Below are 123,037 nucleotides of genomic sequence, written 5' to 3'. Positions count from 1 at the left end.
GAAGAAAAGTCAGAATTTGCAGAATAGGGGCCGGGTTTTGTGATACATACCTGTAATTCCAGCAAGTCTGGAGGCAGAGGCAGGAGGATTGCAAGTTCAAGGCCAGCCTGGGCAACTTGGAGAGATTCTGACTAAAAAAAAAAAAAAAAAAAAGTGAAGCTATGGATGTCTCTCACTGCTCGAGCACCCCTGGGTTCAAGCCCCAGTACCTCAAAAAAAAATTGCAGAAGGGAAGTGAATGGAAAAAATACGTGTAATGAGAAAATTTGTCTCTGGATAATGAACTTGTGGGTTAAACTGGGATTTAGAAAGATGTGAAGATGAATACCCAAAGGAACTCATACCACATATGGGTCACCAAGGGTCATGGATAGATAAACACCAATTCAGCCATTACTATGTGCCAGGAGCATTCATCATTGGCCCTCACAATTTCTTTCATTACTGCTGAGGCCCCACCACTATGACCAATCAAGCTAGGACAGAGAATGAATTCCTGCTTCCCAGGCCAGTGCTTTCCCTTCATCTCAATCACATTGCCAATTTGTGATTCCAAAGCTAATATCTTTCCTTTGAATCCAACTGGCAGAACATGACACAGGAGAGCTGGGAGAGTGTTGAGAGCCATCCGTGGGTTGTGCTGCACATTGTAGCCTAGTGAGGGGACAGGTCTGGCACTGGGAACTTCCCGGGGCACCTCCACAGGGTGAGACCACCTGAAGCAGGTGAACTTCCCCCTCCCCTCTGCCAAAGATCCCACATAGCACCTGAGATGGGTGTGACCTGCCACGATGTCAATCAACCTGCTGACTGCAAAACATCTACCCTTGAAGCCTTATCCCTGCCTCTGATGCACCCCCTTAAATAACCACCAGAGCCGTGTTTCCTTTGTCTAGTTCCAGCTCTTTCCTGGACTGGATGTATCAGGGGCTCTGCTTTTGTAAATATATTTCTGGCTCTTTGTGTTTTGTTCTTCACTAATTATTTTAGACTTTAAGTTTTCAGGTGGCTTACACCTTCCTCAGCAGGAAGAAGAACCCCCCAATGAGAAAATGGCTGTTGCCCCCATTAGGAAAGCACCCTGGCAGTCATCTGCACCTGATGCTCAGTGACCCAACTATGCCCGTTTTGGGGTAGTTTCAGGATTGGCTGACTACTCTGATAACTAATAACAGAAGCAACCATTTATTAAGCACCATCACCCCTCAGGACATTACTCACTGTCCCTCACTGTCACAGCATCTGAAGTGGACATAAAAGGAAACTGGAGAGGCGAAGGACTTTTCCCACCAGTCAGGGTCAGGATTTGAATGTAGGCCTGAGATTCCAAAGCTAATATCTTTCCTTTGAATCCAAGGCCTCAACCAAACACCCCATGATGGTTGTGGCTCTGCACATTTATGAAAGTACTACTCCTTATGTTACTTACATAAACTAATACACATCGATGTCAAGGCCCATCAAAGCTGAAATTTGCATTGTTAACATGGGACCTTCACTGTTTCTACTTTAGAAATGTGCAGGCTCAGAGGCTTATAAATTCTCCCTTTTGTGCCTCCTGTATGCAATTTGACAAGTGGGTAATTAGTTATAACTATTGATATAAATTGAGGTGTATTCGGGTTCTCCAGGGAAACAATTAATAGGAGATTTTATGTACATAGAGAAAAACAGACAAAAAGTAGATTAGCAGAGAGAGCACTACCCATGTATTTTAAGGAAGATGTCTCAAGTTGGAGCTGACAAGTCCAAAACTTGCAGGTGCAAGTTCAAAACTCCAAGTGCAGCCTGGAGTCCAGGGGAAGAGCTGCTGTTGTAGTCTCAGGTCCAAAGGCAGAATTTATTCTTCCTGTGAAGGTCTTCAACTGATTGGGTATGACCTGCTCATGTTTTGAGGGGTAACCCACTTATTCAAAACCTACTGATTTAAATACTAATTCCATTTAAGAAGTACCTTCAGAGGCTGGGGATACATAGTCAGTGGCAGAGTGCTTGCCTAACATGTGCAAGGCCCTGGACTCATTCCCCGGTATCAAAAACAAAAAACAAAAAACAAAAACAAAAAAAAAACCTCAGAACATCTAGAGTGGTTTGACACAAAACCTGGATATACCATGGCCCTGCCAAATTTGGATATGAAATTGATCATCCCATTAGGACATTAATTATAATCCTCAGGGCAATCACTAAGAAAATAAATTTAAAACACAATAAGACAAAGAGGAAATCAAATGGTAGACCAGAAAATGTCAATAACACAAGGAAGTTGTGAAAGAATTAGGAACATAAAAAATATAAGACATGGAAAACAGAGTAAAATGTCAGAGGTAAGTGCCTCCTTATCAGTAATTACGCTAATATAATGGGTTGAACTTTCCAAATAAAAGACAGCATTTGGTGAAATGAATTTTTAAAAAGTGATCCGACTATATGCTGTTTACAAGAGTCTTGCTTGGTTTAGCTCCCAAGACACAAATAGGTTGAAAGTGAAAGTTTAGAAAAAGATACTGATGCAGGGCTGGGAATGTGGCTCAAGCGGTAGCGCGCTCGCCTGGCATGCGTGCGGCCCGGGTTCGATCCTCAGCACCACATACCAACAAAGATGTTGTGTCCGCCAATAACTAAAAAAAATAAATAAATATTAAAAAAAAAAAAAAAGAAAAAAAAGAAAAAGATACTGATGCAAAGAGTAACTATAGTCAACGTGGTTGCACAAATATCAGACAAAATGACCCTTAAGACAAATGTGGCTGCAAGAAATAATGACATTACATAATAATAAAGAGGGACAATCCATCAAGAAGATAGAATAATTATATGTGCATCTAAAAATAGAACCCCAAAATATATGAAGGAAAAAAAGCTGAAAGAATTGAAGGAACACATAATTCAACACTAAGAGTTGGAGAATTCAACATCTACTTTTTTGCGGGGAGGGGGTACCAGGGATTGAACTCAGGAGTTCTCAACCACCGAGCCGCATCCCCAACCCTATTTTGAATTTATTTAGAGACAGGGTCTCACTGAGTTGCTTAGCACCTTGCTTTTGCTGAGGCTGGCTTTGAACTTTCGATCCTCCTGCCTCAGCCTCCCGGGCAGCTGGGATTACAGGTGTCAACATCCACTTTTAATAGAACACCTAGACAAAAAATATAAGAGTAGTTGAACACTATAAATCAATTAGGCCTAATGGACATATTGTAAAATAATCCACCCAACAATAACAGAATACGTATTCATCTCAGGTGCCCATAGAACATTCTCTAGTACAGACAATATGTTGGAAAAAAAATAATAGATCTCAGTAAATTTTAAAAGATTGAAATATACAATATATCTTTCCTGATCATAATGGAATAAAATAGAAATCAGGAACAGAAGAAAATCTGGAAGATTCACCAATACATTGAAATTTTAAAAACATACCCTGGCCAGGCATGGTGGTACACACCCCTGTATTCCAACTACTTAGGACCCTGAGGTAGGAGGATCACAGGTTCAGGGGCAACTAGTGAAACCCTGACTCAAAGTAAAATAAAGGGATGGGGATGTAGCTAGGTGGTAGAGGCCCTGGGTGCAATTCCCAGTACCACAAAAAAGGAAAAAATAAAATTCTTACAAAAACCAATGGATCAAAGAAGAAACCAGAAAATGGGCTAAAAATACTTTGAGATAAATAAAAATGAAACACAAAAGGTTTGTGACATAGCAAAAAGACACCATTCAGAGGGAAATTTATAGCTGAAAATGACTCTATTAAAGAAGAAAAGTATGTCAAATCAATAACCTAATTGTACACCTTAAAAAAATAAAGAAGAACAGACTAAATCCAAAGCTAGCAGAAGGAAGAGAATATTAAAGATTAGGGCAGAGGTAAGCAAAAGAGAGGATTTAAAAAAATAGGGACAATCAATACCTCCTTAGCTTTGGTCTAGGGTAATGCTGCCCTTAGAATAAGTTCTCAATTCTTGGAGAAATTAGTGAAGAATTGGCATTAATTCTTGAGATAGATCTTAAAAATCACCAATGAAACCACCTGGTTCTGGGATTTTCTTTATCAGAGTTTTTGGTTAGTTAGTCAATCTCCTTACTTGAATATGTTGATTCAAACTTTGTTTCTTCCTGAGTTAGTCTTGGTAGTTTGTGTGTACCTGGGGATCCGTACATTTTTTCCAAGTTATCCAATTTAAATGGCATAAATTGTTCATCGAGTTCTCCATAATCCTTTCTCTTTCCATAAAATCAATTGTAATGTCTCCGCTTTCCCTTCTAATTTTAGTACTTTGAGCCTTCTCTTTTTTTTTTTTTTCCTTTGGTTGTGAGATATAATGAAGCGGTGCAGGATGGGAGATTTTAAATTTTAAATACCTGTGTTAGTCTGCTTTCCACTGTGTATCAAAACGCCTGAAATGACCAACTTAGAGAGGAAATGTTGGTTTGGGCCTAGGTTTTAGAGGTTTCAATCCATGGTTGGGAGGCCTGTTGCTTTTGGCCTGGGGTGAGGCAGAGAATCATCCTGGGGAGCACACGTTGGAGCAAGCTGCTCAGTTCATGACAGCTAGACAGCAAAAAGGAAAAAAAAAAGAAAAAGGAAGAGACTGTCATCCCACAAGACTCTTCAAAGACATTCTCTCCATGACCTAAAACCTCCCAGTGGATCCTATCTCTTAAAGGTTTTCAACACAACCAAGAATTTAACATGTGGGCCCTTGGGGGAAGGACATTGTAGATCCAAATTGTAGCATTCTACATTGGTTCTCAAAGACTCATGTCCATCTCACTTGGAGATGCATTCAGTCCATCTCAAGGATCCCCCAAGTCTTAGTTTTTCCAGCATTGCTCAAAACTCCAACTCCAAAGTCTCCTCTGAGATTCAAGGCAAACTCGAAGCTGGAACTTTCAAAATACAATGGTGCAGGGCTGGGGAGATAGCTCAGTTGGTAGGGTGCTGGCCTTGCATCACAAGGCCCTGATTTCAGTCCCCAGCACCACAATCAATCAATCAATCAATAGCAGGAAGATTTCAAATCAACACCTAAAGGACCAGAAAAAGAACAGCAAACGGTGTCCCAATTTAAGCCAAAAGAAGGAAATATGAAAGATTAGAGTAGATGTAAAAAGCAAGCAATAAAGAAAGAAAATAGAATACCAAAAGAGAAAACCAACACACTTGATTCTTTGAAAACATAAACAAAATTGATGCATTTCATATCAAGGATTAGGTTTTTAGGTTGTCATAGCATCCTGTACGTGGTGGGTGAATTGACAAGGGCTGGACAGGAAGAGAGACCAGTCAGACCTCAAGATCTGTATTAGTCAGGGTTCTCCAGAGGGACAGAACCAATAGGATACATATGTATATAGGATTATAAAAAGGGGATTTATTAGATTAATTTACCCAACCAGAAGCTGGATATTCTATAGGCTGGAGAGCTGGAGGAATCGATGGCTGAGCAGTCCCAGAAACTGAAGGCTCGGAACCAGAGGGATCCATGATGCAGCCCCCGTCTGGAACCAAACTCTATGGAGAGTCGCTGTGCAAATCCGCTTTGGAAAAGTGAAGCATCTGAGGATCTCAGGTGACCACAGTGGCAATCAAGAACCTATTCAAGAAGAATCAAGTGGCATCTACTGCTGCCTCCTTGTTCTTCCAACTTTTACTCCATCCAAGCCTCCAACCTATGGGATAGTGCTGTCCACACTTGGGTTTGACGTCCCACACACCAGTCCTTCCTAGACACACCCTCACTGATGCACCTAGAAGCCTCTCAATTTTAGGCATCTCTCAATCCCATCAAGTTGAAAATTCAGATTAACCATGACACAATCTAAGTGAGATTCAAGAAATATTGAGATAGCACTCTTGGCTTCAGATCAAAAATGGCATCAGATGTGCCATTTTAGGCCGGGAGTCGTTTTATCTAGAGGCTCCAAAGTTTGGATTCTGAGGCAAAGTTGCTTCACTTCCCGCAAGAACCCGTGCCTGCTAAACGATCAACCCCACCCCAGTTTACGACGCCACTCCTAAGCACTTATGGAATTCCTCTTGCATGCTCTAAGGGTGCTCTGTGAGTGCCCACACGGCTGCTGCTCTCCCTAAAGGGACAGCCCTGTCATTTGCCTCCAGCTACTGACAATAAATCTCTTGGGTGAGATTACAGTGTGCAGTGTGGTCTTTGGGCTTTGTGTGGACTCTGCAGGTGTCCTTTCAAGCACAATCAAGAAGACTGCCTGAGGAGACTAGGAGCACAGGGGTCATTGGTCAGTGGGCCATACCAGGCAGTGGACTCAGCTAGACAATTGGGGTTCAAACCTCTTCTCTGCCTCTGAGTTGCTGTGTGACCTGGCTCAAGGTCCTCAATTTCTCTGTGTCTCAGGTTTTCCATCCATCAAAGAGTTGAGAGCGTTAAGGGTGGACAGTGTCCGGTGACATGGTGATCACTCAGTCAGCATCAGCAGCCGCAAAGATGATAAAGGGCCTGAGCTGGCTGCTGGAATCCACCAACCCCACCCACCTTTGGGATGAGGAGACTTGGATGGAGGGATGATGAGGGCTGGGTCATTGAGCCTGAGAGGTTCTCAGAGAGCTGTCAGGTGGGAACTGGATGTGAGGATCCTGAGTTCAGCCATGGATCCGAGAACTAGAAGAGAAGGGATGGCGGGAAGAGGAGGAACCCATGCAGATCTAGGTACCAGGTACCGGTGGCAGGTTGGCATTCAGAAAATGTTAATTGTCTCGGGTGGGACATGTGAGATAAAGACTTGGTCTCCTTCCCACTGCCCTTCACCCAGCTGTCAGCCTGGCTCTGCTCAGAGGTTCTCTATGTCCAAAATGGCACATGGGGTGAGCCTAGGAAGGGTTGGGGGGCACTGGTGCAGTCTGATCTGCCCGTCAGAGCCATGGCCAAGGCTAAGGCCTTACAAAGAAGCTCGAACTGCCCAGAAGCACAGAAAGTGATGATTCCCCCTTAATCTCACTCCTTAAATCCCATTACCTTTCCTTAGCAGCTCAGTGTATGTTCTTCTGAACATTTCAGCCATTCAGACTCTTGGTTTTCTACGTACTGAGAGGATCTATCTACCTACCTACCTACCTCTATATTTTTAGTCAGCATTTTCACCACTGTGACCAAAAGACCTGAGAAGAACGATTTTAGGGGAAAAGTTTACTTGGCACTCACGGTTTCAGAAGTCTCAGTCCATAGATGGATCACTCCATTGCTCTGGGCCCGAGATGATGCAGAACATCATGGTGGAAGGGTGTGCGGGAGAAAAGCAACTCAGGACATGACAATCGGGAAGCAGAGAGAGAACACCAGCTCTGCTCACTAGGGACAAAATACAGACTCCAAAGGCACACCCCCGAGGCCCACCTCCTCCAGCCACCCTACCTGTGACCACCCTATGCATCCACTCAAGTGGATTAACATACTGATTAGGTTAAGACTCTCATAACCCAATTATTTCACTTCTAAACTTTCTTACATTGTCTCATGTTATAGTTAAAGCTTCGTCCCGGGGTTTCATACACTGACTTCCAGGCCACTCACGTATAATCGAATCAAGCCTTTATTGAAGCACACGGGTGGCGACTGACCAGAACATAAAGCTGTTCCCCTGATCAGCCCTGAACAATTGCAAGGGCACTCCTTATAAGCCTGAAAACTGCAAAAGGGATGTTCGGGGGTCTAGCCAATGCAAGCAAACCAGGTTACAGAAGTGGGACAGTGCAGTCAAGCGGAGGGAAGCCTAACCAATCACAGTTAGCCCAGTCACCCCAGTTACAGAAACAGAGCCCCGTTACCCTAGTTCCATGTTCATAGCAAAAGGAAAAGAACATCTTGCCCCACTCATGACCCTTCTACTTGGCATGGTTGTTTTACAGAATGGAATCACATTTGCTTTATACTATCACACTCACATATGAGCTTTTGTGGAACATCTCACATGCAAACCATAACTCTCTATTTCTACAATTCACTTTTTTCACTTGCCAATGTATCATCTTCTGTGTCATCACATAGAGCCACCTCACTTTTTTAAATATTTTTTTTAGTTGTAGATGGACACAACATCTTTATTTATTTATTTATTTATTTATTTTAATGTGTGCTGAGGATCGAATCCAGTGCTTCACGTATGCTAGGCAAGTTCTCTACCACGGAGCCACAACCCCAGCGCCCCCCCACACCTCACGTTTTTTAATGGTCGTTGTATTCTGTAGCATGGAATTTCCATTATCCCCTCAACCTGCTCTGGGTGGTCACGAAGGATATTTCCCATTTTCTGCTGCCCTGAGCATCTTTGCACTTGTAGCTCAGAACTCTTGTATCTTTCTACAGGACAGATAGGCAGGTGGTAATTATCAGGAATGAATGAAAAGTCTGGTGTTTATCCCAAAATCAGGGCAACAGATAAGCTGGAACTGGATGGGTAACCAGACCTAGGAGAGGACCTGGGGGCTCAGTTCACCCTCTCTGAGCTCCATAATATGGGACCTTCTCATCTCTTTCCAGCTCGTCCTCATGGTTTGCTGGTCCTGCTTCTGTCGATTCTGAGCACTTAACAGAGAAGATAAGCCGGTACACATTCCTTCCCCTACAAAAGATAAGAATAATTTCAACTGTTATCTGCTAGACAGGAACTCACAGGGTGAAGCACCTGTGTTTATGGGAGCATATGCTGCTAACTGCCATTTCTTCATGTTGTTTTTTCCTTGAGAAAAGACCACAAGGAATGAGTGAAACCAGCCAGGGCTTCCCAGCCCCTCTTCCAAGCAATCTGGAATAAATTTTGCTTGTTATATAATCTTTTTATAATGCTAAATTCTCTGCCCCGGGGGCATCCCTGTCCACCATATTTGAACACGCCATGTTTGAAGAAGCATGATGGGAAACTCAGCCTGCTCAGGAATGTACCAGTTTCTACATGGGATGACAAAGTCTCCCCCAATAGGAATATGCATAAATTGCCCCAATAAACCTCTTATCTCTGGTTTTAGAGAGATGCTGCTTCGGGACCCTCCTTACTTGCTGCAAGTCATAAACCTCTCTGGGTTCTTTCGTCTCCTGCTGGTGTTTCCTGGCTCTGTACCCACCAAGGGACAAACCAGTTTTTTTGTTTTACAACCATCCTCTCTGGTCCCATCAGCTCTGCATACCCCACTTCCTGTCCAGGGAGAGGGTTCTCCCCAAGTCCAGGGGATTTTTCTCTTGGGATATATGCAACTTAAAGTGGCATGGTGCTTTGGTTTGAAAGTTTCAGAAGCTTAATTTCTCAGAGTTATATGGTAATGGTGGGACCATGTGGGACTTTTCTGAGGTGATTAGGTCATAACGTGAGGCTGTTCTAGAGGTGGCTCTAGCACTGACTCATTTTTTAAATTTTATTTATTTATTTTACAGTAGAATGTTGCACTGACTCCTGAATGCACCCCTGACCCATGTGGGACCCTGCACTACCTCCAGATTCTGCAGAGTCCACACCACAAGAAGGAAGTCACCAGATACAGACCCTTGACTTTGGGCTTCCCAGCCTCCAGAACTGTGCGCTAAGGAAACTTTGATTCTTTAAAAATGACTCAGCCTGTGTTTAGTTATAGCCACAGAAAACAGACTCAAACATGGGATACGGATGGTTTCTTGGCTAAGAGAATCTTCATCTTTTTTGGGGCCAAGTCAGTCAGCCGGGCTGGGTCCCCATACCCGGTCTCCTGGGGTGAGAGCATGTGCATGTGGCTGGGCTCAGGGGTGGGGCTGGCATTTCACCCTTGCAGATGCGGCCAGGTCTTCCTCTGCCATCCTCTTCCTGTCTCTGAACTTCAGGGCAGAATCAGCTTCCTGTCCATAGGACTTTTGATGGGAAGACAGTACAATTATCGGTAAGTGGCTTCTTTCCTTCTGAGACCCAACAAGGAGAGCAGATGAAATGCTATTGGTTCAGGCACTTTATCTTAATGAGACAGATTTAATAAATCTGTGTGTGACCCAGCTGGGTCCTTCAGACCATTGCAAATTGAGCTTTTGATTTACAATACATTTGAAGCAATCGCTTGGAAGTCAACCTCATCCGAAACTCGTTGGTTGAAGGCAAGCTAGGGAAGGGTGAGCGGAGCCGGCCTGAGATTTACTATCAGTAGTGACTCATTCCCCACTCCCATTTCTGGTCCTACATGGGAAGGATTAACCTTTACTCCCCCCTCAGTGTTGCCAAGTAACGGCACAGTTGGATTTTCAGGCCAGGGTGTTCCCAGCAACAGCCTCTCACTCATTAACACTTCTGGAAGTACTGCGTGTCTGTGTCTGGTTAAACTCCAAATACTTTGCAAAGCCACGAGCAAAGTCTGTCGCTACACAGAGGTGTGATATGGCCAGCCAGCCCCAGACACGAATTTAAGCCTGGAGGAAGAGAAAGGACATACGAACTAGGGTTTTCCTGGGGAACTCATTAAAAATGAAGATTCAGCAGGGAGCCCTGATGGAATGCAATTGGAACCTGAGCTGTCATTGTCACCACGGTGGAGACTGGGAGCCAGATCGGCAGCTGAATCCAGCTCTACCCCCTTTGAATGGCCAGGTCATGACAGATGACTCAGATGGACCCAGTCTCCTGGCCTCTGTTTCCTTATCTAGGATGAGATGTCACCTATGCTGTGTTATGGCCTTGAACATGACATGGGGGGACACGTACAGAAAAGTGAAGCAAAGTCCTCAGGGTTTGATAAATAGTGGGTGCCCCACCCTGTTGGTCACAGGGTGCCAAATGGATGATCAGATGGCAAGGCTCGGGCCTGTGTCACTGGGCCAGGAAAAGAGCTGAAATGTTGACAACAGGACTTATTGTCTGACATGGGGACACTTCTGAGACTGGGCCATTATTGCTGAAAGTGAAGCATGACGCAGAAGCCACCATTCCTAGCCTATCTCAGTCTACTCATTCTGACAACTGCCCATCACAGTGATGTCCCCAGAGGGAACAACTCCCCATGCTTCTTAGACGAATTAAATATAGCCCAAACCGTCTGTTAGGCAATGGCCTTTGCTCTCTGGGAGTATTAGATCCCAGAGAGATTTCCTTTAGATCCACTCAGCTCCCTTTCTTCTCCCCCCAACTCCCTCTGAGTTTCAGGAAGCCCCTCCTGCTGCTCCACTCCTTGTCCCCACTCCTGCACTCTGGGATTGGCCCTCTAGGAGGGGGGCGAAAGAGACAGAAGTGCTCTGCGCGCAGCTACGTTGTGGGCTGGAGATGCCACTGTCTTCCTTTGGTTTAATGATCAATTCATTCTTGGTCAGAAAGCCCTTTCCAACCTGCTTTGTCCTTAGTCACTCAGGCTCGGAGCGGGCACCTGCTACAGAATGATGGCTGACAACTCCACCAGCGACCTCCATGCTCCCGGACCGCAACTGAGCGTGACTGACATCGTGGTTATCGCTGTCTACTTTGCCCTGAATGTAGCCGTGGGCATATGGGTGAGAGAACCTGTGGGAGCCAGGCTCTCAGGGTGGCTGCTCGGGATGGCAAACTAGGTCTCATCGGTCTCCCCTGGTGGCCTGCTGCCCACTGTCTGGCTGCACCCGAGAGCTGCTGGGTCAGAATCCTCAGGCAGGGAGGACCATGAGGGCCTGGGGAATCTTCATTTTTAATGGGTTCCCCAGGAAAACCCTCGTTCATAAGTCCTTTCTCTTCCTCCATAAGAGACAGGTGATTTGACCCCATCTGCAGATTATAATGACAGCAGGGTGCCTACTAGGCAGGCACAGGGGCAGGCCCTTCCCCGTACCCCATCCACCAAACAGCCCCCAGAAAAGACCAACCTCATGTGCAGTTGAAGAAGCTGAGGCTGCGGGAGGCTGGGCCTTAGGAGGCCTGCCGGACAGGAGGAAGCTCCTCTTTAGGATATTTGTGACGCTGACCTTTGAGATTCTCCCACCGGGTAAGGAGGTGACACCCGTGAGCCAGGCTTCACTTCACTGCCCCTCATTTAGGGTTGGGAGAGGTCGGCTCCACCTCCTCACCCCCAGAGATCCCCAGGTGGCATCCCAGAGCTCTGACATTTTCCCAAGAAAAAACGAGTGCTCCTTCTTCTGGTCTAAGAGGCTGGGGAATGGGGGATCTGCCATGTCCTCTCCAGTTTTTTGGGATTTGGTGTAAGATGGGTCTTGACCTGTGAGATGGAGTCACCATCTACCTCCTAGGGTGAGGTCTCCTATCAAAGGGGCCTGCATGGGAGAGGACCCTGCTGCTGCCATTGGATCGACGTTAGTAGGGGTATCAGTAGGAGTGGTTGGAGGTGGAGAGGTGGTGGTGGTGGTGATGGTGGTTGGAGGTGGTTGGAGATGGTGGTGGTGGTGATGGTGGTTGGAGGTGGAGAGGTGGTGGTGGTGGTGATGGTGGTTGGAGGTGGAGAGGTGGTGGTGGTGGTGGTGATGGTGGTTGGAGGTGGAGAGGTGGTAGTGGTGGTGATGGTGGTTGGAGGTGGAGAGGTAGTGGTGGTGGTGATGGTGGTTAGAGGTGGTGGAGGTGGTGGTGATGGTGGTTGGAGGTGGTGGTGGTGGTGGTGGTGATGGTGGTTGGAGGTGGTAGAGGTGGTGGTGGTGGGAATGGTGGGAATGGTGATGGTGATTGTAGTGGTTGGTGGTAGTGGACGTGGTCCTGTGGTTGTGGTAGTGGTAGTGGTTAGCAGCAGCAGTAACTGAAATTAATTATGAAGTGATTGAATACTAAATCCCAAGTGGCCCCGTGATGGCCATTGGTGATTCTGGTTTCTGGCCCTGGCTCTGCTCTGTGTAGACATACCTTGGTTTATTCCACTTCCTAGGTAAAGTGTTTTTGTTGTTGTTGTTGTTTACCAAATGAAGTTGTTTGGCAACATGTGTTGAGCAAGTAAGTCTAAGGGCACCATTTTTCCAACAGCGTGTGTGCTCACTTTGTGTCCCATTTTGGAAATTATTGAAATATCTTAAACTTTCTCTTTGCTATCGTACCTCTGACAGCGATCTGAGATCAGGGTCTCTGATATGACTATTGTAACTGGGGCACCATCACTTTGCCGATAAGATGGCGAACTTAATGGATAAATATCATGTATTCTGTCTGCTCCACCAGCCAGACATTCCCCATCTCTCTCCCTCTCTATTCCTGACACAGAAGTGAAATGAGACCAGTTAATAACCCTCCATGGCCTCTAGGTGTTCAAGTAAAAAGAAGCCCTGTGCATCTCTCACTTTAAATCAAAAACTAGAAATACTTAAGCTCTGCAAGGAGGGCGTGAACTAGGGTGAAAGCAAGGCCTCTTGTGCCAAGCTGTCAGACAAGTCGTGAATACCAAGGAAAAAACTCTTGAAGAATATTAAGCACGCCACTCCAGGGACCACACGAAGAAGGAGTGGATCAGGCTATTGCTGATATGGAGAAAGGATGAGAGGTCTGGGTAGAAGATCAAGCCAACCACTGCATACCAAGGGCTGACCCATGACTCTTCAGTTCTGTGCAGCTGAGAGGGCAAGAAAGCTGCGGTAGAGAAGCTAGAAGCAGGCAAACCCTTCCTGGGGTTTAGGGAGAGGAGCTGTCTCCATGACACCCAGGGCCCAGGAGAAGGGCCAGATGCTGATGGAGAAGCTGCAGCCAGTTATGCAGAGGATCCAGCTCACACAGCTGGTGGAAGAGGCTGCTCTGAACATCAGATTGCCAATGGAGATGGAACAGCCTCAGGTTAGAAGAAGATGCCACCTTCTCGTGCCAGGGAGAAGTCAATGCGTGGCTTCAAAGGATAGGCTGACTCCTTGATAGGGGCTGATGCAGCTGGTGACCTGAGTTGAAGCCAATGTTCCCTTACCACTGTGACCATCCTGGGCCCCAAGGGAATGCTTGCTTGCCACTCTGCCCCTCACAAAGCCCAGATGAAGGGACATGGGTGTGCAGCATGGTTTACTGAGTATTTTAGTTAATCTCACGCTTGAAAATTGCAGCTCAGAAAAGAAATAGATCCCGTCCATAATATGATTGACTGACATCACCCTTGGTTACCCAAGAGCTGGGAGGGAGAGGCACAAGATTAATCCTGCCTTCATGCCTACGAACACAACATCCATCCTGCAGCTCATGGTTCTAGGAGTCCTTTTGACGTGCAGTTGTTATTTCAATAGTACATTTCATGAAGCTCTAGCTGCCGTGGATGGTAATGCCTTTGATGGATCTGGGCAAAATCAATGAAACCTTGAAGGGACTCACCATCCTAGATGACATTAAGGGCATTTGTGACTCATGGGAAGAAGTCAAAAATATCAACAGTAACAGGAATTTGGAAGAAGTCAATTCCAAACATTGTGGATGACTTGAGGGGTTCAGGACTTTAATGGGGGAAGAACTCAGATGTGGGGGGATAGTGGCAAAAGTGAGATTTTAGAAGTGGGGTCTGAAGATGTGACTCAACTGCTGCCATCTCATGGTGAAAGTGTAATTGACAGGGAGTTTTTCTTATAGATGAGCAAACAAAGTGGTTTCATGAGATGGAGTCCCCCCCCCCCATGCAGATGCCGTGGACATTGTTGAAATGACCACAGAGGATCTAGAATGTTACCCAGACTTAATTGATAAAGCAGCAACAGAGTCTGAGGGGATCGACTCCGATTCTGAAAGAAGCTCTACTGTGAGTGAAATATTGTCCAACAGCATCCCATGCTAAGGAGAAATCTTTCGTGAAAGAGTCAACGGATATGGCAAACTTCACTGTTGTCTTATTTTAAGGAATTGTCACAGACACCCCAGGCTTCAGCTACCACCACCACCTTATCTGTCAGTCAACAGCCACCAGCATCTAGGCAAGACCCTTTGCGTGACTCAGTTTTCCAGCACTATGACAAAATACTTGAGATAACCAACTTATAAAGAAAAAAAAGGTTGGTTTTGGCTCACAGTTTTGGAGTTTCAAGTCCATGATTAATTGGCCCATGACTTTTGGCCTGCGTGCGGCATGGTGGCAATGGGTGGTAGATCAAATCCTCATACATCGCAAGCCAGGGAACAAAGACGAGGACTTGGAAGGAATCTGGATCCCACAATCCCCTCCAAGGGCACATCCCCAATGACCTAAGGACCTCTCACCAGGCCTCACCAACAGCAGCACCCTGGGGACCACACTTAAAAAGTGGGCCTTAGGGAGACATTCAGTATCCACACTGTGGCACCCTCCAACAGCAAATGATTAGGACTTGCTGAAACTCAAATGAGCTTTGGCATTTTTCAGCAATAAAGTGCTTTAAATGAAGGCATATACATTGGTTTTCTAGATATAATACTATTGTTCACCTAATAGTGTAAACATAACTTTTATATGCACTGAGAAACCCCCCAAAAAATCATTCCACTTGCTTTATCGCTGTAATCACTTGGTTGTGGTGGTTGGGAACCCAATCGGCAGGCTATGTCTGTGCCTGAGACAAGTTACTTAACCTCCCTGGGCTTAAATTTCCTCAAATACATAATGTGGATGTCAGTGCCGCTCACTTCTCAAAGCTGTCGCAAGGATCCAGGGGACAATGGATATGAAAATTGGTTGCAAACTACGATGGTTCCCCCCTCATCTGAGGTTTCCTTTTCCACAGTTTCAGTCACCTGAGATAGGATAACATTAAATGGATGGTTCCATAAATAAATAAATTGTAAGTTTTAAATTTGTGTGTGATTTCAGAAGTGTGACAAAATCTCAGGCTGTCCCACTCCATCTTGCCCAAAAGGTGATGCATTTTTCATCCAGCATTTCCATGACACTCACCCATTCGTTGCTTAGTAGCTGTCTCGGTTACCTTATCAACTGTCATGGTATTACTGTGCTTGTGTTGGAGTGACCCTTATTTTATTTAATGATGGCCCCAAAGCACAAGAGTAGTGATACTGGCAATTTGGACACGCCAAAGAGAAGCCATAATGTGCTCCTTTTAAGTGAAAGTTCTCAATAAGAAAAAAAAAATCTAGCGCTGAAATTGATAAGATCTTCAGAAAATTAATCTTGCAGGGTCTCTGGTTTTATTCCTAGGTCCTTGATCCATTTTGAGTTGAGTTTTGTGCATGGTGAGAGATAGGGGTTTAATTTCATTTTGTGGCATATGGATTTCCAGTTTTCCCAGCACCATTTGTTGAAAAGGTTATCTTTTCTCCAATGCATGTTTTTGGCACCTTTGTCTAATATAAGGTAATTGTAATTTTATGGGTTAGTCTCTGTGTCCTCTATTCTGTACCATTGGTCTACCAGTCTGTTTTGGTGTCAATACCCTGCTGTTTTTGTTACTGTTGCTCTGGAATATAGTTTAAGGTCTGGTATAGTGATGCCACCTGCTTCACTCTTCTGCTAAGGATTCTTTATAAGGTCTCTTATTTTTCCAGATGAATTTTATGACTGCTTTTTCTATTTCTATGAGGAATGCCATTGGGATTTTGATCAGAATTTTAAATCTTTTGGTAGTATGGTCATTTTGATAATATTAATTCTGCCTATCCAAGAGCAAGGTAGATCTTTCCATCTTCTAAGGTCTTCTTTGATTTCTTTCTTCAGGGTTCTGTAATTTTCACTATATACATCTTTCACTTCTTTCATTAAGTTTTCCCAAGTATTTTATTTATTTATTTATTTATTTGAGGCTATTGTAAATGGGGTAGTTTTCCTTGTTTCCCTTTCAGAGGATTTGTCACTGATATACAGAAATGCCTTTGATTTATGAGTGTTTATTTTATATCCTGCTACTTTGCTGACCTAGGAATAAAACCAGAGACCCTCATCTAAGAGAAGAAAAAGTAGGCCCTAATCTCCATCATGTGGGATTAGACCCCAACTTCCCTAATAAGACTCCTTTGGCTCAAGAATTAAAATCAAGAATCAATAAATGGGATGGACTCAAACTAAAAAGTTTCTTCTCAGCAAAAGAAACAATCTGTGAGGTGAATAGAGAACCTACGTCTTGGGGGCAAATCTTTACCCCTCACACATCAGATAGAGCACTAATCTCTAGGGTATATAAAGAACTCAAAAAGCTAAGCATCAAAAAAACAAATAACCTAATCAATAAATGGGCCAAGGACCTGAACAGACACATCTCAGAAGATGATATACAATCAATCAAAAAACATACGAAAAAATGTTCATCATCACTAGCAGTTAGAGAAATGCAATTCAAAACTACTCTAAGATTTCATCTCACTCGAATCAGAATGGCAGCTATTATGCAGACAAACAACAATAAGTGTTGGTGAGGATGTGGGGGAAAAGGTACACTCATACACTGCTGGTGGGACTGCAATTTGGTGCAGCCAAAATGGAAAGCAGTAGGGATATTTCTGGGAAAATCGGGAATGGAACCACAATTTGACCCAGCTATCCCTTTCCTTGATCTAGGATACAGCCACATCAATGTTTATGGCAGCACAATTCACAATAGCTAAACTGTGAAACCAACTTAGATGCCCTTCAGTGGATGAATGGATTAAAAAATGTGGCATATATACACAATGGAATATCACTCAGCAATAAAATAGAATAAAATCATGGCCTTTGCTGGTAAATGGATGGAGTTGGAGAAGATAATGCTGAGTGAAGTTAGCCAATTCCAGAAAACCAAATGCCGAATGTTTTCTCTGATATAAAGAGGCTGACTCATAGTGGGATAGGGAGGGGGAGCATGGGAGGAATAGACGAACTCTAGATAGGGCAGAGGGGTGGGAAGGAAAGGGAGGGAGCAGGGGATTAGCAATGATGGTGGAATGTGATGGACATCATCATCCAAAGTACATGTATGAAGACACAAATTGGTGTCAACATACTTTATATACAACCAGAGATATGAAAAATTGTGCTCTATATGTGTAGTAAGAATTGTGATGCATTATGCTGTCATATATATATATATATATATAAAATTTAAAAAATATAAAAAAATTAATCTTGCATCCATGAATTGTGGAGAAAAATAAATTCTTACTAGTTTTGCTGTCACACCTCAAACTGCAAAAGTTATAGCCACAGTATGACACAATGCTTATCTAAGATGGAAAACACATTAAGAGTGTCTGTGTATATGGAAAAACATAGAATATATAGGGCAATGACCAATGAACGGTGGTTTCAGGCACCCTCTGGGGGGTCTTCCTCTGGGAGTCTTGGGATGCATACCCTGTGGGTAGGAGGGGATGGCTCTATAATGTTCTACATTCCTGGAAGAGTTAAAGGCTACAAAGTCAGAGAAGGGTATGCGTGTAGAGGGCAGAACAGGTGGTAGCAGTTTTCTGGGGAAGATAAAATGAGGACCAGGTGCTGGAGGTCAGCAAGACATAGAGAAGGGAAGAAGCCAGCCAGGGAGGGTATTTATCTGGAAGAACACACCTAAGAAGGATGTTCTGGATACTGTGATATTATTCCTTTTGCCCTTGCTGCCCAGGACTCGCCTCTCCCAGCTCTGAGATGTAGCTCCGTGCCCCCAGCATCAGGGCTGCGGAAGTTCTTCCCTGGCCCTTAGGCAGGTCACGCTGGCTGAGCTGGGTGCTGTTGGCCACAGAGCATGCCAAAAAGAGCAAGTCAGGGAGGGTCCTGGGTCCGTCTCCCACAGAGGCAGCCCAAGTGCTCACAGTTCAGAAGCAGACGGAGCAAGCAGGTCAGGTGAAGCTCTGTACAGATGCTTGAATGGTACAGTTCAGGGAGCTTAAGGAGGAGAGCCTTAAGGAGGAGATGCTGCCCTGGAGGGAGAGATTTCGAGCAGAACCTTTGCAATCATGAAGGTATCTGTTAACAAGTGATTTTTAAAAAACCACTTTCAAATGAGCTCTAAGAACAAAGTGCAGAAATACACAGAAGTCTGATAATAGGGAAGGCTTCAGGTGCACTGTGATCCAGGGCTCTACAGGATCATCAAAGTGATGGGAATACCCTCATTGTGGTTCTCTCAGCCTCCAGCCACGTGTGACTTTGTCCCTGACATGGTTCAGGTGTGATTAGTCTCCCAAAGTTTCGTGTGTTGGAGGCTTGGTCCTTAGCGTGGTTCAGTTGGTGGAACTTTTAAGAGGTGGGGTCTACCTGCCATTCCTGTTTGTGTGTGTGTGTGTGTGTGATAATCAATGTTGTAGATGTCATAGTGGGAACCTGGTGTTGAATGCTGTATTGTTATTTTATTTTTGCATCAGTTGTTGCTATTGTTTGTTTCCCCTCTTCTGTGAAGTGCTGGGGACCTACAAGGACACAGGTTCACAGGGTAGAGACTCTGCTGATGAACCAAACTCAGCCAAAAGACAGTGCACCTCGCTGCACACACAAATTAATGACACTCAAACTTTTTTGGGCCCTTGGGTTCCACTCACAGACAAAAAAACCCAAAACCAAAAAAAATTAAAAATAAAAAAACAGAAGATCAACACAAAGGTTGTGGATACCACCCCTGTGAGGGGGATCTCCATCTAGATCACACTAGGACACCTTGGTAAGATGGGGTTCTGCCCTAAAAAGTCCCCCACAGAGGAGTAGAAGAGAAATCCATCCCAACTGATGCATAAAAACCCAACAGAGGATCACAAATTCAAGGCCAGCCTCAGCAACTTAGCAAGAGAACCTGTCTCCAAATAAGAAATCAAAAATTGGGGCTAGGGTTGTGGCTCAGCAGTAGAGCGCTTGTCTAGCATGTGCGAGGCCCTGGGTTCGATCCTCAGCACCACATACAAATAAATAAAATAAAGGTATTGTGTCCAACTACAACTAAAAAAATTTTTAAAAATGTATGGGGAAGGATATTGACCAAACGATATGGCTACATTGTGTACATCTATGAATATTTAACAACAAATCCCACCATTAGGTATAATATAAAGCACCAATAATTTTTTTAAATAAATACAAAGGACTAGGGGTGTAGCTCAGTGGTAGAGTGACTCTGGGTTCAATCCTCTGTACCCCACCCCGAGTCATTTAACTGTATCAACCTGTTCAATTCATGACATTTAGTACCTTTAAATCGTATAATTATTACTTCTGTCTAGCTCCAAAACATTTTCATTGCTCCAAAAAGAAATTCTGTGTTTATTAGACATCACTCCCTATTCTTCCTATTCCCCATCCACTGGAAATCTACATTCTATCTCCACGGATTTACCTATTCGGGACATTTCATGTAAGTGAAATCATATAATATGTGGTCTTCATGTGTGCTTTCTTTTACTTAGCATAATGTTTTAGCATAAAATCCAAGTTGTAGCTTGTGTCGGAACTTCATTCCGGTCCCCCCCACCCCTTTTTTGGTTCTGGGAATTGAACTCAGGGGCACTCGACCACTGAGCCACATCCCCAGCCCTATTTTGCATTTTATTTAGAGACAGGGTCTCACTGAGTTGCTCAGCACCTTGCCCTTGCTGAGGCTGGCTTTGAACTCGCAATCCTCCTGACTCAGCCTCCCAAGTCGCTGGGATAACAGGCATGTGCCATGGTGCCCAGCTACTCCCCTCCCCATTTTGGTGTCAGGAGCGGGATAATTTTATTCATTTCGCTGACCGAATTGTCATTGTAAGCATATGCCACAGTTTATCTATTCGCTCATTAGTTGATAGACATTTGGGTTGTTTCCACTTTCAGTTATTTTGAATAATGCTACTAACGAACATTTCTAGATAAGTTTTGACTGCGAACATCTGATTTCAGTTCTTCTGGGCATATATACCTAGGCATGGAATTTGCTAGGTCACATGGCAATCCTATGCTTGATTTTTTAAACTAGCAACAGCAGCATTCAGCATTCCTACCAACAATGCACAAGGTTCCAATGTTCACCTTTCCTTTCTCTTGTTCCTGCAGTCATCTTGTCGAGCTAGGAGGAGCACAGTGGACGGCTACTTCCTGGCAGGCCGAGACATGACGTGGTGGCCAGTGAGTGAACTCTGACTTTTCACACAGCCTTCCCTTTGTCCGTGGGGCTGTATCTGGCCTTAGGTCAGCTGGCATCTGCCTCCCTGATATCACCTTACTGTCTTCCTAATCCAAGGTTCACTGCCCAGGGCCAGCTCCATGGGATAGGCCTAAGGCTGGCAGGAGATCCTCGAACTGGGGACAGGCGGGTAGGGTCAAGCAGATGGGATTTGCATAAAGGGCAGTCTTTGCCTGCTCCTTAGCAGCGTGGCTGGTACATCATGGCATACCCCTGGGCGTCGTCTCACGTGTACAGTGGGAATGGGGCCCCACTTAGGTTGAGATGTACAAGGAGATGTTGTTGGGTCCAGGCTGGGGCTGGTGGCTGAAGCCTGTGCTGATTGGTTTTCCTCTTTCCCCTCCAGATTGGAGCCTCCCTGTTCGCCAGCAGTGAAGGTTCTGGCCTCTTTGTTGGACTGGCGGGCTCTGGTGCAGCGGGAGGCCTGGCTGTGGCAGGCTTTGAGTGGAATGTGAGCACGTGGAGAGGGCGTGTGCAGCCTGAGGGAGGGCTGGGGCAGAGAGTCCAGCAACTTTGGCTGGACCCTGGAGGTGGGCAACTCCCAAGAACACGTGTCAGCCATTGTCCAGGCAGGCTCTGGGCAGGGGTGTTCCTTGGGCAACATGGTCTTTGGGATGCTGTAGTGAGACCGGAAGGGGGCTCTTGGCCTTGGCCCCACTCATCTGCCACAGAGGCCCAGAGGCAGGGAGGGGCCACCCAGGTTCTCACAAGTCAGATGGATCTGGGGTCCCTGGGTCATCTAGTAGTCTCAGGGGCAAGGCTTCGGGGATCTGCACACATGATCTTTACCTCCCCTATCCCCGCAGGCCACGTACGTGCTGCTGGCGCTGGCGTGGATATTCGTGCCCATTTATATTTCCTCAGAGGTGAGTGGTGGGCCCGTCCTCCCCAGCCCCTGTGACCAGCTGGCGAACCCTCAGAGCTGGGTTTTTCCTATTAGACCAGCTGAGATTCTTACCAGCTGGGTAAGGCCGTCCCCCTTAGACCTCCGCCTGCTTATTTTGTGACTAGTTTCCACTGCCCTGACACTGTCAGGTGGGACCCCTGGATCGCACACCTGGGCAGCATAGCCGAGTGGCACATCTGGACTGCACACCTGGGTGGCGTAGCAGGGTGGCACTGGGCAGAACAGCTGGGTGGCACACCTGCCTTCAGTATCCCTGACTCCACCCACCCCTTTAGCCCCAGTCCCGCAGCCACGGAATCCAGTGGATTCCACCTCCATGCTCCCCCCCTGCTCTGCCCCCACAGCCATCTTCTCTGTCCAGCCTCATCATAGATCCTCTGGGTTTGTTGCAACAGCCTCCAAACTTGTCCCTCTGTTCCCAGCTGTGGCTCCTCCAATCAATTCCTCATCTCAGCCCTGAAGAGCCAACCTCAACCTGTCTAAACTCAGCCTAGAATTCAGGGCCTGGGGCTGGGACTGTAAGGAGCAAGTGTCCTGGCCTTGCCCTCGAGAGGATCATGGCCACTTTGTGTGTCCAGGGAGAGGGAGAGCGGATGGGATGGGCCCCTGCCCTGGACACCGGTCATGGTCTCTGGGGAGTGTTTAGCTCTTCTTGCCCATTATGTCCCCCAGATTGTCACCTTGCCTGAATACATTCAGAAACGTTTTGGAGGCCAGCGCATCCGCATGTACCTGTCTGTCCTGTCCCTGCTGCTGTCTGTCTTCACCAAGATCTCGGTGAGTTGCCCCCCAGCCCCACCTTTTACCAGCGGATCCTGGAAACATCCCTGATCTGGGGCCCCTGAAACGGACCTGACATCCACCTCACTCATCACTGCTTTGTTGAACAGCTAGGGAAACTGAGGCCCAGAGAGTGCCATGACTTGTTTAGATTCACACAGCCAGTCTAGGACAGCATCCTGCCCCAGTGGGGCAGAACAGGAGGGGCTAGACCTGGGCATCTTCCCTGGAACCAGCAGCAAAGTCAGCCAGGATTTCCCACTAGAGGGCGCCCAAAGCCTGCGTGGTCCCGGCCGGTTCTGCTCCTGCACCCGGGAGACCTCCTGCCTTCCGCCCAGACTGCTGGTGGCAGCCCGGTGGCTCCCGACTTCCTTCAGGGCCTGGATCTGTGAATATTAAAGAGCAGCAATCCCACCTTACAGGGGATGGTGATCAGAGGAGTTCTCCCTGTCCAAGACCCTGATTTTACAGAGAGAGAAACGGAGGCCCAGGAAAAGGAAGGAACTTGACCCAAGCCTCTTACCAGACTTTCAAACTCTCTCTTAACTTTCCCCGGGGGCATCCAGGCTTCCTAACGAGCTTGAGTTGGAGCCACCTGATGTGGGCTCAGGTAGCGACCTTGATAAGTCACCGAGCCTCTCGAGCCTCAGTTTCCTTCCTTATCAGAAAGGGTGACAGAGCCCAGCTCTCGGGACTTCAGTCAGGGTGGATGAGGGCTGATGTCTCGTCTAGGGACTGTGCTCTGTGAGGTCTGGCTTCCTCCTTAGGGGAAGCTTGGCATGATTTCGTGGAAGGAATGGAGGCCAGGGCCTCTCTGGTCAGCAGGACCTGGCCTTGGGCTGCCCTTGAGACCAAGTTCTGAATTTTCCCCTGCTCCTCTTCCTCCTCTTATCCCTTTCCTGAACCCCACCTCCCTGGAAGCCAGGGATACAGAAATAAACAACACCCTGTCCCCAACCTGCCCTGGGCTTCACTACAGTGAGGTGGATACATAGGAATGACAGGCACGGCCAGATGGAACTCAGCAACTGGCATCTCAATGGAGCCCCCACAGAGAAAGAGGTGCTGGTGGAGGAGCAGAGGAGAATGGCTCAAGGGGAGACAGGCCGTGTGTAGGATGTGCCTGGGGGTGGCTGGATCAGGAGGCCTAGATTCTAGCAGCCACTCTCAGTCAGATGCTTTAGAGGTCAGATAGGAAAACAGGGAAGAGAAAAGCTGGGCCAGGCCCAGCAGCCTGTGATCCCAGTGAATCAGGAGGCTGAGGCAGGACGAGCACAAGTTCAAAGCCAGCCTGGGTTATTTAGTGACACCCTAAGCAACATAGCAAAACCCTGTCTCAAAATAAAAATAGAAAATGGATTGGGGATGTGATTCAGTGGCTGAGCGTCCCTAGGTTCAATCCCTGCCCAGAATCAGAGAGAGAGAGAGAGAGAGAAAGAGAGAGAAAGAGAGAGAGAGAGACTGGAAGGGAGGTAATAGGGAGTATCGGGGACTGAGGCAAACCAGAGAATGGGTTGCAGGGGTGCCGCAGTCTGGCTGGGCACAATTCACGAGCCACTTATCAAGCAGAAACGAACTTTATTTTTAGAACACACACACCGCACCACACAAGCTCTTCAGGAATTCCCTCAGAACCCAACTGCCACCAGTGGCTTCCTACAAGCATCTCAACCCCCCAATGAGCAGCTCTGTGGTCTGAAAGGGCGGAGAAACAGCCCAATGAGCATCACCGCAGAGGAGCCAATCAGCTGGCAGCTGGAAGTTTGCTGGGGCCACAGTGAGCCAATCAGCTGGAAGTTTGCTGGGGCCACAGTGAGCCAATCAGCTGGAAGTTTGCTGGGGCCACAGTGAGCCAATCAATCAGCTGGAAGTTTGCTGGGGCCCCTTCGGCTGTGGCTCTCAACACAGGGGAGAGACAGAAGAGGGGAGGCATGTGGGGGGCCCTGGAGGGGTCTAGTGAAGGAGGGAAGGTGAGCTGTGGGCACCAGGCTGCTTCACCATCACCACCCCTGTTTACCCTCTGACATCTATGCAGTACAGAGTAGATGTCACACGGAGCTGGCTTCAAGTGAGTGGCTAAGGTGGAACTTCCCGAGCAGCAGAGGGAAGAGCTCCTTAGAGACTACCATCTCCAGGCCTCCCCCCCCCTCCCTCCCCATGTACGGATGAGACCGCTGAGACCCACACTGCACCCCTGGCCAAGATCACAGCCACCAGGCAGAGGCCTGTTAGAACCCGGGTCTCTGCCTCCAGGCCCAAGGGCCTGACCACTACACTACTGCTCCCCAGATAGCCAGGATGTGGCACTCCAAACTCCACCTTGTGATGGGGTGACTCAAAGGACCCAGCTATGAAAAGGGGAGTGAGCAGTCACATCAAGGCCAGGCTTCGGCACCAACGCGGGAGCTGCCTAGATGAGGCAGAGGGCGAAGCTGAAGCAAGGCTAATTGCTGGTCTTGGTTTGGGAGGGGACTAGGGCTGCCCTGCTCCTGGCTTTGGAGTGAAGCTGTTTGAAGGGCACGCATTCTACGGGCCCCCAGAGGTCCTGACCGCACCAGGCTGAGCTTTAGGGACATCTCATGTGTCCGCCCATCCAGAAGCCATCCCAGGTGCAGCCTGTCCTGACAGAGGTCCTAGAACTGGCCTGCAGCCACCCCTACAGGTGGGGGCACCTGCCTGCCAGGAGGACCTGTCATGGGAGGGTATGGAGAATCACCACTGCACTCATCTAGAGGAACCGTGAGCTCTGGCTGGCCGTTTAACTTCTGGAAAATAGGGAAGGCAGGCACAATACCCTGTGCCACTTGGACTGAAAACCCCACCAGCCTCACCTCTTCCTCTTCTCCTTCTGGTCTCCTGGCACTGCCACCCACCTGCCAGGCCTAGTCCTGCTTTAGCACTTGCTGTGTGGCCTCTTCCTGGAGCCCTGTTCCCCAGCTGTGCCCTTGGCTCCCTCACCTCTCTCAAGCTTTTTAAATTCTTTACCCCTGCCCCAGGGAGACAGCTCCCTTACCTTTTCTCTCTCCTTCCTACTCTTACACAGAATCATTGGCTTAGAATGTCTATTGTCCATCTCCCCCATTTTTTCTCTTTGTTCCCTGATGCATCCCCAGGGCTGTTGGTGCCTGGCACACTTCCCGGAACTGAGTAAGTTAACATAAGTCAGGGTCGGCTCATTTTTTTTTCTACAAAGAGCCTGATAGTAAATATTTTGGGATTTGGGGGCCATCTGGTCTCTGTTCCAACTCCTCAACTCTGCTGCAGTGGCCAAGAGTAGAATAAGGTGGGTCTGGATTTGGCCTGCAGTTTCCTCTGGTCTCTGGAAGCATGCTTACCTATGGTGCACCTACTGTGTGCCTGGCTCTGGGTGAGCAGGCCAGCCCAATGAGCCCTTTCCAGATAGGTGTGATGCCTGGACAGAGCAATACCATCACAGCAACGGTGAACATCTGAGCCAAGAAGCCAGCTCGGGAGATGATAGTGAGGAGAGGGGACAGGGGCGCTCTGGGGTAGACATTCAAGCTCTGCTGCATTATCTGGGCAAGAATTTGGCAAACACAAGGAGTCAGGGAGCTGCTGGTGGGGGTGGAGTGCCAGGGGCATGGGGAAAAGGGGGCATGATGGGACAGATGGGGGGTAGCCAGCAGCACACAGGGCCTGGGGCTGGGCAGGGCAGGGCAGGTGGTCTTTATTCCTCGCGTGGTGTAAATGCTGGCATCCCCTGAGTTTCCTCCAGAACAAGCAGTTCAGGAAGAAGCAGTGAGGGTCTCCAAGGGCAGCACAGTGGGTGGAGAAGAGTGCAGGAGTGTTTGGGGAAAGAATCCACAGCAGTGGCCAGAAGTTTATGTTCTGAGCCCTCAAGAGATAGTGATCGTCTCTATAGAAATAAGCAAGGTCCTGGGCAGGGGACACAGGGAACAACTTAATAGGATAATCAATCACGCAGTAATTCATAGATATCAGTGCAGGGCTCCATGGTGGCCAGGTGGGGACAGGGAGAGGGAGTAGATGAAGGGATCAGAAGTACCAGGCCGTCTCTACCCTTTGGCTGCTGATGCACCTTGTAGGGGACAGTGTCCACCAACTGGGAAATGGAATGAAGACCCCAGAACCTGGGAAGCTTAGGGTTCCAAGCTGTGGGAGCCCCACAGATCAGCCCCCATGCTGCTCATGAACTTTGAGCAAAATATGAACTTCTCTGGGCCGAAGTGTCCTCATCTAAGGAGTGTAGCTGGCCATCACAGCCACCCGCCAGAGGGCCACAGCATGAGATGAGGCTCTGAATACCAACATGCTCAGGGCTGTGCCTACAGACACCAACACTTGTCATCTATCAAAGGTGGCAAGTAGACAAAGGTCTCCTTGGGGACAACCGGGGATGTGGAGGACCAGCAGAGTCTCTGGGAATAAGATAGAGGGAGCAGCCTACAGGCAGACACGTTGGAGTCCTGCTCGGGGAAGGAGCAGGGAGGTGACGGGGTTGAGTGTGGGTCAGTCGGGACCCTGGACATCATCCTGGAGCTTTCTCAGGGGTCCGAGCAGTGGCTCTGGTCCTGCTGGGTGGTGGAGTGAGGTCCTAGAGTGTCCTATCTACAGGGATGCAGCTGCCTGGTGTTGTCCTTTTGATGGGTTCCCAGGGTTATGCCACAGTGGGTGAGTTTGACTTTGGTCAAACTCTTGATTTTAGTCTCTCCACCCATGTTTTCAGGGGGTTCGATTAGACTCTGCAGCTGCCCCTGGGCCAGAGAGGAGGAAGCCCCCTCAGAGGTTGCTTAGCTTTCTAGAGCATCCCTTGGGGAGGGCTATGCAGAGGGAGAAGCCACTGCTCCTGCTGGTCTGGCAGAAGTGACTGTTCACTCCACATCCGCTGCATTTTACAGATGAGGGCCACTGAGGCTCAGGGGGTGAAGTGACCTGCTCAGAACTGTATGGCTGGGACATAGCAGGCCAGGAACACAGACCCAGGGCCATGTGGGTCTTAGCTTCTACCAGGCAGAAGCTTGTTGGACCCTCAGACAGGGTCAGGCAGGACTAGGAGATGTGTGCAGGTCCTCACCAGGGGACTTCCTTGGGGTTGCAGGGAGTTGTGCCCTTGTGGGACCTACTTCATGTAGCTGAGTCCTACAGAAAGGACTCAGCTAAGGTCCTCCCCACTCCTTAGTGTTCCTCAAAGCCTGCTCCCACGGAAGGAAGGGAGGACTGACTATCCACCAGGGGCAGAGGTGTGGGTCTGGGATGGTGAGTTTTGAAAATGAGAGGCAGAGACTGGGACAGTCCAGGGCAGATGGGGCTAGTGAGCTGAGGCCAGAGTCAGCAAAAGTGCTGGGTGGTGAGTCTGGTGTGACCAGGGCCTGGAGACCAGGTGCATAGACTAGGGCTCCATTCCAGAGATCTGGGGTCCAGAGGGGTCCTCGGCAGCAGCTGTAGGGCAGCCGGGCAGTGGCAGGCAGTCTGCTGCAGTGGGCTTTCCAGAGACCTCCTGCCCCAGGGTCTGGCTTTGGGAAGTCCCTTTTCTGACTTAGGACTCAATTTCTCCTCGTCCTATGGGGTGAGGACTTGAAGAATCCTTCAAGGAAGGGTTAGGGTTAGCATTTCTGGGCTTCTTGGCTTGGGCTGGAGGCCAACCTCCCCCTCCCCAATCTCTCTCTGAGCCACCCCTCACATGCACACTCATGCACACCGCTAAAGCCACAAGCCCAAATGGCTGTACTCTCCAGGAGCAAGGAGGAGCCAGAGGAAGCAGTGTAGGGAACATGGGCTCTGGAGTCCATCTTGTTCCTACCTGGACTCTGTCCCAGGGGCTCTGGTCCCTGGGCCCTGGCTCAAGATAGTGCTGGCTGCTCCAACGTGGGCCAGGCTCTGGGGGAGATCAAAGGACTTAGGGTCCCTGCCTCTTGGGCTCTAGAAAGACCAGGTCTTGTGCAAACTTGTTCCACACAGCTGGAGGCTCCAGTGACCCACAGTCCTTAACTAACCCTAGCCTGTGACATGCCTGTGAGCACTCTGGCTTCAGGTCCAACCTCATGGGAGGGAGTGGACAATAAGCCACTCTGCTTCCCCGCCCACCCCCAGCACCTGTCTTCTGAGGCCCATTAGTCTTCACAAGACTCCCCATGAATTCCTCTTAGACTCTTCCTTGTTAGGGTCACTCCAGGAAGCAGGGGAGAGGGCTCTTTTGTATCCGTTGGGAAGTGACCAAATTCAACAACACCACGCTTTCTGGTGGGCACTGGCCACCCTGGACTTTATTCATGACAGTACATCCCTGGTACATCTGCACATGGCTCACAGCTGCCGAGGCCGCTTCTTCCTCCCACCCTCACAACAGCCCCAGGATGCGGGCGGGTGGACAGGGGTCTCCCCTCCCTCATCCAAGGGGCATCCAGGCCCAGAAGGGGCATTTCCCAGGTCACATGGCCCGTCAGTGCAGCGCCAGGGCTCTGACCGTCGGGTCCTGGTAACCTTAGACTTCTACCCCAAACCTCTTTCTTCCTCAGATCGACCTGTACGCCGGGGCCCTCTTCGTGCACATCTGCCTGGGGTGGAACTTTTACCTCTCCACCATCCTCACGCTTATCATTACCGCTCTGTACACCATTGCAGGTATGGCTCCTTTGACGGGGTCAGGGCAGGGCCTGAAGGGAGGGCCTGCCCACCACTGGCTTGGGCAGAGCCAGGAGACGAACAGGAAGCACCGTGGGCTCCAGGGGAGACCCCCCAAGGAGTGGGACCAGGTGCTTTATTGCTCATCCACTTCTGAAAGGGTAGGGGGCACATCTGGGAACAGCTGCCCCAACAGGAGCTCTAGAAGTTGCCAAGGGACCCCACCTCCAGTCACCTTGTTCCCCACAGGGGGCCTGGCCACTGTGATCTACACGGATGCCCTGCAGACCATCATCATGGTGGTGGGGGCTGTCATCCTGGCGATCAAAGGTAAGGGTGGGGGGCGTGGCTATAGAGGGGGGTGGGCTGCCCCAGAAACCTGCAGGACCAATGAGGTCACGCTGCTAGGCAACCATCCCTTGCAGGCCTCTCCTGGCTGCCCCGCTGCCCAGCTGTCACCAGCTATGGGCCGGGTCAGGAGCTGACTCAAGAACACAGGGCCTGTCGTGTGTGCCGCCCTGGCTCAGGACTGACAGCAAGGTGGGGCTGCTGGAGGGTGTGGAGGCAGCAATTAGGAGACCACAACACTGCCCAGGCGTCTCCTCCAATTGTTTAAGATCAGGTACAGAATCCTGAAAGGTGATGCTACCCACTGCTAGAGGCAGGGGAGGGGAGAGGAGCATTTAGACAGAGTGATGACATGGGTCTGGGAATAGCTTATAGGGCTGCCAGGGGCTGGGGGGTAGGGTGGAGGTAGTGAGCTCTCTGTCCCTGAAGTACGCAAGCAGAGCCAGAAGGATCCCACAGAGGGCGAATGAAAGCCTTTAAAGATTTCCAGACTCAGAATCTGAGATCCTGCAGTTGAGCAAACTCTAAGCCTTGTGTAGCATCTGTACCTTTGCTTTGATACTCACATAGGCCCCTGAACACAGATCCTGGCCCGGCTTCTAGTGTAGGCAACAGGTTCCCTCTTCCATGATCTGCTGGGGAACAGGGCTTGGGGCAGAGACAGGCTTCCTCCTCTTAGTCCATGGACCCGACATCCACAAACCTCACTGCACATGAGGGACCCAGACAGCTAGGCCCAGTCTGGATGGGAGTGGAGTGACCACGGCTATGGCCAAACCACAGACAGGCCAGGGCTTGGCCATGTGGAGTCCTGACCCCGAGGTAGAAACGAGGGGAAAGATTTGCTCTGGACTTGAGAGACCCCTGGCTTGAGCCCCACCTGCCCAGCAGGCTGCATGACCTTGGAGGAGCCACATCACTGCCACCATTCTTGGCTCTACTAAAATCACAACCTTTGGGAACCTGGGTCAGGACATTTAACACTTTAGATGCCTCAGGAAAGTCTTTGAGTGCCAAGAAAAAAATGTTTTGCTTCCTTGAATGGATAATTCAAAACCTGGCGGAGAACCCCTTATCGGAGGCCCACAGGCATCTGGAGACCAGCAGTGATTCCCACCAGGCCAAGTGGACACAGTGGTGTCCATGTGCAAAATGCTCATTTAATAGTATTATCTTAAATACAAATAAAATAGTTATTTAATTTCACCTTTTTTTTGTTTGTTTGTTTTTTGAAACCCTCTACCCACCACACCTTCCCAAATGCCAGGAAAGGCAAGGTAGAAAAAACTTCCAGTTTGATGCATTAGGATGTTATTCGTGAGATGAAGAAGTGCAGCAGGAGCTGGGGAGTCAGGGCCACCCAACCAAACTGTCCCTGTCCTGCCCAACCCTTCCAGCTTTCGACCAGATCGGTGGATATGGGCAGCTGGAGGCAGCGTATGCCCAGGCCATCCCCTCCAAGACCATCGCCAACACCACCTGCCACCTGCCACGCACAGATGCCATGCACATGTTCCGGGATCCCTACACAGGGGACCTCCCATGGACCGGGATGACCTTCGGCCTGACCATCATGGCCACCTGGTACTGGTGCACCGACCAGGCAAGTGCCAGCCACGCCCACCCTCTCCGCCTTCCTGCCTTCCTGCCTTCCAGCGCGGGCTCTGGTGGGTCCAGCCCGGACGGGGCTGCTAGGGGTCCTTGTGGTCCCGAGGTGCCTGGGCCCTCCGCTTAGAATCAGACGAGGCCCACTGGCTACCCCCCGACCTGGCTTTTAGGTGCTTTGACTGGGACAGTTTGGAAAATGGGATTCCAAAGGGACTCGGACGCTCCTCAGTGGCTCTGCTATCAGCCAAGATGCGGGTGTTTCGTGTTGGCCTCGGGCTCCGGGGATCGGGCAGTATGCGGGCTGTCGGGCTGCCCTTGGGCTGCCAGTGCTGGGGGCCTACTGAGGCCAGGGTCACTTTCCTGGGAGAGCTCTGGGCGCCATCAGCAGCAGGGCGGTACCGGGGACCTCCTGGGGTCTTTGAGGCAGGGCCATCACGGTGGAATTGCTGGCCCTGGAAGAGAGAAACAAAGAGTAAGGACCGTGCAGGGACCCTTGCCAGGCACACAGGGTGGGCCAGACCCAGAGCAACAGATTTCTGGCTCGGCCACTCAACACATTGGGTTTAACTAGTTTGTGTGTCTCAGTTTCCTCATCTGTGACACAGAATCATTCTGCCTTTGGGGTTGTAGCTCCTGCCATATTTCCTCACCATCCCCACCAAGCCTGGTCAATCTGGGCACAGGGCTGCATGAGGTTTAAAAACACTGAACGGGGTTGTTGGAGACCTGAATTTCTGTTGAGGGCAGAAGACAACTCTGGTCCCCCCCCCCCATCATGAACCCTGCAGGTGACCTCAGAAAAGCCACTTCCTGTCACTGGGCAGAAGCAGATGATGCCCCTGCCTGCTTGTCCTGAAGGCCATGGGCCTTGTCCTGAGAGCACAAGCTGGGGACCTCTTGCCTCCCCTGTGAGGCGGGCAGGCCATTCACAGGCTACAACACTGAGGCCCAAACACAGAGGTAGATGTGGAGGGTGGAGTGAATTTCCGGGACTCCTGAGCAAGAGGGGCTCCATCAGTGTCTGCCCAATGACTCTCCCTGGGTTCTAACCGTGGGAAGTGACACAGACTTGAAAGTGACAGAGGCCCTGGGAAGCTGGGCCTCAGTTTCCCCATCTGTAACCCCACACCCCTCAGATGCCCACATCAGTTATGCAATATGCCTGGATTTCAGGGAACGTGTGGCCCATGGCAGATGTCTGCCCACCTCCCCTGGGAAGGCTGAGGGCCAGCCCAAGTAGGAAATGTACCAGAAGAAAGATGGCAGTGGAGGGCGAGCAGGGCGTGTGGGCACCCCTGCCAGGCTGCGTCCCTATATCTCCTTCTGTGTGGCAAGGCCTGGCATGGCACAGGCTTCCGAGAGGAGCCTAAGACCCAAAAAGGGTCCTCCAGGGAGGCAGAGGAGGTACCTTGCAGGCCCCAGATGGTCAGAGCAGCGGTCAGCCGATGGGTCCAGGGCAGGGCCTCAGCCTTGCCGCCCCATCTTCCTCCCCTTGGGCTGGGTCTGCCTGGAGGCTGTGGGGTCTTGGTCCAGCCCCTGGCACAGGTCTGACTCAAGGCTCCCCAGTCTCTGGGCAGCCCCACCCTAGCCCCTGGGGACTTTTGCGGACCCAGAGGTCTGACTATGCTCTGTTCTCTATGCTGGGTCCGTGGGGGCTTTTCATTTTCACTGTTTCTAGCCTCATCCACAATAAGGAGGTGATAGTTTTGTGATCAGAGACAAAAACCAACAGCAAATGAGGCAGAAGGGCCAGAAGGGCCAGAAGGCAGAGTCCTGGCCTGGTCTGGGTTCAGTGGCAGAACACATGGTGCACAGATGGGAATGACTCTTAGGGTCCTGCCAGCTCTGATAGCTCCCAAAACTGTCCCCTGCTGATGCTATGGTATGAACCAGAGTATCTTCCCCTCGGTCAGCAGCAACAGCCCCAATCCTAACAGGAACTGCAAGTCTCTGTAGTCAGCCATGACTGGCTAGTGGCCACACCCTAAGAAAAGGCTAAAAAAATCCTGAGAAAGAGAACTCACATCTACCAAAGGCCCTGGACTAGCCAGGCACAGGCTCTGCTGACCACACCAGTGACCTCACTTAATCCTTGCAGCAATCCCTGCATTGGTAGCAGTAACCTATTTTGCAGATAGAAATGGGGTCAGGGAGCTGAAAAGGCCAATCCTGGGGAGGGAGGGAGGACCAGGCTAGGACTTGATGTCCCTTGTGAGAGGTGCTATGAGGCAGTTTCCCCACTGAGACCACAGAAGGTCCACACATTGTCCCTGACACTCAGGGGTGGAGGAGCCACGCACAGGGGCATCCCTGTGGCTCATGGAAACTGAGCCTCGGCATCTCCACCTGGGGCGACAGCCCCTGTCCTGGAGCACAGGATGAAATAATGGAGACAAACAATGAGTCGTGTCAATGATGAAAGATGACAGATGTGCATGACACTGAGGCCTCGGGGCTCTTGCAATCAGTCACAGACAGTAGAGGAGAGAAGAGTCTAGACAGAACCTCCTCTAATACCCTCACTGTCCAGATGGGGAAACTGAGGCAAGAATTGGTTCCAAGTCACAGCAAGCTGGCAGAGAGGCAGGACAGAAATCAGCTGCCTTGCAGCCTGCACACACTTTTCCTCTAACGGATGTCTCAGGAGAGGCACACCTGTGGGGTCAATGCTGGGAACCATCTACTGAATGAGCATGCTTGGAAAAGAAGCTTAAATCACAGATAACTCCTGCTTCTGAGTTGCAGACAGCAGAGGAGATTTAAACTGTGGAACAGCACAGAAAAAAAAAAAAAAAACATTTCAGAGTTATAGGTTGTGCAACCCTATGAACACATGAAAAACTATCGGAGAGTCCACTTTAAAAAAAAAAAAAAAAAAATATATATATATATATATATATATATATATACACACACACACACACACAAAAAAAAAATATAAATATACACACATATACATATTTTTTTCTTTTTCCCCCCAGTGCTAAGGATGGAACCCATCGTAGGCAAGTGCTCTACCACTAAGCTACATCCCCAGCCCCCTTCTCCTTTTTTGACATTGCTAGGGATTATACCAGACTGGAGGCATTCTACCACTGAGTTATATCTCCAGCCCTCTTATTTTTGGGGGGAAGTGAGTGTCAGGGATTGAACTCAGAGACACTCAACCACTGAGCCACATCCTCAGTCCTTTTTTGTATTTTAGAGACAGGGTCTCATTGAGTTGCTTAGCACCTTGCTGGCTTTGAACTCAAAATCCTCCTGTCTCAACCTCCCATGCCACTGAGATTACAGGCATGCACCACCACGCCTGTCTCATTTTTTTTTTTATTTTGAGACAGGGTCTTGCAAGGTGTCCAGGCGGGCCTTAAGTTTACAATCCTCCTGCCTCAGCCTCCAGAGTCACTGGAGTTACAGGCATGTACCACCATGCCTGGACTTTTTTTTTTTTTTTAATAAGTAAAAACATAATATTGGAGCTAGGAGGGATTCATCAGTCTGAATTAGGATTCCCTCCTTCTCCCATCCTGCAGATCTGGAAACTGAGGCTTACATGGTTGGGGGTATAGCTCAGTAGTACAGCACTTGCCTAGCAATGTTTGAGGCTCTGGGTTCCATCCCTAGCCCTACAGAGAAAAAGGGGAAAAAAAATTTGCTTAAGGCCCCCAGAGGAGCTGGTTATCTCAGGCAGATTCTGAGACTCTCCAGGAGGGAACTGCAAGCTTCCTAAATCCCAGGTCTTGGCATTCCTGACCTCTGCCTGTGGCACATACTATTGGCACCAATGTCTGCTCCTGGTACATGCATGAATGGCCAGCCACTCTCATGAGGGTCCAGGGGATGAGGGTGGTGGGCTGTGACCCTGATGCCATTAGGCCACAGTCTTCTCCAGCTCTTTCAATTGCCAGAGGTGGAGAGCAGGCAGGAGCCACAGCTTCCCTGTTGTACAAACGGGAAGATGGAGTCCCTGGGGACAAGGAGAGACGTGGCCAACCAGGGTGAGTTCCAGTGGGGGATGCTGGCAGTGTCTGCACTGCGTGGTTATCTAGAGCAGGTCTGGGGCCAATGGGATGGCATCCTGTCTCATGCCACTCCCTGAGGCCCACTGGGAGAGACCCTAACACAGGAACCTCCCCGGGGCTGGGATTCACTCCCTCTTGCTCATGCCCCCAGGTCATCGTGCAGCGATCTCTATCTGCCCGCAACCTGAACCACGCCAAGGCCGGCTCCATCCTTGCCAGCTACCTCAAGATGCTGCCCATGGGCCTGATGATCATGCCAGGCATGATCAGCCGTGCACTGTTCCCAGGTAGGAAGGCTCTGGTGCTGAGCCAGGGCTGCAGGGCACTCGGGATTCTGAGGCTTGGTCCTACAGAGGCGACTAGAAGGAAAGGCAAAGGAGTGGTACATGAGCTGTTGCCCAGAATGGAAGGAGGCGGGGAGTGGTCCCCAGGGCCACAAAGGGATGGACACAGATATGACTTGGCACAAGGTCCAGATGAGGACCACTTATGGTTGTGTGACCTTTACACTCTGTGCTCTGCCATTCCCTTGTCTGCAAACTAGGGGACTTAACTACCCACCTGACAGGCAACAGAAAGATACTACGACTCCAAGTGTTCGGGCCTCTGGATGTGGGCATGTGCATTTCCCGAGGTTGCTTTGTCGGGACCCTGAGACCAAGAGTCCCCAGCATAGTAACAGCCTGCCAATTGGCTCTGGGTGGTTCCCACCCCAGCCCATTCAGCAGTTTTTCCGTCTGTAACAAGGACAGCCTTCCAAGTCTGAAACATAGTAGCCCAAGGGATGGTGGCTCTCAGGTCACTTGCAAGGGGGACTCCTGTGAGTCCCGGGACAAGGGACCCCAACCCACCTGTGCCGCCTTGTCTGCAGAGCGCTGGGCCTGCATCTTCCTTGATGCATCTGCCTCTTCTCTCCCCCGACCATGTGCCCATGGGGAGCTGCCCAGGGGTCCACCAAAGGTCCCTCGGGTTATGTGGGGTACGCTCAGCTGCCGGCGGGGTGGTTGGGCTGGTCCATTGGCCATCTGCTCTGAGTGGCGCCTTCGAAGAGGGACTGAGCGCTCCCTCACCTCAAAGTATTCATCCGACATGGAAGAGGCCACAGAGGGCCGCCGGAGTCCAGGGCCATGGCCGGAGCTGCCCGAGAGGCTGTCCTGGTCACTGAGAGTCACGTAGTCATCATCGTCTTCCTCTTCTTCCCCACCATCCAGCCCATTGGGGAACACGGACCCAATGCCATCGGGGTCATCCTGGGTCACAGACAGCTGCCGCTGGAGTGGGGGATGGCTTGGGTCCACCGTCCTGGGTAGCCTGAGGTCTGTCCCATTTGGAGGTGTCTCCTCTTTCGGGGTCTCCAGAGCCCAGTCCACGTCACTGCCGTCCTGGGCAAGCAGGTCTGCCACGGGGACTGTCCGGGGCTTCGGCACAGGGAGCTGAGGCTCGGGGTCTCCCCGGGGAAGACCATTCTCAGCTGGGACCCCATCGTGGGGGTCACTGGGCCCTGGGGGTGGGCAGGGCTCTGGGGAGGGGCGTCGTTCCTGGCTCTGTTTCCACAGCTGGTGCTGGGTACTGGCATGGGAAGTGTCCCGGATCTTGATGCGGTTCATCTGACTGGGCTGGGGGTTCCAGATATTGGGGTCGATAATGTTGATGTAGCCCAGGATGTCACTGCCAGGCTCCGGGTCCGGCTCTACCCAGGTGGGCAGGTATTCAAACATATTGGCCTTCTCCAGGTTGAGCAGTCCCGGATGGACAGGTGGCAGCAGCTCAGGGAAATCCCCCCCTGGCCGCTCAGCCAGCATGGGGCCCCGCAGCCCTGGGGGTCGCTTCGTCTCCTCTTTCTCGGAGGAGGTCTTGGCAATCTCATCGACGCTCTTGGCCTTGACCAGAGCATACTTGGGGTTGACGAGCTTCTTGGCCACGGTGTCCGTGGATACCAGGGGGACTACAGACGGTAGCACGATGGGTTCTGGCTCCGGCTCCTTCTCCATGGGGATGTCCTTGAGGTTGACGCTCTGAGACATGAGGTACAGCTCCTGGAACTGCCGGTCAAACATCTCCACCACCTGGCCAGACAGCACGGAGATCACGTTCCGGTCTGTCCTGGCAGCTGACCACGTGAAACTGTAACACAGAGGCAGAGGCAGCTCTGGTCAGGTGCAGGGACTTCCCTCCAGCCCAAGACCCCTATTCTAGTGAGCCTTCCTGATCCCTGCTGCAACGGACATCCAAAGAGTCCACTGTGAATCCCCTGGCTGGTGTGCACCAGATGGTGGCTGCAGGGTTCTGGGACTAAGAAATGGCCTGTGGGGCCCAGAGGGCAGGGCACAGCTGTGGAGTTGAAACTGAGTCCTGGCTGCTACTGGATGCATTGAGACACTCATGTCCAGTAGGACCCAGTAGCTAGTGCCATCACGGGTCTTAGCTACCACCACCCCTGGAGTGACTGTAGGCAGCCCTGCTACACTGTCTAATGGTACCTAAGGTTGCACCTGTCCCCACTGATGACTCTCAGAATGACCATCCTGTGGGCTTGGGAGGGGGGCAGCTTGGCCCCCACCCCAACTCCAGGCAGGTTCACACTGTAGGTTGGAACAACCGTCTCCTCGGACAAAAGCCTCCTTGCCCGCCCCCAGACACAGGCAGCCAGGTGTGCCCAGCTCTGCATATACCTTAGCAGTTTTAGGACCAATGAACCGGAATAACCAGGGTGTCCGGATTAAGGGCAGAAACCAGATTAAGGGCAGAAACCATCGGCCATGGAGAAATCACCTGTAGGAGCCGCACACAGCCCGGTCTCCATCCACGAACATGAACTTCTGGGCCAGGGCGCCCTTGAACTTGGTGGCTGATCGTGTGAAGAACTCAGTTCCCCCAGTGCTGCGTACCCTAAGATTCTGTGTTGGGGGAACAGAGAGGCAGAATCAGTCAACCATCACACTGAGCTCCGGGGGTTGGGTAGAGAAGGAGACTGCCCAGGACTCAGGGAGGGCTTTGCAGGGGACAAGGATAAAAAAAAGAGATCGTGAGATGTGGGGAAAGGGCTGGTGTGTCTGAGACTGCAGGGTCCAGGTAAAGGTGGGGACACAGAGGACCCAGCACTGGTGATGAAGGGTCTGAGCCAGGATGGTCTTGGGCTTTGGCCCCAGGTGTCACAGAACAGCACCAAACAGGATAGAAATTAAGTGGCCAGGCCTGTTTGAGAAATGCCACCGTGGTGGGCAGAAGCCATTGGAGCATTTTTTAAAAAATGATTATTATTATTTTTAGACAGGTTTCATAAGTTGCTGAGGGTCTTGCTAAGTTGCTGAGGCTGGCCTCAAACTTGGGCTCCTCCTGCCTCACCCGACCTTGTAGCTGAGATTACAGGCGTGCGTCACCGTGTCCAGCTATGTCATACAGTATCAAATGGGAGGGTGATATTTTGGAAAGGTCCCATGGACAGCAGTGGCTGTGCAGATGAGAGAGGAGGGAGGAGAGTGAGGGGCAGGAAGGGGGATGAATGGCCGTGAGGAATCTGGGTCTTCCACTCTAACAACTCCACGGTCCCTCCGGATGAGTGACCGGCCATGCCTGTCCCTGCTGAGTTCTGCTCCTGAGGGCAGGACTCTGCAAACTCTCCTACTTCCCCATTGCCAGGACACCTCCTGGCACCCCAGACAGGTTCAATAAACAGTCAGATTCAATTGTTCACCAAGCTTGCAGGGCTGGGCTCAGAAGCAGGTCAGCAAGGCTCTCGGACCACAGGAGGGGAAAGGAGACCCAGAGAGAGGAGAGGACTCTCCCAGGCATGAGAAGCAGAGCTGGATAAATAGCTGCTGGTGGTTCCCTGGTCCCTGGCCATGTCAGGGGTCTCTTTTCCCAGAAAGGAGTCTCTGGAACCGTCGGAGGTCCCTCCAGCCGGCGCTGCACATGTGGACCCAGGAAGTGCACAGTGAGCCTGGCTGAGACCCAGGCATCTAGGGACAGCCCAAGGGCTTTCAGAAGGGAGCCCCAGGTGGACAGGGGACCTGGGGCCATAGGGTCCGAGCCTCACCAGGGCATTGCGCTAGCATGAAGGCCTCCAGGTGTCCCCAGAGTCTGTTTCAGGAGGCCTGTGATGAGGCTTGGGGTTCTTGGTGTGGCTGGTTTGTCCATTCACTCTAAGGACCACACCCAGGGACACCCGACCTTGGAGCTACAGCCCAAGCCCTTTGCTTTTTTTTTGTTTTGTTTTCTTTATTTTTGCTTTGAGATAGTGCCTTGCTCAGTTTCTGGCCTGGAACGTGGGATCCTCCTGCCTCAGTCACTTGGGGAGCTGGGTTTAAAGATGTGCACCACTACACCTGGTCGGGGAATTTAGTTCTCACACAGGTTTCAGGGATCCTGACACCTCAAGAGCATCCTGACTGGTGTGACTGAACACCTCCTACAATGGGGAGTCTCGCTCCCTCCCAGGAACTCTCGACCAGCTTGGGGCATCAGACAGTGACACATTCTTCGTCAGACTGAGCGGTGACTTATCTACCTGTCCCCTTATCCACTCCAAGGCCAAGCTTATTAACTGCCCACAGGTTCGATTGTTCATTGACCCCTGCTAAGGCCCCCAGGGGTGGACAGAGATGACAGTGGCAAGGATCCTGCTCTGGGGGACGCAGATGAGTAAACACGGCAACAATCGGGAACACTCAGGATGAGGAACCCCGGGAGTGACCTGGGGGAGGCTCCCAGGAGGGACGGCATGGGTCAGGGTGGGAGAAGGGCGAAGCATTCCAGGCAGAGGGACTTCCAAAGGCCTGGCTCAAAGGAGTACCTCAGGGAGGAAGGGTGGGTGAGGGAGCCTGCACGGCAGGCTGAGCCTGAAGCTGAGGGGCAGTAGGGAGCCATGGAAGGATTTAGAGCAAAAATGTCAAGAACCGTTCTGGCTCTTCTAGAGGAGAGAATGTAAGAGACAAGTGCGGAGACAGCAGGAAGAAAAGGGGGGGCTGTTGCAGGCGAGGGAGGAGGACCTGAAAGAGGGAGAGGACCATCCACCACTGTCCCCTGCTCCAGGGCTCCTTTCCGTGTCCCACCCCCCTCTGGCTGGGGCAGCCCCAAGCATATCCACAGAGGATATGACAGGAATGGGCCCCTGGGTGGGTCCTCACGCAATGCTCACCCAGCCGTGGGGTGAACAATCGTCTTGCTGTTGGGCCCAACCCAGAAGGCAGATAAGCCTCTGTTCCCAGGGAAGGCTCCCTAGGCCCCCGCCCCGCAGGCTGCCTGTCTGCACAGCTGGCCACGGCCCAGGACAATTAGCACTCGTGACTTTGTACCCAACACAAGAGCACACTTGGGGATGAGAGGTCAGAATAAAGAACTTAGAGGCCTTCTCCTGTCACCCGGGCCCAACCACAGCCCAGCTCTGCAGCCGCCCGTGGTTTCCACGCCCAGTGGTGTGTGCTGGGGCCATATCCCTGTCCTCGGCCACCAGCCTCTACACCCCTCTCACCAGTGCCACTCCTCCCCGCAAAACTTTGTCCTGATGACAGGCTCGGAAAGTCACCGCTTACATCTTAGGAGGGACTACCACATAAGGCAGACCTTGTGCTGCTGACCCACTGTGTGACTCTAAGCAAGCTGTTGGCCCTCTCTGGTCTTTAGTTTCCCTGTCTGCACACTGAAGGGTTGGCCCTAAACTCAAAGGCTCATCTCACTCTAGGGCTCGGCAGCAGGTGGGGGCTTGCAGCAGGGTCCCCCATCCTCTGCCTCATGGGCTGTTCCCAGCCTGTTCCTGGGTGGGCCCCACCCCATGAGGCCTGTCCTGGATGAAGTCACGTCTCATGTGTCTGGGCCCGCGTGAGCAGAGGCGGATGATTCCACAAAGCTGCATTGTCTCCGAGGTTCCGGGATACCCCCAGCATAGGATGGGCAGATGCATGGAAAGACAGGCAGGCTGGCCCAAGTGGGTGTCCTGGGTACATCCTTGGAGCCTCTGGAACCTCAGCAGGTCAAGGGCAAGTCAGAGCAGGGCAGGGGAGTGGAAGAGAGTCAGACAGCTCTTCATCTGCTCTCAGAGGGCAGCTTCTTCCCCAAGTGCATATGGGGGCAAATTGCAGCCCATTACCTGAAACTACCTCCAGGCCACCTGTGCTCATAAGACCATGTGACCCAACTGAGCAGGGTGGGTCTGGGCACTCGAGCTCCGGTCAGATGCGGGAGCCAGTCCTGCTACCAACAAGGCCTCTCCACACCTGATTTCTCCTCTGCGAAGCCACGTGCAAGGGTCCTGGAAAGTGTCTGGCTCTCACCGAGGGACCCATGAGCTCCAGGTAGCACAAAGGCTGTAACTGTACAGGGCAGTGGGTGACTTACAAAGGGGACCAGAAAACATCTGGAATGGCAGCTGGCCAGGTGGACTCAGGAAGAGGAAACGACTTTCCCACAGTCCCCCAGTGGGCGGGGTTCAGCCCAGACTAGAGGATTGAGGACTGGTCTTCGGCTGACTGTCCTCTGCAAGAGGCCTGTGCATCCTGGGTCAGAGGAGGAGTGGAGGCCTACAGATGTGCCCCGACCAGGCCTGGGCTGAGAACAGGGAACAAGTGTGCAGAAGCTCGAGGACAGAATCCAATGTGACAGGGGAGCCCGCCTGCCTGAGCTACTGGGCCTCTGCCAGTCTCCACTAAGGGACAGGTTTCGCTCTATAATGTGGCTATGGGAAGTCTTTTGTGAACCATCTTCATGGGACAGGGGATGGAAGGGATGGGACAGGGCTGAGCCAGTTTAGCTCCAAGCCCTTATCTGAGGGGACCTGGGTCTTCTAGACCAGGGCTGCTCAGCCTCAGCACAACTGATGTGGGTGAGGAAATTCTCAGGGGGAAAGGTCTGGACATTAACAACATCCTTGGCCTCTACCCCTAGATGCCAAATGATCTGTGACCGTAAACTATGTCTCTGGACATCGCCCTCAGCAGGGCAGACCCCCACCCCACCCCTATTTAAGACCCCTCCCTCTCCCCTGGATCCATCACAGATCCAGGCCTGGGCCAGAGAAAGCAAAGTGCAGATGTACCCAAGAGGGAAGGGAGCAGGGGGTCCCAGCCCGCCTCCCACATCGGGCTCCGTGCCCTGCTTTCCACACTGACTGGGCTGCATCTGAGGTCCTCCCCCACCCCTCCTCCAGCCCAGGAGAGGCAGGCAGGCCTGTCCAGTGAGGGACCTGCACTACAGCTGAGCCTGGCGTCGGGCCTTCCCACGGTCATCGGCTGACATTTCTCTGTTGAGTAGAAATGGGTCCAGCCTTCGCCCCAGTGGCTGCTGGTTTTTCCTGTTTGGCTGCACAAAGCAAAGCATCTGGGCCTCTCACAGTACCCAGTCTGTGTAGGCCACGAGCCCCAAGGCCCAATCTGGCTCCCATTGGCTCTAGGGCACCCCTCCACACCCAAGAGCACCCCTATATGGGGCCTAGTCACGGGTCTGGTCTTGTGACTCTAGAAGAGGCGAGGAAGCTGGGTGACAGGCTGGGACTTCTTCCCCAGGCCTGTTTTCCATTCGAAATATGGAAGGGTCATCCCCCCAGCAGCAGGCTGGGTGCTCGGGATGTCTGGGTAGGGGCTTTACGTATTGCTCACACTTGGGAGACCAGGAGTGGGTCAGCCTGAGCATGCATGGCGGCCATTCCCAGAATGTACAAGCTCATAGCTCAGGAGGAAGGAAGGAAGTGAGGGTGAATCTCAAGACAGATGGAAATGGAAGCCTCTCGGCACTCAGACCACAGCTGGGGTCTGATTGGAAGGATCCTGCCTGTCCCCAAAGACAGGAAAGTAAGGCTCAGACGTGGCTCTTACTGTCCCTCCAGACACCCCACAGTCACTAATCTGACCCCCACCCCAGGCACAACCTGCTCTCTGGGCCCCACAGAACTCAGGGCAGGTCGGTGCAGAGCTGGGCCAGGGCAGCAAGCGGCTGAGGGCGGGCCCAGGGATTACCGGCAAAGGAAGTGTCCCGAGACAGGTCTGGGCCCAGCCAGCCGGCGGGCAGGGAGGAAGCTGGGCAGGCAGGACCTCAACAAGGTGACACCTGGCCAGGGCTGGGCCCACAGGAGCCTCTGGCCACATGCCCAGGGCTGCAGAGGGGGTAGCTGAGAGGCGAGAATGAGGAAGCCAGGCTCACACTTTCTCATGAAGGTGTGTGGCTCCTGGGTAGGTCCACCCTGTCAACCCTGCTGCCTTCCCAGAGAGGAAGACAGCCAAACGGGGGGTGGGATAGGGGGAGAAGCCCAGGAACAGCGGTGTGAGCTGCCCCTCCCCTGCCCCGAGTGGTCAGGGGGCCCGCCAACAGGCCTGTGGTGCATGGGGCGGGGAGGGACTCACGCCCAAGCCCAGGGCCTGGGGTTTGTAATTTATTGTTATTGCCAACAGCTGCATAACTGTTCTCAACTCTCAAAGTGCTGGAACCACCACCGTCCTTCAGTTCCATCCTCAAGTAACCCTGGGAGGCACTGTCACAGCCATGAGGCACTGGAGGCCCAGAGACTAGAGGCCCAGGGACTAGAGCCACACACGGTGGTCGGGAGACCATGCGTGCACCAGGGTGTTTCTCTACTCTCCTTGCCAGAGCCGATGTCTCTCTACTGGCTTTTGGGTCAGCCCACTTTGGCAGGATGTCTTTGGCCTCCCTCAGTTTCCTCATCTGTGGGAGCCCTGTCCAGATGGCCACTGACCCCTTGTAGCTCCAGCTCTCCAGACTCCCGTGACCTCACAGCCACCCTCACCGCTCACTCCCAGAGAGCTCAGAACAGGGGCAGTGAGGGCCCCGAGCCTCCCCCGTGGCCAGTTGTGCATCAGGGTCCCATCTGGCGGCCACAGCTGTACCTGCCTCTCACACCAGGGATGAGCGGGCCGAGTGACGACGGGTGTGAAGCAATCGCTCGGCATGTGGCAGGTGCATGTGGGCATGTGGCTCTGCCAGGGTCTCTTCCCGGGGTGCAGGAAGGGCTGGACAGACAGGTGCTGCCCATAGGGCTGGAGCCTGTGCGGCCCAATTCCCAAACTCTCTTTTTCCCCCGCTGTGACTCTGGCAGGAGCAATATGCCACCAGAGTGGAATCACGGCACTAATTACACAGCGGGCAGGCGTGGGGCTGAGGGTCAGCCTACCAGAGAGACCACACGAAAAAGATTCCTGAAATTAGAGACTCGAAGCAGAGAACTCACACCCACTTGAAAGAACTCGGCTTGGGGTGGGGGTGGGGGGCTTTGACAATTGCCGGCAAATTACAAGCCTGGTGCCCGGCTCCTGGGTAACCACCTGGCGCGGCCCACCCTCCTGCATCTATCTGGGCTCCAATCACAGGCCTGAAGCTCTGAGAGGTGGGACCCTCAGAGGTTGATATGAGCCTGGGGCTAACCCCCCCCCCCAGCCCCTGATCTCTAGCTTAGCAGCAACGGCACCTGGGCACAGGACTGTTACCTCATGTGCCAAATGGGAACAACACAGACCAATCCCACTGGGTTATCAGGGGGATTAAATAAGCTAACACAAAAGAAGTACCCCATTTGGGGCCTGACACACATGGAAGGCTACAGAAGCAGTAACTGTTTCTAGACATGCTGATCTGTACTCAGAGAAACGTTCTGCATACAGTAGGTGTCAAGCATGGGTTGGATGGAAGAAGGACTCTCCTTTACCCCCCCAGAAAGGCAGCAGCAAATGCCAGGGTACCTGAGTAGAAGAGCCCAGCCACACCATCTCATCTGCCCTTCTGCCGAACCAGGTGCCCGGAAGGGGGAAGCAACGAGCTCAAGGACACACAGCGAAGCAATGCTGAGAACCTGGGCCCCACTTCCCGATTCTGTGTGTGTGGGGGGGGGTCCTCCCTTCTCCACCTCTGTTCCATCATCTGTCCCAACCCCAACATCTGTTCTACTGTGCTCATGCACCTCAAATCCATTTCAACTCTGACCTTGCAGAGTTGCATTTAGCAACTGAGACAGACTTGCATTTAGCCTAAGAAAGAGCTGCCTATTGTCCGAGCTCTCTAGATGGAGCCATGAGCTGCCTAAGGTTACAAATGTAGCACAGGCTGCTGTGGAATATTAATGTGATAGGATACCTTACATGAGCATCAGCACCTGCTTGGTAGGCACTTAATCAGCGTTTACCTCTTGGAGGTACTCTCTTGTCCCCTGGCCATTCAAGCTATGCGACTGCTTTGGGCCACAGGCTCTAGGTGCTTGAACTCAGCGTGCACCTACTGGACTCCTCCGCAACAGGAAGGTGCTCCAAGTGTGTGTTGGCTGAATGATCCTCACCCTCCAGCCACCTGGGCAGATGGAGGCCAGCTCACCTTGAGGTGTCCCAGGTGCATGCGGGCCCGCTCACACATGTGCAGGAAGTACTTGACGTTGCTCTCATCCACAATGATGTACACAGCCACCTTCCTCTTGAAGCCAGCATCCAGCAGGTCTTTGAAGATGTCCACGTCAGTAAACATGTCCATGACCACAGCTATCACCTGGGAGCAGAGACAGAGAGAGAGAGAGACCGGGTCTGCCAAAGAACCCAGCAGTGTAGACGGGGCCTCAGCAGATCACCCCTGTCTTGCGGAGGCACACGCTGGCCCACAAGCCACAGGAACAGGACTGGACAGTGATAGGCAGGACGGGACGCTCAGAACACAGAGATCCTCGCTGGGGCCTTGGGCTGGGCTCCATGGGGACAGCAGGAAACAGCCCATCCCACGCACCTGCCCTTTCTGTTCGATGAGACCACGGAAAATGGCTCAGCTGACTCACAGTGAGGAGCACGGAGAGGGGAGTGGGAAGTGTCTGTCTGTGCGTGCCTCAGTGGCTCCCCAGGGCACCTCCTTCTTTACCCCTGGCACATGCTTGGACCAGCATTCAGGAGGACCCAGAGAGACTAGGGGCTCAGCCCAGGGACTCTGTGTTGATCCACTCCTGGTCACATGCCCAGGTCAAGACCTGCTAGGCCCTGCCTCTTCCCAATATCTGGTGACACCGAGATGAACCAGAGAGCTGGGGAGGAGCGCAGCAGCTGGGGCGGCCCTCGCCTGGGGCTCCCCGTGTCCCCGAGCTGGGGCAGACTTTGGCAGGCCTCCCCTGCCACCACTCCTGTCTGGTCTGAACAGAGACCAGACCACCATGGAGTCGTTCTTGTCACCTGACAACATCCGTCCCCACCACCAATAGTGCATCTACCGATCTTCCACCTGTCCTAGCCAATTGGTGGCCTCAGTTTCCCCAGCCTGGGCAGGAGACCAGGTGAGTAAAGGCACAGGACAGAGGGGACATGGGAACAGGGCTGGCCGTGGAGCCTCACCTCCTCCCTGGCCACTTGGCAGCATGGGCCAATAGCCAGACCAGGGCCTGTGCCCGTCACTATTGAATCACGCTGGTGTCCAGCTCCCTAGGCTGCCTGCTCCTCCCACCCTTCCAGGATGGCCCCACTATCCTGAGTCTGAGAACTGCCCAGAACCTTACACAGAGAGGCCAGGAACATGCCCTAGGCCACACACCAAGCTAGGGAGTCAAGCTGGAACTCACCCAGGCCTGCCGGGGAGCCAAACTCACCCTACCCTTGCCATAGGAGTGACCTGGAGGTCTCCCCCCACTAGGCTCTGTCCATGCAGGTGATGGGAGGCAGCCTGCAGCCTGCCAGGGACGTGCCTGCACACCCACAGTGAGCTCACCAGGCTGGCCCCTGCAGGCCTATCTGGGCTCCTCCTGGGCCTCAGGCCCCTGCTACACCCATTGCTCATCTGGCACCAAAGCCCAAACTCCTGCACAGAGAAGGGTTCCATGCCTACCCTGCTATGAACTTGCTGTGTGACCCTGAGCAAGACCCTTAACTCCTCTGGGCATCCAGTTTTCTCATCAATGTAACTATCTCCAAGTCTGAAGGGCTATTTGGGTACAGTCAACACAGAGGCTGGGACTGGCAGGTACAAGCCAAAGGGAGGCAGGTGGGAGCACCAGATGAGGAAGTGCTCACCAGAGCTGCCCAGGGCTGAGCAGGTATCTTGAGAGGGAGTGAGCTCTCCAACCCAGGAGGCATTCAAGAACAGACAGAGACTGCTTAGGAGGAGGTAGATAAGAGGGCAGAGGAGACATCATGTCCGCTGAGTGGCTCTGATGACCTCGGATTTTACCACCAGCCGAGGGTAATGATACCCTGAGGTTGGGGGCAGGCAGCTCCTTGCCAGGGATTCCACAGCTCCACCTGCTGTAGCCCCATGACGCCCTTGAATGAGCAGCTCCTGGGCAGGCAAATGGCCTCACGTGCTGCCCTGGAAAGGGGCCTGATGGGGCACAGCCGATACGCCTCTCCCCGGAGGCACACCAGCCCCCTCCCACCCCTAGATGGGTCAGGGCAGGTTCCAGGCCCTGCGCACCTTGGTGGATGGGTACTGGCCCTGGGCTTGGGCGGCGGGGGGGGGGGGATGGACGTGCCCCAGCAGGACCTGTGCCACGTGCAGTTCCTCCATGCTGTCCTTAGCCGAGAACGTACCTGCTCCAGGGTGCGTGTGCTGGAGGCTGGCTCTGTTGGGGCCTGCCCCACAACGGGGATCCCCCACAGGTCCATGGCTGGGGGCTGGCTCTCCCCAGGGTAGCATTAGGCTCTGTACCTCATGGTCAAAGGAGGGCTCGTAACAGGTGCTAGCTGACGGTGGTGACAGGGCCAGCCAGCCACATGGCTCCCTGGGCTCTGGGATATTGCTAGAATAGGGACCGGGTGTCGGGTGCTCCCAGCAACCCTCTCAGCTTGACCTGTCGCTGGTCGGGCCACCAAGGTTTCCTAGAGGTCCCTGAGACATATCATGCCTTCCCATTTTATAGACAGGAAAGCTGGGACCAGAGTTGGCAACTGAGGCCCTGGGTTCCCACCCTCTGCCAGTCCCCAGCGCTCGCCTGGCTTGAAGGTTTACTGACTGACCTTGAAAACCAACCGCAACTGGCTTGGGTCTTCACAAAAAAACACCGCAGGCAGCAGTTCCATTCTCGGTTTTGCAGATGAGGAAACCGAGGGATGGTGGCATTCGTTCCCCTGCCTAATGATCTGTTGGGATGGCCCAGCTCCACTTGTGACACAGAGCTCATCAAGGGCAGAGCCCAACACGGGGCATGGCCTGAGGCAGGTCTCAGAAAAGCTTTGATCAAGTGAGAAGGAGACTCAGTGGCTCCCCGGCCCACACGAGGGACTGCAGCAATCAGGACACAGGCCACAGCCCCTCCTGGTCCCTCAGTTTCCCCATCTGCCTAATGGGAGCGTGGGCCTGGCTCACCCCTAAGTTCTCACCAGTCTGAAGACCCTCCCCGCAGAGGAGAGCACCAGTCACCTTCCACAACCCCAGACGGAGCCCCCCCCCCCCGGAAAAGGGAGAGCAGGCCCAGTTGGGGCTCTGGTTGGGGCAGTGAATGGGCAGCCCCCTCCCTAGGCCTCGGTTTCCTCATTGGTAGAACAGAGGGTTACGACAAGATGCCCAGGATGTTCCTCTCTGACGTCTTGGAAGGACCCCACCTTTCTCTGCCCTTGTGCCCTGCCCACAGCCCGGCACAGCCTGTCTAGGCTTGGCTGGCACATCTCGCCCCACCCATGGGCCTGCGACAGGAAGTGCCAGTGGCCACCCCACCTCCCTGCACCCCCAAAGGCCCCACCAGGCACCGACACCAGTCTATGACTCCCGGGCACCCACAACGACTGTTTTCTAGCCTCCCTTTGACCACAGACTCCAGTCTACAGAGTGGGTGCCACAGGTCTCCTCGAAAGCACCCGTCCCAGAAGAGCAGGGTGAGGCTGGCTAGACAGAAACAGCTGGAAACCATGGGTGCATGAGCCCAGTGGCTGCAGCAGCACCTCTCCTGGGGGGCTCTGACCCCACCAGTCCCTCTCTCCAAGTGGCCCTGCCTCAAGCCACCGGCACTCCATACAGACTGTCTCCTTGTGGGCCACTTGCTGATTTTTGTCTCAATCGGGACAATTCCCATCCATCCTTCGAAACCCAACCCAAGTGCTCCTCCCGCCTGGCTCCCCCGTCTTCACTCCGGCCTGTCTGGCTTGAGCTCGGATCCCTGGTGCATTTCTGGAGATACACAGCGATGGAGTCTCCCCAAGGCCTGGAACCTGAGATAGGAGTCGAGGAAGAGAATTTCCTGGACCTGGCAAGCCCTCTGGAACAGCCCCACCTGCCTTACCCTCCCAGGCCTTGAAGACTCCCAAGAAGACAAAGTGCTCCAGAGGGGAAGGCGAGAGACACGTCCCAGTCCTCCCCAGAGCCTGGAACCCTGGAGGGGTCTCAACTCAGTGCACAACTGCAGACAAGTCACTTTCCCCCACCTGGGAAGTGCAGGAGATGGGACAGAGTCTGGGTTTGCAATGATCTGCTCTGATGATGGATGGCCTCGGGACCACCTGACTCCCATCCTAGCTCCTCTTGAGAAGCTGTAACATCAGGCAAGCGCCTTAGTTCTCAAGGGGACAGTAACAATCCCCATGCACAAGGACAACGGGGTGAGGAAGTGCATACGGATGGATGGGTGGACGGGCCGGCGCTGGACCAGCAAGCAGCAGCTCCACTCAGCCCCTCCTCCTCCCAACAGCCAGAACCACAGAACCCTGAGGGGTGCACAGGCCAGGGATTATCACCCTCCACCACCCTGTCTCCTGCTTCTCTCCAGGTCAGCTGCAAGCCCGGGAAACAGGGACTGATACGTAGTTGCAGCTGCTCATGGGAATGACAACACTGTCACACAGTCTTCAAGGCTGGGGAAATGGCCATCAAGACCTGAGATACAACTTCCACTCCCAGCCATGACAGAACAACAGAGACTGACTTTACCCTCCTGCTTTAGCAATAAAAAAAAAAAAAAAAATTCAGACAGAACTATGAAGCCAGAGCCATCAGGCAGCGTGGCACAGGGATCCCAGGGAGAACCCAACAAGGAGAGCCCCGAAAACACACCAGCTATCTCCAGGTGGCTTCCCCCCGGGGGAGATGAGTGGTCTCTCTGAGCTGAGAAGACAGGATTGGCTCAGAGGGTGGCAGCTGAGATTTTTAGGACAGCGTACTGGAGGGGAGAAAACTGTACAAAGTGAACTCCGGAGACCTGTGGAGGGTCCCCTTCAGTTGTCTAAGAAACTTAACTGCATCCCAGAACAAAGCATCAAAATATTTAAAAGGAATAAATAAACATCAGCAGCCCACAACATAAATCTATCATGTCTGCTATTCACTTGAAAATTGCTTGATATGCAAAAGAATGGAAAAACAAGACTCACATAAAAAAATAATAATCATCAAAATAAACCAAACTCTGACACAGATGCTGGGGGTATCACTCAGTAGTAGAGCACCCTTAGGTTCAATCCTCAGTACCAGGAAAAAAAATATATGAAAATTGCACTGGGTGGAATTAATAGATTAGACACTATAGGAGAAAAGATTAGCGAAGATGAAGACATATCAATAGAAAAATACCCAACCCGACATAAAGAGAGACAGGGACTAAAGAAACATGATCAGCGCATCAATGCACTGTGGGTTAAATTTAAGCTGTCAGATGCTGGAGTCTCAGAAGGCTGCAGGGGTTAGGGTGGGAGACCAACAAAAAAAAAAAAATCTTTTTTTTTAAATAATGACCAAAACATTTCTCCCTTTGATTAAAAACTAAATTCACAAGTCCAAGACGTTCAATGACTTCCAAGCAGAAAAGACAGGAAGAAAACCACCAAACACATCATCACCCAATACATTAAAAAATCAGAATGGAGAATGGCGAATAATTCAAAGCAGCCAGAGGGAAAGAAGACCACTACAGAGGACGGACCCGAGACAAGCAGACTTCTGGCTGGAATCGAGGCAAGCCGAAGACAAGGAGTAACATCTTCAACGTACTTAACTGGAGAACAAGGTCCACCTGGGATTCTCTGGCCAGGGACAACATCTTTCAAAACCCAAGATGAAATAAAAACTTTCTCAGACGCACAAAAGCCACAAGAATTCAGCCCCAGGAGACCCCGTGCTGCAATGACCGCTCCCTGGTTAGATGGGAAACTGAGAGTCCAGAGACAGCAACTGTACTTAGTGTGCCTGGGTGGGGTGCCTTGCTTCCCTCCCTTCTCAGGGCTGCGGAATGGGCTCAGCAAGATCAGAGCTACTCTTCTGCCCTCAGCCCTCTCCTCCAGCAGCAGGGCTGGGCCAGACGTCTGTCTCGGTTCCCACTGAGAGTTCTCACCCTGCTCCCCCGCCCCTCATTCAGGCAGGATCAGCAAGGTTCTCGGGGTGTTAGGGAGGCCTCCTGGGATCCCCTGGGTGGTGCTTCCCTCCGAGTCCTGGCACCCTCCAAACCAGTTTTCCCATCCTATCCTCTGAAGGCCTGTCACTGGGAGAGGACTGGTTTGGGGACTCTTGCCTCCCAGGACAGAAGGAGTGTGATCCAAGCCACTGTCCAGGATAACTGGGCCAGCCAACGGACTCTCAACCCGCCCGCAAGTTCCTCTTCTGGAAACGCAGGGAAATGGTGATGGCCACTCCCACTTGACAGGGGGCAGTCACTCTCCCAGGCTGCACAGTTCCTACTCGGCTCCCAGGTTCTTCTCCCAGGGAAGGGAATCCCATGCCCATCCCCAGCCCTGACTCCACCCACCACCTCCCAGAGCACACCCTGGGTTCCTCCAACCTGCCTGCAGTCAGCACTGCCCAGATGGTCAATGCCCCAGACGCCTAGCCCTGTCCAACAGCTCACTCCCCGCCCCCTCTATGTCTCATTTTCTTGCTAACATGGGGAGGTGGGTCAGATGGCCTCCCTGTTCCCTTTCCCATCTGACTTGGGAAACATTCTCCACTTTGACTGGTAGATGGAAGAAGCCTCATTAAGGCCAATTAAGAGTGCCAAACGGCTGCAGCAATCCGTCAGGAGGCACATGCTGGTCACGCCCAAAGCCCTCTGACCAGAGCCCAGCCTCACCCAGTGGTGTGGTGGCCCTGATTCTCACTTCCCCCAGAGAGACATCAGCTGCCCCCCCCCCCAGGGCTCAGGAATGATGCCGAGACCAGGGGCCGGCAGAGCCTGGGGAGAGATGTCAGGTGACACCGGCTGAGCCCTGCGGATGAGGCAAGAGGTCAAGATCTCTCCCTCTTCCCGCCGGCCATGTGGGGCCTCAGAATTCTCAGGGCTTCCAGGGCCTGTAAGTGCAAGACCTGGTGCGACAGAGCATCCACGGTAAGCAGTGGAAATCAAAACGGAAATCTCAGAATCACAGACTGGAAAGACTTGAAAGCCTCCGCTTCCGCAGGACTTCAGAGTGACAGGCACCGGGGTCACTGGGCGTCCTTGTTCCTCAGGAAGCCCTGGAGAGGACCTGCCCAAGATCATACGGGACAGGGTAAAGGCTGGAGGGCCACCAGATGCCTATCTGCTGCACCCTACCAAGACCCTGCTTGAACTCCTCTCAGGACAGGGGCTCCCCACCTCTCCACCCCAGGTCCTCCCAAAGAGGGGTGAGAATTTGACCCCGGAAGCTCCCCAGCTAGACAGCCACGGAGTGCTTCCCAGAGCCACTTTTGTTCCATTTAAATCTCACCAGGACTTATTAGGTTACTGTACGTGGTCCTTCCAGGTCTCCCCACTTTAAAGGATCCCCATTCCATAAATGAAGAAACAGAGACCCAGGGCTGTGCGGCACAGGAGTGGCTAAGTGGGACAGGCCGTCTTTGGGGAGAACCAGTCCCTCTGCTGGCCACAGGGGTGAGACCCTCAGCTTCAGGGTAGCCTCCAGAACCAGGGAGACCAGCAAGCAACTCCAGGGAACCCAGTTACAGGTCCCCACACACCAAAGACCCGGGTGTGACCTGGAGAAGGCTGTGGCCCACTCTGAGCCTCAGTTTCCTTATCCGTGATATGAGAACCGTCCCCAACTCTCGGGGTGGTGAGAGGGAGGACAGCGGCAGGTGTGTGCTACCACCTGCGTGACAGCAGAGGCACTCATAGGCCCAAGTCCAAAGGTTCTTTTCCTGGCAGGGCCGCTCTCGACTCTCAGCCCTCAATTAAGAGGCAAGCGCCGTGGGGTAGGGAGCCTATGGAGAAGACAGGAGCCAACACCTGGGATTAGGATATCAGATGGTTCCCCACCCTAACAGGTGAGGGCCCCAGGCTGGGAGCCGCTGGAGCAGACAGGAGGCAGGTTCCCAGCCCCGGTGTGCTGCGAGCCCGGGCTAGCTGCTGCTGCCCCCCTCAGGCCACCTCCATCCCCAGTGCCCCTCTCTTTGTGTCGGGTGCTGTCCTGATATAGTTGTGCATGGCTTCGTGAAGGGGGTACATTCTGAGAAATGCATTATTAGATTTCATTGAGCAGCTTGTTCACACAAAATAAGGCGGCTGTGAGATCACCAGGCCACGTAGACAGGCGGCTATGGTGGACCAAAGTGTTGTTATATGGTGTGTGACTACTGCCCAGCAATAGATGTGATAAGAGCCCTCCCTCCTGGTCCCAGGCCACTGGGACCAGCACTACCATGGCTCCCCATTCCTGGGCCCAGTGTGGTCAGACTCCTGCCCCCTCCCTCCTCAGCCCAGTGTCTGAGCGCCAAGGAGCCCTTGTGAAAATGCTTTTACTGTCCTGAGTCAAGCTGGGGACTGGAGATGAGGCCCCGATGCTCCCATTAAGGGGCAGGGCTCAGAAGGAACAGCCCTGGCCGCTCCCCCCCAGGGACAGGGGGGGCTTCTCGGAACCTGCAGACCTGGGTTCTGGGCCCAACTCCTCCCGTTCTCAGCTCTGTGGCCTGGGGCAAGTTACTCGCCCTCTCTGAGCCCCACCAAGTCTGGGTGTCCTCCTCTGGACCATGGAGACAACACCCTGTATGGAGTTGTGGCCAGGATTACCTAGTGTAGATAAAGTGCCCTCTCAGCACCTGGCATATAGTTGGCGTTTAATAAATGCCTCATTAAGCTGCTCTTATTCTCCTGGAGCCAAGCTGTAGGCCAGAACTTCAGCATGTAAAGGCGGGGACGCGACAGAACAGATCTGGGGTTAATCAGGCATCATGAAACCTGGGTTCAACTTCCTGCCTGCTGTGTGGCCTTGGGCAAGAAACTTGACATCTCTGGGTCTCCCTTTGCTAGCCCTGGTCTGGCAAGCAGAAGTCTGGGTTCCAGTCTGGGTCTTACCTCTGGCACTTCCTCTCTCAGTTTCTTCAACTGTAAAAAGGAGACCATGTGATTTGTTCCCCTGGGTTGTTGGGGACTGGTAAAGGGATCCTGTTAGAGGCTCACCCCCATGTTCACAGGAAGGTGGGGGTACTCAGCATGTGCTGAAAGAGTGACTTGCTAGAACATCCAGACTCACTTCTGGTTGAAGTCACCCCTCTCCAGCTCAGCCTCGCCCCTCTCTGAGGCCGAAGTGCAGCCGCTAGGGAGGCTGGGACTCGTCCCTCCCAGGCGTGATTCTACAGGCCCAGCCTCTGGTATGCAGTTGGAACCCCACAGCAGGTTTTTCCCCCAGATAAATCACCGGCTCGGAGAGGCTGGGGGAGGGACAGGCAGGTGACCTTCCACCTTGGAGTCAGAGCCCACTGAGACCGGAGGGCCCCTCAAAGAGCGGACGCTGCCAGCTCAGGGCCAAACCGCTAAGGGGTCAGAGGCAGGACCCACCCGCCCCTTGTTCCAAAGAAGTCCAGAATCACAGGACAGCGGGTGTCAGAGCCGAAGGGACCCTAACAGTCTTCGAGGCCTGTACCCATTTTACAGACAGGATGACTGGAGCCCCAAGAGAAGCCAGGGCTGGTCTAGGTCCCACATCAGAGCAGAGCAGGGGCCTTACCCTGGCTCTCCTGGATCCTGAAACGATCACCCACCAGTCCCACGCGAGTGTTTTGGGAAAGGGGAATCCAGTGGGCGTCGTCCTGATGGAGACTCAGCCGCTCCCTGGCAGCCAAGTTGGTGTGGGCTGAGTGCCTGCTGTGTCACTTCCCTGCCCTGGGGTCTGCCTGTGGTGCTGATGTCAGGCAAGGTGAGAGAGGAGGTGGCCGGCTGGGGCTGTCCTGACTCAGCACCAGCAGCCACAGCCCGGAAGAATCCCTGAGAAGGGACCCAGGTAGTGGCTAGTGAAATCCCTGCCCCAGGCCCAGGGGACTGAGACCTATTCTCTGCACTGGTACTAGGTGAGAAGAGAAGGCGGGGGCCAGGGGACAAGAGGTGATTCATAGGGACAGATAAGGCAGGGAGAGCTCCCGCAGGCCAGCGGGCGGGCAAAGCGCCCAGTCAGCATCCACAGCGTCCCGGCCCTGCCCCTGTGAGACTGAGAGGCAGCAAGCAGGGCAGGGGAGATGGAGGATGGCAGGTTGCCTGGATCAGGGGCCCCTCCCAGGCCCCGCCTGTCACTCTGTCCTGCTACTGTGGCCCAGGCACCAGGCACAAGAGTCAGGTCTTAGAGTTTGAGCACGACACAGGCCCGGTCCCCACCCTCCACCCGAGAACTAGCTAGGTGACCTTAGGAAGAAACTAGCCAGGCTGGCCTCAGCTTCTCCATGTAGGTAATGCTGCCCAGATTACGAAGCGCCTTCCACTCCATCAGCAGTAGCTACTGTCATCATCCAAGCCCACACAGTTTTGGTCACACATCCAGAACGGATGTGGCCGGGGAGCACAAAAGGCCAGAAAGTGGGAGCTTGGCTCAAAAATAGCACCATGGAGTCATCCCTGCCCCCCAGGCTGTGATGCCCCATTTTTGAGAAAAGGGGCTTGGTCTCCCTCCTGTGGGACCATGAGTTTCTGCTGATTGTGTGACAGAGGGTTCTGATAGCACAGGGCAATGCCCACCTGTTGGGAGCTGGGGGAAACCACCCATTATAGAGCCACACAAGAGACCGGGCCTCCCACGGGAGGTCAGTGTCTTCTGGGCTGATGACACCCGTCACCTCCTAGGAGTTTTATGGCATGGAAATGAAGCTACAGGACCCACATGGTGGGGGTGGGGATCTCAGCTAGGGACTGAGAGACCCGGGTCAGCAAGGGAAGCCCTGAGTGCCCAGCCTGGCCCTGGGCACACCAGATAAGGCCCCATCACTGGGTAGAGCCGTCGATCACTCTGTCTGTGGGAGATGAGAGCCTGTAGCTGTTGCCATGCCACAACTGGGAAGTGCCATCTGCCTCCTTCCTGAGGTTGGGGTAGGGGATGCACTCGGGGAGATGGCTCTGAGGAAGGGAACCCTGGCATCTAGCAGGGCCTCAGTCTCCCATTTTAAAAATGAGGGTAGGGGCTGGGTCAAGGGTTGACAGTGAGTCCTCTGAGCGGGGAGGGCCTTAACATCAGCACCTGCCTACACCTTGGTAGGTGTGGGATGGATTATACCTGCAGGTCTGCAGGTCCCTTCCTCCGCCCCCCTCCACCCGCTTCCTCCAACTCCTTCCTCACTCCCATCACCCGATACTCCCTCTTCACAATAGCCAGAGAGCAGCTTTTGTCCAAACCACCCCATTTTACAGACTAGAAACCCGAAGCCTCAAAGCTGCCTGGTCTGGTCAGCCAATGGGGGGCACGGGGGGAGCAGGCAGGCTGGGAGCCAGGTTCCTCGACATGGCTAACTGAGGGCAGCAACTCCACCTTTCTGGAAACTTCAGCCAGGGCCACCTCATCCCCTCCTGACCCACTTCTGGTTTCTCTGCCTAAAACCTCCCTCGGGGGCCCCCATCAGCCAGAATGGTCCCCCAAACTAGTATTCTTATGTTGTGCAGTTAGCCGCCACCCCACTCTGGGCCTGGAACAGTGAAAGGGTCAGACTCAGGTAAGGACACCTTGTCCCACAAACTGAAGCCACGGCTGGCTTCAGCATCCTTCTCAATATACAGCTCACTAGGCAGGCCTTCTCCACCACACCGTGCTGTGATGTGCTCAGAAACCACGAAAGGCGCTCATTAGGAAAAGGCACCCACTGAAGGTCATGGCTGTCCAGCGATTGGCCTGGCTATCTCTGCAAGTGGCATGCATTGCCTCTCAGAATGTGTGTCAGCGTGTCAGCAGGGAATGGCCACCCACAGCCAGGACACTCCACAGCCATGCAGGAGTCAAGAAGAGGAAGTCCAAACAAGGCCTGAAAAGTAAAATTCAACCCAGGTGGACAACCTTCAGCTGGACTCTTTACCCACACCCAGGCAGGGATCCTGGTCCAAAAAAGTTCTGCCATGACAAAGCTTACAAAACAGCTCAGAGAGGGTGAGCCAGAACTCACTCAATTGCTCAACAGTCAGGAAACAGGCAGATGGGACTGAACGTGGATGCCCAGGCCAGCCTCAGATGGCTTAGGTTGCTTCTCAATATCCTCGCCTAGTCCCCCAACCCCTACAAAAGCCTTCCCCACCAGAGAGCTCCAATTGTGTGTGTCTCTAGACTCTCAGAAGTGATGTCAATTGTCCTAAGGGAGAGTAGGTGAGAACCCTACCATTTTTTTCCACCACCCCCTATTCCATTGCATTGCTTCCTGGGGAACCCACTCAAGAGGCCTAAACGAGATCACACTCCTCAACAATGCACAAAGGCCCTTGGAGAAGGGGCAGCCCAGTGTCACCTGCCCGAAGATCCAGGCACCCTATTCCTCTGCAAAGAAACTGAGGAAAGCCGTGAAGGTGCAGGTGAAACCTCCTTCCAGGAGTCAGACAGAAAAGCAGCAGAGACCCACTGGGGACCTTGTGGGGTCCCCATGTTGTGCTCTAAGTGAGCCTAGGTCAGCAGTCCAGCACTTCTGTAAGAACTCCCACTCAGGGGCCCCCTCACCTTCTGGGCCTGGCTGATCATCTTGCGCACCACCTCTTTGATGTGGGCCTGCCCGTCTATGGGGGGCTGCATATAGACGCTGGCCCTGGTCACTCCGCGGTAGGCGATGGTATCGGGCCAGCCTAGGTCCAGCTGTGGGATGGAGCGGTCGGACTTCTGGGGCCAGTACTCCAGCGAGGGCAGTGGCAGCGGCTCCGCCTCAGTGGGGGTCCCATCTGCCCCACTGGTTTCCTCTCCATCACCCACCCCGTTGACCTGGGTCCCCGGGGAGCGGCTGCTGGTACCCCGAAGATCCTCAGAGCCCGGGTCGTACACCTCGATAGTCTCCAAGATGCGCTTGAGTTCCAGCTCCGAGAGAAAGTCACGGATGTTCTCCCGCTTTAGCACCTCGTAGAAGGCCTCGGGGCCACGGGCCACCAGGGCCTCCAGGGCCAGCCGCTGCTCCTCGCTGTAGAAGAACTCCGGCTTGGATTCGCTGGAGCGCCAGTTCACGTGGCTGTCGTCCAGACACTGCACCTGGGAGAAGGCCATGCTGTCACCTGCTCCAGCACTTGGGCTGGGGGTGGATGGGTGACACCGCTCTGCAAGGTCGGGATCCTAACTCCGGCCCCGGCTGGGGCAAAGCGCGCTCTGGGGCCTCCCAGCGGCTGCAGCTCCTCTGCCCATCAGGATCCTGTGGGAAGAAACTGATGAGCGCAAGGCGCAGGTCAGAGGGCAGGAGGGGCGGGAACCGGCGACAGAGCCGGGGGTGGGGCTGGAGGAAGGAGGTGGGGAAGGGAGAAGCCGGGCTGAGGGTGGGGGGTGCGATGGGAAGCGACGGTGAGGGGCCGTGGGCCGCTTCCAGGACCCACTGTGCCTGTGCCTGTGCCTGTGCCTGTGCCTGAAGGGCACAGGGGACAACATCCCAGATTCTCCGAGCTGCCTGAAGTCCCAGGCACCTCCGGAGGAACCCTAGCGCAGCCAGGGAGCTTCCAACAAGTTTGCCAGAGTTAGGAGGCAAGAAACGGAGCCACCTGGCGCTGCGCTGTGGCTCCCTGCGCTCCCGGAAAGGGAGGGTCTTCGCTCCACGATCGGGGCCGGCCAACCCGAGAGGCCTGCCCGGAGGAGGCCGGGGACTCGGACAAGGGTCCAGGAGTCCCGGGAGCGCGACTAGCCGGCGCCACGACCCGCGGTGCCGGGATCGCAGGGGGACGCGGCCGGAACTCGCTTACCGGGCGGGCGTGGGCGCGGGCGCAACGCGGAGCTGGCCACAGGAGCCGCGGGCAGAGCGAGGCGCACAGGCGGCGGCTGCAGCCCGGGGCTGGGCGGGGGCGGGCCGCTGACTAAGTGCTGCCCCGCCCACCCCGCCGCCACCACCTGAGGTCACGTGCGGCCCCGGGGGCGGGTCCGGAAGCTGATTCACACACACACACACACACACACACACACACTCAAAGATAGAAGTCTTTGAAGGCTGTGCGACCCCCTCTCCTACGCCACCTCCATCCCCAGGTGCCTGCATTCAGAAAATTTCAGGGGCAAAGACCAGGAGCTCTCAAAGAGGGACAGTGGTCTCCCTCAGGTCACACAGTGGGCACCCCCCCTCCCGCCCCGAGCGCACAGGGTCCGTGGGTGATCCTGGTCCAACACTAGCTGTGTACAGTCTCGCAGGTGGGACAAGAAGTCCGGGAGGCTCTGTGGCTACCTAGCTGTCCAGTAGTGCAAGTAGAGTTGGGTTCCTGGGCTGGAAGCCTCCAGGCAGGGGTAGGGCACTCGCACACGGACAAACACACACACTCCAGGGGCTTTCACAAAGCCTGATGTATGCAATTCTTAGTAATGAGCCTACTGACTGCTGGGAGGAGTCCCTGGGGACTTGTCCTGCACCAGGAGCAGTGCCACATCAGAACCTTGGGACAGGGAGGGGTGGAGACGCGCCGGCTGCTGGCTGGAGTCAGACCCACCAGCTCTCTGCTCAGCGTCCCTGGGGCTTGGGACCCTAGTTACGGGGAAGCGTGGGGACCACATCTGAAGGCAGACTGTGAGGGCGGGACAGCAAAGCCCATTAAACTTGGCCCCACAAACATTTCCGATTCTGTCACCTGCCTCAGCCAGTGTGCCAGGCGCCTGGGTCAGTCCTTCCCTCCCAGCCCCCAGGACTCTGAATAGAGCTGACTTGAGGCCCTAAGGACACTGCTCTTGTGCTCTGCTGAGGGCTGGCCATCCCATTGCTCCTCCCCCAAGACCCTCCATACACCCCCATTGGATCAGGCCTCCTTGGCTTGGAAAGGCTTGCGCAGTGACTGCAGTTTTCTTCCATGCCCAGCACCCCTGGAGTCCCCACCACTGATCCCTCAAGCCTCAAGTTCTGCACTCCTTTTGAGCATCCACCCCAGTCCCAATGACTTTACTCTGTCCAAAGGGAGTGGCCCCAGAGGTCAGGCCCCTCACTCCTCCCAGGGACAGACACACATACCAACATGCCCGCTAGGTCTAGAGGGGGACAGTGGTCCTAATGGGAAAGCTCTGCCAGGCAAGTCCTGAAGCCCTGTTTATACCCCCTACCACTGTGGATCCCCAGCCTGACCCTCAGTTATCCTCAGTTTCTCCTTTTGATCTTATCAATGCATGGAGGCCCTGGGGTTCATGAGTGGACCTAGCTCTCTCTCTTGGGGCTGAAAGGCCTCAGGCCCTCAGACTCCTGCTCTTACTTGCCCATCAGGAAGTTGTAAAAACTGAACAGGGAACTCACATGGACCCTTCCTTTCCTTCCCCCATAGTAATCTTGCTTCAGCATAGTATCTCAGCCAGAAAACCAATATTGATAGAAACCACAGAGCTCCTTCTAATTTCACCATTCTCACACACACTGTAGTCCATGTGTGTGCATGCACATGCTCAGCCTGTAAGGTGCCATTTTGTGTAACCATCACCGTTAAGACATAGAACTGTCCCATCACCACCAAGACTTCCCTCATTAGAGGCATGTGTCCACCAACCATTGTCATCCCTAACCCCTGACCACCACTAATCTGTTCTCTATCTCTATGGTTTTGTTTTGCAAGAATGCTGTATAAGTGGAAAATGCAGTATGTATCCTTTGAGGAGTGGGGTTTTGTTTTGTTTTGTTTGCCACTGGGCATAGTTCTCTGGTGATTTATCCAGGGAGTTGTGTGTATTGGTATAGAGGCTTCTTGACTTACTGTGGGGTTAGGTTCTGATAAACCCATGGTAAAAAGGAAACACTGTAAGTTGAATACACCCTGGACCACATCTTGCCTCAGAGCATCACAACTTAGCAGCAGAACACTGCACAGTGCCCACCATTTCCCCTTGTGACCAGCAGGCTGAGTAGGAACCACGGTTGGCAGTTGCTGTCCAGTATCACAGGAGAAGATGGGGTCACATATTGCTAGCCCTGGAAAAGTTCGAGATCCATGATTTGGCGAACAGTTTCTTTAGCACTCATATCATGTTCTCACCATCACAGTCAAAAACTTTTAAGTCAAACGATAAATTGGAGACCATCTGTAGTTTGCCGTGGGCAGGGAGGGGGGTTAACTGGAGACAGAACCCAGGGGTGCTTAACTACTGAGCCACAACCCTAGCCCTTTTACTTTTTTATTTTGAGACAGAGTCTTGCTAAGTTGCTGAGACTGGCCTCAAACTTGGGATCCTTCTGCCTCAGCCTTCCCAGTTGCTAGGATTATAAGCATGCACCATTGTGCCCCTCTAGTTTGCTCTTTTTTATTGCTGACTAGTAGTCCATGTATGGAGGTAGTACTCTTAAACTTTTTTAAAACTTTTTTTAAAGTCTTATTTTAAATGTCAGGATTTATTTTTACAGCTTTATTGAAGTATAGTGCGTATGTAATTTAATTCACCCATTTACATTATATAGTTGGTGTATTTTGTTATACAAGAAGTTGTAAAAACCATCACCACAATATAATTTTGGAACAACTTTTCATCACTTAAAAAAGAAACTGAGAGGGCTGGGGTTGTAGCTCAGTGGAAGAGTGCTTGCCTAGCCTGTGTGAGGCACTGGGTTCGATTTTCAGCATCACATACAAATAAGTAAAATAAAGGTCCATCCATCAACAACTAAAAAATATTTTTAAAAAAGAAAGAAAGAAAGAAACTGAAAGGGCTGGGACTGTGGCTCAGTGGCAGAGTGCAACTTGCTTCATGCATATGAGGCACTAGATCCAATCCTCACCACCACATAAAAATGAATGAACAAAATAAAGATATCGTGTCCATGTATAACTAAATATATATATAATTTTAAAAAAGAAAGAAACAGAGAGCTGGGTGTAGCAGTGCACTCCTGTAGTTCCAGAAGGCTGAGGCAGGAGGATCATAAGTTGGAGGCCAGTCTCAGCAATTTTGCAAGACCCAGTCAAAAAAAAAAAAAAAAAAGGACTGGGGACATAGCTCAGTGATGAAGCACCCATGGATTCAATCCCCAGTACCCAAAGGAAAAAAGAAACTGAGGATCCATCAGCAGTCACACTGCCCATTTTTGTCCTTTTAAACATTTCAGCTGTCGAGGACATAGTAGCTGTTTCTAGTTTTGAATCGTTACAAATAAAGCTACTGTATATAACAGAAGGTCTTATTTCTTGGGGATAACTGGCCCAGAGTACAATTCCTGGTGGTTGTATAAACACATTGCTCATCTGTTTTCCAGAGTGGCTGCACCACCTTACATTCCCACCAATGGTGCACAAATGATCCAATTCCTCCTCATCCTTGCCAGAGCCTGGGGTTACCACTTTCCCCCCACGTACTGGGTATTGAATTCAGGGACATTCTACCACTCAGCTCCCTCCCCAGCCCTTGTTGAGTTTAGTTTGAGAGAGACCAGACCTCACTAGGTGGCCGAGGCTGGCCTTGAATCTGCAATCCTCCTGAAGGCTTCTCCTTGGGATCCTTTGCTCCCTGAGTCTCTGAGATGACAGTCTTGGGCCACTGTGCCTGGGTTCTGACCCTCTCCCTGCAGTTTGAGTTCGCACTTTCCTAAGGGTTGTTGTTGAACTTCTAGGTCTTATTTGCCGACCGCATGCCCTCTGAAAAAAGGTCTCTTTGTGTCCTTTGCCCATCTTCTAATGGACCATTTCTTTTACTGATGAGGGTTGTTTGGTTTTGTTTACAGAGAAGTTTCGAATTTTAATGAGTTTCCATGTGTCAATTTTTCCTTTTATGGATCATGCTTTGGTGTCACATCCAAGAACTCAGCCTAGCTTTAGGTCCTCAAGATTTTCTCCCATTGTTCCAAATTGGATCCTTGTTAACATTCTGCATTTAATTCGGCGATAAACTTTGAGCTCGTTTTTTTGTAGATGGTATGGAATTTAGGTTACGTCTGGGGAATATAGGTAGCCTCCAAAAAGTTTTCATAGAGCAAGATTTAGTCTCAGAGACCTTAAATAATCACTCAGGATCACATGAAAAGGGGCTGGGAGAGCTGGCCTTGGGTTGGGGTCTGTTTGTCTTTCTCCTGCTGCCTGCTGCCCACCAGTGTCTGGCCTGGCTTCCAGGCCTGAACCAGGACACACCCTCAACGTGGTGTGTCCAGTGGCCTCCTTGGAAGAGAATCATGCAGTCAATCAACAAACACTAGCACAAGTTACCACTTTTGGCCATGTGCCGGACACTCCTGGGACCCAGGCTTCTTCCAGGATCTCCATAATCATGACGTGATACAGAGGCAGGACACACAGAGGTTACAAAGTTATTGGTGCCATGGAGGATGGCTTCCCCCAAACCTGGGAAGCCCAGACATCTCTGAGTTGACAGGAATTAGCATTGGGCTTATGAAGGAGGGAAAAGTTAAAAACAAACCCAGTGACTCAGAGGTGTCCAAGAGAGCCTGGGGCGCTCTCTCGAGAAGTTTGGGTGGAATTGGGTGGGGGCAAGGGTAATGAGGAGGGAAGGGGTTCTTGACTGACACATTGGGAGCCTGGAGATCCCCTGGCTGGGTCCTGGGAGCCACAGATGGTTGGGAGCAGAGAGGGGCACGGGAAGACTGGTGGGTGTAGAAGAGGGGTACATCAGAAGGGGCCGCGAGAATATGGCCCAGTTTACCCAATAACTGAGCTGGACTCAGCCTTGGCCGTGGGGAAGAAGGGTGTTGGGGACAAGGAGAGGTGAAATTCCAGGGCTCTGGTGTGGGTCCTGGCAGAGCCAGCTGCCATCGCTAGATCAGAGCCTGCCGGGAGCTCCCAGGCGTGCAGGAGAAAGCCTGCAGGCCCAGCTCCCCGACTCTCTGTGGCCCCAGGCTGCTCGCCCCCAGCTAGCATGCTGGGGGACTGTGTTTAAATGGCGACATGCTGCTGCCACAGTCATAAAGCAGTTTGTGTTCAGCACAGACACTTGGTCCAACCTGTAATGCCCAGAGGCGGTACCCATGCCAGGAGCCTGAAATGGGCTGAATAAACTTGGGAAGAATCTCCTGACTCTGGCTTTCTGAGCCATTATGTGGCTATGATGCTTCACCCGTCCCTCCCAGGAGGGCTGGGTACTCCAGTGCCCAAGCCAGCCGGTCTCTCAGTAGGGGCTCCCGTCTACTCTCTGAATCCTGGACCTCTGTGGCCTCAGTGGCCTGCCAAGGGTCTTGGATCTGAGATTGGGCAGTTCTGCCCTTTCTGATCCTACAACATTTGTGAGGGTAAAGCTGGTGGGATAGGAAGCTGGATCAAGCCGCTCTTGAACTCCTTCATTACTCTTTCTAGGATCCTTTCTCCCTTTCCTCCTCCCCCCCCCACCATTCATTCACTTACTCATTCATTCATTCAACAGTTGTTCATCAACTGTCTCCTCCGGGCCCAGCCCTGGGCTGGGTGATACTGGAACCGGGAGATGATTCAAACCCAGTGTCTGCCCTTGGCGAGCTCTAGGTCTGATGGGGGAGTCGAATACGTAAACAAACACCAGTGATTCAGACCTTGGTCTTAGAAGCCCCAAGGAAGAACCTACCCCTGCCTGGGGTGCTGGGGGCGGGGGGAGGTTGCTGAGGGGTTGCCAGGGCGGGCCTCAGAGGACAAGACCTTTGCAAAGGGCCACGAAGCAAGAGGTAAACAAGGGTGGCAGTGGGTGTTCAAAAGAGGGTGCTGCCCTGGGAGGCGGATGGCGTCTGCAGAAGCCTGGAGGCGTCCAAGTGCTGGGCGTGTTTGAGAAAATACAAGGCAGGTCAGGGTGGCAGGTGCACGGGTGCTGGGGTGTCGGGACAGAGGTTCTGGGACCTATTTTCAAAGGCCTTGAATGTCATAGAAAGGACTGTTGTTTTTTGGGTTTTTTTTCCCCAGAATGTCCTGGGCTCCAAGGGTTGGGGGTCGGAGGGAGGTTCCTGAGAAGTCAGTTGTGTCGTGAGAGCTTTGATGCTGGAAAGGAGCCAGGAGACAATGGAGCCGGGGCAGTTGCAGAGGGAAGTGGGCAGGGCAGGCCCCAGAGGTGTGGGAGGGTAAGCCAAGGTGTGGGACTGGTCGGAGAGAGAGGAGAGGGAGGCAGGCCGCTGTGGGTCGAGGAAGAAGGAGGACACTCTGAGCCGGAGGTAACCCAGGTGTTGCCAGGGACTAGTGTTGCCAGGGACTAGTGTTCAGGAAGCCCGGATATCTGGTTCTGCAGAGCACAGGAGATCCATGACTGCCCAGAGGGGACACACAGGGGGCCACAGCTCACAACAACAACTGCCCCAAGAGTCTGAATGCAGGGCCAGGAACTCCGCTCAGCACCTCGCTAGGAATACCTGGATTTAAGGTCCTGTCCAAGTCTCGGGGGAGCCTTAAATTCATGAATTCGCCCATCCATTCAACGGCTGGCCACTGTGCACGGTCCCCACCTCACCAGGCTCATCCACCCAAGGAAAGAGACACGAGCCCAATAAACATGTCCAAGACATCCCACGGGTGACAAAGAGATGAGGGAAAGCCATGGGGAGTGAGAGGACCAAAGGGAGAGCAGGATGGGTTTATTTAGATGGAGCAGGGGATTTTTTAAAAATTGGATCTTTCCCCATATTTTTTGATAATGCATTAGAGTTGTACGTGATGGTGGACTTTGTTGTCACATATTTGTGCATGCACACAACATGGCAATATAATTCGGCCAATAACATTCCCCAGTATTTCTCTTTCCCCTTCCTCTGCACCACTGAGCTCCCTTTGATTTTTATGGCATTCCACCCCCCCCCCACACACACACACATACACACACTTTTCTTTTCCTTTTTTGGAAGAGGGGACTTCTGAGGACAGCTTGGAGTAAGTGAGGGTATCAGTGTTGGGGTGAGGCTTTGGGGAAAATGTGCACAGGCCTCAGATGGGTGTGGGGCTGGGAAGGAGGAGCAGAAGGGGAGGCCTATGGGTCCTGAACCCCGGGGCCAAGGGAGAGAAGATGGATGTGAACCAGAGGGTCAGGTGGTTCTGATGTCAGAGGGACAGAAGGGCTGATCATGTTGGAGTTGGCACAGAAGCAGGGAGTGGCCTGGCCTGCAGCCTGATCCCCACAGTAGGGGACAGGGGAATGGACAGGCTTTGGCCCTACACCTTACAACAGGAAAGGTCAAGCAGGCAGGCCGTGTGCACCCCTGCACTTTCACCATGGTCCTGCTCGGGTTGGGCTAGCTGCAGAGGAGTGACTTACACACCCAAGCAAGCGGCTCCAAGCTGTCCTCTGAAGTCCCCTCCTCCAGTGTATTGCTGACTGAACACAAAAACCAGGGTAGCTGGGTGCCGAGGCACATGCCTGTAATCCCAGTGGCTCAGGAGGCTGAGGCAGGAGGATCACAGGTTCAAGGCCAGCCTCAGCATCTTAGTCAGGCCCTAGGCAATTGAGCAAGATTCTGCCTCAAAATAAAAATTTAAAAAAATAGGAGCTGGGGTGGTGGCTCAGCAGTAGAACGCCCGCCTAGCATGTGCGAGGCACTGTGTTCGATCCTCAGCACCACATAAAAATAAATAAATAAATAGAATAAAGATTAAAAAAAAATTTAAATAAATAAATAAATATAAGTAAAAAGGGCTGGGCATGTGACTCAGTGGGTTCAATCCCTAGTATCCCAAGAAAAACCAGGGGCAGCTAAGAAGCTGGTCAGGACCCTGCCACAGGCAAGTCCCCTACCGCAGGCCTCAATTTGCCCCTTTATGGAAAAGACTGGGGGCAGGTGGAGGGGACAGGGAAGACCAGCAGCCCAATAAGCTCTGGAGGCTGGCTGCTCATGCTGGCACGGCCACGGGCAAGCCCCCTGGCCTGGGGGTGGGGAGTAGAGGTAACTGGAAGAAGGGCAAGGGGGCAAGGATGTCAAGAGCCAGAAGGGTCCCCAATGCCACCCTCTCCCCAGGGCTCATCAAGCAATCAGCAGTCAGGGGCGGTGACAGACAGAGCAGGTCTGAGCCAAACTGCGACCCTGGCCTGGTCTCTCCCACCCCAGGTGCCCATGTCTGAGAGAAGGGATGGTGTATCGCAGACATGGGCACCGCATATCTGTGTCCTGCAGATGACGTTGGCTGCGTGGTGCCGTCCGAGTGCCTGCGGGCCTGTGGGGTTGAGATCGGCTGCTCCAACATCGCCTACCCCAAGCTGGTCATGGAGCTGATGCCCATAGGTGAGGCTGGGTGGGGTTGGGGAGTCTGAGCAGAGCTGGAGTGGGGATGAAACTCAGGCCCCATGAGGGCGAAGGGCGCTGGGGGGTGGTGGGGGTCACCCTGGATTCAGTGTGACTTTGTGTGACATCCAGTTGGGAGGCCCTTCTTCTAGAGAGAAGTAACCATGAACCAAAACGTTGGTACCTGGGTGTCAGGCCTGTCCACGCTTCCCATGGGGTGAACTCACTTCCTCCTCTAGACCCCCTCAGTACCGTTAGGATCAGCGCCATTTTAAAGATGGAGAAATTCTTGCCAAAGTGGCACACGCCTGTAATCCCAGTGGCTCGGGAGGCTGAGGCAGAAGGATCAAAAGTTCAAGAACAGCCTCAGTAATTTAGCGAGGCCCTAAGCAACTTAAGGAAACCCTGTCTCCAAAAAAGAGCGGGGTGTAGCTCATTTAGTTGGTTGAGCACACCTGGGTTCAATCCCAAGTACGACTGAATAAATACGATAAATTGAGATCCATAGAGGTGCAGTGACCCTGCAAGGTCACATGGCAAGTAGGCCACCAGCCTAGAATTTGAACCTGGTTCATCTTCCCCTAGAGCTAGTCCTCTGACCGATGCTGTACTCTCTCTCTCTCTTATGTTCTGATACCAAGCTCTTTTACCAATCCATGTAATACTAATTACTGGCTCCATTTTACACATGGGGAAACTGAGGCACAGAGAGTGGTAAGTGACTTCTTGGAGGTTACAGAGTAACTGAGACACAAACCCAGGTCCTCTGCTTTTTTTTTTTTGCCGAGATTAGAAATTCAGGCTCCCCAGTCCTTCTGTATCTGCAAGCATGAGCCCCATCCTCTGCCTCCCGCAAGATCCTGCAGGCCCCTGGGTAGAAACATGGGCAGGTCTGGCTGTTTCCACATTTGTCCGGGTGGCAGCAACCCTGCTGGTCCAATGTGGAGTACTGAGTTCCTTGTCATTGGAGGTGTGCAAGCCAAAGCCACTGAGCAATGGCTGTGTAAGGTTCCAGCTGAAGCAAAGAGGAGAGTCAGCTTTCTGAGCGGCCCGGGCCTCTCCTCTGGATGATCAGGTTCTCGGCTCCTGCCTCCAGAGGCTTCCTGGTCTTCCAGTCAGGCCCACCACCCCTGCTCCCTCCCTTCCTCCAGCAGAGTCCAGGCCCAGGGGACAGCAATGCACAGGCCTGGGAACAGATAGTGGCCCTGCTACTTGCTGGCTGAAATATTTAGGGCATGCCACTTGCCTGCTTGGAGACTCCGTGTCCTCATTTGTAAATTGCAGATAATGACATCTACCCACCCCTCAGCGTTGTTGCTGGGATTAAACATAATAACCCAGGGAAGCTGCCCGGCATAAGACCTGTGGCTACTCTGTGGGTTCCCACCTCTGGGCTTCACCTGCCCCATCCATTCTGGGGAGGGGGACCCACTAAGTCCCTAGTGCAACACCCAACACTCCTCTCTAGTCCCAAGGGGTCCCCGGTCAGGCCCATCTTTGGGCAAGAGGTAGAACTGCAGGAGTTTTTAGAGACAGACCTGGAGCAAAGCCCTGAGGTGGAGGGGGATGGAAGAGCAGCCTGAAGCTACACAGCAACTGAGTTCACAGTCAAGCACTTCTTCCTCTCCTTAAGGCCTCCCCAAACCTCAGGCTTTCTTGAGCCTCTTACTCCCAGAAGCCTTTGCCAGAAAGCCTCCCTGGCTTTGCTAGGGAACTTCTTCACCCCTGGCCTGACAATAATAGCATGTCTTTCTCCTGCTTCTGGGAATCTTCCTCTGTTTCCCACAGAGCCAACCAGAGGGTACTCACCATGCCTGCTGGGGCCTGCCACACACACACACACACACACACACACACACACACACACACAGGAAGTGGCGGGAAATTCCAGAGCCTGGGCCACTGTGCATGGGGATGAGGTGTGGGCCCTGCCCAGGGTGTGACCTCCCAACCAAGGATCCCACCCCAAGCCTTCTTCACCACCCCCACCCCGCCCCCAGGTTCTGCCTCTGGCCCCGCTGTGAATCCCTGGGCGACTCTGTTCCCTTCCCTGAGCTTCCATTTCCTCATCTGTCCAACGGGGCTAATGATCTTGCCCTGGGATGAAGTCATGGGTGTGAAAGTGCCTCGTCAGCTCACAGACTGCAGAAACGAGAGGCTGGTAATCACACCCACAGTCGGGGAGTATGCAGTCAGGGCCTGAGTGGCCAGCCAGCCGTGAGCTCAGGCCGTGAGTGCAGAAGTCCTCAGCATTGGTTGGCCTCCCCTGGGGGCCTCCTATCTTGGGGGTCTCATGGTGTGGACCCCACAGCACCAGCGGGGCATGACCACTTATTTGGTTTTCCTTTGAGCCAGCCTCTCTGGCCCCACTATTCCTCTGCACCCCTCTGGCTCCATTGTTCCTGTCCCTCCAGTGATGAGAGAGGGTCCTTGGGATGCCAAGGAGTTCCACAGCAAACCCCAGGGCCCAGGCAGGAGGGCCTCTGAGGACCGGGGCCAGGGCCAGGCGGGGTCCCAATGAGTCTCCATCCCTGTGTCCAGGTCTGCGAGGGCTGATGATTGCAGTGATGATGGCCGCCCTCATGTCATCGCTGACCTCCATCTTCAACAGCAGCAGCACTCTCTTCACCATGGACATCTGGAAGCGGCTGCGGCCCTGGGCTAGCGAGCGGGAGCTGCTGATGGTGGGACGGTACGGGTGGTGGGTGCCAGGGAGCCAGGAGACAGCGGAATCGTGCAGCCACATGACCAGCTCACGAGCCCCCCGCCCCCAGGAGGACTTTGAGGGATGTGTAGGAGTTTGCCTGGTGGAGGAAAGAGAAGGCTGGGAGGGAGGGGAGAAAAGAGGAGGATGTCATTCCATCCCACCTCCCATGTTGCTCTTCTGTCCAGCCCCTCAGGGTCACAGCTCTCACCCGGGAGGGATGCACCTCTTACCCTGTCTGCTGGGGTGAACCACCTCCCCCAACCATACTGGAGGTCTCTCTGTCTCCCCCCAGATATGGGCCCCTACCCCTCCTGATGTTTTTTAGCTGCCTCAAAGAGGGTCCCTGATCTAGCACTCAGGATGCCCATACTCAAGCCACAGGGGTCCCCTGGCCTCCATACCCCAGGCCCACTGAGCTCTGACCATTTCCACTAGCCCTTCTCGTCCTCTCCTCCTCCACCTCAACGTCTCAGCTTGATCTTTCTAGATTCAGCCCGAGGACCCCCTCCTCCATGGAGCCCATTCTGATATCCCCATCCAAGGAACGAGCCCGCTTCCCATGCCCGCAGATTCTTCCCACAGCACATGGGGTCTTTCTAAGACCAAATGAACTTCCCAAACCTCCTCCCCGTGGGGGCACTGGGTGTTCTGTGAGGACAGGCTCCGTGTCTGGCCCATCCCCATATCCCCATGCCCAGCTGGGTCCTGGGAAATCTTGTAGGGAGGTACTTGGTCTTGGGCTAGGTGTCTCTAAGGGTGCACGCCTGCCTGTCTGGACCCTCTCCACCCCCTCTGGCCCCCTTGTTCCTGTCCCTCCAAGCCTGCGAACCCGACCTGCTAGCAGGGGTGGGCGGGCATCCTTGGGGCACTACCCTTGTCAACAGAGCAGCCTCTATCCAGGAGCTCAGGGGGCCTGTCCCTGGGGTGGTTCTTCCCCAGAGCTTCAGGCGGTTGTCCCAGTGATGCAAAACAGGCGGGCTTCTGTCAGGAGGGCCTGCTGGGACCTGTCAGCCGGCAGGCGAGTGGGAGCGCGCTCCTCTGCAGACAGGCGGACTCTGTTCTCCCTGGTACAGGGTCCTCCATGTCCCTTCATCCTGGGCACCAGCCCCCTGCCTGCCTCTCCCGCTCTGGGTCCCCTGTTCCTCCTGTGGTTCCTCAGCTGCTATGTGGCCCAGGATGGTCCTGTCCCTGCTGAGCCTGAAGCCAGAGTCCCAACCTGGTCCCTGCTTGTGTCGGCTCACTCCCTCCAACCATGCCCTGGGCCTTCCTTCCCATCTCTTCCTGCCCCCCACAGAGCCTCCGTTCTTTCCCTTCCCTCCCCTGCCCTCCCCTTCTGTCCCCCCTTTCTGGGATCCTGTGTCCAGCTGGGCACTGTGGAGGACTCCCAGAGCTCAGCTCCCACCCCCTGCCTTGGAGACCTTCCCCAGGGGGTGTGATGGAGGAACCCATTCCTCCTGACGATGGGATGGGTAGGGAGAGTTCCATGTGGAGCTGAGGAGGGTTTACTAAGGAGAAGTGGGAGACAGGCCTTCCAGCCTCTGGGTTTGGGGGTCCCGCTGGCTGATGCAGAAACTCTGGAGGGCAAGAGAAAGGGGAGGGCCCAGGCCCAGCCCGTTGGCTGCAGAGGCCCAGGGCCCTCCGCTGCTGAGCCTTGTGTGAGAGGGTGGGGCGGCCGTGTTAATGGATGTCCGCCTGGCCCTTTAAAGAGGGTAGCACCTGCCGCTGCCAGGGTAAGGGTTAATTAGCCTTAATCGAGATGGCACCTCCTTCCTCCACCCTCTCCCTCAGGCTTAGAAGGGGAAAAAAGGAAGTCAGGCAGGTAGGCCAACAGCCACAGAGAAGCAGCATCCCGGCTGCCCACACAGCTCCTGACACCCTGCTGTCCTGCTGGGGGATCCAACAGGTCCCACCACCTCCCACCTGGTGAGCCGACTGGCTCAGGACATAGGGTTGAGGGGTGGCTCAACCAGGAAGGAGCAGGTGGGACGCAGCGCCTCTGCTTGTCTCCTTAGCGGGTCCCACACCCCTTCAAGGCTCTGGGCACGCCTCTCCTGGAAGCCCTCCTGGATTACTGCTTCCGCTGGGTTGCATTGTTGATTGTTTTCTCTGCTGGTCTGAGCACTGGGCCAAAGCCAGGCACCGTTCCCTGCTGAGTCAGGGCTCCTGGTGAGGTGCTGTGCTCCCAAGTGTTTTATCCAGGGAAGAAATGAAGCCTGGCAGTGAAGGGGTGCTTGGATGAACAGGGAGAGTGGCTGCTACCAGGGAGGGGACAGGGTTCCCACGGGCCAGTCTAAAGGACTTAAGCTTCAAATCTGAGGAGTCCAGGCTCCAGCCCCAGCCCCAGCCCAGGCTGCCTGGCTTCAACCCTTACGTTCCTGGGATGGAAGTTGTCCTACGGTGGGTGGGGGTCTGCCGCATAGAGCTGCAGGGGGTGAGGAATATGCTGGAAGGCTGGGCTTCTGCAAAGGCCAGGCAGCTGAAGAGAGCATGCTGTGTTCAGGAACCACCATGAGGTCAGTCTGGCCCCGTGGTGAGGAGAGCAGCTCATTCCTGCAGTCCCCAAATATTATATAAGAGAAGGGCCTCCTGCCCTCCTGGAGCTTCCAGTCGGGACACAAGGGGTTACCCAGGTTGATGTGCACATGAAGGTGGAACAGGTGCTTGTGGGAGTCCTCCAGCTGACTCAGCAGAGACCCCCAGGGGAAGGAGGAGGCAGCACTGAGACCCAGGGACTGGACCTACAGGTGCAGGAAACCCTAGAAGGGTGGGGAACAGGGGCCGAACAAACCCTGTTCCTGGTAGAACAGGCCAGCGGCCAGGAGCTAGGCCTCAGGACACAGATGGAAGAGTCTTAGTGACCAGGGGCAGGTGGAGGGACTAAGGAAGGGTACCCAGAGCCACCTGTTGCTGCCCGCAGGCTGGTCATCGTGGTGCTAATCGGTGTGAGCGTGGCCTGGATTCCCATCCTTCAGGGCTCCAACAGCGGGCAGCTCTTCATCTACATGCAATCTGTGACCAGCTCCCTGGCCCCCCCAGTGACCGCAGTCTTCATCCTGGGCATCTTCTGGCCACGTGCCAATGAGCAGGTGGGTGGGAAGGACAGGATGCAGGCTCAGCCAGTTAGAGGCCTCCCGCCCGCCTGCAGATAGGCTAGAGTCCCTTTCAGATCTTTGCTGGCTGCCTGGGGCAGGAGGTGGAGGGTTTGGTCTTCCTCCCACAAGCCCTGCCTCCCTCCTCCCCAGGGGGCCTTCTGGGGCCTGATGGCAGGGCTGGTGCTGGGTGCTTTGAGACTGGTGCTAGAATTCCTGAACCCAGTGCCCCCCTGTGGTGACCCCGACACACGGCCAGCCATCCTCAGCAGCATCCACTACCTGCACTTCGCCATTGCCCTGTTTGTGCTCACGAGTGCTGTCGTGGCAGCCGGAAGCCTACTGACCTCACCCCCGCAGACTGTTCAGGTGAGCCTGCCTTGACCCCTGAGCCCCACAGGTCATCCCTGACCCGATGCCTAACAATTTCTGACTCTGGTCCCATTCCGAGCCCTGATCCTCACTGACTCGAGAATTTTCTAGCCTTTGATCCCTACCCCTGGATGGCCCTGACCTCTGTGCCTTTTATGAGGGAGGTAGGGGGACACTTGGAGGGGGCATTTAACTACTAAGCACATCCCCAGCCCTTTTTATTTTTTATTTTTTTATTTGAGACAGGGCCTCACTAAGTTGCTGAGGCTGGCTTTGAACTTGCCATCTTCCTGCCCCTAGCTTCCTGAGCCACTGCACCCTGCTCCTCTGTGGCCTTTTTGAACTTGACTTTCATCTTTCTGTCTCTGACTCCTGGCTGGCGTGGGGCTTGTCCTTGCCCTGGCCACACCCCCCATCCCACTCATTCCTTGCAGATTGAGAATCTTACCTGGTGGACCCTGGCTCGGGATCTGTCCCTGGCAGCCAAAGCAGGTAAATGTGTGACCCTCAAAGCAGGTAAATGGGTGACCCTCAGCACCAAAGCGAGAGGCCTGGTGCCTGAGGAAGCCTTGTGTGGCTCACCTGTCCTTCCGCAAACCCCTCCAGGTGACAGCCAACCACACCAGAAACGAACCTTTTGGGCCCGTGTGTGTGGCTTCAATGCCATCCTGCTCATGTGCGTCAACATCTTCTTTTATGCCTATTTTGCCTGATCGTGCCACCCTAGGTAGGCAGGTGGGGGCCCAGAGTCCTCAGGGACACCCCCTCTCAAAGTGAACACTAACCCCAGTGACTCCCCTCGTGGCCACCCTGCGCATCAGTGCTCAGTGACTCTCTGGGGCTAGCAAAGCAGGTGCCCTGAAAAATTAGGGGGATAAAAGAACACGATATTTCAAAAACAGCACCAAAATAGTCATAATTGGAAAGGAAATGAGATTTCTGATGGACATTCTTCTATTGGTTTCATGGTCTTTATTTTGAATACACAGGTCCAGGTCAGGAGCAGTGGGGTCTGCCAGGGTCTTGGGCTTGAAGGGTCTTGGACCAGCCCTGGAGGGAGGGAGAACCTTACCTGCCTACAACATGGGGGCACCCCTCCCCAGGGGACCACAGCTGCCTCAGGGCTCCTCCCTCCGCTTGCTTCCAGGGAATGGAAGGAACCTCCTCTCTCCCTCCCCTGCTCACGGTGCCTCCGTCAGCCTGGGATTCAGGGCCTTCCGAAGTCCCACTTCAATTTTCCTGCTCCCAAAGGGGCCCAGGCTCTGGACAGGCTCTGCTTGGGGGCTGCCCATTCCATCTTCACTCAGGCCGGCCCCTACCTAGGCTGCCTGCCAACTCTGGTCCTGTAGGGCATCAAAAAAACGCCAACATACCATCTGGCCTGCAGGTTGCCCTGCCTTCCCAGAGTGCCAGGGGCCCTGGTCCAGGCAGAACCTGCCCAAACATAATCCCGTGCAGTCCAGGTGTCCCATGTGGCTGGGCCCAGGGCCTGGCTCTTCAGAGCTAGTCTGTGTGCACAAGGCCAACTGAAGAGGACCTACTTCTTTTCTTTTACCTCCTCCAGCTTCTTTCCGTGTCCTCAGGTCCTCTAGCACCACCCCAAAGCATCTTTAGGGGCTGGATGCCCCAGGTGGAGCCCAGAGAAGCAGAGAAGCTCTTGTTTACCTAGTAACTCCAGGTGCTCTGGGCTGAGCCACCTGTACAAATCCAAGTGCCTTTTGAGGGAGGGGTAGACAGGCCCAGCAGTGGTCTGCCCGAGGTGAACCCACGCACCAAGCCTAGGGTTCTCTGGGTTGAGCCCCCAGTCCGTGCAACGTAGGAAATGGAGCCATTGACAGGAGCAGGTGGGTGGGGCCTCCAGAGTTCCCGCCCCCTGATGCCACCACACAACTGGCAGCCCAGAGGAAGTCCTCAAGAGCACCCTGGTCTCTAAGCACAGTCGTTAGTTCTGGGGTGCTGGGGGCCTGTCCCAATCGGTATGAAGAGGCACAAGGCAGTTAGGAGGCCAAGTTCAATGCAAGGCTTCCTGCTGAGCCCAGTGTGACCTGGAGTGGGGTTGTCCAGGTCCTCTTTCTGGACCCCAGTTCCTGCAAAAAGACCTCTTGGCCTAAGGGGCTGCCGGCTCTGCCACTGCCCATGAGGTCACAGATGCACCGGCTGGACGTAGCTCCGTGGGAAGAAGCCAACACGCCCACAGGACTGGCCCCTCCACCAGTGAGGGTCTGGGCGCTCCAGGATCTCTATGATGTCACCGCGGCGGAAGCTGAGCTGTGAAGGGTCCTGGGCTGAGAAGTCGAACTGGGCCTGGGCAAAGCAGGCCCGGGGCGACTGTGAGAGGAAGAGGAGGTTAGTGGGGTGTTTTTTGAAGCTCTGAGACCCAGCTGTCCTGATGGAGACTCTCCCCAGGAGGGTCCCCATAAGTGAGTGGGCTCTGCAGGATGGGACAGCATCCCAATCCAGATCTTGACTGAAGCCACCCAATGGGCGTTCCACTTGGGTCAGACCCCTGATGGCCTGCCTGCTTCACAGACCCTTCGTCAACCAAGACTGACCCAACTTTTCTGTGACCACAGGACTGGTAGGGGAGGGCAGTTAAGTCTAGGGTGGAGAGGGTGTCCCGACCTGCCTTACTCTGGTCTCATTTCCCCGTCTCTACAACAGACATGAAATTTTGACTCCAGCCAGGGGAGGTGTCACACACCTGTAATTCCAGCGGCTTGGAGAGGCTGAGGCAGGAGGATCACGAGTTCAAAGCCAGCCTCAGCAATTTAGCAAGGCCCTAAGCAACTCAGTGAGACCATGTCTCTAATAAAATACAAAAAAAGGCACTGGTGTTGTGACTCAGTGATTAAGTGCTGGTTCAATTCCAATACCAAAAAAAAAAAAAAAAGAAAAGTTTTGATTCCAGGCATGAACTCACAGGTGGGGCCTTATAAACTGTAAAATGATGTCCAGCTAAGAGTGGTCTTTACTACTATTGCCCTTGGTCAGACTCTGAGGAATATGATTGCCCCTTTAAGCTGTTCCCGAAGCTCTCAGGTCTAGTTTAGTCCTGCCCCAAATATGACCTTGGGCACATTCCTGTCCTCTGTGGGCCTCATTTCTGGAACAGCAGCAGGCAGGAGCTCTCTACAACACATCTTTTTGGTGCCATGACTATGGCATCCAGCACCCTGGCCCTGCCTGTCCCACCAGGATTTCATCTCAGCCGACAGACTCTCATCCAGGATGGGTGATAGGATCAGCAGAGACTCTAATTAGCGGTTCTCTGCCCAGGAAGGAGGAGGTGTCCTGGGTATAGGGAACTAAGCCAGCTCTGCACTCACCCCCGGATGGGGTCCAAGCCAGAACAAGGTTGTGGATGCTCTGGAGCCTCAGTAGGCCCCCCACCTCCACCCTGCCTCCCAGGGTAGAACTGATCCAAGCCGTGAGCATCAGGGATATGTGGGAGCAAGAGCCCCAGCAAGAGAGGAGTCCCGGGCTGGGAGCTCACTGTTGGGCATTCTTCAGGGTCAGGCAGAGAAACCCTTCAGTTCATCCTATTGGGCAGAGGGGAAACTGAGGGCTGAGTTGGCCCTCAGGTCACATGGCAAGGCCTTTGAGGGGGCTGGGAACCGCAGGACTGGAACTTCTCTGCAGGGCTGGCCCGGTCCCCTCCCCAGGCCCTGCCTATGATCATGCCCTCCATATACTCTGCAGAGCCCAAGTTCAAATGTCCTCATGTCTTGACCTCCTGCCCCAGGCTTTGCCAACACCCCTGTTTCCAAGAAAAACAGCATGTCAGGGCTAATAACCCCGTTGGCTGGTGTTGTCATCCTAATGAGAGTGACAGCTAGTCCTCAGGGCCCCTTGATGAAAGGGCTGGCTGGCAAATTGCTGTTATTGTGAGGACAAGGTGTGATGGATCCCCCCCCACACACACCCTGCGCCCAGCCAGGTCCTCGCCCACAAGTGCTCATACCGCCCGACACCCTGTCCAAGGCCACCTCCTCCTTGGGGGAGCAGAAACCAGGACTGAGCCTTCCGGGTATGTGGCCTCAGTTTCCTCATGTGTATAATGGGATTGACGGGTATGTGGCACTCGGTGGGCTCCCTCCATTCATTCGACAAACATTTATTGCGCACCAGCTGTAAGCAGCAGACCATTCTAGGAGCTGACAACAAGCCAGACTGCCGTTTGTCCCATGGGCTTTACCTGGCGTCCCTCATCTTTCCCCTTTTCCCTATTTGCTCATTTCAGCTGCCACCAGAATGTCCCTTTGGAACCTGGGTTGCCCCCTCCTCCGGCTGGAGTGGGAGGGGAGGCCAGGCCTGTGTGGGCATCTTCTGTGACACAGACGGCAGGAAGAACACCCCCACCCGCACCTCCCCAACCCCATCCTGCACCCCCACCCCGACCCTGGCACAGACCCTGGCACCGCCCTTGACCCGCCCCCCGGCCCCGCCCTAACCTCGCTCCCAACCCCAACCCTTACCCCAATCCCTCCCCTACCCAACCCCGCCCCCTACCCCCTGCCTCCCGCTCCCTACCCCCACCCGACCCTGCCTCCTGACCCCTACCTTGAGAAGCGGCTCCTCATCTCGCAGGAAGATCTGCCGCCTCTTGGCGATCGTGGTGGTGCGGTAGAAGTCAACCAGCTCGTTTAGGGAGTTGAACTTCTCTTCCCACAAGAAGTACTTCCCGGAGGCCTCCCGCAGCACCTTGAAGTGCTGCACCTGGTCCCCGTAGCTAGCAAAGAGGGCCACAGCGGTTTCAGATCCTGACGCCCCCCACCCTCCACTCAGCACCACCCAGAACCTGGCCTTTCTCATGGAGAGACCTGGAGCCAGGGAAATACAGATGGGGAAGAGCCCAGGAGTGTCCCCCCACCAGCAGCGGAATCTGGGGTGAAGGGTGTGGGCTCTGGACTAAGCCGCTTTCTTGCTGAATCTTTAGGCTAGTCCTGAACTTCTCTGAACCTCAGTTTCCTCTTAGTGACAGCACTTCACTTAGGGTAAGTGAGCAGAAAATGCTGTGGTTTACTGGCAACATTAAATGGCCACCTCTGAGTGCATCCCAAACAGATCATCTCTCTCACACCTCTTCACTATCCCCCACAGATGTGACATTCTCCTCCCTCCCTTGCCCATTCCAAGAAGTGAATCCTAAGATCATCCCGACTCAGAACAAAGCCTACTACTAGGAGAGGATCTCAGGTATACTGGATGTTTTTTGTCCCTCTCCCTCTCCCAAGAACCTTCCGTGGCTCCTTGTTTCCCTCAGGATTAAGTCTTAGCACCTTCAGACTTAAGATCTGGCTCTGGTTACAGATCCAGCCTCATTTCCTTCATTTCTTCTATGATGCAGCCAATGGGCTCCTCTGTCACCTCCGAGTCTCCCAGCCCACTCCTGAGTCCTTTCCAGCCCAGCTGGGAAGATACTCTGTCCTCCAAACTGTCAGAAGGACCCAGCCCATCTGGCAGTGACAGGGCAGAGGGACCTGCCCCAAGCCTCCTACACTTGGCACATCTGTACTCCAGGATGGGCCGCGCAGGGCCAGGACTGAGGATGGTGCTGATGTGCGTTGTGATTCCCTTCCGTAACGCAGGGTCAGAGCAGGGCCTGCCTCACTGCCCAGGAGGTGGGGGGTCAGGCCCTTTGCACAATGGGGAAACGGAGGCCCCAGGTTCAGTCACAACCTGCCTGGAGCTACAGAGCGAGGAAGGCCAGGGCTGGGGCCACGTCTGAGCTCACACTGGCTCCAACGCGCTTCCTGATTGATTAGCATCACCGAACAATAGCAATCATTATTCCAATTATGGTATTAATAATGTCCTAGATAGAAGAATTCCCAGTCCAATTCTGCTGTGCCATGTTGCTCCCTGGGCTGTGCCCCCCAGAGGCAGGCCCGCCCGCCCTCGTTCTCTCTGCCAGGCCAAACCTGAACTGTCCCTCCCTGGCCTCCACAGCTGCCTCTGTGGACTGTGATGTCCTCCCCTAACAAACCTGGATCCTAGCCACACACCTCGCCAGGGAGGGGAGGGTAGCCTGGGACCAGGGTCAGGCAAGGCCACTGCCACGGCTGTCCTGGGCCCATGTGACCCAGCTGGGGCTGGAGAGAAGACCCAGAACAGCTTTGCTCCCATCCAGGGGCAGGCCGGAGGGCAGGTGTGCTGTGCAGGTGGCTGGTGTGGTCGAGAGCTGGGGGTGCTGGGACAAGGCCACTTGGGGATGCGCAGTATGGCCTCTTTGAGGGAGTTGACCCCTCTGCCTCCTGAGCCATGGGCTGTGCCTTGTTTCGTTCTCATTGGGGGCTAAAATGAGTGAGATCCAACTCTCAGCAGAGACTTAATGGTTAAAACGAAATGCCTCCTGGGTTCTGAATTACAATTCTGCTAAACAATCCAGATGCACTGCGTTTATATGATGGGGTTCTCTCCTTCAGGCCTACAGTCTTCCTGGGCCTGAGTGCGGTGTCCCTCAGCTACCCGGACCCATGCTCGCTCAGTCCTGCCCTTGCCTTCTGTTCAGTAGCTACACCTCTCAGCCCTGGGGCCCGTGTGCTGCTTTGTTACAGGTTTAAGAGGAAAGATTTGAGATTAAAAATGGAGGCCTGTGGGGATAGCTTAGTGGTAGGGCACTGGCCCTGGGTTCAATCCCAGCACCACAGGGAGAAGGAGAAGACAGAGATGCTTCTAAGGTATCCTCGGGTTCCCGCCACCTGGCCAGAGTCGAGGGGAGGACCTCTCAGCACCTCCAGACGGGAGGTTCCTCAGGTCCCTAAGCACCTCCTGCAGCCTTTTTGTGACACACTGTTCACGATGGCTTGCACACTGGGCTCTGAAAGGGCAGGGAGGCAGAGTAGGCCCTGGGGTCCCTTCTAGGTGCATCTCTGGGAATGGAGCATCCCTACCTAAGCTTCATTCCTCAAGAGTGCTAAGACAGGATCTTAGAGAGAGAGAGCAAAAGGCCATTTTCCACCCCCCAAAATGAGCCACCTCAGGTGTTTGACCAATGGATACTGCTGCTGAATAGAGAAGAGGAAACAAAACAAAACAAAACAAAACAAGACAAGGTCTCACTAGATTGCACAGGCCGGCCTCAAGCTCTGGATCCTCCAGCCTCAGCCTCCCAGGTTGCTGGGACCACAGGACGGGCCACCGTGCCCAGCAGAAGACATTTTTCCTCAGACCTGCATCTGGAGGTTCTGAACTGGGGTTCCAGATGCCAGGCCTCCTGACCCAGAAACAGGTGCCCTGAAGCAGGCCCAACCCCCCTCTGATGTACCCAACATTGAGGGCAGCTCCCCTCAAAAGGAGCCAGTTCTCCCTGTGGGAGTGGAGGCTCTGGAGCAGGTGGAGCAATGGTCCCCAAACATGAGGCAAAGTCTCTTCGGTGGCATCACTGAGCATTGTTCCTGGTGACTCAGCTGATGGTGCCGTCGGGTGTGGGACGTGTGTCCATGTGCCCGGGATGCTGAGGAAGGCAGACGGGGACAGGGGCCCCACCCTGTCTGGCCTGCCGTAGCCTCCCAGAGGCCGCATGCTGCCCGAAGACAGCCTGTGAGCCTGTGAGCTTGGGGTTCTCCTGGACTCTGGCTGTCACTCTAAGGCTGGTCAGGAAACAGGGAACCAAGGACTCTGTCTGGGGCGCCCCGTTCAGAGGCCGAAGGCCTGACTCTGTGCTGGCCTTAAGGGGGAGGCTGAGGTAGAGGAGGCCCCCCGAGTAAGGAAGCGATAGGGGTTCGGCAGGTGTGAATGAGACCTCGACCCAGATACGACCACGACTCAGAGCATTTTGGGAGTTTGGAAGTCATCTGCAGTGGCCTGGAGAATTAGCCAGAACTAAGCATATTCTGATCACATAGGAAGGTCAGGGAGTAGAGAACAGGAAATGAGATAAGGCAGAGAGCCAAGAAACCTGGGCATTCTAGAACTTTCCAACCTGAGAATTCAGAACTTCTCGAATCTGGGGAACACGCCAGCCCCTGGCCTGTGCACAGCACACAGTAGGTTGTCAACAAATGGCAGATCCTGTCCTCTCCCCCCACCTCGTTCACACAGGCCCAGAGGGAGGAGCAGCTGGCCCACAGCCCCGTGGGCAGCCCCATGGGCAGCCATGTTGGCAGCGCTAAGCTGGAGGAGGCCAGGCAGGGCGGCCTCCGTCCCACTCCCCCACGCTCAGCCTGACCGGGCTCTGGCCCGGCTCCTCAGACCTTCACCAGACACAACGCCTCCTCCCTTTCCTCTGCCTGCTCTCGGCCTTCGTCATACACACTTCCAGGCCAGGATGGAGGCAACTGGGGACCTTGGACCACAGCTGCTCTCTGGAGAACCCGCCCCAGGACCCAGGGGTACTTCAGAGCCGACAGGAGTTAGGGGATGTGAGTGCAGGTGACCGTGGCCCTGGTGGCCTGTCTGGGGTGCAGATGGCTCTGGGCGGTGAGCCCTGGGCAGCTGGAATCAGAAGGGAGGCCACAGGAGCCTGAGCGGGGCCTGGGGTGAGTGTGGACCCCTGCAGTGGGCCCTACTGGGCTTCGTGAGTCTCCTCGGAGCCCCTTCGGGGTGTGTGCTTCAGGCCCGTGTCTCTGCCTGTCTCCTGCCCTGGGGGAGTGACTGCATGTGTGGGTCCCTCGAGGAGCAGCCATGGGTACGTTTGTCTCTGCCTGTGACCCTGACACCCACTTACCCAAAGGGACAAGGGTCTGGGCTGAAGCCCTGACTGTGAGGAAAACCCCAGGGACCAAGTCAGGTCTAATGCTGGGGCAGCCGGTCCTGCCCAGCGGGTTTTTCTGGCCTAGTGGCAGCAGCAGAAGCAAAAAATGACGGTGGCAGCCTAGATTGGGAAAACCAGGCTGAGTGGGTGGGGGTAGGAGTCCAGGACGCCCCCCCCCCCATTACCAACCAGGGCTGTGGGCCCAACGGGGCAGAGTTCTGGGTGCTAACTGCCCAGTGGAGGATTTCCATGGGGTATGGTCTCTCTGGCCTCAGTTTTCCCATCTGTGAAAAAGGACTGCAGCAGACAAGAAATGGAATCCAGCTGACCTTGAGAGGGAGTGGGACACACAGCTAGCTGACAGAGAGAGACCCCGGCCGGGTGTTTAGTTTTCAGGGAAAGCGTCTGGTCAGGGCACAGAAAGTCAGTAGGCACCAGTTCTGCCATTCTTTGCTGTGTGACCTTGGGCAAATTACTGCATCTCTCTGAGCTTCATTTCCTTCCCAACAAACTAGGCTCCCAGGAATCAAATACATTCCCTCCCTTCTTCCCTATCTGTGCATGCAGCCAGTCTTTCCATGTCTAAAAGGGCAGCCCTTGACTTCTCTGCTTCCTTTCCTCTGGATCCTCTGTCATCATCCAAGATCGCCCCAGCAGGACACAAGTGCCTCGAGGTCATGAAGCCTTAGCCTGTTTTCTAAGGGGCCGAGTTGCTAGCACCTACGACCTAGGACAGGGCCTGGCACGCAGCTGGTGCTCAGTGGCTGGATGTGCAGGGCAAACACACATCCATTGACTCCAGGGCCGAAAAAGGAAGCAAAACACTCACTTGCAGACAATCTGCCATTGAACACTGGAGAATCCCTGGGGCCTGGATAGGAGGGTGGCATAAAGGATACCTCAGCTCAGACATTACATGGCAGCCTCGGCCCCCAGCCCACATGTACTCCTTGAAGGTGTGTGTGTGGGGGGGACAATCCTTTGTAAACTCCTAAAGGGCAGCTAGCTATGGTCACTTTTGCTCTGCGAGGCAGCGTGAGGCTCATAAACCTGGTCTCTTACAGTTTTAAAGGGCTTGGCGTGAGTGTGCGGGAGGTGCCACGCGTAGCCGGGTCAGAGTTCCTGAGCATCAAGCCAGCGAGGGCAGAGGACTCCTCACGACCCAATCTGCCGGGCAACCTGCCAGACTTTCCCGGATGGCCCCTGGGTTACTGGACTTCACAGCGTCAGGGATCATGATCTTCTCCATGTCATAGAGGAGGCTGTCATAGCCAAGAGAGGGCCAGAGCCTGCCTGAGGTCACACGACAGGTTCAGGGAAAAGTCAGCGGGGGACCTGGGCTGGCTGGCCCCCCAGGTCTCTGTCTCTCCTCTGATGGCCCTGGATTCATGGGCAGAGAGAGGAGGGGGAGCCGCCTTCCAGGTCAGAAGGGACTCCCCCCTGCCAGCACACGGTACGGCCCCTGAGGGTTCTGAATGGTGTTTATTGAACACTTACTATCTACTACTCATCATACTAATTTCTCCATATAGAGGTCCATTTTGTAGATGAGGAAACAGGGCCAGAGGATAACTTGCCCAGCATTAAAAGGAGGTATTGGAAATCTCCTAACTACAAGTCCCATTGAAATCTCAGGTGCCTTCACTGACCCCCTGCCTGTGGCCCTCCAAAGAACACAAAAAGCCCCAAGACAGAGGAGGTACTGAGGAGGAGCAGGACCCAAGAAACCTGAGCCCAGCCTGGGAGGAACTGAGGGTCGAGATCGCCACCTGGTGGTGCTGTGCACAAACCTCTGCCATGGAGCCTGGGAAGCTCTTGCTGGTTCTGACCTTGGGGCACCTGGTCAGGGTGCCCCTGAGACAGAAGCTGGGGGCCATGTGCCAAGATTTCTCTGAGTTATGCTCTCAGCTGTCTTCCCAGGACACCTTGGTCTGGTTCCCCTACTTAAGAATTGCTCCCTACCACTGCCCATCTCCCCTCCTACCTGGGCCTGCTGTCCCAACACACCCTTCACTGCCTCATCTCTGGGTCTTTGCCCATGCTGTTTCCTGTGCCTGAAATATCCTCCCCTCTCCTTGTGCACCAAACTCCTACTAAGGCTTCAGAGCCTGACTCAGACATCACCTCCCCGGGCCTTCTTGCAGAGCATGTTTACTGACATTGCATTTCCTGTATTCATCTGTTTGTCACACAAACCCTCTGGGCGAGGGTGTCTATTTCCCATCCCATCGGACTCCTCTCCCGCACACACAGCCAATGCTAAAATAAAAGAGTGTGGACTGTAATCCTAGCGGCTCGGAAGGCTGAGTCCGGAGGATCGCCAGTTCAAAGCCAGCCTCAGCAATTTTGCAAGGCCCTAAGCAAACTCAGGGAGACCCTGTCTCTAAATAAAATATAAATACTGGCTCTGATAGTAGCAAGGGATGTGGCTCAGTGGTTAAGCACCCCTGGGTCCAATCCCCGGTACCAAGAAAAAAAAATGGGGGTGAGGAACGAATTCCCAGGCTGAAGTGTTCTGGTCCGACCCCCGGCTGGGGCTGCACTTACAGAGCACCGCCAGAAGAGGGCAGCACGAGCCAATGGCCAATGCCTCCCGCGTGGCTCAGGCGCCAGGAGCAGTTTGAGTCCCCTGAGCCCCGGTTTTGCTGGGTGACCTTGGGCTTGGGGGGAGGGGGTTCCAGCGGTCACTGGAATCCAGACTAGCCCGCCTGGCGGGCGCCATACCCTGGAGATGACCAGGCCCCTTGACAGCCACCACTTGGAAAACTGCCATTTCCTGCCTTTGAGGAAGCAGCGACTCCCCGGGGTCTGCAGGGAGCCTGGCGGGGCGTGGGCACTGGGAACCTGCGGGGCCTCCCGACGCCCGCAGCCATCCCGGCAGGCCCCGAGGACCTACTCGCAGGGCTCCCCCTTCCGTTCCCCACCGCACATACGTGCTGACAGCGCCCTGCTTTTTCAGATGGGCAAACAGGCTCAGAGAGGGCGACCCAGTCAGTCCCTGGGGATCACCAGCCTGTTCCCGGTGACAGGGGAAATGGATCAAGCTGCTGGTAAGGGGGTCTCAGGAGGGGCTCTGAATAAGTACCGGGGAGGTGTGACCTCTCATGACTTCAGGTCTCCCCACTGGAGCAGCCTTCCTGCCCAGGTGGGGAGGTGACTCCCTGGGCGTGCTCCCTGCAGACGCCCTGATCACACAGTGAGAAGCTACTAAAGGGCTCACCTCTGCTCCAGTGATGTTTAGGTGGCATCTTTCACCCCAATGCTGGCTTTGATCGTAGCAATAAGAACTGGCCCAGCAAGTGCCTCTGATGCCAGGCTCTGTGCCCACAGAGCCCACAGAAGCCCAGAGAGCTGGTGCTGCTGGTGGGTCCCACTGCACACAGTCATGCCCCCTCCTAGACTTATCCCCTTAGGTCCTAGACGCCATCCCCTTAGGTCCTAGACTCATCCCCTTAGGTCCTAGACGCCATCACCTCCTGCCTGGTTTCTCCCTGCTGTCCCCCTCACCCCCAACAGTCTTTCCTCCTCACATCAGCCAGGGGCATCTGCTGCTGATCAGACCCCTCCTCTGCTGAAGACCCTCCACGGCTCCCTGTTGCTCAAAGAGAAACGCCACCTCGTCAGCCCTCTGCCATCTGGCCTGCTTGTCTCTTTGACAAACTCCTAGGTTCCTAGCCCTTGCTCACTCTGCTCCAAACGCACCCTTCACTGCCTCATCTCTGGGTCTTTGCACATGCTGTTTCCTGTGCCTGAAATATCCTCCCCTCTCCTTGTGCACCAAACTCCTACTAAGGCTTCTGAGCTGGACTCAGAATCACCTCCCCAGGCCTTTTTGCATGCTCATCTCAGGGCCTTTGCATTGGTTGTTCCTCTGTCTGGAAGCCTCTCCTCCCAGGTCCACGTTTGAAGGCACCTGAGTAGCCTCCACCTCCTCGTTCAGCTCTTGGCTCAAATGCAGCTGCCACCTCCTCAGAGTCCTCCCCTGACCACCCTCGGTTCATTCTGCATTTATTTGTTTTCTTTTCTCTGTCTCCCTTGCCTAGACTTAGATCCTTAAGGACAACAGCTGTGTCTTCTTCAATGCTATCTCCCCAGCTCCGGAGTAGCCTGGCACACCAGGGCTCTGGGCTCAGTAACTAGTCCTTGGATTTGTGCATCTCGATCATGCTCTTCCGGGCCCTGGGAGTAGGAAGGACAGAGACCAGCCAGGAGCCTGACCCTGTCACCTCCACCTCTATTCCCACCACACCACGCCAGGACAGAGAAGCCACCCTGTCACTATGCCAAATAATCCCTCTCACACCCACCTGCCGCAATGCCACTATTCTAAATAGGGTAAAATATTTTCTCCCCTGCTTGAGCCTGTGGAAGCCCTCAGCTCTAACCACATTGATTCATTTAGTCATTCTTTTTCTTTTGGGGAGGGTTACTTTGTTTTTAATGCTGGGGATTAAAGCAAGGAATAATCTACTGCTGAACTACATCCCTGGATCTTTTTTGGGAGGTGGGTAATGGGGATTGAACTCAGGGTCATTCAACCACTGAGCCACATCCCCAGCCCTATTTTGTATTTTATTTAGAGACAGGGTCTCCCTGAGTTACTTAGCTGGTGTTTCTATCTCAGCCTCCCAAGCCACTGGGATTACAGGCGTGTGCCACTGCGCCAGGCTCTCTGGATCTTTTTTTTTTTTAATATTTATTTTTTAGTTTTAGGTGGACACAATATCTTTATTTTTATTTTTATGTGGTCTTGAGGACCGAACCCAGTGCCCCGCGCCTGCCAGGCGGGTGCGCTACCACTTGAGCCACATCCCCAGCCCCTCTCTGGATCTTTTTTTAAAAAAAATCATTATTTTATTTTGAGACAGGGTCTCCTAAACTGCCCAGGTTAACCTTGAACTTGCCATCCTCCTGCCCCCACCCCCAGCCTCATTCATTCTCGAAATAATCTATTTTACATGTAAGGAAACAGGCACAGAGAGGTTAAGCGACTGGCACACAGTCACAGAGCCAGCAAGTTGTCACCACCAGAATGAGAACCCAGACAGCCAGCCTGGCCTCAGGGTTCATCCTCTCAACATCACCATATGGTAGGATCCTGTCCAGAGCACACACCTGCCCTGGGCACCTCAGTGCTCTCTGCCATGCGCCATCTCTCACCACCCCACCCAATGACATCCTCCTTTCTCCTCCCAAAGAAGCTTTGAGGGCTCCTTACTGCTCAGGGAGTAACATCTGGAACTCTCCACCTTCAAGGTTTTGCACAGCTGGCCTGGATCTGCTCTGGGCTGCACCCGGGGGTGCTCCACTGGGGTCCCCACCCTTCTCCCTCTGCAGCCCACCCCAGACTCGGAGGCTCAACTTGGACACTGCCTCCCTGCCCCTCCGGTGCACACCCCCAAAGGCCCAAGCTCACTTCACAGAGATGGAGAACTCCCCAGGAGAGCTCTCACTCTCCCGGATCAAGAAGGCTCCCAGATGGTTCCGCTTCATTAGAATCTCCTCCGCCAGCTGCCGGGAAATCCTGCCCGAGTACCACCTGTGGATAAAGGGGCTGCTGAAGGCAGTGGGCAGGCCAGGTCCCCCCCCACACACACTGCATGATGTTGAGGTGCTCCATCTCACGGATCCTCGAGACAGTCCTAAGATGTGGGAGATGGGGTTGTTCCCATTTCACAGATAGGGAAACCGAGGCCCAGAGCAGCAAAGCCAGTTGAAGCAAGAGCTGGGATACCGCCCCAGTACTTTGGCACCTGAATCTCACCAACCTTTCCTACAGGTATATATGCACCCAGATGAGCAAAAAAAAATTAAATTCCCATGAACCACAAGCACCATGCCGGTGATGACGGATTCAAGTAAGTAAACCAAGAGTATAGAGAAGGTGTCTCATAAATGCCTAGTCTCTTGAAGATCCCCAGGGAAACTGGAATCCAACTTCTCTTTCAGTTCCCCCCAAGACGGTTCCAGGCAGCCCTGCCCCCCCTTTATTATTATTATTATTAATACTGGGGATTGGACCCAGAGATGCTTTACTACTGAGCCACATCCCCAGCCCATTTTATTTTTTATTTTGAGACAGAGTCTGGCCAAGTTGCTTAGGGGCCTCCCTAAATTGCTGAGGCTGGCCTCAAACCTACAATCCTCCTGCCTCGGCCTCCCAAATGACTGGGATCACAGGCGTGCACCACTCACCCAGCCTCCCCTGCCCTCTTTGAGTCTCACCCACTGGTATAGACTGACAACTTGCATTCCCCACCTTTCACATACTAAAATCCATTCCTCAAGGAGATGGCATTTAAAAGTAGAGCCATTGGGAGGTAAAGAGGAGCCCGTATGAGTAGGATTAGTGCCTGCCTGATTTGAATATGTCCCCACAAAGCTCAAGTGTTGGAAACAGCCTCCAACACAGCAGTGCTGAGACTTGGGACAACCGGGAGGTGACTGGGTCATGAAGGGTCTGCCCTCATTAATAGATCAATCCACTCATGGATCAGTGGATTATTGAGGAAGTGGCTTGGTTATGAAAGTGAGTGCTTTCAATCTCACTTGCTCTGTGATGCCCTCTGCCTTGTTAAGAAGCCCCTCACCAAATGCCAAGTGGATGCTAGCACCACGCTCTTGGACTTCACAGCTTCCATGAGCTAAATAAACCCCTGTGCTTTATAAATTACCCAGAGTCGGGTATTCTGTTAGAGCCACAAAAAAATGGACGAAGGGGGAAAAATAAAGACCCCAGAGAGCTCATCTGTCCCTTCACAACATCACGACATGGCTACCAGGTGGCCATCTATGAACCAGGAAATGGCCCTCCCCAGACACTGAACCTGCCAGCCCTGATCTTAGACTTCCCAGCCCCCATATCAGTGAGAAATAAACATCTGTTGTTTACCAGCCGCCCAGTCTGGATTCCCGCACAGCAGCCCAATCAGAGACACCCAGTGCAGGGAGGCCAGAGGGTCCCCACTGGCTTCCTGGCTTCTGGACCTTAGTCCAGCCTTAGTTCTGACCCCTTTGTTGTTCCCATGGGGAAACTGGGGTCCAGATCAGCTGGGGATCTCACGATGGGACCACGATAGGCCAGGGCAGGGTCCAGAGCCCGTGTCCCCTCGTGTCTCTCTTCCCTCCTTCCATGAGGACTCCCTGAGCCAGGCTGCATTTGGCCTGGGTGGAGACTCCAGGTGTGACCTTTCCTGCCGTCTGCAGATGTTGAGGCCTCCAAGATGAGAGCAGAGGGCGGGAGGGCCGCCAGGGTACTCCTCTGTGTCCTGCCTGTGTCCCTGCTCTGGCCTCCACTCAGTGAAGGCTGCTGGGCACGTGCCGGGGCTTTTGTCTGGCAGGAGCAGAGTTGGCCTGCCATGTGAGGGCAGGCTGAGGCCCTGGGACATTCTCAAGTGATGACGGTCTGGAGCAGGGAGGTGGACACCCAGCTCCCTGCCCCTGGGTGTGTGTGGGGGTGACATCTCCCAGACGTCCACAAGGGGATGGGATTCCAGCTGCCCAGCAGCAAGGGGCTCCTTCCCGTCCCTGTCTGCCTCCCTGCTCCCCACGTGGCTTCGCAGGGGCTACTAGTAGGGGAGCCCACGCCTCCAGATATGAGCCTCTAGGTCACGGTGGTCCCCCTACTGGCGGGAAACCCAGAGGCTGGAGTCTGCCTGCCATCCCCCGCCTGGGCCCAAGGTCAGGGTGACCAGGGAGGGGAGGTGCCACAGACCCTCCTCCAACCGCGGCTGGATGGGAGTTTCCCAGGGGGCCAGACATCTCTGAAGAACCCTCAAAACCCCCACAGGAGACGTCAGCGCGTGGGCGGCCATCGCCCTCAGAGGGTGTCACACCCCAGGGAGGCCCCACACCCCCTGCCAGCCCTGCCCGCACCGTGGCAGCTTAAAGGAAGGGGTTCCAGGGCCCCCGAGCCCAGCACCTCTCTCCACGCCAACACCACTCCCTTCCAACCACTTGGTGTGGTCCCCCACACCTTTTTTTTTTTTAAATAAATGTTTTAGTTGTAGGTGGACACCTTTATTTGTTTCTATGGGGTGCTGAGGATGGAACCCAGTGCCTCACATGTGCTAGGCAAGCGCCCTGCCACCGAGCCACCACCCCAGCCCTTGTCCCCCTTTCATTGATGTGATGCCCCTCCCAGAGGCTGCCCCACAAGTTCACGTCTGGAACTTTCCCCAGCCCTGCAGCTGCTCTGACCAGCTTTCCCAGCCCTCCTCCTGGCCGGCCCCACCCTGGTCCCATGCTACCGTATCTGCCATTCTATCTACTGTGTGACTTTATACAAGTCACTCAACTTTTCTGTGCCTCTGTCTCCCGGCCTGTGAGACCATTTTGATAGTACTCACCTCCTAGAGGCCTGGGAGGATAAATGGCGGCTGCCCGCAGGTGCTTGCTGCCACGACAGTGACCAAGTAGTTCATGCCCCTCCTCCCACACGCCCCTCAGCTGGTCCTCTAACGTTCAGGCCCAGTGGACCATGGTCTTCCTCAGGAAAGCCCTCCCTGCCCCACCCCCCGGCCACCCAGCCAGGTCAGGGGCCTCCCTGCCCTACGTGGCGGGCTCTGGGAGCATTTGGGTCTGCAACATGGTCTCCTGGGGGGAGGTGGGGGTGACACTGGGTGCTCAGGGAAAGAGAGGACTTGGCACAGGCACAAGGCCTTCTGGGTCCCCACCTTCCCCACTAAGGCCATCATGGCTGACTCAGGGACAGAGCTAGAGTGTTTCCAGAGCTATCTGGGGACCAAGCAGGTGCTCAGGTGAGCCAGGCTGAGACTAGCCCTGGGCCTCAGGGGCCTGACCCCAGCCTGGCTCTGTCCCAGGCACAAGTAGCCTGAGCTGACCCTAGGGGAGGCTGGAATCCTCTGTGGTGCCTCAGCAGCGTGGCCTTCTGTCATCCTCTGTCCCTCACCTGAGCAGGTGGAACTCTGTGCTCAGGGCTTCTCAGCAGTGTGAGGCCCTCCACCTGCCAACTTGGCCAGGCCTTGGCCTCCACCTGAAGCCTGACACTTGGCCCAGGGCGATCACTGGGCCCCTATCCTTGTTCTGGGCTCCTCTGGCCCGGACTCAGGCCCCGGTGGAGTCTCACCACCTCTCTCCCCTCACCCACCACCTGTCCCCTCCCTTGACTGGAGGCTTCGGCTCTGCGGGGGAGGGAGGCCGGGAATGCCTGTAGCTGGGGGTGGAGTGACTGGGGACCTGGGCGGGTTGGGGCTGTGCCCCACACAGGAAGCGGAGGTGGTGGTGGCTTTGGAAAAATAACTCAAAAGAAGATAAAGAGGAAATACCCCTGGGGCTCCACCCTGGCCCTGCACCTCCTTTGTCCTCCACCCCCAGCGACACCGTCACCTCGGTCACTTGTGACTGCATTCTTCCTTCTGAGAACGTTGCTATGTGCTATGTCCTTCACATCCTGTGTCTCCCATGGAGCAGGGCTCTTCTGACCTCTATGTCTCCAGGAGCTGGGGCCATGTCTGCTGAATGACTGTTACTTAAAGCATTTCTTTCCACTTGTTTCTTTTTTTTTCCAGAGATTTCTTAACTCCCTGGGTTGTTCTGGGCTGGACTCTGCCCCGAGTATTCTAAGGGCAGCCATGTGGGGTGCTACCTGCTGAGAACCTGACCTAGGACTTCCCAGGGGCCAGTAGGTGCCAGGCACCGGGAGACCTCGGGCCCAGACACAACTCCCACTCTGCCCAGGCCCCAGACTCTGCTCAGCCAGTGTCCACTTCCCCTCAGGATGTCCAATGCCTTTCCTGGCAGAGCAGGCCCGGCCAGGCCAGCCGGGCAGCGACACACAGGCTCAGGGTCAGGGGTGGAGGCTACTCACGGGTGAGGCTTGACCCGGATGTAGTTCTTGGGGATGAAACCCTCAGCACCCCGCAGCTCAGCCTTGTACCAGTTCTGGTCGTCTTCCATGTTCAGGATCTGCAAGCGGAACAGACACAGCCACTCAGTCACTGAGAAGAAGTGGCTGTCACCCTCAACTTGCAAGGCTCCAGGTGGGCTTCATCTGGACCAGCCTCTGAGCCCATTCACAGAGGAGGGCAGGGGGCCCTGCTCAAGGTCACCCAGGTCGAGTTAGAACCAGCCTTTTGACAGCCGGGTCCCATCTTCAGGAGCTTTTGTGGGACAGTTGGGAACTCAGATGTTTAGGGTTGAAAGTTTTGTGTGGCTGGAGATGGACTCACAGGCTCTGCAACCAGATCTGAGCAGATCCTGAGCTGTGTCCACTAGCACGGGGTCTCACCCGTGTGCCCACCATGCAGGGCACCTTGGGGTGAAGGTTGGAGGTCCCCAGGAAGATCAGGGAGCCCCCACCTGAGCTCAGAAATGAGTGGCTACCCAGGGGGACTGACATGTCAAACGCTCTACGGTTCAAGCTCAGGGGCAAGGACGGGGAGGGACAGGCACGGTGACACAAACGAACAAGGTTTCTGTGCTGCACAAGCTGGTTGCTGGGTCCCACTGGCTCCTCTTCAAGCCCGAGAAGCCTCCTTTGCCTCACAGGTGGGCAGAGAGGAACCGAAACCACTCGAGTGGGGGTGGCGAGTCGCTGTGGGTGAACAACCAAGGGGCAGAGGGGAGGAGCAGGCCTGGGCCTGGGAGGGTGACCACAGGAAATTGGGGTTCCTGCCTACATTTCCTAGGCACAATTTCCATGGGTCACTCCGATTCCCAAGCAACCTTCACCTAAAATGCTATTTTATGGATGAGCCCAGAAAGGGAAGTAACTCAGCCAAGGCCACACAGCAGGGGATAGGCAGAACCTTTATGGTCAGCCTGTGGCTTTGGGTTCTGTTGGTCTAGGGGGACCCTGGCCTTCAAGTTTTTTTTGCTTTGTTTTGTTTTTGTTCCTTTAATAGTTTTTAGTTGTCAATGGACCTTTATTTTATTTATTTATATGCAGTGCTGAGAATTGAACCCAGTGCCTCACACATGCTAGGCAAGCGCTCTACCACTGAGCCACAATCCCAGCCCCCGGCCTATCAGTTTTTTTACCCCCACTCCACCTCCCACTTTGTCTCTGGACAAAGGGTACAACTTTCCTGCTCCTGTTTGGAGCAGGCTTCAAACACTGGGTACATATTCTCCTCTTTTATTTTAGTATCATTCCTTATTCTTACATTCCCATTATCATAACTTTTACTAATTTACATGAAAGTCATTTGCACTCACACTATGTAGACATTTTTCATCTTTTCTGCTTTCATAGTTAGCCTTATTCCTACACTGGATACAAAATTATCATCTCCAGTTGACACTGAATAACCATTCAAACCTTTAATCTTGTTCTTAGGTTTTGTTTGAGAAACAGGAACTGTACCAGGGAGCTCTACCACTGAGCTACATCCCCAGCCTTTTTTTTTTTTTGGGGGGGGGGTACCAGGGATTGAACTCAGGGGCACTCAACCACTGAGCCACATCCCCAGCCCTATTTTGTATTTTATTTAGAGACAGGGTCTTGCTTAGCGCCTTGCCGTGGCTGGGACAGGCTTTGAACTCACAATCCTCTTGCCTCAACCTCCTGAGCTGCTGGGATTATAGGTGCATGCCACCAGGCCCAGCATCCCCAGCCTTTTTATTTTTTATTTTGAGACAGGGTCTCCCTGAGTTGCTGAGGTTGACCTTGAACCTGTGCTCCTCCTGCCTCGGTCTCCTGAATACCTGGGATTACAGATATACCCCCACACCTGACTTACTCTTTGGTTTAAATTTTAAACTAAATTACTTCTCAATAATATTGATACCAGTATTATTTAAAAAAATATATTTATTTTTTTGGTTGTAGTTGGACACAATACCTTTATTTTATTTATTTATTTTTATGTGGTGCTGAGGATGGAACCCAGGGCCTCGCACGTGCTAGGTGAGCGCTGTACCGCTGAGCCACAGCCCCAGCCCTGCCCAGTATCACTTTTTATCACATGATCTATTAGAGAATTTTCTCTAGGATGTATGCACTCAGATCCCAATATAAGTCAACTTATATTCCTTATCACTCTGCAAATTCTGGACACAGCCAACAATTTATTTCAACTCCTCGTTAACCGAGAAGAAGTAGGTATGACATCATTCTTATTAGTTCTATGATGATTGGATCAATCAGATGCATAACAAAGGCTCTTCAAGTATCTTAGATCATTGAATTGGGGATATCGGATTTGTTCTACTAGTAATATACATTTAACACACGAGAGTTTCAACAAATACTGATTTTTCCATTTCTTTCCTATGGTCCTGGGAATTGAACCCAGGGTCTGGGCAGGCTGGGCCAGGGCTCTACCACTGAGCCATCCCAGCTCTCCACAAATATCAGAACCACTTTTAGACCTCATCTCTTTCTCTTTGTTAGACTGGAAAAAATCAGCTCAGTTTGGTCTACCACCCATGACTCCCGTCAGCCATGGAAGGACCTACACCAGTATCAGCTCTTCTACATTCAAATACAATAGCAGGGGGGAGGGGAGGGGAGGGGAGGGGGGATAGTAGAGGATAGGAAAAGCAGCAGAATACAACAGACATGAGTATATCAATATGTAAATCAATGGAAGTGTAACTGATGGGATTCTGCAAGCTGTATACGGGGTAAAATGGGAGTTCATAACCCGGTTGAATCAAACTGTGAAATATGATATATCAAGAACTATGTAATGTTTTGAACAACCAACAATAAAAAAAAAAAAAAAACAAATACAATAGCAGGGACTTTTCTAGGAACCCACTTCTCATCGTATACCCAAGGGCAGCCAGGCCAATGCAAGGGTCCTCACTTAGGGAAATTCAGCCAGGAGGAGCCGGGATTCATTCCCTCAGCTCAGGCCTGAGGCCTGTCGGGCCACCAAGCCAGGGTGAGCCCTTCCTTCCTTCCTGCCCTGGGGTTGAACAAGGTGGCAGCCCCAGAGACAGACGGAAGCAGGTGGCTGGCTCAGGAAAACTTTCCCTCAGAGCAAAACAAAATGATTTCCTGGACCCAATGAGAAAATCAGGGCCTGCGCACCACTTGCCCTGACCATGGCTTCTAAGAAAGACGCCCTGGAGTCAGGAATTAGGGACCTATCTGCGTCTCTATCTGCTTCTGACGCTCTCTGTAGCCAGGGCCTGAGTTTCTTCTTCTGTTAAATGGGCACATCCATGGCCTACAGTGAACGTGGCAATCTCTCAGGGGCTACCACACCCTGTGTGGACGCGGGAATTTCATAGGTCTAGGTCTCATATGTAGCCCTGTCTTACGTTGTCTTGTTTTCCTGTCACCTCAGAGGACCCAGGAATGTTCTCCTGGTGATGTGAGCTCCATTCTTTCTGCCAACATGGCTCTAAAGTTGGAGATGCGGGAACTCCCACAAGAGAGGGACTGGCTCCGTGCTAATGAAATACCACTGCCCAAGATGATTCAGGCCTTGACCTGTCCCGCCAGGGGCCTCCCGCCCAGGTGACCTTCCTTCTTCACTGTTCCCTGCCTCGTGGAGTTGACTCGACAGCTCTTTACTGAGCACCTACTGTGAACCTGGCACTGTGCCGAGCCCTGGCGATGCAACAGGAACCAGGAGCTTGCGCTGCAGAGGGCAGAGGCAGACATCAATAAGGAAAGGAGCAAGTAAACAGGTGGTTTAGCGTAGGGGTAAGTGCTCGGAACATCGTACACTGGGATGACACAGGTGGAAAACGGCGGATGGAGGCAGGGAGAGTGTCAACAGCCATAGTGGTCAAGAAAGGCCTCTCTGGGGAGGTGACATGTGGACTGAGCCCTGAATTATAAGAAGGAAGCAGCAGTGAGGAGATGTGGGGAGCAGAGTACAAGGCAGAGGGAAATTAGCCAGTGCAAAGGCCCTGAGGTGGGACCAGTGCTGGACCTGGATTGAAAAGAGACCAGTAGGTCTAGAGTTGGGAGGGGCGGGCTCTGAGGGCACTTCCCAGTTAAGTGAAAAGCAGTGGGGTCCTGTCCCCCTAAAAAATGCCTCACCTTTCAAAGAGGGAGGCCTTTGTCCCAGGAAGGGACGTTCATGTGTCCAGAGGGAGACCATCTGCCACTGAGGTTTCATCTAAAACCCAGGTTCCCATGGGAACCACCCCACTTCCTTGCGGGGCACTGGAGTGGGACTTGACTTGCGGCCTGGCCCATCGGGAGGGAGCGCTCAGGAGGTATTTGTTGGATCACAGAGCAGGACCCTTGCAGGAATTCGCAACCTCCCCCAGGCCCCAGTGGGGGAAGGGCTGGCCACCGGCCACTCACTGTGGCCCTAGGCTTTGTTGTGCCATGCGAGCAAAGCAGTGACATCAATAGGGCAAAATGGTTCTAGAAAAGTGGGCGGTAGTGTTGGACCGGGGTGCACACGGGTTATCCCAGTGGCTAGGGAGGTGAGGCAGGAGGATCACGAGTTCAAAGTCAGCTTCAGCAACATAGAGACCTGAAACCAATCAGAGAGACTCTGTCTTTACATAAAATACTAAAAAAGGGGCTGGGGATGTGGCAGAGTGGTTAAGTACTTCTGGGTTCCATCCCTGGTACCAAAAAAAAAAAAAAGTGGGTGATATACAAGAGGCAGGTGAGTTCTCTAGAGCATGATTTAAAAGGAGGCGAAAAAACCCCAGGAATCAAGATAAATAATATTTTAAGGCAGTATGTTAAAAAATAAAAACGAACACAAAAGTCTGTGTGGGCGTTAGTTAATCATAGTGTATCCGTATTAGTTCACTCCTGGTGAGAAACGTTCCAGGATGCTCATGTAAGAGGTTAATAAAGGGGAAAGCTGGATATTGGAACACACGCGTGGGAATCCCGCTAGGCTGTTGTTTCTCCACTTTTCTGTAAACCTAATAAAAAATTTGATACAAAAATTCCACCAAAATCTTAAATAAAGGGCTGAGGATGTAGCTTAGTTGAAGAGCACTTGCCTCGCATGTGCAAGGCCTTGGGTTTCAATCCTGGCAAGGGGAGGGGATTGGGGGGGAATGGGGGGAAATGGGAGGGGGGATGGGGGGAGGAACTACACTTAAAAAAAAAGATTTAAATAATGACGAAATTTGACCTTGTACTTGCACAGACCTGAGAGAATGAGATCCTCTGCTTCACCATGATCCTGGCCCCCTGGAGGGAATTCAGTTGTCCTTGGGTGTCAGGGAGATCTGATTGTAGGACCCCACCTCCACCCCACAGATAGCCAACCACAGATGCCCAAGTGTCTGGTATAAAATGTGTAGTGTTTGCATTTAACCTACACATATCCTCACGAATACTTTAAATTGTTTCTAGATTACTTACAATATCTAATAAAATGTCAATGGTTATTATAATGCACTGTTTAGAGAATGAGGAGGAAAAAGAGTTCTGCACATGTTTGATATGGTAGCAAATTTTTTCCCCAAATATTTTCCATTGGAGGTTGGTTGGAGCCCAGATACAGAACCTGGGGCTCTGGAGGACCAACTGTTCTTGCTTATTGCAGAACATCCGGGGAACACAGAAAGAATAAAGAAGAAAATACAAAAGGCTCGGAAGCCACCTCTACAGGTTCACACCACTATGCCTGGATAATGTTTTTAAGGCTCTTTATGTATTTCCCAGATTGCACGACTTTACCTGTTCACCCTCCACATGTGAAAGTACACATTTCCCCACAATCTCAACAACCTTAGAGACTCTTTTTAAAATTACATGTTGCCGGGGCTGGGGTTGTAACTCAGTGGTAGAGCACTGGTCTTGCACCTGTGAGGCACTGGGTTCGATCCTCAGCACCACACAACAATAAATAAATAAAATAAAGGTATTCTGTCCACTTACAACTCAAAAAAATTTTTTTTAATTAAATTTTGCTAATTGGACAAATGGAAAAAGAGTTACTTAAGTTACTCATTTTTTTGTGGATGAAATTGCTCACATGGCTCATGCAATTTTCCTGTTCCTATCCTTTGTCCACTTTTCCGTTATGCTATTTGTGATTTTCTTTTGATTTATAACATCTCTTTACATATCAAAGACATTATAGTTTGTGATAAGTTTGTTGTTGGTGGTGGTAGTGATGTTGGTGTGGTACCAGGGATTGAACTCAGGGACACTTAACCACTGAGCCACATCCATAACCCCTTTTATATTTTATTTAAAGACAGGTTCTTGTTAAAATTACATTTTGCTGGGGCTGGGGTTGGAGCTCAGTGGTAGAGCATTTGCTTAGGGCCTTACCAAGTTGCTGAGGCTGTCCTTGAATTTGTAATCCTCCTGCCTCAGCCTCTTGAGTTGCTGGGATTACATGCTGGACTGTTGTAAGTTTTTAAATTCTTTGGAGCTACCTTCATTTCTCACCTGTCGTTGCAACAGGCCCTGACTCCTGCCCACCTCCATGCCTCCCCACCTCAGCCTTATGCCCTCCTTCTTAGACACAGTCTTTTTTTTTTCCCCCAACTCTTCAAACATATGAGTACAGCCCCTCCTCAGAGTCTCTGACCACTCTCTCCCCAGTCTGCTGTTCTCTCCCCCCCGGGCTCTTTGCGTGGTCAGTTCTTGCTCATCTTTTAGATATCAATCGGGGTGTCACCTCTTATAAGAAACTGCTCTGACCAGCTCACCTAAAGCGGCCTCTGTCCCTTCGCCTACCCACTATTACTCTATAGCCATCTCCCTGTGTGTACTCCCAGCACTTAGCTTGAAGCCTTGTGGGTGCTCCACCACAGAGTGGGTGCTCAGCAGCTCAGGGTTTGTGAAATGCAGGAAGGAAAAGACGGCTCCTCCCACAGCCTGTCATTCCTCCATCCCTCCTTGAGCCTGCGGTTACCCTGGTTACCACCTCTCTCTAAGGATACAAGTGCCCTGGTAGGGTTAATACCCAGTGTCAGCTAATGTCTTCCTCCTGCCTCTTCTTTCCGGTCCACATTTCCCATATCTTATTGGAAGCTTTCTATGTGCCAGGTCCTGCTGCTCCAGCATGGGCCCTGCCCTCCTGGGGCTTACAGTCAGAGATGGGAGATCCTGACCTCACTCCTTCCTGAGCAGAAATCCACCAGAATCCGGTAACACTTGGCGAAGGTGAGTGGGGAACCTGACGAATCTAGGGCTAGAGGTGGAGGGCACAGGAATCTGGGAGAGAAGGAAAGATGCCCCAGTCTTTCAGCAATTGCCTTGGGGGACTCCCCTGATCGGCTCACATCTGCCTCCAGTTAGTCCTTCCTGGTCGGGTGGGCCTCCTGCTCCATTCCTTATCCTCGCCATCTCCCTCCTTCCCCAACCCCAAAATCTAGGAATCCCGGGCTGCTCTCAGGTGAATCGTGGAGGCCTCTGAACTAGATTTAGATCCTCACAAAGAGTCTCACAAAGACATCAGCCATTTGTCATAAGTTTATTGTTATTGTTGTTGGTGGTGGTGATGGTGGTACCAGGGATTGAACTCAGGGATGCTTAACCACGGAGCCCCAGCCCCAGCCCTTTTGATATTTTATTTAGAGATGGGGTCTCGTTAAGTTGCTGAGGGCTTTGAACACCACCCAGTCCTGATGTTCAGCCTGCCCCCAGCCTCAGTGGGCCAAATGTATACGAGCCCAGAGCCAGCAACTCAGGTGGACCGAGGTGCCAGTATCCCAACACAGAAGAAAGGGAATTCCTCAAAGGCATGTAACTCCCCTGGACCCCAACACTAACCTCCCCGGCTCCCAGCCCAGCCTGTGCCGTGTCTCAGGGGACTGGATGTGGGTGGCAGAGTCAAAGGGACATAGGTTCAAATCTGACCCCACACCGAGCACTTCCCGTGGCCTCAGTTTCACAAAATGAGGGTGCAAGTCCTCTACACCCCAATAGCTTAAAGGGGATATTGGTTACACTGCAGAGTGCCGGGGCCAGTAGCAAAAAGAGGTTTCCTGCCCTTCTCATGCTTGAAGCTTGCAGCCAAGAACATGGCCAATGGCCCAGAATGGAGGGACATCCCATCTCATATCCACTGCTTCGGGCCCAGGAGAGGGCTCTAACTTCTTAGGATGAGTGACTGACACTGGCAGCTCCAGTGTCCAAATCTTGGCATGAAATCTGGCTTCTGGGTTCTTGTTGTCAGATTCAAACAGATAAGCAAGAACATTCCCAGAGAGAGAGAGAGAGAGAGAGTCCACAGACCCATCTGTCATGACATCTTGAAGCCTACCATCTCCTTCCAAAGGAGCCCAAACAAAGAGAAATGAATTGAGGATGAGTCCGTTTTCCCTTTTCTCCACACTGCCAGGAAGCTCATCCTTGACAGTGAAGTCAGCTATGTGAGCCCTACTGGGTGATCTTTCTTTCCTAAGACCTCCTCTGGTGTGTGCTCAGCGCATGCGCCCTCTCGCTCTCTCACCCCCATTTTGTCTCTTCGTTTCTCTAGCGGATTCTCTTGTTCTCTCCACAATTCTGTCAAATTTCTTTTCCCTGGAGAACTAGGGGTTGAACCGACAACCCCTGACAGCCACTCTAATAACCTCTCCTCGGATACTCACCAGAGTCCCCGCCAAGGGGGACTCACTAACTATCTCCCCATTTCCTAGATGGGGAAATTGAGGCTCCAAGGGAGGCGGTAGCTTGTCCCCAATCACAGGGTCCGTGACTAGAGAAGCCGAACCTGTCCTCCAGAGACCTGCCGGCGGGGGCTGTCCTGGGGACCCGGTGCCTCTAGCCCACCCCCTCCCCATGCAGGGCCACCCCAGCCTGGCTCCAGCCCACCACCGTACCTTGAGTGTGTCCCCCTTGTTGAAGGCCAGCTCGTCGCTCTCCGTGGCCTGGAAACTGTACAGGGCCACCGACTCCATCCCACTCGCTGTCCCCAGGCTCCGACAGCTGGGCTCCGAGCAGGGCCGGCAGCTTCCTGCTTCCTCTGCAGTCAAGGACTGTCTTCCTTTGTTTTGAGTGTGTGTTTGTTCTTTGAAGTTGAGACCGAAACTGCCCTTGATGGGGGAGAAACAGGAAGCAGAGACATGTCACCGAGCAGGGAGGACGTGTGAGCCACCCAGTCGCTGCCTCCAACCCCCAGTGGCCAGGAGCAGCCCTGGAGGAAAATCCCCCTGCAGCCTGGAAATGGGGTACCTTTGTACCCACGTCACACATGATCAAACAGGACAAATCCCACAGATCCATCTTGCACTGTGTCTTGTCACCTCCCGTTTTCTAAAAACTTAGTCCCCCATGTTTCTCTGGCACCTGCCACATCAAGGTCAATCTCCTTATCTGACATGCAAGCCACCTGTGAATCACAATCACACGTAGCTTTCTCACTCATCCTTTGGCCCCTGGGCTCCGGCCACAGTAGGTGACACCACCACACTTTTATTCCATTCTCCAGGCTTCTGCACACGCCACCCGCCTGCCTGCTGTTCCTCTCCTCTGTTCCCAGAGGACTCCTCCTATTCCTCCATTAAAACCCAACTCAGAAGCTGGGGTGGTGGGTGGCTCAGTGGTAGAGCGATTGCCTAGCCTGTGTGGGCTCGATTCTCAGCACGGCATAAATGAGCAAAATAAAGGCCCATCAACAACTAAAAAAAATATTTTAAATAAGCAACAACAACTCAGAAGGAACCTCTTCTGCTTTAAACTCTGGGCACTCTCTGTGCTATGTATCTGTGCTTTGTAAGGTCAAAAAGAAGTGCAAATAAACTGAGTTCAGTGGCACATGCCTGTAATTCCAGCAGCTTGGGGTCTGAGGCAGGAGGATTGTAAATTTGAGGCAAGCCTAGGCAATTTAGTGATGCCCTGTTTTGGGTTTTTTTTTTTTTTTTAAAAAAAAGGTCTGGGAATGTCCATCGGTGGTGGTTCAATTCCCAGCGCTGCAGAAAGACTAGGTGGGCATGATGGTGCCAGCCTGTAACCCCAGCAACTCCAGAGGCTGAGACGGGAGGATCACATGTTCAAAGCCAAACTCAGTAACTTAGTGAGATCTTGTCTCAAAATAAAAAATAAAAAGGGCAGAGGTTGTGGCTCAGTGGTAAAGCACCCCTGGATTAAATCCCCAGTACAAAAAAAAAGAGAAATTTCTTTCTTCCTTCACAAATATTGACATGGATTTAGGGCTTCATGTTTTCATCAACTGATTATATATTATTATTTATTATTATTATTATTATTATTATTATTATTTTGTGAACCCAGGGCCTTGTGCATGCAAGCACTCTACCAGCTGAGCTATAATCCCCAGCCCTATTATTTATTTTAATGGTCAAATTGTCCCTGATTTGGCCAATGGGATTCCTTCAACTGACATGAACACATCCTGACTTTCTGACTATATTCCTTTTTTTTTTTTTTTTTTTTCAGTGCTGGGGATTGAAACCAGGGCTCCATGCATATTACCACAGAGCTACACCCCTAGGCCCTGAAATGAGTTTTTCTTTCTTTTCTTTCTTTTTTAAATATTTATTCTTTTTAGTTGTAGTTGGACATAATACCTTTATTTATTTATTATTATGCGGTGCTGAGGATAGAACCCAGGGTCCCACACATGCGAGGCGAGCGCTCTACCGCTGAGCTACAACCTCAGCCCTGAAATGAGTTTTTCAATACATATTTTCTAGTAGACAGAGCATTTGTACATATCTATATTTACTTGTCAATGTAGAGATGGATGGAAAATAAGCTAAAAAACATGAACTCAATCAAATATGAATCAGGGACTGCCGTTGAAGGGTGGATGGGTGGTTTTGTACCATTTCATAGCTTTTTCTGAAGGTTTGAATTTTTTTTTCTATATAAAAAGTTGAGATGTGGGCTGGGGTTGGGGCTCAGAGGTAGAGCGCTTGCCTGGTGTGCATAGGGCACTGGTTCCCACCTCAGCACCACAGAAAGTAAAATAAAGATATTGTGTCCACCTATAACTAAAAAATAAATATTTTTTTAAAAAATTTGAGATGTATGTAAAATAGTTATCCCAAAATACAAGGTTTGGGCTGGTGATGTAACTCAGGGTAGAGATCTGGCCGGGCATGCATGAGACCCTGGGTCCCTCCCCATCACTTAAAAAAAAAAAAAAAAGTGAGATGTACTTTTAAAAATCATAGTTGAAGGGAAAGAAGAGAAGAGGACAAGCCAATGAATGGCCGGCTCTGGAGGCCTCAGGCCCCTGGCCCATCCCAGGACTCCGCCACCTCTCTTCTAGCCCCTCCCTGCCTTCCGCCTGCCCCAGACCCAGGGGGAGGCAGGAAGTTCTCAGGCGCCTCTTTCCGCCTCGGTGTCAGCTGAGGTTTCAGTCTGAGAACCCAGCAGTCAGAGGGCTGGCCTCCACCCACTCCACCCTGAGCCTGAGGGAGGGCTTCCCCTTAGAAATCTGAGCCTGGGTCCCCTGGAGCATGTGAGCCAAACAGCTGTTTAATTTGATTTAAAAAAAAAAAAATATATATATATATATATATATTTATTATGGGCCAAGTCCTTTACCTGGGAAAGCAAAGAATACACATTCAAGGGAGAACGTGGCCATCTCGAGAGCAGGAGATGTGTTTTTAGAGATCCTGGCTCTTCTTTTATTTATTTATTTATTTGGGGTACCAGGGATCGAACCCAGGGGTGCTTAACCACTGAGTCACTCCCTCCGCCATTTTTTAATTAATTAATTTATTTTTTAATTTTTTGAGACAGGGTCTTGCTAAGTCGCTTAGGTCCTTGCTAAGTTGCTGAGGCTGGCTTTGAACTTTCGATCCTCCTGCCTCAGCCTCCCGAGCTGCTGGGATGACAGGCAGGCACCACCCATGCCTGGCCTTCTGGCTCTTCTTTTAAAAAGATCGGTGAGGGGTGGGTGTGGGAAGGTAGATGGGGATGACTTCAGTCTGGTGATCTCAAGGCAGTTTCTGGTAGTCTGGTTGTTTTTAGGATCCTGAACGTGGTCTCCATTATCTGATCAGTAGATGATACTGATCATACTGTAAAGTTCCCTAAATTATCGTTTTCTCAAAATATGGTATCTCTCTTTGCTTAATCTATGGAGTGGTGGGTTAATGGTGTACAAACTCAGATTTACAGATTACCCAGAAATTGGAGAGTGACAGGCCTGGGAGAGAGACTGGCTTAGCGAATAACAGGCCTCAAAACCTGCCCACAGGAGAAAAATACCAGTGTTGGCCACAGCCATGCCATATCCCTGCAGAATGAGCCACCATCCCCATGCTCAACCCTACCCCCCTGGGGGAGGCTGAAAAATGACCCCCAAGACATCCGCACCCTGGTCCCTACTTCCTGTGACATTTCCTTTACATAAACCAAAGGAACTTTACTGATGTGATTCTGTTCAGGGTCTTGAGAGGGGAGATAATTTGGGACCCTAAATATAATCAGATGAGTGCTCATGAAATTGGCAAGACTTGGACACAACTGGACATAAATTCCTTGAAGAGCAAAGTGCTGAAGTTGTCTTTCAGGAAAAGCCTCCAGAATCCACTCAAAGATGGCTTGGAACCGGCTTTTCAAGAAGGGACAGGTGTCGTCGGGGCTGGAGATGTGGCTCAAGTGGCAGAGCTCTTGCCTGGCATGCATGAGGCACTCGGTTCGATCCTCAGCACCACATAAAAATAAATAAATAAAATAAAGGTATTGTGTCCTTCTACAAATAAAAGAAAGAAAGAATGGACATGTGCTAAAGAAACCAGTTCATCCAGTAAGTGGATTTTTGACATCACTGACCCTGTGCAATCTCAGAGAGAAGCATCAATCTTCAGGATACACAAAGAACTCAAAAATCTTAACACCAGAAAAACAAATAACCCCATCAATAAGTGGGCTAAGGAACTGAACAGACACTTCACAGAAGAAGAAATACAATCAATCGACAAATATATGAAAAAAAAAATGTTCAACATCTCTAGCAATTAGAGAAATGCAAATCAAAACTATTCTAAGATTTCATCTCACTCCAGTCAGAATGGCAATGATCAAGAATACAAGTGAGGCTGGGGCTGAAGCTCAGTGGCTGAGTGCTTGCCTAGCATGTGTAAAGCACTGGGTTGGATCCTCAGAACGACATAAAAATAAATAAATAAAATAAAGGTATTGTATACCTTTACTATAGCTTAAAACATATTTTTAAAAAAGAATACAAGCAATAATAAATGTTGGCAAGGATGTCAGGGGGGAAAGGCACACTCATAAATTACTGGTGGGACTGCAAATTGGTGCAATCACCATGGGAAGCAGTATTGAGATTACTCAGAAAACTTGGAATGCAACACCAATTGACCCAACTATCTCAATTCTTGGTTTATACCCAATGGACTTAAAATCGTCATACCATAGTAATATAGCCTCATCAATGTTTATAGCAGCTCAATTCACCATAGCCAAACTAGATGTCCTTCAACAGATGAATGGATAAAGAAAATGTGGTATATACACAATAAAGTATTACTCAGCCTTAAAGAAGAATAAAATGATATCATTTACAGGCAAATGGGTGGAGCTGGAGAATAGCATGCTAAGCAAAATAAGCCAATTCCCAAAAAAACAAAGGTCAAATATTTTCTCTGATATGTGGGTACTAATTCATAATAGTGGGGGAGTTGGGAAGAATAGAGGTACTTTGGACTAGGCAGAGGGAAGTGCAGGGGGAGGGGAGAGGGGAGTAGGAGAGATAGTAGAATGAATGGAACATTATGGCCCTATACATGATTATATGACCAGCGCGATTCTACATCATGTACAACCAGAAGAATGAGAAGTTATACTCCATTTACGTATGGTGTGTCAAAATGCATTCTACTGTCATGTCTAACTCCTTAGAACAAACAGAAAAAGATTTGAATTAGGAAAAAAAAATTCCTTGTGCAAAACATAACCCACCCCCAAAGAAACATGTAATCACAAAGAGGCACGATAACCATTTATTCTTACACAAAAGAACCCTGCAGCTCCACCTTCTCATATCTTATCAATGAGGCAACTTCTCTTACCCTTCCTACAAATTCCCCTACTGCCAACTGATCTCGGGGGCAGATTTGGGCTAAGACCTCTAGGCCTCTTTGCTGATTGGCTGCTCAGAAAAGCATTTCCTACTTGCAAAAGCCCAGTGTCATGGTGCTGGTGTCTGTGATACGAAGCAGCCGGCCCTTATCACTCATAAGAGGGAGGCCACAGAAGCAAGATGGTCTGACTTTGAAGCTGCAGGAAGGGGTCAGGAGCCGAGGAATGCAGGGAACCCACCCTCACATTGACCTACCCCAGTGAAACTGATTTTGCAGTCCTGAACTATAGCGAAAGACCGTACTGTGTTACAAGATGTTAGGTTTGTGGCACTTTGTTATAGCAGCAACAGGAGCTGGAAGAGAGGGGACTGCCATATCAGTGAAGCTTGGAGTTCTGTCATTATTAGATGCTTCAGCTTTCTAAAGAGGCTGGCGAGAGGGTGGGGGGTTAGTTTCTATTGAGGAAGGGCACATGTGTCAGGAAAAGTTTTGTTGGTTTTTTTTTGGGGGGGTTGTTTTTGTTTGGTACCAGCAATTGAATCCAGGGGCACTTAACCACTGAACTACATCCTCCAGCCCTTTTATTTTTTTATTTTGAGACGGGGTTTCTTGCTAAGTTACCTAGGCCTCACTAAGTTGCTGAGGCTTCTTTGAACTTGTGATCCTCCTGCCTCAGCCTTTGGAGCTGCTAAGATTACAGGTGTTTGCCACTGTGCCCAGCTGTCAGGGAAAGTTTAAAAGACAATGGGAAGAAAAATCAAGTTGTTTTCTGCTATTCATTTATTAAATAAATATTTTTTGAACATATAAATTCTATATTTTTTAGTTGTAGTTGCACACAATACCTTTATTTGTATGGGGTGCTGAAGATCGGACCCAGGGCCCCACACATGCTAGGCAAGCGCTCTACCCCTGAGCCACAACCCCAGCCCCTCTATGCCAGTCTTTACATGAGGTTTTGTGTATATAACAGTGAAAAGAAAAATAAAAAGCTGGGTATCAGTGACATATGCCTGTGGTCCCAGATACTAAGGAGGCTGAAGCAGGAGATAGTAAGTTGGAGGCCAGCCTCATCAACTCAGAAAGACCCTGTCTCAATATTGGAAAAAAAAAATAGAAAGGGCTGGGTCTGTATATCAGTGGTAGAGCACCCCTGGGCTCAACACTCAGTACCAAGAAAGAAAAGAAAGAAAGAAAGAAAGCGGGGGAGGAAGACTAAATCTCTGTCTTTAGAGGTCAACTTCTGGCAGGATGCCATGAAGGTCTCCACAACCAGTTCCCCACTGAAACTGGTGTACACACACCATTTAAAGCCTCAGGAAATGGTCTTGATTGTGAATAGAAAACAAAGAGATAGCTTTAGATACTCCACAATTTACCATGGGGTCATGTACAAATAGACCCATTTGTAAGTTGAAAATATTGTAAGTCAAAACTACATTTATGTGCAAGAAGAAGAATGAGAGGCCATACTCCATGTATGTAAAATATGTCAAAATACATTCTACTGCCATGTGTAAACAACAAGAATTAAAAAAAAAAAAAAACAACACTTAATCCACTAAGCTACCAAAAAATCTTAAAGCTAAGCCTTGCTGAACTTATACATGCAGAAGCTGACTTTAGCCTCAGAAAGACCCTGTCTCAAAATTGGAAAAAAATCAAATCAAGTAGCACAAATCCAATTTTATAATAAAGTGTCAAATGTATCCCATGGTTATCGAATATCTGTATCCAAAAGATAGTGGCCATACAGCCCTCTGTAGAGCCTTGGTTGTTGAACCTCATGATCATGATCACAAGGCTGATACGTGGGCGCTGTGGCTGACTGCTCAGAAAACAGAGGGTGTGTCATTCAGCGTTTAGCTAGTCCAGAAAAAGATCCAAATTCAAAGTGTGGTTTCTACTAAATGCATGTTGCTTTCACTTCGTTGTAAAGTTGAAAAATTGTAAGTCAAACCATTGCCAGTCAGGGACATAGGACAGCTATGCCAGTCACTGTGCTGCAGGCCTGTCATCTCAGCTGCTCCCAATGAGGAGGCCAAGGCAGGAAGATGGCAAGTTCAAGGCCAGACTGGAAAACGTAGCAAGAACCTGTCTCAAAACAAAATCAAAAGGGCTGGGGGCGTACCTCCGTGGCAGAGCAACTCATTCAGCCCTGGGTTCATCCCCAGCGTGGCAAAAAAAAAACAAAACTGGCATCTGTGAACCGATATCCCTCCACCCAGCTGAGTGCAGCCCAGACTTTACCCAGGAAGCAGCAGCCAAGAACATGGGCCCACTGTCCCCTGGGGACCAAGAAAATCGTTTCCAGTAGGAGCATTTTCTTTCCAGGAAGAACAGGATAGGAATTCTTCCCATCCTGCCCTCAGCTACTTGTTGCTGAAGCTGAGTCCTGAATGAGTCAAGACCAAGGTGGAAAAGCCTTCTTGCAAAGGTCCCCAAAGGGATGGGGGATCTGCCTAGGGGACAGGATGCTGTGAGAAGTGTAGCCCTGATCATCTGTATCTTGCTGCTGAGAAGGAGATTCCTCTGCCAGACAGCCTCACCCAGTGCATGTGCAAGTTCTGGAGCATGTGAACATTGTCAGAAAGAGAGGAGAGGGAGAGGGAGAGGGAGAGGGAGAGGGAGAGGGAGAGGGAGAGGGAGGGGGAGGGGAGGGGGAGGGGGGAGGGGGAGAGAGAGGGAGGGGGAGGGGGAGGGGAGGGGAGGGGGAGGGGAGGGGAGGGGGAGGGGGGGGGAGGGGGAGGGGAGGGGAGGGGGGAGGGGGGAGAGGAGGGGAAGGGGTTCGATTCTCAGCACCACATATAAATTAAAAATTTTTAAAAAAAAAGAAAGAAAGAAAAAGGAAAGAAAGCCAGCCAGCCAGGGAGCTATGAAGAAGGTGATCTCATGCCTGATGGTAAGAAAGATCTCAAAGACTCTGTTGGCACCACGACCTTCCACAAAGGCCACTGTAAACTTGGACAAAAACTATTTCTGAAAAGAAATCTGCCCGAAAACTTCCCGTCTAAACTCGGACAGATGCCATCCTTGTTACTGACTCATGCAGCCAAAATTTATTGTGTCGAAATTATTGATGGAACTGGGCACGGTGGTGCACACCTGTAAGCCCAGCTACTCGGGAATCCGAAACGGGAGGATCAGAAGTTGAAGGCCATCCTGACAATTGATCAAGACTCATCTCCAAATAAAAAGGGCTTACTGTGTAGCTCCATGGTAGAGCACCCCTAGATTCAGTCTCCAGTTCTGCACAAAGAAAAAAAAAAGGATGCCTGGATTGTGGCTCAGCGGTAGAGTACTCACCTAGCACAGGCGGGACCGGGTTCCATCCTCAGCACCACATAAAAATAAAGGCATTGTGTTGTGTCCATCTACACCTAAAACAATAAATATTAAAAAAAGAAGAAACCAAATATGGCCCTCACACATCATTTCTTCAAAGAAAGCAGACTTGATTGGATTTGTTTGAAGAGTAAGGTGTTCTAGAAAATGATAGCAATCAGTTAGCAATTAGTGGAGCTTAACATATGCATGACTGGACAGACCCAAAGCTGTGCCTGTCTGAGGAACAACATGAGAAGCTCAACACTATGGGGATGAGATAGACTCAATAAAATGATCCAGCCAGTCACTAAAGAAACAAACAAGAAAATAATAATAGCCAGCCCTAGAGTGGGGAGACTCAGGCCCACAATTAGAATTGCTATAGTATATTATCTAAAAAATGTCTGGTTTCCAATATTATCCCAAAAAAAGAAAAGAAAAAAACCCAGGAAAACATGACCTATACCCTGGGGGTCGGGGTGGGGAGAAGGTAATAGAAACTGCTTTTGAGAGAGACTAAAGATTTAGCAGGAAAAGACTTTAGTAGCCCATTATCCAGGTACAGTGGCATGGGACTATCATCCAGCTGCTCAGGAGGCTGAGAATCTCAAGTTCAAAGCCAACCTGGGAAACATAGTGAGATCTTGTCTCAACAAAATAAAATACAAGCAAGTAGCCATCGTATGCATGATCTCAGAACTAAACCTATGAATAAATAAGTAAAGGAATTTACAATGACAATGTTGCACCGAATAGCAAATAGCCACAAAAATACAGAAATTGTAAAAAAAAAAAAAAAAAAAAAAAAAAAGAGAGAGACATATATGAAAGCTAAGCCGTTGAGATGTGCAACAACTAAAATTTAAAAATTCACCAGGAGGGCCAAGCGTGCTGGCACATGCCTATAATCCCAGCAATTTAGGAAGTAGGGGGACAAAGGTAGAAGAAACACAAATTCAAGGCCAGACTCAGCAACTTAGCAAGAACTTACCTCAAAATAAAAGATAAAGTAGTTCAATGGAGCATCCCTGGGTTCAATCCCCAGTACAAAAAAAAAGTATATATATATATATATATATATATATATATATATATATATATATATATTTTCTTTCCCTATAAGGGTTGGAAAGTAAATTTGTCAGGCAGGAGAAAGAATAAGTAGACGAAGGCAGATTGATGAGCCAGGTGCACACATCTATAGTCCCAGCATGGAGGGGAAGGCTGAGGCAGGAGGATTTCTTGATCCCAAGGATTCAAGACCCCTAGCAAGACCTTGCAAAAAAGAAAGGGGGAAAAAAAGAGCAAAGAAGGAAGGAAGAAAGAAAGAATGTAGAGATCACATGAGTTGAAAAACAGAAAAACATGATCAAAAATAAAAAGAGCTTCAGAGCAATATGGGACACCAAAACACAACATAGGATTTCTAATAGAACTCCTAGACGGAGAAAGAGGGGGAAAATTCAAAGAAATGATGGCAGAAAACTGTTGGAAAAACTGTAACTTCCACATCCAAGAAGATCAACAAACTCCAAATAAGATACACAGGAAGCAAGCCCCAAACAGACATGACAATCAAAATGTGCAAAGAAAAAATTGAAAGTAGCAAGAGGAAAAAAAAAAAAGGCTTCTTCCTAACCAAGGAACCTGAGTAAGACAATTCCCACTGAGGAGAATGCAGTGGGATGACGTATTTCAAGGGCTAATCTGGTGGGTGGCAAATAGCTGTGGGAGATGGGGGGACATCAAGAAGCCTAGGTCCAATAAAGCTGTCCCTTGGGAATGAAGATGAAATGAAGACATTTACAGACAAACAAAAAGTGAGAGAATCTGCTGCCTTCAGACTGACTCCACAGGAAATACCAAAGGAAGCACTTCAGGCTCAAAGCAAGTGATCTTAAATGCCAGGGTGAATTCACATCAAAAAGTTAGGAAGAAACAAAGAACACTGGTAAAGGAAATGATGCAATTATAAAATGCAATGGAAGTGTATATTTTTCTTCCTTCTTCTACTGATTCACACAGCAAATATGTAAAATTAAATATAGATCTTATTATATATCATACTTATTTATATTCATACACATTCATATGGTTGGGCCTTTAACAGGTAAAACTGTAATACATTTGCCAATAACCACACAAAGGAAATAGGAGAAAGCAAATAGGGCTAAGAAAATGAATGCGGAGGGGAAATAACAATTATCACAATGTCTTGTTAGGTTTGTAACAATGTACTTGTTGGTTTCTATCTATCTGTAGACAGAACAATGCATGCAATAATACCACAAAAAGAAGTAGAAGGGACATAGCTACATAGAAGAGTGATTTCTTTGTTTCACTGGAGTTGGGCTAATACAAATCAGAAGCTGTTTCAAGGGCTGGGGTTGTGGCTCAGTAGTAGAGTGCTTGCTTAGTATATGTGAGGCACTGAGTTCAACCCTCAGTACCATATTAAAATAATAATAATAATAAATAAAAAGTTATTTTAAAAAAAAACTAACATTAAAAAAGAGGTGTTTCAGATAAGATATAAAAGCAACCAGAGCAAGAGTTTTTTTAAAAAAAGGTAATTAAAAAAAAAAAACCTAACAGAATCAAAATGCTACATTGAAAAATATTCACTTAAGAAGTTAGCAGGGCTGGGATTGTGGCTCAGCAGTGGAGCACTCACCTAGCGCCGGCGGGACCCGGGTTCAATCCTCAGCACCACATAAAAATAAAGGCATTGTGTTGTGTCCATCTACAACTAAAAACAAACAAACAAACAAACAAATAAACAAACTATATATATATATATATTTTTTTTTAAACTGTGGATTTAAGTCAAAAATATTAAAAAAAAAGAAGAAGTTAGCCAATCCCAAATACCAAATATTTTCTCTGATATAAGGAGGCTGATTCATAGTGGGGTAAGGAGTGGGAGAATGGGAGGAATAGACGAACTCTAGATAGGGCAGAGGGGTGGGAAGGAAAGGGAGGGGGCAGGGGTTAGCAAGGATGGTGGAATGTGATGGACATCATTATCCAAAGTACATGTATGAAGACGTGAATTGGTGTCAACATACTTTATATATATGAAAAATTGTGCTGTATATGTGTAATAAGAATTGTAATGCATTCCGCTGTCATTTTTTAAAAAAAAAATTTAAAAAACACTATACTTTTTAATTGCTGCACAAAATATAAAAAATTGATCTTAATAAATGTTATAGAATTTAAAAAAAAGAAAAAAAATATTCACTTAATGCAAAACAAAGCCATAAAGGAAGAATCGAAAAACAAAAAGGACTTGAGGCATTGAAAGCAGGAAGTAAAGTGCTAACTACATCTAAATAACATTAAATGTTAATGGATTAAGTAATACATTCAAAAGGCAGAAACTATTCAGACTAGATTTTTTTTTTGTACCAGGGATTGAACTCAGTGACTCAGGGGTACTTAACCACTGAGTCACATCCCAAATCCTTTTTTGTATTTTATTCAGAGACAGAGTCTCACTAAGTTGCTTAGTGCCTTGATAAGTTGCTGAAGCTGGCTTTGAACTTTAGATCCTCTTGCCTCAGCTTCCTAGGCCACTGGGATGACAGTCATGTGCCGCTGTGCCTGGCTCAGACTGGAATTTTTAAAAAGATCAAACTGTTCTCTATGTGAGATACACGTTAGATTCAAGGATACAAATAAATGGAATATTACAACACCACAAGAGAACTGGACTGGCTATAGTGATATCACACAAAATAGATATTCAGGGATTCCGCCTCTGGGGTCCCCTCCTTCCTCCTGGAGAAGCCTTTTCTGCTGTCCCTTAATAAACTTCTATTTTCTACTCTGAAAAAAAAAATAGATATTCAACAACAACAAAAAATGTTGCTCATGATAAGGAGGGATAGTTTATAATGATTAAAGGGCCAATCTATTATGAATACATACAATTTTAAATAAATATCCACCTAAGAGCAGAGCACAAAAATTCATGAAGTAAAACTGAAAAGAATGAAGGAAGAAATAAGACAATTCAACAAAAAGAGTTGGAGACATCAGTAACTCATTTACAACATGGTTAGGACAATTATATCAAAAATCAATTAAGAGAAGACTTAACACTGTAAACCAATTAGATCTAACAGACTCTATGGAACATCCAACAATAGCAGAATTCTTCTCAAGGGCACATGGAACATTTTCTACAATAGATAATATGCTAGTCCATAAAACAAATCTTTACCAAAAAATTCAGGGGTACCATATCATTGAGCTTCCCCTCACCACCACCACTACCCTGTAATTTTTTTTTTTAAATTCTGAGACAGTGTCTTGCTAAGTTGCTGAGACTAGTCTTAGACTTATGATCCTTGTATCTCAGCCTCCAGAGTAGATAGGATTACAGGCATGCACCACTCTGTCCATAAAACCTTAACAAACTAAAAAGACAAAAATAATACAAAATGTGTTCTCCAATCACAATGAAATGAAATAAAAAATCAATGGCGGGTCTGGGGATGTGGCTCAAGTGGTAGCGCGCTCGTCTGGCATGTTCGGGGTGCTGGGTTCCATCCTCAGCACCACATAAAAATAAAGATGTGTCCACCAAAAACTGAAAAATAAATATTAAAAAATTCTCTATCTCTCTTCTATTTCTCTCTCTCTCTCTCTCTCTCTCTCTCTCTCTCTCTCTCTCTCTCTCTTTAAAAAAATTAAAAAATCAATGGCAGGAAAACATTTAGGAAACTCACAAATACATGGAAATTAAATAACACAGTCCTAGATAATCAATATATCATAGAAGAAATTAAAAGAGAAATCATACAAGACTTGGAGGTAAATAAAAATGAAGATAGAAGAAGCCCAAAATGATTGGATGCAGTTAAAGTGGTACTTAGAGGGCAATTCATATCTGTGAATGCCTACATTAGGAAAAAAGAAAACAATCAAATCAATAACCTAGTTTTCCACTAGGAAAATAGCAAGCAAAAAAAAAAAAAGCAAGAAGAATAAAAGAAAGAGTAAAGAGTAGGCTAGAAATTAAGAAGTCGAGAATAGAAAATAATTGAGCAGGGCACGGTAGCACACGCCTGTAATCCCAGTGGCTCTGGAGGCCGAGGTAGGAGGATCAGGAGTTCAGAGTCAGTGGTCTCAGCAAAAGAGAGGTGCTAAGCAACTCAGTGAAATCCTGTCTCTAAATAAAATACAAAATAGGGGCTGGGGTTGTGGCTCAGCGATAGAGCACTTGCCTAGAATGTGCGAGGCCCGGGTTCGATCCTCAGCACCACAAAAAAAAAAAAAAAAAGTAAATACGACAAAGGTATTGTGTCCAACTACAATTTAAAAAATTAAATATTAAAAAATAAAATACAAAATAGAGGTGGGGATATGGCTCCATGGTTGAGTGTCCCTGAGTTCAATCCCTCGCACACACTCCCTCCAAAAAAAGAAAAAAAATAATTGAAACAAAAAATCAGTTTTTTTGAAAGGATCTACAAAAATGTATGTGCATTAATCAAGGAAAAAAAATAAAGAAAAAGATTAAATATGGAGAATCAGATTCTTCCAGGGCTGAGAGAGCCTGCTAGAAGAGCCCCACCCTGTCCCAGACCTAGGGTCCTGGGTGCTGCCCAGGTAAGTGTCCTGAGGAAAAGCAGAAGAGGCCACTTGTACCCAAGCCTGCTATTGTGGGGGTGTAGGTTGGGGACATGGGTAACAGCTCAGCCACTGACACCCCTACAAATCTGCTGTAGAGCTTCCTAGGAGGCACCCCCTGGACAGTCCTCAGATCTACTTAAGCCCAGATAAAACTCACTCTCCCTCCATCTCCTTAAGGGTTCCTCACCTGTCCAGTTGCTCCAGCAGGGTCCTGGCCCATCTCTGCCATCCCTGCAACTGCTACTCCATGTGATCGCTAAAACCTGAAATCTCCCCTAACTGAACACGATTTGGGCTGTTTTCTTCTCAACACTCTTAACTTAAGAAGGGCCTTAGCCTAAGTAACTCCATTTTAAAATAAAACTGCAGTCCCCACCAGGCACGCCGACGGAGCCCTCTGATATTGTCATCAGGCTTAGCCTGAAAAAAAAATAAGTCATTTTCCACAACCCTGATAAAACTCAGAGTGAAGTCACAGCCACTTGCCTTCATCCTGATAAAGGCAGAGGTGACGGATCAGGGCGGAAACCACCAGACCAGATGTCCTGACCCCAGAATTAAAGACGTCACTGAGAAACCCAGAAATGGCTGATAGGGACTGAAAGGGTGAGCAGAAGATCCAAGATGAAGCATGAATGATGGAGCCAATGAACAGACATTCAGCCAGCCGACCCTGATGGCCACATGCCGGAGAGCCTGCTGAGGACCTAGAATGACATTCCAGCTCTTCTCATCCTCTGCCTGATCCTCTGCATGATCCCCACCACTCTCAAACTCGAGAGTCACATCTTGACCCTAGTGAGAACGGTGATGTTTCTCTCTCCTCGACTGGCCGTCAGCTCCACCCCAGGAGAAGCCTCCATGGGTCTGAGTGAATGTGCATCTGCTGGCCTTAGAACCCAAGGCTTGGGACTTGAGATTGGCACTTGAGCTTCGCATGCAGAGGGAATGTCTGTCATGAGCCGGTCATGATGAAGAGTGTTTGCAGTGCTTAGAATTAACTTAGAATTATTTGCTGTGGATTGATGATGTCTATGGCAGTGCCTAGCATTAAGGATTGTCATTTTCTTGATGAAGAACCTATAGAGTGAAATTGTATTGGGTGATTTGAGTGAATAAAGCATTGAAAAGGGCACAAGCACGTGGACATTCTTTATTTCTCCCTGGAGGTATGCTTGTTGGGACCCCAGCCCCTTCTTCTTCCTCTCTTTTGTTTCCTGGTCATGGGGTAAGAGGTTTTGCTCTACCCCACACTCTCTGCCATGATACCACACCACAGCTGGAAACCAATGGGCCTTGAACTGAAACCTCTAGAACCGGGAGCCAAAAAACCTTTTCTCTTTATAAGTTTATTATCTTAGGTATTTGTTACAGTGACGAACGGCTAAACAACCCAGGATTTCAGGGGCATAAATGGGAGAAGTGGGGGAGAGAGAGGAAGACTTCCTATACGAGGGAGGCACAGAAGTTTGAGGTTCCATGAGGAAGCAGGATTACAGCCGTCCCTCTCAGGGCTCAAGATGCTGAAAGAATCTCTCCCTCACGTGGAAGGAAAGAGGATGTGGCAGGAGGCCCCAGGAGAGATGAATTGGAAAGTTGGTCAAAGTAACTTAGAGCAAGATAAAGAGAAATGGCTCAGCCACACAGTCCCGGGGCTTGCGTATGATTAGGCCCAAACCTCAAAATTCAAACAAACCACACCAACACAAAACCTACTTGTTCTGGAAGAAAAACCAATGAAGAGCAGAAAATTCCCCAAAAGTGCTCTGACTAGAAAAAAAAAAGCCAGGCACAGTGGCCCATACCTCTGACCCCAGTGACTCAGGAGGCTAAGGCAGGAGGATCAGAAGTTCAAAGCCAGCCTCAGCAACTTAGGGAGACTGTGTCTCAAAATAAAAAGGGCTGTGCTCCGTGACGTATTGAGGCTGAGGCAAGAGGATCACAAGTTCAAAACGAGCCTCAGCATTTTAGCAATAACTTCAGCAATTTAGGAAGATCCTGTCTCAAAATAAAAAATAAAAAGGATTGGGGATGTAGCTCATGGCAAAGTGCCCTTGGGTTCAATTTGCAGTACCAATAAATAAATAAATAAATAAATAAATAAATAAACAAACAGACTTAATTTAATTTTAAAAAGGACTGTGGATATAGTTCAGTGATATAGAGTACTTGTCTAGCACGTGCCAGGCCCTGGTTCCATTCCCAGTAAGTATAAATAAATAAATGAGGGCTGGAGATGTAGCTCAGTTGGTAGAGTGTCTGCCTCACATGCACAGAGCCCTGGGTTCAATCCCCAGCATTGCCAAAAAATAAATAAATTTAAAAAATAAAAAAGAGAATATGACAAGGGATCAAGTGACAGGAAGAACAGAAAAGGAGATGAATGGATATAATTGACATCCAAAGAACTCCATTAGAGTCAGGCATGGTGGTACATACCTGTAATTTCAGCAACTCAGGAAGCTGAGGCAGGAAGATTGCAAGTTCAAGGCCAGCCTCAGCAATTTAGCAAGGCCTTAAGCAACTTAGTGAGACCCCCATGTCAAAAATAAAAAGTAAAAATGGCTGGGGACATGGCTCAGTGGTTAAGCACCTCTGAGTTCAATCCCTGATAGAAAGAGAGAGAGAGAGAGAGAGAGAGAGAGAGAGAGAAGAAAAAGAACTCCACTGTAGTCGTAATAAATGACTAAAAAATAGGATGAACAAGTGTAGAATAAAAATAGAATTAAAAACGTGAAGGAATGACTTGAAAACATCACAATGAATGCAAAGGTTTAAAAAAAAAGATATTCATGTAACCTGCAAGAAGTGATACGTAAGAAATAAAGATAAAGATGATCCAAAATAAGGACAATTGGTGTCTCTGAAAAAGAGAAGCTCCTGTGGATACGAAAAATTATTTTTCCATGAAAAAGTCCTCGAAACAAAATGAATTGTGGATGTGAAGGGCAGACCACACACCAGAAAGATTTAGAATGGAAAATTTGTACATAACAACAGGAACAGAGCCTGGTAAAATTTCTTCACCTACTGTTATGGTTTGGATATGAGGTGTCCCCTGAATGCTCCCGTGTTCATGCAGGAATGTTTGGAAGTGAAATGATTAAATCACGGAAGCTGTGACCTAATCAGTCCACCCTGGTTTGATGGACTGACTGAGTAGTAACTGCAGGCAGGTGGAACATGGCTGTAGGGTGTGTCACTAGAGGCCTGCCCTAGAAGGATTCATCTTCCCAGCAGAGCCTTCCCCTCTCAGCCTCTGCTTCAGCGTCACCATGAACCAAGCCCCTTCCCTCTGCCACACCTTTCCTCTATGATGTTCTGCCTCACCTGGGGCCCAAAGTCAGCCCCGGGGACAAGTGTGAAAATGTGTGCCAAAATCAACTTTTCCTCCTCCGAGTGGCTCTTGTCAGGTATTTTGATCACAGGAATAAAAAAAAAGCTAACAACACACTTCTCCAAACTAAACATTCAGTACCAAGGGAGGAAAAAAACAGGCTTCTCTTGGCCCTCTTCATAGCCACATTTCATATCACGAGGTCCTATCCCAAAGCCAGAGTGTTCTGAGGACTAGGGTGGACCAAGAATGTGAGGGTGAGAAACTCAGCTGAGCTGGGAGAGACGGGAGCTGCTAGGTGTCCGAGTTCCTGATTTAAAGCAGCAAACCACAAACAGGAGAGGGAAGCCCATAATCCGTGGCTCCAACCGTGTAAACAAGTGGCTAAAACCAGAGAAAGCTTTGACTCCCACTTCTTCCATGTCCTTAAAGGAATGATACGTGACCAAGGGTCAGGTAGATCAAAATGGTCGTGGGGTGTCTCGCTGGGGAAGGAGCCCTAACCAAAGGCTCCAGTAGTTTTATGAACCCAGGGATGCAAAGGATAGGAAGGAAAACTCAAGAGTGAAAAAGTCCTGGGTAGTAAGTCAGAGAAGGGAACAACGTGTTTCCAAAGTTTCTTCCTCCTCTCCTCAATAAAGAGGAAGAGACCAAGGAATGATGCTCTTGTGTAGAGAGCATGGCTGACCGAGTGGGCACCTGAGTCCTGACCACAGGTGTGTGTGACTGCAATACTAAGCCTTCCCAGGAGGGAGGTCTGAAGGGGCACTGCAGAAGGTAGAAGTTTCTTGCAATTTCTGGCACAAGAGAAAGAGCTATGTGGGTATGAGGACTTGCTATGGAACCTGCCCAGAACACAATCTTGCTGTGACCCTACTGTAGCTTCACCTGGTGAAATCTCTTGCAACATCTCAAACATGGAAACTAAAGCCCCTTTGCTGGTCTGTACTTGGTTGCCTGTGGCCTGGAGGGTCACACACATCAAGAAGCCATGTCCTCCCCACAGGAGAACCACATCCTGTGAGGGAGATCATCTGCCTTTCACTTGCAATTACTAATCACCTGACCCTGACCTGCCCTTGGAACATCGGCCCCCGCAGTTTGATGCCAGCTCCCGCCTGGCTAAACTAGAGAATTTCTAGAGAACTAGAACTTCCAACACTTTCCCCAAAGAGATCTGAACATGTTCCAGGTTTGCCCTTCCTTGGGTTCTCTCCTTCAGCACCATAGAGAATTCCCTTATATCTTTTGCTCCTTTTATTTTTTGGCTTTTAAACAGTATCTTGCTAAGTTGCCCAGGCTGGCCTTCAATTTGCAATCCTCCTGCCTCGGCCTCCTGAGTCTCCAGGATTACAGGCATGTACCACGAGAGTTCTCTTATGTCTTATAGCTAGACACTCTTTTACCATAGCTGGTCATTCTCAGCCCCTACCACCACCAGGGGAATGGCAGAGTGCTAGGAACTGAACCCAGGTCTCACACATACGGACATGCTCCACCAGTGAGCTACACAGGCAGTCGGTCATTCTTTTTTTTTTTTTAATATTTATTTTTTAGTTCTAGGTGGACACAATGTCTTTATTTTACTTTATGTGGTGTTGAGGATCAAACCCAGGGCCTCATGCATGCTAGGTGAGCACTCTACCTCTGAGCCACAACCCCAGCCCCATTCTTAATAATAATATATAATTATTCCCATTAACATATTGTGCTCCATCTAGAGCAGCCTGTAGCTGGAGGCACTGGGCAGCCCTGAAAGCAGAAAAATAAAGCCTTTCTTTTGCACCCACTTTCCCAATAATTAAAGAATATCGATCCATCTCCTTTCTTTTGCAGGTTCTTCAGTTTGTTAAAGGGTGATGCCTGCTACTAAAGGACTCCAACTGAGGCCTGCCTGGGCACAAATGGGGCCACTTGGGCCCACAACAGCATGCTCTGTCAGGGGCATTTGGTGACCAGAATGAGAAGCTGTTCTTTGAATGGGTCGCCCACTGCAGACTTGACAACACAGCCTTGTGCTGAACTCAGTTCAATTTGTTCCTCTTTTTTTCTATTATCAAATGTGCTTTGGTGAAGCAGTCCAGAGACCCCCACCCAGAAGACGCTTACCATAATTAAGCAGAAACCCACATCATATTTGTCACATGAAAGTCTCTCTTCTTATCAGAGAGCTTTTGGCATAGCACATTAGCTATCTGCAAAAAATCTGCAGAAGACTTGTAATTTCCTCTTTTTGTTAATTGCCAGTTTTGCAGGAAAACAAACACACTTGTGAAGCCTCTATTTAGAGGATGGAAAGAAAAGCACTTGTGACGTGAACCCCCTAGCTCCCCCACCCACCCCCCACCCTGAATATAAAATTCAAAGAATTTCTCTACTCATGGTCCAGGGGAGAATTTTTAGGCAAGAGCTCCTGTGGACCCTGCAATTAATAAACCTGCTTCTTGAAAATTCCTCAGGTGTCCAGCCTCTTCTGTCCTATTTCACTGGGTACTCATGAAGGATCTGGCTACACCAAGCCCCACCCTCTGAACTTGCTGGCAGATGTGACTAATGTTGCTTCCTGGTGGTGTCTCAGGCCGGGAACCCAAGATCCAAAAGGGAACCCACCGCAGCTCAGGGGGCCCAAGGGACCTAGGAGTGGACTTCCTGGGGGCTGATTTGAGCTGAACTTTCGAAGGTTTAAGCAGCACTTGGGTGTTTCCTGGAGCATTCAGTCCATCCTGACTCCAAGTGCTCCTCTTCCTGCCCTTCCTCAGCCTTCTTAAAATTCCAGTTGGCAGATGATTCTCCATCTTCTCTTTTTTCAACTCCAGGGCCCAGGGTTCCTAGGACTCCTGGAACCAGCTCAGAAGACCCTCTCTCCCCCCATGCACCGTAGAATTCAAGTGGACCTGGCTCAGGAGACAGTGGTCTATGGAACCTTGCTCAGAAAGACCCTCCAAAGAATCAGGCCCAACCAGATCTTGTGAGGCTGAAGAGAATGTGGAGCTTTGAACTCATGAGAAGGGAGCTGGGTTTAAATGGGTCTTTGTAGAACTCCACAGGTCTCTGGGGAGGCTCATAGCTGCTCAAGCACATGCAAATCCCTGCCCTGAGACGAGGGTATTGCAGCCCTGCTTATTTCTGGCACTCAGGCAGTCATTCCAGACATCCTGGGAAGACAAGAGCTCTCGCCAATTACTCAAGGCAGAGGGGAACAATGCAATTAAAAATTGAACCTCAGCCTTCTATAGTCATTTGAGGGGATTGGGGATCAATTTTTTTTTTTTTTGGTGGTCAATGGACTTTTGTTTTTTTATTATATGTGGTGCTGAGAATCGAACCCAGTACCTCACACATGTGAGGCAAGTGCTCTACCACTGAGCTACAGCCCCATAGGGATCAATTTTTAAATGCATTATCAAATAGTTAAGGTGCACAGAGAGCACAAAAATAATAAGTTAATCACTCATGTATCACGAGTAGTTTATAAATCCTTGCTGTGAGCTATGTGAAACCCTGGAATTTGGTGCTGCTTCTTGGAACCCTTCTGGGTACCTTGCAAATGGGGCATGACTCATTCAATGAGTCATCAATGAAAGATGACTCCTGTTCCTAGGGGAAATTTCATGCTTGTCATAGAATTCACTAATTCTTTTAGCCATGATTTTAAATCTCAGGTGCCTAGAGATGGGTGTAACCTGATAAGTCCCAACCCTGTAAGTTTTTCCCTTTTTGTTATTCACACTGAAACCCTGTGATGTTCCTACTTATAAAATAAACACGCAGGATTTTGTTCCTTTGCTACATCCAGTTTCTACCAGAACTGGTCACCCACCAGACCTCCCTATTTCATCTATTTTTGTGTCTTTTGTCCTATTACTTAATAATACCCTGGGGGCTAGGGCATCGGTACAATGAATGCCTAGCACGTGTGAGATGCTGTGTTCCAACCTCAGCACCACATAAAAATAAATAAAATAAAGGTATTGTGCCCAACTACAACAACAACAACAAAAAAAAAAAAAAAAAAAAAAACCTCTGGACTTTTGTTTTCTCAGCCAACCCACAGCCTGTGTTTGGAGGACTGTTTGGTGCTGTGTGGGTCATAGCACCCAGGCATTCCCTATTCAGCTTAAACAAGAAAACCTTAGCAATACATTTGTGTCTACCCTGCTGGTCTCAGATCCTCATCCCCCACTGTCCTCCGCTCACTATAATCACTGCAGCGTTCCAAATTTGAACTTTCTGTTCTCATGCAGTTCTTTGTACTTTTAGTATATGTGTACCTGTTCCTCATCGATACACAACTTTGTTTCACACATTTAAATATATTTAAATGGTAAATAGTACCATATATGTAGTCAATAGAACTTGCTCCTGTTCCTTAACATTTTGCTTCTAAAGTTTATTTGTGTATGTAGATAATTTTTTGGCACTATTGTATGAGCTGGG

At 51.4% G+C, this 123,037-nt stretch overlaps 3 protein-coding genes and 1 non-coding gene across 6 annotated transcripts; 2 read left to right on the top strand and 2 right to left on the bottom strand.

Moving 5' to 3' along the window:
- Positions 1–11,354: 11,354 nt before the first annotated feature.
- Slc5a10 (solute carrier family 5 member 10) lies at positions 11,355–74,425 on the top strand. Of its 3 annotated transcripts, XM_026381719.2 has the most exons (15): positions 11,355–11,468; positions 20,819–20,890; positions 21,295–21,399; positions 21,755–21,814; positions 22,528–22,632; positions 29,133–29,238; positions 29,488–29,568; positions 30,984–31,189; positions 35,368–35,503; positions 67,437–67,544; positions 70,086–70,236; positions 73,169–73,337; positions 73,494–73,709; positions 74,147–74,204; positions 74,319–74,425. In XM_026381719.2, the coding sequence occupies exons 1-15, from the start codon at positions 11,355–11,357 to the stop codon at positions 74,423–74,425; spliced, it is 1,794 nt and encodes a 597-aa protein (XP_026237504.1). The 3 variants fall into 3 exon arrangements, with proteins under 3 accessions (XP_026237504.1, XP_026237505.2, XP_026237506.2); XM_026381720.2 differs by lacking the exon at positions 29,488–29,568 and having other exon boundaries at positions 11,358–11,468; XM_026381721.2 differs by lacking the exon at positions 67,437–67,544 and having other exon boundaries at positions 11,358–11,468.
- On the bottom strand, positions 31,278–58,489 carry Fam83g (family with sequence similarity 83 member G). Its single transcript, XM_026381718.2, has 5 exons — positions 57,959–58,489; positions 45,522–45,689; positions 37,989–38,113; positions 36,068–37,340; positions 31,278–31,646 (listed from the first exon to the last, which is right to left on the bottom strand). The coding sequence occupies exons 1-5, from the start codon at positions 58,487–58,489 to the stop codon at positions 31,278–31,280; spliced, it is 2,466 nt and encodes an 821-aa protein (XP_026237503.1).
- Positions 74,426–74,702: 277 nt separating the features above from the next.
- Grap (GRB2 related adaptor protein) lies at positions 74,703–101,222 on the bottom strand. Its single transcript, XM_026381722.2, has 5 exons — positions 101,089–101,222; positions 92,237–92,334; positions 87,824–87,946; positions 78,273–78,441; positions 74,703–76,040 (listed from the first exon to the last, which is right to left on the bottom strand). Exons 1-5 carry the CDS (start codon positions 101,164–101,166, stop codon positions 75,855–75,857), a joined length of 654 nt encoding a protein of 217 aa, XP_026237507.1. The 5' UTR covers positions 101,167–101,222; the 3' UTR covers positions 74,703–75,854.
- A 16,273-nt stretch (positions 101,223–117,495) lies between these two features.
- Positions 117,496–117,568, top strand: Trnav-cac (transfer RNA valine (anticodon CAC)). Its single transcript has one exon. It is a non-coding gene; the product is annotated as a tRNA-Val (tRNA).
- The last annotated feature ends 5,469 nt before the right edge of the window (positions 117,569–123,037 follow it).

This window comes from Urocitellus parryii, chromosome 7 (genome assembly GCF_045843805.1).
Source record: "Urocitellus parryii isolate mUroPar1 chromosome 7, mUroPar1.hap1, whole genome shotgun sequence".
Lineage (NCBI taxonomy): Eukaryota > Metazoa > Chordata > Mammalia > Rodentia > Sciuridae > Urocitellus > Urocitellus parryii.
The sequence above is the reverse complement of the archived record's forward strand: the minus strand, read 5'-3'. Positions and strand labels throughout refer to the sequence as shown.

What these genes read in the sequence shown, in the direction of transcription:
- Slc5a10 (XM_026381719.2), top strand. Translation starts at nt 11,355, where the DNA reads ATGATGGCTGACAACTCCACCAGCGACCTCCATGCTCCCGGACCGCAA. An exon ending in GGTACTGGTGCACCGACCAG is followed by an intron (nt 31,190 to 35,367) that starts GCAAGTGCCAGC and finishes TCATGCCCCCAG; the next exon opens with GTCATCGTGCAGCGATCTCT. An exon ending in GTCCCTGGCAGCCAAAGCAG is followed by an intron (nt 74,205 to 74,318) that starts GTAAATGTGTGA and finishes AAACCCCTCCAG; the next exon opens with GTGACAGCCAACCACACCAG.
- Fam83g (XM_026381718.2), bottom strand. Translation starts at nt 58,489, where the DNA reads ATGGCCTTCTCCCAGGTGCAGTGTCTGGACGACAGCCACGTGAACTGG. An exon ending in GCTGTGTGCGGCTCCTACAG is followed by an intron (nt 37,341 to 37,988) that starts GTGATTTCTCCA and finishes TCTGTGTTACAG; the next exon opens with TTTCACGTGGTCAGCTGCCA. An exon ending in CTGCAGACAAGGCGGCACAG is followed by an intron (nt 31,647 to 36,067) that starts GTGGGTTGGGGT and finishes TCTCTCTTCCAG; the next exon opens with GGCCAGCAATTCCACCGTGA.
- Grap (XM_026381722.2), bottom strand. Translation starts at nt 101,166, where the DNA reads ATGGAGTCGGTGGCCCTGTACAGTTTCCAGGCCACGGAGAGCGACGAG. An exon ending in ACAAGGGGGACACACTCAAG is followed by an intron (nt 92,335 to 101,088) that starts GTACGGTGGTGG and finishes TTCCGCTTGCAG; the next exon opens with ATCCTGAACATGGAAGACGA. An exon ending in ATGAGGAGCCGCTTCTCAAG is followed by an intron (nt 76,041 to 78,272) that starts GTAGGGGTCAGG and finishes TTCCTCTCACAG; the next exon opens with TCGCCCCGGGCCTGCTTTGC.